Below are 125,700 nucleotides of genomic sequence, written 5' to 3'. Positions count from 1 at the left end.
AGAGTGGCTGAAATAACCAGGATTGAGCAGTCGAATGTATTTACATTTAGTCATTTAGCAGACGCTCTTATCCAGAGCGACTTACAGTAAGTACAGGGACATTCTCCCCGAGGCAAGTAGGGTGAAGTGCCTTGCCCAAGGACACAAAGTAATTTGGCACGGCCGGGAATCGAACTGGCAACCTTCATATTACTAGCCCGCTTCCCTAACCGCATTTGTACATGTATATTAAATTTACGTTCTACTACAATATATTTAACATCTGAAGTAGGGTGGGGTTCAAGGTTACTTACAGTCTGTTACCCTAAACTTGGACACATGACTATATGTGACCAGGGGGCCTTGTCAGCCATGGGCCTGGCAGCCCGTTGGCCTCGTTACAGACGCAAAGCCTCAACGAGGCACACCTGTTGCTCATCTACCCCACTCCTGGTGAGTACAAAAGGGGACAAAAAGGGGTGATAGGTTGGTTGATGTGGAAATGTTTTATGCTACACAGACTCGCCGTAAGGAGAGAAGAACCCTAACGATTGAGCCAGGAGGGCCAGAGGCTAAGACCCTTGAAGACCGAAGAGACACGCCGACATAGATTTCTCAGTTTCCTTAGTACTGTTTTGGTTTTACCCCAAAAGGTACTTTTAAAAACCTTTGGCTTACCTTCTCTCTTGCGAGTCTGTCTCAGTGCTTCACACTATCAATAACAGTACCACACAAGACAGAGGAGGGGGCTATTACAAAGTCATGTTTCCAGAGAAGCGTCCACAATATATGAAGAGGTAGAGGCTACTGACCCATACATGTCAGTAGTATCCAAACTATAAGTTGAGCTTGGTTTACATCATCTTATACTGCTGATAGAACCCTGTTGTCTATTTCAGTTTGCAATGATCATTTACTTAACAAGGTTCATGTTACTCAAACTGGTTTTCTCCTCTAATAGCGTGTCAGCCATGTATTCTGATGTCACAGAGGCACAGCTGGATACTCTGGTGCTGGAACTTCATTGAGAGCATCCACAGAGTGGATACCGCATGATGAGAGCTTATCTCAGTACAAGAGGTCATCTGGTGCCAAGTAAGTTTTTACATGTAGGCTTCTTGTTAAAGCTTGGCCCTCCCACAATTATTGTTCTTCCATTATTATTCTATAATTTCAAGGTGAATTTCTGTATACATCACATTTGTTAATATTATTTTCCATTCAAACCGTATCTCATATGTTGTCATACAATTATGAAATAACATTTCCCTACCTTTACCATGTGTGTGACCTTGCAAGAGTGAGCAAATCACTCCAAAGAGTAGACCCAGAGGGCACGGAACTTTGAGCCCTTGCCAACCGGACACAATAAAGATCCAAGATGGCGCCGATGATGGCTGCCTTGGTTGCTAGGTGCGCTTTGTTTTGTCTTGTTTTGTCTGTTAATTCAGTGTTCTGCCAAGATTTCCGGGGTTATCTAACAAGAGAAGTACTTCTAAACATCAGGACTACAACTCCTGTGGATTTGTTTCCCACTTTTCTGCTTCCAGCGACAGATTTAGTGGGAATTCTAGCCAGTGAGCTAGGCTTTGCTCATGCAGTGAAACGCCGAAGAAGGGGAAAGCGAGCGGGAGCGCTAGTTCGGCTTCGCAGACGTGGAATCCGAACAGTGCTTCCAAGTTTTTTCCTCTCCAACGTACGTTCACTGTGCAATAAAATGGACGAACTTCAGCTACTGATGGTGAAAAACAGAGACTTTCTTTCATCTTCGGTTTTGTGCTTCACGGAGACATGGCTGTGCGATTTGATCCCGGATACTGCATTACATCTGGCTGGCTTTCAACTCGTGAGAGCTGACCGGGACACTGCACTCTCCGACAAAACCAAAGGCGGTGGTATTTGTTTCTACATCAACAGTGACTGGTGTGTAGATGTGACAGTGATTCTGCAACATTGTTCTCCGGATCTGGAATCATTTTTTATAAACCTTTTTACTCGCCACGAGAATTTGCGTCACTCATTTTGGTCGGAGTTTACATGGCACCGGGTCCACAGGTTAAAGAGGCCCAACGCATGCTCGCCGACCAGATTCTGAGTGTGGAGCGAGCAAACCCGGATTCCCTTGTTATCGTACTCGGCGACTTTAACAAAGGTAATCTCAGCCACGAACTCCCTAAATACAGACAATTCATCAAATGCCCAACCAGAGAAGAGAACACTCTGGATCACTGCTACACTACAGTCAGTAGAGCCTACCACGCCGTCCCTCGTGCAGCACTGGGTCACTCTGACCATACCATGGTCCATCTGATTCCTGCATACAGGCAGAAATTAAAGCTCTGTAAACCTGTTGTGAGGACATCAAAACAGTGGACCAGTGAGGCTATGGAGGATCTGCGGGAGTGCTTGGACTGTACTGACTGGGATATGTTCACGACTGCTACCAATAGTCTGGATGAACTCACAGAGGCTGTGACATCATACATCAGCTTCTGTGAGGACTGCTGTATTCCAACACGCACCAGGGTGAACTTCAACAACGACAAGCCCTGGTTCTCAGCAGAGCTCAGAAGGTTGAGGTCAGAGAAGGAGGAGGCATTTCGGAGTGGGGATAGAGACAGATTCAAGGAGTCGAAGAACTGGTTTAGCAAGGCGGTGAGAGAGGCTAAATGACTGTACTCAGAGAGACTGAAGCGTCAGTTCTCTGCTAACGACTCTGCTTCTGTCTGGAGAGGGCTCAGGCAGATTACCAACTACAAGCCCAGAGCCCCCCACTCCACTAACGACTCCTGCCTGGCCAACGACCTGAATGAGTTCTACTGTAGATTTGAAAGACAATTGGACTGTCCTGAACTACCCCTTCCCACCCACGAGGCCTCCTCCCTCACCCCCTCTACAGTGACAACTCTCTCCATTCAGGAGGGTGAAGTTAACAGACTTTTCAAGAGGTAGAACCCCCGCAAAGCAGCTGGGCCGGACTCTGTCTCTCCTGCCACCCTCAAGGACTGCCCTGACCAGCTGTCTCCGGTGTTCTCCTACATCTTTAACACCTCCCTGGAGACATGCCATGTGCCAGCCTGTCTCAAGTCCTCCAACATCATCCCTGTGCCCAAAAAGCCATGGCCAACAGGACTCAATGACTACAGACCCGTCGCCCTGACCTCTGTGGTAATGAAGTCTTTTGAGCGCCTTGTGCTGGCACACCTCACAGACCCTTTCCTGGACCCACTGCAGTTTGCCTACAGAGCCAACAGATCTGTGGATGACGCCGTTAACATGGCCCTCGACTTCACCCTACAGCACCTGGACTCCCAAGCATCCTATGCCAGGATCCTGTTTTTGGACTTCAGCTCTGCCTTCAACACCATCATCCCTGCCCTGCTTCAGGACAAGCTCTCCCAGCTGAACGTGCCTGACTCCACCTGCAGGTGGATCACAGACTTCCTGTCTGACAGGAAGCAGTGCGTTAAGCTGGGAACACAAGTCTCTGACTCCCGGTCCATCAGCACCGGATCTCCTCAGGGCTGCGTCCTTTCCCCTCTGCTCTTCTCCCTGTACACCAACAGCTGCACCTCCAGTCATCCGTCTGTCAAACTTCTGAAGTTTGCGGACGACACCACCCTCATTGGGCTCATCTCTGACGGGGATGAGTCTGACTATAGGTGGGAAGCTGACAACCTGGTGACCTGGTGTAGCCAGAACAACTTAGAGCTCAATGCTCGTGGACTTCAGGAAGAACACAGCCCCACTCACCCCCATCACCCTGTGCGACTCCCCAGTCAACAATGTGGAGTCCTTCCGCTTCCTGGGCACCATCCTCTCCCAGGACCTCAAGTGGGAACTGAACATCAGCTCCCTCACCAAAAAAGCACAACAGAGGAAGTACTTCCTACGGCAGCTGAAGAAATTCAACCTGCCAAAGATAATGATGGTGCACTTCTACACAGCCATCATTGAGTCCATCCTCACCTCTTCCATCACCATCTGGTACGCTGCTGCCACTGCCAAGGACAAGAGCAGACTGCAGCGTATCATCCGCACTGCTGAGAAGGTGATCGGCTGCAATCTGCCTACCCTCGAGGACCTGCACACCTCGAGGACTCTGAGGCGTGCGAGGAAGATTGTGGCTGACCCCTCCCACCCTGGTCACTCCCTGTTCCAGCTACTCCCCTCCGGCAGAAGGCTGCGGCCCATCAGGACCAAAACCTCCCGCCATAAGAACAGTTTCTTTCCATCTGCTACTGGCCTCTTCAACAAGGCCAAGGACTCCCATTGACATTCATTCACTTATTTAACTATTATAAGTCCATCTAATGGAAATTCAGTATGCATAAGCCACTTTATCTCAGTATCCGATTGCACTATGTTGACCATTCACGCTGCTCATTCTATTCTTATGTTTATATATATTTTATTTTATATTTAAATTGTTGTATTCTTAGATTGTTTATTTCTTAGAAATAGTTAAACTTTTGTACTTTTACTTAATTTAAGATCTGTATATGTTTAGTGTTTTGCACCTCCCTGCCACAGTAAATTCCGTGTTTGTATAACATACATGGCGAATAAACCGAATTCTGATTCTGATATCGCCATCAATATAATGTTCCTGCACCAAATTGCCTCTGGCACATAGATGGCAATCACAAATTAATCCGGTAAACTTTAACCTACATCTTTTAGTTAAAATCTATACCCAATGTTAAACTATTTTACTAAATCTTGAACCTGAATCATTCGTCAGTTAACTGATGCTTTAACATTATCATTTGTCTCAAAAGAAGCTGGCGATTTGTCATCCACGGTGGGATTGATGGTTTCAGCCGCCTTGTGGTGTACCTGACGGCTGCCACCAACAACTGTGCAGCAACGGTATACTTCATACCTTCCTTGGTGCTGTCAGGCAGTATGGTTTCCCATCTCGTGTGAGATCCGACGAGGGGAAAACATTGAGGTGGCAAACTTAATGGTGGAAACCCAGGGAGAAAACCGCAATTCCCATATAACTGGGAGAAGTGTGCACAACCAAAGGTAAATAGTTAATTTAATTATACAAGGGCAGTGCCCGTGATGCAGCCAGTGATTAAGATGTCGGGTTGGTTAATTCGGTGTTTTCACAAAGAGGTATAACCTTTTTCCAGTTTAATTAGATATATTACTGCATCTATGTATTATCAGTATTCATTAACATTACAAAGTAATTACATCAATACAGATCTATGGTAAAGATAAAGTAGGCCTATACCCTTTTCATCCTAGGCCTATAACATTTTCACCAGAGAAGCAGTACGCAGATTACATATGGATAAAAAGAGAAATACAGAAACCGTAATATTGACAAATAGTTAGTGTTTAGGATTTAGATTTTGATATAGGTACTTTAAGAATGAATTCTCTAAGGATACACTATTCATTTTTATAATTCTAGTGTTTAGTGAAATTAATAGCTCTCAATATTTTTTGGTAGGATTGAGTGTCTATGGCGAGATGTATACACACAAGTCCTTGATGTGTTCCACACCCTCTTCCATGAAATGGAAGCAACAAGTATGTTGATTCCAGACATTGGTCCTCATTCACCAATATCTTCCTATTATTCCTATTATACTTCCGTTATTTCTTACATTTGTTCTTAAGAAAGTTCCTAAGAAAAGTCTGTGTGATTCATGACGTGTTCCTAAACAGCAGAATTGTTCCCAGGTGTGGTCTTAGAATGATGAATCCCAAACTTTAGTAATTCTGAAGTGGAGGCAGGGATGTAGTGGGGGCTAAACTTACGTAAACGCCGTTTACGCACCTCCCGAAATTCGGAAATAGCGTTTATCCACCTCTAAATTGCAGAAATTGCGTTTATTCACCTCTAAATAGCGTTTATGCACGTTTACGCACATCTAAGTTCCCTGCGCCTTGTATTCTGCCGTTGGAGTAATACGAAATAAATTTGGTGTAATTTTAAAACACCAAAGCCTAAATTTCATATTGTTTAACATATAAACGCTGTAGTCTGAATAATTTCATCTGCGCTGTAGGGTCTGTGACCCTCCAATCAATGCGTTGCGGCTGCGGCGGCGACACCAATCAGGATCCACGAAGTAGGCTATGTACACAAACGTTGTGGATTAGTTTACCTGTTCGGAATGGATTAATTAGCCATGGATATCAGGCGATTTTTGAAGAGACCATCGAGTGCTCCCACTCCCACAGATGCCCGCAAAAGGCCTCAAGTACAGAGTGATCAATTCACGTTTGTAAACGTTGTTTTGGTTTGCACAACATCGCATTAAGACAGGGACAAACGGCTAGCCTACTATTATTAACGTTTGGGGCTTGACGACCCTGTAAATAAATAAATAATAAAATTCATAGTTTACCCACCCCTATTTTTACCACTACACCACTGAGTGGAGGTACTGCTGCAAGAAGTTAGCGAAAACCGACACATCATATTTAGTAGCGTCAGCAGTGGATACAAAGCAGTAAATAAAACCGACCTGCAATTATCTGTGAGTGGTATTAACCTGTTGGTTTAATGTCCATGTAAGCTATCTAGCTACCCAGCTAACAAGGGACGTCCTGGGGACGTCATTTTGTTAGCTGGGTACAGTGTTAGCCTACATTTCATCAACATTTAATCAGTGCAGGGAAACATTTAGCAAGATATAAAGATTAAATCATTGTCCCGACTCCTTGCCCCTTTTAACAGACTTAACAACAGATGAGTCAGCAGCACCCCAGTCTGCCCATTACTATCGAACTCCAAGAAGCAATCCATTAATCAACCCTCCCGCACTACCAGCAGAGGGCGCCAACCGCGACACGTCATATGTCTGATTTGCGCCGCGGGGGGGCATGAGGCATTGAATTTTTGCCATGAGCCCGAAATTCCTGGCATTCCTCAGGGACAATTTGCAAAATTTTGCAGCAGCAATAAATACGCCATTGTGTGGTGTAGTCCTAGTGTGCGGAATAAGCCTACTTTGGGCCTATATATACCGTGATAAGTCACTTATTATTGGATGGCAAGATTCCCCGTTAACATAGTTGATGTGAATTGAAGGCAAAGCAAGGCTAGTTTATTTATATAGGCGTAGCACAATTCATACACAATGGCAATTCAAAGTGCTTTACAAATGAGCAGAAGTGTAAGTGTATTGTGTATTTATTAAAACAAACAAACAATATGTGTAAAATAATACAATTATTAGTTGCAAAATTATAAAGAAAATAAATATTACATTTTCATTTAGAACGGACGAAAACGGTATAACTACTTATTTTGTGCAAACATGTCAGCTCTCAATTGTGTTTAAGAGTGCTCTTGGGTGTGCGTAAATTCTGTTCTTACCTAGCAACAAATCCCAAATAAGAAAACATTGGTGAATGCCAGAATCTTCGTGACAACTGCGTAAGTGGGGTTTAATTTGTTCTTAAGAACATCTGGTGAATGAGGCCCAATGAAATCCATCTCTACGCTCTCCACTGGGGTTTTCTGCCTTTGCTTCAGAGTCACCTTGGAAGGTTTCAAGAAGCCTGGAACTTTCACAGAGATGCTGCTGCGGATCCCCAGGAAGTAAGTAGGCTTACACTAATAACATGGCCTAAACTAGGGCCATGGTACTGGGAGAAACGGCTTATGTTACAGCGCAAGATGTAGTGGTTGTGTTAAGATATTTGGGAAGACGATGAGGCTGATGATGCTGTAAAGTGATCGTTGTGCATTATATTAGCTACATGGCCCCAATGTGTTCAACAGGAAGAAGTTGTTCGCATTAAATTGTAGAGTAATATCGACTCCATCCATCATCTTCCGCGTATCCGGGGGTCGGGTCGCGGGGGCAGCAACCTAAGCAGGGAGGCCCAGACTTCCCTCTCCCCGGCCACTTCCACCAGCTCTTCCTGGGGGATCCCGAGGCGTTCCCAGGCCAGCCGAGAGACAGTCCCTCCAGCGTGTCCTGGGTCTTCCCCGGGGCCTCTTCCCAGTGGGACGTGCCCAGAACACCTCACCAGGGAGGCGTCCAGGAGGCATCCTTATCAGATTCCTGAGCCACCTCAACTGGCCCCTCTCGACGCGGAGGAGCAGCGGTTCTACTCTGAGCCCCTCCCGGATGACCGAGCTTCTCACCTTATCTCTAAGGGAGAGCCCGGACACCCTGCGGAGAAAACTCATTTTGGCCGCTTGTATTCGCGATCTCGTTCTTTCGGTCACTACCCACAGTTTGTGACCATAGGTGAGGGTAGGAACGTAGATCGACTGGTAAATAGAGAGCTTCGCCTTTCGACTCAGCTCCTTCTTCACCACGACGGACCGATGCAGAGCCCGCATCACTGCGGACGCCGCACCGATCCGCCTGTCGATCTCACGCTCCATCCTTCCCTCATTCGTGAACAAGACCCCGAGATACTTGAACTCCTCCGCTTGGGACAAGATCTCCTCCCCGACCCGGAGATTGCACTCCACCCTTTTCCGGTCGATAACCATGGCCTCAGATTTGAAGGTGCTGGTTCCCATCCCAGCCGCTTCGCATTCGGTTGCGAACCGCTCCAGTGAGAGCTGAAGGTCACGGCCCGATAAAGCCAACAGGACCACATCATCTGCAAAAAGCAGCGACCCGATCCTGAGGTCACTAAACCGGACCCCCTCAACGCCCTGGCTGCGCCTAGAAATTCTGTCCATATAAGTTATGAACAGAATTGGTGACAAAGGGCAGCCCTGGCGGAGTCCAACCCTCACAGGGAATAAGTTCGACTTACTACCGGCAATGCGGACCAAACTCTGGCACCGGTCGTACAGGGACCGAACAGCCCCAATCAGGGAGTCCGGTACCCCGTACTCCCGGAGCACCCCCCACATGAGCCCCCGAGGGACATGGTCGAACGCCTTTTCCAAATCCACAAAACGTGTAGACTGGTTGGGCGAACTCCCATGCACCCTCCAGAACCCTGCCGAGGGTATAGAGCTGGTCCACAGTTCCACGGCCAGGACGAAAACCACATTGCTCCTCCTGGAGCAATGTAGTTGGAGCAATGTTCACCTCCCCGGGGTGAACTACATACTTTAAGGTCGGTGCTCTGATCAGGCAGACGATTTTTACCGACGTCCGAGTTTCATGTCATTAACTGTTTAGCGCTCGAGGTTACAGGTAACGGACTTGCACATTTCTACATTGGAGTCAGATATTAAGGAGTCAATTATCTCCCTGAACATCTAACCGAATTGTTTCACAGCCGGGGACAAACGCAAGGGTCTGGCCTTACGATTCCCCTTACACTAACAACGCTAGTGCTAAATAGGTATTTAGCTGCTCGGCTCCATGACGCCAGGTAAGTTGGGCTCGTGAGACTGCTCACCAAAAGAACGAAGGGGAACCCACATGTCTAGCAGATTAAGACATGTTTGTAGTAGTGCTGTCAGTTTAACGCGTTATTAACGCCGTTAACGCAAACCCATTTTAACAGCGTCAATTTTTTTATCACGAGATTAACGTTCTTTTTGGCCTAGCAAACTTTGTAGTTTTTTTCACATGCTGTTGCAACAGTTGCAACAACTACTGACGTTAGAAAAACTACAACACCACACCGGATCTAGCTAGACCGGAAACAAAACAACAGGCACACTTGTTTGGGCTTGCAGGCTAAAGAGTAGTAGGCTAACGTTAAGTTTTGAGTAGATGGATGCCAATAAGATTCTGAATGAAAAGTTTACTTTTAAAAAGTTGCCAAATGGTTCCATTGACAAGACCAAAGTGATCTGTGTGTTTTGTCGTTGTGAACTGAGCTATCATCGCAGCACTACCAGTCTGAAATACCACTTGATGGCCAAGCACACAGCTGATGCGAATTCTCTGCCCCCTCGTCAAAGCCAGGCGATTGCAATGTTGTTTTCAATTAAAAAAAACGTTTGAACCGAGCAATCCGATCCACTTTTCCATGTTGATAAGAGAATTAAAATGAGAAAAAATGATGGGACAAAAAGAAATCAAGGGACATTTAGAATAGATAAAAATGTGTGATTAATTGTGATTAATCGTGAGTTAACTATGACATTAATCGCGATTAAATATTTAATCGTTTGACAGCACTAGTTTGTAGGTACCTAGCTAAAAGTAGCCTCAACTTTCCTAAACTTTTAGCTAAGGTACTAGGGCTCGCTGATATCGCTGTCTGTCTCACGAGCACGTCGTATCTATGCGTCGTTGCTAACGTGTGCTGACGTTGTGACGTTAGGCTAACACTGAAGTGGCTAGCAAACTAGATAGCATTCAAGGCACTTTTTCAATCCCAATACAAGTAACGCAATCGTGACCAAGACGAACATTTTGACACCAACGTTGTCTATAGGCCGAAATATGCTTCTGCGTCTCCGTTTACGGATGGGCGGGCGCACGGATACAGACAGGTAGACTTTGTTTATGGTTCTCCGTAGGCTGTGGGTGCTGAAAACAATTCACCGCCAGAAGAGTAGGTGGCTCAACGGTTTTTTGTAAGTCGTCGTCGAGTGTTTATTTACCTATGTTATCGAGAAGTCGGAGCAAATTTACAAATTAGCCGTTTCATCAATAAAATACGCACATTTTCAGCAACTACACTGCCCTTTTCTCGTCACATTTTAATTCAGATGCTGATTTACATGTACTGTTTAGCTGAAATATGAATTGTAAAAACTTACAGCAATGGCGGTCAAAGGATTCTGTTCGTCCTGTTTATCACGGCAACCCCGCCCCTGACGCAAGCGGTTCTTAATACTGACCAATCACAGCCAAGGGGGTCTCCGTAGCTCTCCGTCGCTCTCCGAAATTACGACGGATAGTTAGAAAATTCAGGAGGTGCACGTCGAGCTCTCCGGGGCTCTCCGAGGGCTGACGGAGAGCTCGTAGAGGGCGTTCCACGGAGACGAGGGCGTTCCCATGTGTCCGTTTTTCGAAAAACGCAGAAGCATATATCGGCCTTATGTAGTCCAAATATTGAGGGACCCTTAGGGGTGGGAAAATAAATAATAATAAATATATATGAGAGAGAACAAAGGTTGTGCCCTTGCCGAAGGCAAATCACACCCAATAAAGGTTTTAATCAATCACTTAGATTCAGAGCATACTTCCTCATCCACAGGACTAGACAACATTATTACCTCCATAGTGCTCCATAAGCCACCTACTGGCCTCTAAACTGAAATCTAATGAACAACTTGCAAATATAACTTCAGTCAAATCCCCCACGGGTGATCTGTGTACCAACCCAGCGGCTATCAATGACAGTTTCCATATATTCTACTCTGCTCTGTATACGTCAGAGATAAGCTACAAAGGATCTTTCTCTAATAACAATAACATAGCTCTTATCTCTTTGCTTCTAAAAAACAGCAAAGACCCATTTCTCTGTTCAAGCTACCGCCCTTTATCAATCTTGAACACAGATATGAAGCTTTACGCTAAAATACTAGCTTCTCGACTGGGAACATTTATGACCTCTCTGGTACATGAGGACCAAACGAGTTTCATAAAAAATTGTCTTGCCTCAGACAATATACGTCGCCTTCTTCATTTTATGGAAACTTCACATACTGATGAAATATCAAATGCTATTCTGTCTCTAGAAGGTTTTTGACCACCTTGAGTGGCACTTCTTATGGGCTGTATTATGCCGCATGGGGTTTGGAAATCATTTTTAGCGATGGTGCAATTATTGTATACCAACCCAAAAGCTATGGTGATGACAGGTAACACTTGCTCCAAACTATTTCCAGTCTCACATAGCTCTCACCAAGGCTGCCCTCTCTCACCTCTGCTATTTGCTCTATCCCTCGAACCTGTGGCCCAGGCTCTCCGGCAATCAACTAATCATGACAGTTGCACCTCCAGTCACCCGTCCGTCAAACTCCTGAAGTTTGCGGACGACACCACCCTTATTGGGCTCATCTCTGGTGGAGACGAGTCTGATTATAGGTGGGAAGCGGCCAACCTGGTGACCTGGTGCAGCCAGAACAACTTAGAGCTCAATGCTCTTAAGACAGTGGAGATGGTTGTGGACTTCAGGAGGAACACAGCCCCACTCACCCCATCACCCTGTGTGACTCCCCAGTCAACACTGTGGAGTCCTTCCGCTTCCTGGGCACTATCCTCTCCCAGGACCTCAAGTGGGAACTGAACATCAGCTCCCTCATCAAGAAAGCACAACAGAGGATGTACTTCCTTCGGCAGCTGAAGAAGTTCAACCTGCCAAAGACAATGATGGTGCACTTCTACTCAGCCATCATTGAGTCCATCCTCACCTCCTCCATCACCGTCTGGTACGCTGCTGCCACTGCCAAGGACAAGAGCAGACTGCAGCGTATCATCCGCACTGCTGAGAAGGTGATTGGCTGCAATCTGCCTACCCTCGAGGACCTGCACACCTCGAGGACCCTGAGGCGAGCGAGGAAGATTGTGGCCGACTCCTCCCACCCTGGACACTCCCTGTTTCAGTCACTCCCCTCCGGCAGAAGGCTGCGGTCCATCAGGACCAATACCTCACGCCACAAAAACAGTTTCTTCCCTTCCGCTGTTGGCCTCTTCAACAAGGCCAAGGGACCACACTGACTCTAATGACTTCTTGCTTAAAACACACTGCTTTTTGCACTGCATTACAAAATGGTATCTTGTACATTTGTATTTTTTGTAATATTTGTATATTAGTCCACATTAGATAGTCCACATATTAAAATTTTAGGTATGTTTATTGTATGCACCTTCCTGCCAAAGCAAATTCCTTGTCTGTGCAAACTTTCATGGCGAATAAATCCCATTCTGATTCTGATTCTGATGACCCTATTACTGTTCACAACACCAAACACTACATATCTCTCTATGCAGATGATATACTGCTTTTTATTCAGAATGTCCCTCAGTCTCTTCCCCACCTCCTACACGTCTTCAACAATTTCAGCCAGATCTCTGGTTACAAAACTAACTGGGGAAAATCTGCACTATTGGCCTTATACGACTCTTCCAGACAGATGGCTTTCCCATTAAATATACCAGTGGTTCAAACCTTAAATATTTGGGGGTATTTATCCACCCCTCAGTTACAAGCACTGTGTCAATTAATTATAAGAAAACTGATCTATTAAGGTGGAGCACCTCTCCCCTCTCATTACATTCTCGTAATTCGGTTATTAAAATGAATGTTCTAACACAAATCAACTTTTTCAGCTCTATGCTCCCTCTGGCACCACCCAGTGGTTATTGGGTTGGATTACATGTTGCAATCTTCAATTTTATGTTGGGGAAACAGAAACACAGACTTAAACTTTCAACCATCCAGAGATCCAAATCTGATGGTGGCAATTTACAAATACATTTAGCAAAATTACACCCAACTGGTACCTTCATTCCCCCATATTCCATAACTATGGTCTCCAGCTGGGAGGACGTTCAATATCATTCCCCCATTGGAGTAATTGGAGGGGGGTATACACTTTTTCTGATATTTTGGGGCGGTGGGTCTCTGCTCATTCCAGGACATTCAAAAGCACTTTAATTGACCTGGTTCTTCATTTTTTTATATCTACAACTGCGCACAGCAATGCGCACCTATGGTGTACCTTGGGATGGCCCATTGGTTACTCACCCATTTCACACGGCATTGAACAAACCTAGTGGTTTAGTCTCTTCCACTTATGCTATCCTGACAAAGGCTTCTCTAAACCTCTATCCATTATCAGCCTGTGGGAGGGGGACCTGTCATTTAATGGCAGCAAACTGAATTGGCAACTTATTTGGCACAATACGCTGCTATCCTCTAGAAACCCCAACCACCAAGTTATTAACTTTAATTGTATCCATCAGACATACTATACTCCTCGCACATTACATAAAATGAAAGCTTTATCTTCACCAATCTGCTGTTTATGCACTCATAATACCTTGGGCACCTTTCTTCACATGGTATGGGAATGCCCAGTGGTTGCAGACTTCTGGAAGAACGTTTGTGGTATGTTGTCTACCATATTTTCAAAAATAATCCCATACTTACCTTCTGTCCTCTTACTTAATGACAGCTCTAACCTAGATCTTTCTATCAGTCAGAGACGCTTCTGGTTGGCCGGCTTCACAACTGCAAAAAGTGTTTCTGTCTCTACAGAAGTGAACTGATTCTGTTCATCCTTGGGGTCCTTGGGGTAGGGTGGGGGGGCTGGTGGGTAGGTAAGAAGGGGAGGCGGGAGGGACAGAGGGATGGTGGAATTTATTTATTTACTTTTCTCTGTTTGTACTGTCCCAGAGGAGGACAACTTAGTCTTTGTTTCTTTTTGTTGTTATTGTTGTTGTTGCTCTGTTATATCGGTTTGGACTACTGTAATGCAAAATGAATATGTACGCTTAACTTCTCTCCTCTGTGAAATACGTTTATATCCACATCCCTATATCTTAACTCTAAATTCCAATAAAACATTCATCACCCCAAACATTATACTAACAGTAACCCAGATTAAGGGAGTTTTTTTGCAAAAGTTCCAAGGTTTAAATTTGGCTGATTTCCCCTGTGCCCCATAACTCCAAAATGCCTGAAAATTTGAATACATGCCTTATTTCTCATGGGGAACAAAAAAGCCTCAAGGACCCATAAGGTCCACCATGATGATTATGCTGTACTGTCCAAATTTGGTACAACCTTCAAAACCATTCTCCCCATGAACCATAGATCCAATCGACTTAAATTATCCAAGCCTGATAACGACCATTCATTTGAATCAGGTGTGTTGGAGCAGGGAAACATCTAAAACATGCAGGGCAGGGGGTCCCGAGGACCAGGATTGAGAACCACTGGCATAGAGGATAGAGAGACTGACTTGTTACCTTATGCTCACAAGTTCAAATCCCATTCAGCCTATTGTTGTTGGCCAAACATGAAGTAGTTTTGCTCTCTTGTTGTCCCAACTCTTGATCTTCTACAATGTACATTTTTATTAGATTTTGCGGAGGAACCCGCATCGATGCTTGCAGCTATATTTTTCTATTGTGATTCCATTATAAAACTTTCATAACTTTTTTCACCTAAATAATTTCACACTGTTTACATACTTTCACACTGTTTATGCTAAAAACACTTTTTTCACCTTCATACTGCTGACATACTTCTGTCTGCTATGATATTGATAACTGTTATGCAATATACTCCACTATATTTGCTAATTTTTTTAGCTTCAAACATTTTCTGTTTCTTTCAATTTGTAATACTTTTAACGCTTAACCCTTGTGTTATCTTCGGGTCATTCTGACCCATCAGTCATTGTGACCCACCGTCGTATTGCGACAACTTTACCGCATACCAAAACAAAGTGAATCATTTTCTTTTAACCGGTGGGCTGTCTCAGACCCCCCACATTGCGATGGTTAAAAGAAAATTATTTTTATTTGTTTTTGTATTGGGTAAAATTGGGTAAACACAACGATGGTTCGTTATGAACCTTTGGGTCATGTGACCCGAAGGCAGCACAAGGGTTAAAAATGCATGAAAGTCAATAAGATACTGTTTTCATCACGCTTGTTTTCTCCTTTTTCATCAGTAAGAAAATATTGCAATGCATAACAATGACAAATATAATTTTAACACTTCTCACCAATTTGTTTTTAAAGCAACACTTTCACATTCATACCGCTGACATACTTTTGTCTGCTATAACGATAACTTATGCAATATACTCTTCATCACTATATTTGCAAATGTTTCTAACTTCAAACTTTTTTCTGTTTCTCAGTCTTTCATTCTTTAATACTTTTAACACTTAAATTATGAAAGTCAATAAGATACTGTTATCACTCTTTTTTTCAACAATAAGAAAATATTGCAATGCATAACAATGACAGATATACTTTTAACACTTTTTCACCATTTGGTTTTAAAGCAACACTTTTTTTCACCGTCATACTTTCACTGTTTTAGCTAAAAACATCTTTCCAACGTTATTGCAGACCCTTGTGTGCTATGACATGGATAACTGTTATGCAATATACTATTTTCTCACTATATTTGCTCAAGTAGAGAGCTAGAAACACTGTTCCAGTGTTTGAAGTAAGATTCTCTTCATCACTTTTGTTCCACTTTTTCAACAGTAAAAAAATATCGCAAGGCATAACAATTACATATATACTTTTCACACTTTTTCACTATTTAGTTTTTAAAGCAACACTTTTTTTCACCTTACTTTCACACTGTTTACATATTCTCACACTGTTTAAGCTATAAACACATTTCCAACGTTATTGCCGACATACTTTAGTTAATGTCATTAATAACTTTCAACACTTTCTCACCTACATACTTTCACAACATACTCTCACATTGTTTATTGCACAAACCTCTCACATACTATTCAAGCCATCAAAACAAAATCTTTTCAACTGCTTTCAGCAAACACACACATTTTCTTCAGGAAATGTACCTTTTCTAGTTGTCTTTGAATGAAATAAGGACATTTGTTCATAATTTACATTTAAAATATATAATGTTATACTGTTTTATGGAACCATTTGATTTACGCTGGAAATATGTTGGATGACACAATAGCAATGAGTGCAACTGAGGTGGAGTCCATAACAACATTTTGTTAAATGTAATATTTGTAGATAGAATATTTGAATCTAACCATATAACCTAACCCATATAACCTAACTGTGTGTTGTCATGCATCATGTATTGAAACAGATTAAATACAGAGGTTTAATACAGATTTGCGTTCTGTGTACTTGACTTTAAGAGGGTAGGACTTGGGAGTTGAGCTGCAGGACTTTTGAGTTCAACTGTTGGACTCTAGAATAGACACTAATTAGTCTTCTATAATGAAAACATAGATCATGTTCATGTGTTGGTTGTTGATTACAAATAAAAATCCAAGCACCTGAAATAACTTTACTTGACTAACAATGACCTAAGAGATGGGGAAGGAGGTTATCACCAGCCTACTGTCTTCCAATTATATCAGGGACATGGTATAATACTAGTTTGTCACCACAAGGGCACAATCAAATAGATCACTGACACCTGCCATCCTTTTCTTCCTGTCTCAGTATGGTAAAAAAGAGTAAGAAATGTACTTTTTAATCAACATTTCATTATGGTTTATTATTTTACAATACATAGTGGATGCTTCATAGACAATAGCCATTTGAAATAATGACATCAATAATATTCTAACTCACAAAACACTGTAAACCAACATAGTAATACTCTTTATATATTGTTAATGATTAACAAGTAATCAATAAAACACAGCTCTCTATACAATACTGACTTGGCCAAATAAGACTGGCACCATCGTCATCATTATGAAGGCTTAATGACAATTTAGCAGAAGCCTCAGACTAGAGCTCTCCACAACATTTCAACCTGCCCACAATATTCAAAAATATTAGAGGCATTCAAGACTATGGAAATACCTTGTACTGTACATCAACTATGGGTTCTGTTGTTTTAAAAAAGGATAACGAAAAAACATACTAAGATGCCCTGCCCACATGGGCGTGGCTTTACGTAGACATTGCGCCAAAAATACATACTATTGCTACTATTTGGGGAGGAATGATATCTTGAAAAGTACATGTTGTACTACATGTTATATAGTACCACTGTTGTACATCTTGATAGCCTGTTAGTGAAGATATTGTTAATGAGTATTTTTCAATAGATTCTAGTTTTATAGTATGAAACCTGCAATACTTGAGTAAAAAGTTGGGAAATTACACAACATGCGGGCACATTAATAACCTTTACATTATTATCCCATTGTCCTTCACAAAATCACATTGGTTAGGGTTAAAACATTTCAGGCAAAGCTGAAAAACTGTTTTGTAAAAACACACTTTTTTAAGGATGGGTAATTATTAGATGTGTACATCCTATTTCTGCACATAAAGGAATTGATAAGCTTAATTTCAAATACAATTTGCTTTCTATTAATGAAATACCCATGGAGGGAACTGCTTCGAAAATTGGTATTTGAAAAGCTTGAATCACAATAAGAGCAATTGATATTACTATTATGTGCTTTCAAATGGGGTTTCCAAATAAATGGCTAAGACACTATGGATGAACTGCCATGCGAGGAACAAGTATGAGAAGAAAGAAAAGCGTTCTGTGAGAAAATCTGTGTGCTTCATGAACCTCCTTATTGTGCTCTCCCTCCCCAGTTGGGCTGACCATATTTAAGTTGGGTTGGGACAGGGTTGTGTTTAGTTGGCTTCTAGTTGTGTTCTGCCAGAACATCATTGAAGATGTTGAGGAAAAGGTGAACGTGGTACTCCTTAAAGACCAGAGATGGACGGAACCGAATCGAGCAGTCGCCACAACCCCCCAGGAGAACCCCTGTGTCAAAAAAGAGAAACATACATCAGCAAGTCCCTGAATTTGTTTATCTGTGAGAGGAGAGAGAACAACATTACTGCATCCCTTCTATGGTGTACCTCAGGGGTACCTCCTTGGACCAGTTTCTTATTCTCCATCATCCATCATCATCCTCCCTATGGTATTCAATAACCTACTTCTTATGAGGATTCCATGTGGATTTAAACATACTTTTACAGTATACATACAGCTTCTAAATCAAAAACAAATGGTTGATAATGAAGTTTTACCTTTGTCCCTGGCCTTAAGGAGGATACTGTTACGTGTTGCATCATTGCAAATGTCAATGGCACAGAATGTCCCCTGTCCTCGAGCGCGGCTCAACAGGTTAGGGTACTGTGCCTGGGAGGGAAAAGAGAAGGCAGTAGATGCACACAGAGATCCAGAGAGTGTGTGCAGATCCATAACTTGTTTTACAAACTAACCTGTAGTGCATAAAGCCCCTGCAGCAAGGCTTTCCCAGAGCGCGTGACCTCTTCCAGAAGATTCTCTCTACGGATTACATTCAGGACCTCTGCCAGGAACAAGTTCTTAGAGGGGTCTCCCATCCACGTATTAAAGATGCGGTAAGCCTGGGAGAGAACACATGCAAAAACAATGTAAACTAGAGAGTACAATTTCTGGGGAAATTGTAGGGTGTGCTTGCTTGCATCGGTTGCACAGGGGTCCGTTTTTTAATGCCATTTTTACAACTGATATTTCTGTATATTTTATATAAAAATGCATAGGACCTACTTATTATTTATAAAGATGACATAGATTTAAAAGCATCATTTTTTTTGCTGCTCATTTACAACTCAAAATACGAGTGAAGTGTAGAATGAAATGTCTTCTCATTTCCCCTGCAAGAGGCAGCCTCATAGCTGAATCAAAACGAATAAATTTGGCAGACTGGTGTAAAAATTGACCTAATCTCTATGACTTAAACGTCCTTTTAAGTTTTTCCCTTCTCGTGATATTTTCAGGCATTTAGCCCACTCATATTGCATTCATTCATTAATAAAGAACCCCCTTTGAAGATTATTCTACGACGTTACCGGCAGTAGAAGATGGAATCGTGATTCAAACAGTACCATCTGCTAACTGAAAATATGCCCACCAAAAACGCAAATAAGCTTTACATTTATTTAGTGGAAAATCGCTCATTCATAAAAAGCTCACTGGTAGCGATCATTGTCAGTAACAACGCAAAATGCGATATAGCCCTGTGTGGAGAAGCTGCCCCGGTAAATTGTACTACTACGGTACAGTACTAGACTACTGCTGTGTTCGTCTTGGTAGCGATTGCGTTGGTTGAATTGGATGTAACGTTCCGTTGTACGGTTTAGGCTGAAATTAATTATTTTCATGAACAGATTGACAAAGTTTAGGCAATGAAGTTCAGGTTAGTAGTTAGATAGACTTTTGATTAAAGTAAGTTGAGTGCCGAACATGTTCTGTCGCCGTTTGACTGTGAGCTGTGTAGATGTTTTTGTAGTGTGTCTCGCGTAGGCTACAGCGTTGCAGTGAGCAACACTGGTTTGAAACCAGCCAACGTGTTCCTTCTGCTTTCCTGGTGCGTGTTTGTTTGGTTGCCACGGCGATGGAGCAGCTGTGATCGCTAACGAGCTGGGCAGAGAGAATAACTAATGTGTAGCTAGAATCCACACCTCAAACAAGTTAACCTCGCTTTCTCTGACGAATTTTACCCACCTTTCCATTGAAGTTAGTGAGAGAATTTGAAAGGCTGCTCTCGCTTCAAGGCTCATAGCTGAAAATCTGTAAATGTGAGCTCGTTAGTAGTTACATTGGCTGAAAGAGGACAGTTTTTCCTACATTTTAAGGTATAACTTGTTTCTGTAAGTTAAACTATATGAACGTTAGAGGAATTTGTTTGACAATTTAGTTGAATATCAGAAAAAGAGCAGCCAGCAGAGTGTGCCACTCTGCTTGCGGCTCATTCATAAAAATCAAGAAGGAGCAAACATTTTAATGTATTTCAAACTGTCATAATTCAAAATTGGCTGAATATTTGAAAAAGCTGAATCATTTGGGAATAGCTGAATGTCTTGTGAACATTTTAAAGGTTGAATGGTGTCTCTAGCTGAAAGTATGGTGAAGTAGTTACGTTTGAAAGAGGATGAAGCTTTTTAATGATTCGAAAGGATTTACCATTTTAATGGGAGAATAATTTGCACAAAAACCTTAATGTCTTAAAAAGTATAAAAGTGAGAAATACCAAAAGTCATAGCCAACATCTCCTGAAGGAGCTGAACGTTTTGATACAAAAACTGTAGGAATCGATGAAAGTATGCAGAACTAGTTAAAGGCCAAAAAACGCCGGCCGAAAGGTATTTTTGAAAGGGGCTGGAGCAGCATTCCAACAATGATTTGAAAGGATTTACCATTACTTTTAAAGGGAGAATAATTTGCACAAAAACCTTAATATTTTAAAAAGTATAAAAGTGAGAAATGAGAAAATACCCGCAAGCTGAAATGAATTTCAAAAATGTGTGAGTCACACAAAAGAGGCAGTGTGGAAGCTGAACTGCATCATCTTAACAAAGCTAAGAGCTAAAATAGCCTACAATGTGGGAGAAGCTGAAAGCTGAACTGTTAAACAGAAGAAGAAGTAGGCTAGCTAGTCGTAACAAGAATATTATCGTTTTAACAGATGAAATTATAGTTGGGATAGTAATAGCAGTAGCAGATGTAGCCTACCATTGAGTGTGTTTACTCGGCTTTCTTAGTAGGATTCAATGTGTTGATGGAATGGAACATACAGCAGTAGAGCCGATACAGGAAGAGACGGCGAAGAGGAAGGATGTTGCAGAAGGATGATGGTGCAAGTTTTGGCCGTGGAGCATACAACGATTAATCAAAAAGAAGACGCGTTTATTGAGTAATCGCATAACTAATTACACATGTAAACGGAGTAATCGTATTATTGGTATAAACCGACAATTGCTAATAATCGTGTTTCTCATGGTCAAGTAAACGTACCAATCACCTGTGTGAGAGACTGAGTGGTGCGTGTCTGTCGTTACGGTGATGGTGCAGCTATGATTGCTAACGCGCTGAGGGCATAGAATAAGAGAAATGTAGCTAGAATCCACACCTCAAACAAGATAACCTAGACGCACAACTGTACGTCCAATCCAAAATATAAGGATATTTTCCGAGACCCGACTCTGCCGAAACCAGAGATATTCTTTATATGTCTGTGCAGTCAGAAATATGACTCTACCTGCAGTTTCAAAAACGTGTTCCTTTTGCTTTCCTGGTGCTTGTTTGTTTGGTTGCCACGGTGATGGCGCAGCTGTGATAGCTAACGAGCTAGGCAGAGAGAAAAACGAACATTTACCTAGCATCCACACCTCAAACAAGTTGACCTAGACGCAAAACTATACGTCCAATCCAAAATATAAGGATATTTTCAGAGACCCAAGACTCTGCCGAAACCAGAGATGTCCTTTATATGTCTGTGCGGTCAGAAATACGACTCTATCGGCAGTTTCAAAATCTTGTTCCTTCTTGCTTTCTCTGACTGATTTTACTCACCTCTCCATTGAAGTTAGTGAGAGAATTTGAAAGGCTGCTCTCGCTTCAAGGCTCATAGCTGAAAATCTGTTTATCGGCTATTGTTCCTACAATTTACATGATTAACCTGTGACCATGTACCGTCCTGTAACTGGTGTTTCAGCAAATCTATTTCAAGATTGTAGGCGGTCAATGTTGACCAAACAACCGAAAATAATTCCTATGGTTTGAAGGAAGATGGGAAACTGAACAGTGTATTAACAATAACCAAAAAATGCCAATACCAATGGAATTACAGTTATTTGACTCTATGGGTTAAATCAGAGCAAAAATGGTCAAAGTAAGGTTAAATAATATAATCATTTAATCAAATTGCAAATGAATGAAATCAATGAAGGTTAACTCTTACCTACTCTACCATGATTATTGTAAACCAGATAGAAAGCAAGAGGTGAGGAAGAAGGAGTAGAACAATCCAGAGCTGAGGAGAAGGTCTCAGGAGCTCAAGAATCCACATATGCTTCACAATTCCTTTTATACCCAAGAACAACTAATCACACCACAATCTTGACCCTTACTTATCAACATGACTAGCAATGCTACAGTAAGTTACACAATAATGTGTGATAGCCAACAAGTTGAGACCATTCATCCAGTAACTCCATATTTCACCATATGAAAGGTGGGGGCAGATTGATAGCCTTACAAGATCAGCCTTTATTCTTCTGCCCTAAGTACACAATCTCTTGGTCAAAATAGAAATTAAGCAAATTCAACAATTAATATTCATATAGGCTATTGTTCCTACAATTAACATCACCTGTGACCATGCATCATCCTGTAACTGGTGTTTCAGTAAATCTTTTTCAAGATTTGCCTTTATTCTTCTACCCAAGTAGGCCTACACCATCTCTTGGTCAGTTTTTGGCACTTTCTTCATGGTGCAGTTTGTACAACTCCTATACTTGTAACTGGGAATACATGAGATTGCATTACATTTCACAGTTCCACATGCAGCATTCACCTACCATTAAATTAACATCTCACTGTATACTGCATCCATGCTCCGTTCAACAGGATCAGAATGTGCACATTTTTTTATATTCATTATTCTCATGATGTCAGTGTAACTGACAATTCCACACATGTTTAGTATGCCAGGATTAAAAACTGTTTTCAAGAGGTTTTCTCAGGAGACTGAGAGCATTAGGCACGTGTGCACACGCACAGTGCGTGTGTGTATGTGGGCGTGTCCCATGTCCATGTGTGTACGTGCTGATCTGGAGTCAGTTTGGTAGGATTTGGGTATAAATAAATTACTTCATTTAAAATATGGATTTTTATTTAAAGATTCATGTAATTTGCATGCAAAATAGGTCTACGCTAACCAGTGGACACAAATTCAACCCGCGGCAACACTTCAAAAGTAGCCCAATACCGCGGGAAAACCGCGGACCTGGCAACACTGATCACAAGCGTATAGCCTAAGCAAAATATGTCTTACCTGTTCGTAGTATGTTTTTATATTTAATATTACATTGAACATGCTATTTTATTAAGTCCACCACTTTTTCTCCTGTAATATTAACGGACAGTGGGGTTAAATGTTTAATGTATGGACTGGCTATTACATTCAAATGTATGCATTGACTTGGCAGTTTGTCTCCCACGCCAATTGTATAACGCTGCTACAGCCGTGTTGCTTTTTTCCGGAATATGTGCTCAGATTGACCATAAACACGAAATAAAACATAAAAACATCTGAAGTGTGGTGGGACAACGTTTTTTGTTCCCGGGTGCCATGGTGGATCCTAGTATCGGTGCTCCATTGATGTTGGCTTTTAATAGTTCTCATGCCCGCACTTAACTCAGAGTGGACGTACTCTGAGTTGAGTTAACAAATTCAAATCCGCTTTTCTGGAACCGAGTTTTCGGAATTTCCCAATTTAGAGTAACTCAACTCAGAGTTCAGGGTTAGGCTCAGAGTTTGTTAAACCCGCTACCTGGAACACCCCCCTGGGCTGACCACTATCTTACTGGAGGCTGCGGTCCATCAGGACCAATACCACACGCCACAAAAACAGTTTCTTCCCTTCCGCTGTTGGCCTCTTCAACTAGGCCAAGGGTTCACACTGACTTCATGACTCAATGTCCTTAAAACACACTGCTTTTTGCACTACACTATACAATCTTGTACCATTTGTATTTTTTGTAATATTTGTATTTTGTGTATTTTTATATTGTAAATTACTGCAACTTATATTTTATTTTATATTTTATTGTATAGTTTATTTTAAATTCTAATTTCACTTAGTACTGCTAGTTATGTACCCTTAGTATAGTTAGTCCTCATATTTAAATTTTAGATTCTTATATGTTTAATGTTTGGCCCTTCCAGCCAAAGCAAATTCCTTGTCTGTGCAAACTTTCATGGCGAATAAAATCCATTCTGATTCTGAGAGGCCATCAAAGATGTTTAACGTTATCTGTATTAAGTGAATCATATGGTCAAGCTTAGAGGGGTCAGAGAGCGCACACACGCACTCACAAACACGCACGCACGCGTGCAAGGTCTATGCAATGGAGCCAATGAAAGGAGAGCCATGTGACAGTTGCATGCCTGTGTATTAACCAATGACTGTGGATAGCGGTTTCGTTTAAATGGTTAGCTAGCCCAACATGCTAGCAGACAAACTTTGCATCACCATGGCGTGCGGTCTTTTTGTCTCCTTGTGGCCGGCCGCAAGCAATAAAGCTTTCTTAACTTCTTCACCGATTGACTGTGCTATACTTGATAAAGATGAATATGTCTTACAATGGGTTATTCTGATCATTGTTGATGTCAGTGCTGCTAGTGAACACTTCAGCTTTCTGCTAGAGCTTTAGCTGCTCAGTTGTAGTGCTAGATGCTACCTGGATTGTCCTACAGAAGGTATGCATAGTAAGGTGTGAGACGTGGGTGTCCAATGATCTCTTCGAATGACAGCTAACCACTTCAATTTTATTTCCTTTTCTTTTGGTATAGAATTAAATACCAGTCCAGGGTTCCTCTTTCAGCTGTTGTTGCAGCCACAACATATTGCAGGCATGACTCGGTCGGTTGGAAAGATGGCGGCGCAAAGCTATAGTGAGGTCATGTTACCCAAACGAATACAGACCCCTTGAGGATCGTTAGGGGGGGTATGAGTGTGTGTGTTGCACCTTGTCAGCCTGGAGCTCATCTTTATGGTAGTAGCCACCAGTGAGTAACTTCTTGCTGAAGGAGACAATGTCTGCTGGGTCTTCCAAGCCCCAGTGTTCGTGGGCCCAAAACTTTCCTGTTCCTCCTCCCCCTGTCTGCACCTCGTCCACGTGGAAGGCACAGCCTTGCTGGGATGACAGGAGAAGGTGGGGGAGGTAAATGGAAGAGGATATAAAAATGCAAACCAAGTTTGCAAGTTATTTTTTAATCATTTACTACAAATCTAGTAGCCCCCATGGCTCATGAAACAATACCTACCTTCCGTGTGATGTTCCGTAGCTTTTTGAAGAAGTCTGGGGAGGCGTGGTTATCCCCTCCCTCCGCTTGTATTGGCTCTATCACAATACCGGCCACAGGCTTTCCCTTTTGTCTCCATTTGACAATCAGGTCCTCAACCTGAGAGACACAAACTTCAATACAAAGTTTTAGGCACACTCTCACACATCAATGCAAACAAACACACCTCCTCCAGGCATCGGGCTTCCTCTTGGGCATTATCCTTGACAAAGTCCTCCAGGGGGTACTTGAGTTTAGGGAAGGGAGCGATGGGCCAATCAAACGAGGGAATGTCCAGCTTGTGAATGGCTTTGGAGTGTGTTGTTGCCAGGCAACCTAAAAATTCAACATATCATATTCCGTAGGTCAATGTTCAAAAGCCTGTAGAACAGAGTTCAAATTGAGGGAGAGGTGGGCAAGGCATCCAGTGTCATGCCATCCCCTCTCAGACAACTGCCAATATATTTCCAAGCAAATAACTATAGTGCTGTCACAAGATATTATATTGTTATTATTCCATATATCATTTACATTTAGTCATTTAGCAGACGCTCTTATCCAGAGCGACTTACAGTAAGTAAAGGGACATTCCCCTGAGGCAAGTAGGGTGAAGTGCCTTGCCCAAGGACACAATGTCATTTTGCACGGCCGGGAATCGAACTGGCAACCTTCAGATTACTAGCTCGATTCCCTAACCGCTCAGCCACCTGACTCCCAATTAGCAATCTAGCTACCAACAGTATATATTCTTATTTCCTATCTTGTAATCCTTTTAGCAACAATAGTAAGTCACAGACAACTGCTACACTTCTAGTCACAGTGTTCTATCCACCCCAAAAATAGATAAATTATTATAAATTCAATTCTCCAGCATATAATGTCCTGGAATCTTAATGCAGAACAACAAGGCTACTGGCAATTCTGACATCAAGAAAACAAGAAAAACTTGAACTGGGTAAAAACATAACCCATGCCAGGGTGAACATATACCATGTCCAGCAGAGCATCAATATAAGAGTGCCAGACATATGCAATATTCAGAAATTAAGTTGCATGGAAATGTAAAGCTCAAAGCTGCTTCTTTTTTTTCCCAAGTGTAACATTTCTTACCCATGGTCCTCCCATGAAATCCACCCATGAAGGACAAGATGCTGAGGTCTGGACAGCCAGGGGACTAAGAAAAACAGAAAGAAAGTCAGAGCAGAACAATCAGACATCAAAATCTCTTGAATAGAATCTCTCTAACTGGCTAATATACATCTCTCTATTAATGGCAGGAATCTGTGTGTGTGTGTGTTTATATAATGGGATTTTAGGGTAGCAAGTTTCCCACGATTATCTCAAGAACACTACAAAGTGTCACTACAAAGTTCTAATTTAACAGGTGTCGTTTTCAGAACCGAAGGGAGTGCAGTGCCACGTTTGATGTTTGGATAAGTGCTTCGAGATCCCTAAAAATAATTTGCCACCAGTTTTGCAATGGATCCCTTTCAGCCATTTTGAGCTGGCACTATCAATTGTGTTGAGCTGCACTATAGGCTACACAGTCAGAGCCGATCCTGACCTCCATGTGGCCCTACGCAAAATTCTGCTAAGGAGCCCTCCTACCTGACCTGTGAGCAATGTAAACTATTTGCCATTGCTAGTCACACCTGACACCCCAGTACCCCTACTACAGTTATCCCTCCTTTAACCCAAACAGTTCACAAATCACTCATATGATGCATTTACATTTACATTTAGTAATTTAGCAGACGCTCTTATCCAGAGCGACTTACAGTACAGTAAGTACAGGGACATTCCCCCGAAGCAAGTAGGGCGAAGTGCCTTGCCCAACGTCATTTGGTTTGCACAGCCAGGAATCGAACCAGCAACCTTCTGATTACAAGCCTGATTCCCTAACCGCTCAGCCATCTGACTCCCGATGCCCCTTATCCCCTTGGGCAGTCAAACCTCTGTTAAATCAGAGGACCCCAGAGGACAACGGAATTGACAAAACCTGACTTATGGACGTACAAAAACATTTTTCTCAAGGACTACACTGTTCGTGGACACTACAAGATACAAGGGGGGGGAGGCAGAGGGGGGCAGAGGGGTAGAGACAAACCTTGCCTAGGGCGCCAAATGTGCTAGGACCGGCACTGCTTGTGACATTGGCATGCAGTAATTTACATTGTGTATGTTTGATTAGATTACATGTTAAACTGACTATTGTTAGTTTAGCACTAGATTCCAGTTCATTTAGACAAGGCCTGATTATTCTCCCTCTTCCCGCTTTTTTCATCGTGTTCCATTGTTTGTCCCGGTAGTTCAAATTGTTAGCCTATCCAACTCTTACTAAACCAATAACAATATCCAGTACTGTTCATTATATTTCCATTTTATTTCAATAAATCATTGTCTATAATTTTAACTCACGTAATTTGTTCACTCACGTTATCTGATATGCTCTTCTTAAACAAATTCATTCAATTCGACTAGCCTACACCCCGCTACAAAGCCCATTATTGATGGTCCCCTCAGAGGTTTCTGCTGGAAAGTGCAAGCTTCATTTCGCGCACTCGCATATGAACACATGTTCACACAAGACGCAGTTCTACACTCACCGGCCACTTTATTAGGTACACTTCTTAAATTTCTTGTTAACACAAATAGCCAATCACATGGCAGCAACTCAATGCATTTATCTTATGATGGCTACTTCCAGCAGGATAATGCACCATGTCACAAAGCTCAAATCATCTCAAACTTGTTTCTTAAACATGACAATGAGTTCACTGTAATCCAATGTCCTCCACAGTCACCAGGTTTCAATCCAATAGAGCACCTTTGGGATGTGGTGGAACGGGAGATTCGCATCATGGATGTGCAGCCGACAAATCTGCAGTAATGTCATGTCAATATGGAACAAAATCTCTGAGGAATATTTCCAACACCTTGTTGAAAGTGTGCAACGAAGAATTAACCCGTTAAGGAGTAGCGTCACAAATATGTGATAGTTCGAATGTGGGTCCCACAGGGTAACATCATAAAAATTTGATTTCGAACATTCTAATTGAATATTTTCCGATAGACAAAAACTATGCAACAAACGCTTTAGTATGGCTTCGAAATGTACTAATGAGAAGGCTAACAGGTAAGACTACCATGGTAGTATGTCGGAAAAATTGAAGATGTAACACTTTTATTCTGTATAAAATGATACTGTGTTTATCTCTGTGTACAAAGAGAGGCCTACCCTGAAATCTGAACTCTGGGTAAACATACAAGACTTTATACTTTATCTTGGGGCTGAGGACTACCGTATTTTACGGAAAATAAGTCACGGCTTGTACTCCGATTTTACAGTTTTCTTGTGCGGCTTATATTTCGAAGCGGCTTATAGTCCGGTTTTAGAACAAAAAAGTTGCTTCTCTCAAGATCTCTACTGACCGTGCAGCTAAATTTATGCTCAACACTTGAACAGGGACTTATTACTTGAAAGAGGAATTATTTAGGCTACTGTGTTGTCTCAGTTACACTATCAGGGCTTGGAAATACAGTGACTTGCTAAAGTAGGCAAATGGCTAGTAGAACATATGATTTCATAATAATTTCAGTTAATCAAACCCAGTGAAATGTTATAGGCTAGGCTAGCTAGCAAAATAACGCTAGCATCGCTAACAACATTACTAATTCAACTTTGGTAGTCTAACCGAGCTCTTTGTAAGTTCGTTTTAGATATAATTGTATATGATAGTGTGGAAAATAAGACACGGACGCGGTCTCTTTTCATAACTTGTATTTTACCACTGCTCTTCCTGACATCGCCATTCGAAAAGCCCTCACTGATTTCACGTAATGCTTTCAGCATCAAGCCTACGGCAACTCCCGAGGGACAAAACACCCTTGTCCGTTGTCACATAGAAAGGTCTGCTACAGTAGGCTATCCTCAGGATTTGCAAGCTAGCTAAACTTATAATGTATCTAAATAATTTTGTAGACATAACAATGGATTCTGCCACTAAATGAGTGACTTGGATTTATTTCTGGACATACTATCCACAATCGAAGTGTGTTACACAATGCTGTAAGATCGCCTACACTCGTGCATTGCTCGTGGTACCCAGAATGCCCTGCGGCAAGCTGAAAAGCTACTAAGTTAAGGGCATTAGCTTAGTTAAATAAGCATTGTTTGGAATTCTATTGTTGTGTTCGTTCTGTTTTGATATGTGTAATGCTATGGTCTACGGTTAAATATTAGTTAGATAATTTGAGTGTTCACCCTGATTGGGAATGTAGTCTAGTTAGATCGCTATCCAAGCTGTCCGCAGCCATAGCATCAACGTGCAAGTGACCAATTGTTAGCATTGGGCCACGCAACATTGTTTGCTTATAAAGTGCGGCTTGTACTCCAGTGCGGCTTATAGAGGGTTATCCCCGACGTCACGTTCTTAGCGGTAACCCGGATGCGTGGCCATTGTGGAGGCACTCGGTGTAAAAAACTGACAGAGTACAATGGAGTTTTGTGCGCTTTGGATACTTTAAGTGACTGTAGCCATGTCTAAACAACCTAAAATCTCATCAAAACGCGTCCAAGATGCAAAGGCATATAGGGAAGGACTTGGACCAAAAGAAAAGGCGCGATATTTCGAGAAATCACGATTTATTGGCGGTGCAGATCCCTACGAGTTAGCTCCCTCTTCTTGGATCCGTGACGACCCGGTGATTCTTCCTTCAGTTGCATATCCCGATATAGTCAACTACCTGGTTTTCTCGCCGAGCCCATACACAGCGGAAGACCTTAAATCCTATAAAGGTTTGGAGGCCTATAACCAGATGGTGTGTGGATGGGTGAGGGAGACGCAGTACCAAGTTATTAACGACCGTTGTGTTGTGAAGGCCAAAGTAAGTAATGCAATAACGTAACCAAGGTTAGGTTGATTAAAGAGGTCGAAAACCCTCTATACAAACACAAAGTGCTCATTCTGGGGGGGTGCGGCTTGTACACGATGCGGCTTATTTACCGTAAAATACGGTAAGAAGAGGGGGGTTTGTTTGTTTAAAGGAGATACTGTTTGACAGAGCTAGAAGGAAGACTGAGGTCTGGTGACCATTTGCTTGACACCTATGTGAAGGAGCTTTTACGACATCAGGACCGGAGATTCTGCTGTTGCGTTTTAATCAAGGTTGATGTCATAAACACGCACACACGTAAACACGCACGCACGCCAGGTCTATGCAAGGGAGCCAATGAAGGAAGAGCCATGGGACATTTGCATGCCTTTGTTTTAGCCAATGACTGTAAAGAGCGGGTTTGTTTAAATAGGTTGCTAGCACAACATGCTAGTGGACAAACTTTGTAGCACAATGGCGTGTGATGTTTTGTCTCCTTGCGTCCGGCCGCACGCAATAAAGCTTTCTTAACTTGTTCACCGACTCACTGTGCAATGCTTGATAGATTAATATTTCTGACATAGTAGTATTGATATGAGTATTATGCTCGGTATCTTAGCCCGGAAGCTAACTAAAGTTAGCTAGCTACCGTTTCGGAAAAATAACTTGCACTGTGGGGACCGTCGGAAATATTTTGAACTCATGCATCTAATGGTTAAGGCAGCTCATTCTCTCAATCTTCAGCACGGGTTGTCATCCTGAAGCTTCGAAGTCGGCTATCAAGAATTCTTTTTTATTATTAAGAATTTTTAATTTTTAACGTCCAAGAGCAATCTGCTTGGCACTTCGGTTCGATGTCGGCTCATCCACGGCCACTTAAAGCCCTTCTCAGGGCTCACTGTTAGTGCTGTCATCATGATGGCGGTCGGGACAAACACGATCTCTGCTTTGTGTTTTTACACAATAATATGTGCAACAAAGATCCTAGGAAAGGCTCTGCCCTCCATGCTACTCTTTCCTCGAAAGACAAAGCATGGTCTTATGCACGGTGCTTCTCCCGATTTAGCCGCATCCATTTCTAAGAAGCTCTCTCTCAATGTCAGGAAGACTAAGGAGATGATTGTGGACTATACGAGGCGGCAGGAGGAGGAGCATGCACCCCCCTACACATCAACGGATCCGAAGTGGAAAAGGTCAGCTGCTTCAGGCTCCTCGGGGGGGAACATCAGCAATTATGTCACCTGGTCTGCTCACACGGACACGGCGGTCAAAGCGGCCTGGAAACTCCTCCTCTTCCTGAGGACACTGAAGAAGTTTGGCATGGACTAAGTCATCCTCACTCATTTCTACAGATGCACAAAAGAGAGAATAATGACTGATTGCATCACAGTGTGGTATGGGAGCTGCACAGACAGGGACCGCAAGGTCCTATGCAGTGTGGTCAGGTCTGCCGAGTTCATCATCGGCAGGAAGCTCCCAGCCCTACAGGACACCTACCACCACCAGCATAATTGCTCCCCACTTTAGGTTAGTATAGGTCTAAGGTTAGTATAGGTTATTATGTGTATTAGAGGTTTAGTATACTGTATTGTATATTATTTTGTATATTTAGGAGGTTTATTATATTTTTGCTTATCATAGGTGAAATTTATGTTCTGTAATTTATGTTCTGAGTACTTACAGTTAGGTCCATAAATATTTGGACATTGACACCATTTTCATCATTTTGGCTCTGTATACCACCACAATGGATTTGAAATGAAACAATCAAGATGTGCTTTAAGTGCAGACTTTCAACTTTAATTTCAGGGTATTTACATCCAAATCAGGTGAACGGTGTAGGAATTACAATACATTTTATATGTGGCCCCCCCCTTTTTAAGGGACCAAAAGTAATTGGACAATTGGCTGCTCAGCTGTTCCATGGCCAGGTGTATGTTATTCCCTCATGGGAGTTTGTTATTTCATTGACAAGGAGCAGATAAAAGGTCTAGAGTTCATTTCAAGTATGGTATTTGTGTTTGGATCCTGTTGCCGTCAACTCTCAATATGAAGTCCAAAGAGCTGTCACCATCAGTGAAGCAAGCCATCGTTAGGCTGAAAAATCAAAACAAACCTATCAGAGAGATAGCAAAAACATTAGGGGTGGCCAAATCAACTGTTTGGTACATTCTTAAAAAGAAAGAACGCACTGGTGAGCTCAGCAACACCAAAAGACCCGGAAGACCACGGAAAACAACTGTGGTGGATGACAGAAGAATTCTTTCCCTGGTGAAGAAAAACCCCTTCACAACAGTTGGCCAGATCAAGAACACTCTCCAGGAGGTAGGCGTATCTGTGTCAAAGTCAAAAATTAAGAGAAGACTTCACCAGAGTAAATACAGAGGGTTCACCACAAGATGTAAACCATTGGTGAGTCTCAAAAACAGGAAGACCAGATTAGAGTTTGCCAAAAAACATCTAAAAGACCCTGTACAGTTCTGGAACAACATCCTATGGACAGATGAGACCAAGATCAACTTGTACCTGAATGATGATAAGAGAAGAGTATGGAGAAGGGAAGGAACTGCTCATGATCCAAAGCATACCACCTCATCAGTGAAGCATGGTGGAGGTAGTGTTATGGCGTGGGCATGTATGGCTGCCATTGGAACTGGTTCCCTTGTATTTATCGATGATGTGACTGCTGACAAAAGCAGTAGGATGAATTCTGAAGTGTTTCTGGCAATATTATCTGCTCAGATTCAGCCAAATGCTTCAGAACTCATAGGACGGCGCTTCACAGTGCAGATGGACAATGACCCGAAGCATACTGCGAAAGCAACCAAAGAGTTTTTTAAGGCAAAGAAGTGGAATGTTCTGCAATGGCCAAGTCAATCACCTGACCTAAATCCAATTGAGCATGCATTTCACTTGCTAAAGACAAAACTGAAGGGAAAATGCCCCAAGAACAAGCAGGAACTGAAGACAGTTGCAGTAGAGGCCTGGCAGCGCATCACCAGGGACGAAACCCAGCATCTGGTGATGTCTATGGGTTCCAGACTTCAGGCTGTCATTGACTGCAAAGGATTTGCAACCAAGTATTAACAGTGACAATTAGATTTATGATTGTTAGTTTGTCCAATTATTTTTGGTCCCTTAAAAAGGGGGGGGCCACATATAAAGTGTTGTAATTCCTACACCGTTCACCTGATTTGGATGTAAATACCCTGAAATTAAAGCTGAAAGTCTGCACTTAAAGCACATCTTGATTGTTTCATTTCAAATACATTGTGGTGGTATACAGAGCCAAAATGATGAAAATTGTGTCAATGTCCAAATATTTATGGACCTAACTGTATATGTTATGCCAGGTTGCTTTGCGTTGTCTTGTCTTAAGAAATTCAGTGCCCAGTCTGACAGTGTTGTTTTACACATCTGACAATAAAAGACTTGAACTTCAGCTAGCAAGACTGATCCTAGACAACTCCAATGTGTTTTCAAATTGCTGTTTGACAAGGGACTGGCCTCAGGTACTTTTAAAGTATGCACAATGTCTGTCTGAGATTGTCATGAAGGTTTGCCAGATTGACTCTATTCAACGTTTCCTGGCTGGTGCGTGCAGGCTCAGACCTCCTAAGAGAGTGTCTGTGCCTTTGTAGGACCCGTCCTTGGTTTTGGAGGCTCTGTGTAAACCTCCGTTTGAACCGATCAATAGCGCATCCCAGCACTTGGTTTCGCTCAAAATAGTTTACTCCTCACTGACTATGGTTAAGCGAGTGACTGACTTGTGCGCCTTTTCCACACATGCAGACTGTATGATAATCACGGGTGACCAGACAAAAGCAGTGTTGCGCCCTAATCTAGTGTTTGTGCCCAAAGTCATCAGTTGTATGTTCAGGGCACAGAGCTGTGAGCGTTTTTTCCCCCCTCCGCATAGTGGAGAGGAGGATGAACGATTGCACAAGTTGTGTCCGGTATGCATGCTCTCGCGCTACTTGGACTGCACCTACCAAGTCTTCCCTCTAGTTACTAATCTGCTATGGTGAATCAAAGGCTGAGAAACCTCTGTCTACACAGAGGCTCTCCCACTGGCTCCTCGACCCCATTTGCTACGGAGTATGAGGTAATGGACTGTCCCGCATCACTTGGCTTCTCACCCTATCTCTAAGGGAGAGCCCGGACACCCTGCGGAGAAAACTCATTTCGGCCGCTTGTATTCGTGATCTCGTTCTTTCGGTCACTACCCACAGTTCGTGACCATAGGTGAGGGTAGGAACGTAGATCGACTGGTAAATAGAGAGCTTCGCCTTTTGACTCAGCTCCTTCTTCACCACGACGGACCAATGCAGAGCCCGCATGCAGGCGCACCGATCCGCCTGTTGATCTCGCGCTCCATTCTTCCCTCACTCGGGAACAAGACCGCGAGATACTTGAACTCCTCCCCTTGGGTCAAGATCTCCTCCCCGACCCGGAGATTGCACTCCACCCTTTTCCGGTCGATAACCATGGGCTCAGATTTGGAGGTGCTGATTCCCATCCCAGCCGCTTCGCATTCGGTTGCGAACCGCTCCAGTGAGAGCTGAAGGTCACGGCCCGATGAAGCCATCAGGACCACATCATCCGCAAAAAGCAGCGACCCGATCCTGAGGTCACTAGACAATCCGACGGAGCCTCCTCTCCAGAACCCCTGAATAGACTTTCCCAGGGAGGCTGAGGAGTGTGATCCCCCTAAAGTTGGAGCACACCCTCCGGTCCCCCTTTTTAAAGAGGGGAACCACCACCCCGGTCTGCCAGTCCAGAGGCACTGTCCCCGATGTCCACGCGATGTTGCAGAGTCGTGTCAACCAAGACAGCCCTACAACATCCAGAGCCTTAAGGAACTCCAGGCGGACCTCATCCACCCCAGGGGCCCTGCCACCGCGGAGCTTTTCAACCACCTCGGCGACCTCAGCCCCAGAGCTAGAAAGGCCCCCCCCGATGTCCCCAGACTCTGCCTCCACTTCGGAAAGCGTGTTGGTGGAATTAAGGGGTCTTCAAAGTATTCCTTCCACCGATCCAGGACGTCCCCCGTCGAGGTCAGCAGCGCACCATCCCCACCATATACAGCGTTGACAGTGCACTGCTTCCCCCTCCTGAGTCGCCGGATGGTGGTCCAGAACCTTTACGAAGCCGTTCGGAAGTCGTTCTCCATGGCCTCGCCGAACTCCTCCCACGCCTGGGTTTTTGCCCCCGCGACCGCCAAAGCCGCATTCTGCTTGGCCTGCCGGTACACATCAGCTGCCTCTGGAGTCCTACCAGCCAACAAAGTCCGATAGGCCTCCTTCTTCAGCTTGACGAGATCCCTCACCTCCAGCGTCCACCACCGGGTTCGAGGGTTAATGCCGTGACATGCACCGACCACCTTGCGGCCGCAGCTCCGGTCAGCCGCCTCAACAATGGAGGCCCGGAACATGGCCCATTCGGACTCAATGTCCCCGGCCCCCCCCGAGACATGATCGAAGCACTCCCGGAGGTGGGAGTTGAAGCTCCTTCTGAAAGGGGATTCTGCCAGCCGTTCCCAGCAGTCCCTCACAATACGTTTGGGCCTGCCAGGCCTGACCGGCGTCCTCCCCCACCATCGTAGCCAACTCACCACCAGGTGGTGATCGGTTGACTGCTCCGCCCCTCTCCTCACCCGAGTGTCCAAGACATTCGGCCTCAGGTCCGACGACACGACTACAAATTCGATCATCGAACTGAGACCTCATATATGGACACCCTTATGCTTGAACATGGTTCGTTATGGACAAGCCGTGTCTAGCACAGAAGTCCAACAACAAAACACCGCTCGGGTTCAGATCGGGGGGGCCGTTCCTCCCAATCACGCCCCTCCAGGTATCACTGTCATTGCCCACATGAGCATTGAAGTCCCCCAGGAGGACGAGGGCACCTCCGGGAGGAGCGCTTTCCAGCACCCCCCCCAGAGACTCCAAAAAGGGTGGGTACTCTGAGCTGCCGTTTGGTGCGTAAGCACATACAACAGTGAGGACCCGTCCCCCCACCCGAAGGTGGAGGGAGGCTACCCTCTCGTCCACCGGGGTGAACCCCAACGTACAGGCGCTGAACCGAGGGGAAACAAGTATTCCCACCCCAGCTCGACGCCTCTCACCAAGGGCAACTCCAGAGTGGAAAAGAGTCCAGCCCCTCTCAAGGAGACTGGTTCCGGAGCCGATGCTATGCGTCAAGGCGAGGCCGACTATATCTAGCCGGAACCTCTCTACCTCGCGCACCATCTCAGGCTCCTTTCCCGCCAGCGAGGTGATGTTCCACATCCCTAGAGCTAGCTTCTGCAGCCGAGGATGGGACCGCCAAGGCCCCCGCCTTCGGCCGCCGCCTGTCTCACACTGCACCCGACCCCATGACCCCTCCTGCAGATGGTGAGCCCACTGGAAGGGGGTCCCACGTTGCCTCTTCGGGCTGTGCCCGGCCGGGCCCCATGGGAAAAGGCCCGGCCACCAGGCGCTAGCCATCGAGCCCCACCCCCGGGCCTGGCTCCAGGGGGGGGGCCCCCGGTGACCCGCGTCCGGGCAAGGGCAACTTGGAACCATTGTTATTTTTCTTCATGGTAGATTTTTTTTGGAGCCACGCTTTGTCTGGTCCTTCACCTGGAACCAGTTTGCCTTGGGTGACCCTACCAGGGGCATAAAGCCCCTGACAACTTAGCTTCCAGGATCATTAGGACACGCAAACCCCTCCACCGCGGTAAGGTGGTGACTCAGGAACGTCTTCACAGTTCATTTGTTAATACTTGATGGATGTTGCGTCTTCCTCCTTCACTTACTCTGTCCTCAGCCCTGAGGACAGAGTGACTGAGGAGTCACTTGGGCTAGCCCCTTGCGAATTTTTTGTTGGTTCGTTCTGAGGGGTTTTTCCTGTGACAAACTCTTCTTGTGTGTTTCGAAATGTTGTAGTCAAGACCACCTAAACCGAGACCAAGTCATGACCAAGACCAGAGTGCATCGAGACCGAGTAAAGACCAAGACCACTCAAAATACACAAGCAGTAGGGTTTGACTAGGTAAAAAGTTTGATTTGATCTGTAATTGTATTTTAACGAAAAATGTGCAATTTTAAAGTAGTGCCGTGTGCTTATGGCCAGGCAAAACAGCTTATTTAATGTTATTTATTAATTTTTTGTTAGAGGCACATTAGTATTCAGTCTCTGCTTTCACATCTCTCTCTCACCCAAGTGAAGGAGTGGGTACCGCGGCGTTTAACTTAACACTATTGAGTCGGGAGAGCTATGCAGTGACATGAGATCTTTATATTCATCATTACCTACATAGCTTTATGTGGCCTGGCTCGTTATCACAAACAAAATCTGGCAAGCAACTAAAACTAATGCCCTGAAACATAAAGTATGGTACATATCTAATACTCGCTAAATCTCTTTGTGTAATGGGGGAAGAGATTTCTAAATTTTGGTACGGAGGCAGATTACAAACGTTACATATCTAGCTTTGCTAGCGTCACTTATGCCTAGCTTACCTTTTTTAATGTTTTCTTTCTAAATGCCGGTAAAAGTATGATGTAGGCCTAGTCCCAACCGTCTCAGTGAGCATCTCTTTGCAAAATGGACACAAGCTGTGTGTTTTCTTTTGGACGTTATTGTAAACTCTTTGTGGTTCAGGTAACCAAATCAAATTACAGCTGATTTGGCCAACATCTTCAGACAGCCATCTTCGTCATTCACTTTTGGGGTGCGAGGAGGGGTGATGGGCAATTTCAAATGAGAAATTAGTTAAGTTTTTGGTTGCATTTGAAGCGTGACATTTTACATCCAACAGTAATGATATTAAAAAAATACATTAAACAATGCACAGGCAATTTAGTGATATTCCTGCAGTTGTGGTCTTGAAATAAAATCCTGAGTCCTCTTTGTCTGAGACCGAGACAAGACTGCGGCCGATTCCAAGACATCAAAAAGTGGTCTTGAGACCGTCTCGAAACCAACACCAGTCTCGAGTACTACAACACTGGCATTTTGCTACTCTCCTGCCACACGGTTGATGAGTAGGTACGCAAAGGGGAGGAGTGCTTTGACTGCACAATACCCTGTGTTGACAGTCACTCTTACTTTGAAGCATGGGAAGCGTGCCTCCGAATATCCCAAAAAGGATGCTCCCACCTGTATTATCTACCCTTCTGCTCTGCAGGTGCAAATGGGGGAGGGGAATTATGGCTTAGCACTTATCCTGTGTTGGTAATCTTTCAGCTCCAATGCAATGGACTGCGTGCCCTTAGATGTACAGCTCAGAGTCAGTGTTTTTTGGACCAGGTCTCGCTGGAAGTATATCTTGCCTCGCTCACTCCGACTAAACTAATGACCTACGGGGCTCTGCTCCACTCATAGAACTGGAGTCATCTCCATAACCATCGTTATTTTTTCCAAGCTGCAGTTGAATAACATTGCCCATTGGCATTTATCATACATAATAAATAGCTGTATTTCACTCACTTTTGTCAGGCAAAAGTGAGAGTGAAGTCACAGAACACAGCCCTGGAAGTGGATGGCAAGCAAGCAAGACAGAGAGACCAAGAGATGCACTGCCCAGCTAGGTTCGGAAGACAGACAGACTTGAGAGAGATGAACTGCAAGCTAGCACTTAAATGTAACTTTACTGTTATTTGCTGACATCAAACTTGGGGAGGAGAGAACACAAGTTTACCTGATTGCTGTTCCCGCAAAGTTTTTTATTCGTATTTTTTTTCCTCTTTTCGTGACCATAGTTCTGCTTCTTACTCTCATCGAAGTTGTACTCATTGACACCCCCAAAGAAAGGTGAAATGTTGCTAAATTGGCAACGCTGCACCCGCTTTGACATGAGGGGGAGGCAGGACCCTTGCATAATTTGCCAGGCCCTACACAGGGTTTAGCTTAGCTCCACTAAGCTCTTGAACAACTGGGTTGTCTTTGTAGTTGAAATTATGGCTAGCTAAGAAAGATATTATTGGAAGTGGATACTTTTTTTCCAGTATAGCTGGAAGGTTAGCTACAATGCAATCAAACCACTTATCTCACGCAACACTATGTGGAGTTGAAATTCTGTGTATTGCTCTGATGAGTGGTTCGTGAAAATTAAATAGACCTACAAATTACATCGCTTTCTATGACCAACTCATTAAAGACAAACGGACTCCGCGAAAGATTGGGAACACCAATAGTACGGCCAGGTGAGCAAGTATTTCTGTTTGGATTAAATGCTGTCTAAATACCTAAGAGAAAGACTATATTTAAAGTGGATACTTTATTCTAGTAGGTACAATTGGAAGGTTATTAGCTACAATTGTTGCTGTGTAGACTAGGCCTACACATGCAACTCACTACGGTTTAGCCTGATTACCATTGCTTTAGGCATCATAAAACGAGGACTTGCTGGACAACCTTTCAATTGGCAATTCACAAATACTGACGTTATGGCCAGGCGAACAGTGCTAACTGCTGGCATAACATTTAATCAGCTTCTTTCAAACTTCAAAAGGTTTTCTTTATGGATGAAATGCTGGTTAGCTAAGAAAAAGACAATAGCCTTTAAGTGGATACTTTTCCGTATAGATCAGTGAATTTTGTTACATGAATTAATGCGTTTAGCCTACTGATGCAAAAACCCTGTAACATTTTAATCACAAGCTGCATTAGGGATATGGGCACTGTATATTATTCCAGGAATCTGTGTTGTCTGTGTGCAACCAAATCAACTAAACAACATCTTAATCACTGGCTGCATCATGGGCACTGCACGGGGTCTGTAACTTGATGATTCGGGCCTGCTCCTCGGTTGGTTGTCGGTGTTGAACTGAGCCGCAACAGGTATAGGACAAGACCACTATTCCTACCTCTTCGGTCGGTTTCTTGAGGCATGTATATAGCGAGCCGCAAACATCCCCTTAGGCAGAACTGTATGGTGAATGGTCGCAATTATGACAGCTGGCTCAACCATGTAATGACTTATGCAATGAACTAAATGTCTAGATGTTTGTGGGGGTAAGACAATTTAACAGAGAACCAATATAATACATTCTGATCAACATGACAAATAACTGATAATATAGGAGATAGACAATTGTAGGCTACATAATAATTAGCATGAATGTACCATAGCATTGGCAATTTGGTTAAAATTATGAGATTTTGCTTTTATGATGTTCATAAGTAACTAGATGTGGAGGTTGCCAAGTACTTTTGAGAGTTTCAATTGTGATATGAGAAATGTAGGTACTAAAGCCACTGAGAAGAACTGGCATCACCAGCTGCATCAAGGGGACTGCACAATCTATCCATTATTCCAGAAATGTGTGTGTCAACGACATCTTACTCACTGACTGCATCACTGGCACTGTTCTATAATTCCAGGAATGTGTCTGTCACCTACTTCATCACAGGCACTGTGATGATTGGCAGTCTATTAATATGTGGGGAGAGAGGTGAAACCAGACGGATGACACACCTGGTTTATCATGCAGGAACTGACATCATGATCAGATGGAGTGTTGTGTCCCCTCTCCTTGTTCTGGAACCCATGGACACACAGACAAATTCCAAGAGATTAACTTCTTCAGCTTTTTTCACCATTACCATTTAAACCATATGCACAAAATTCACTGGCTGTGGATCACAATTGCAACATCAATAAAAAAAGATTTTACACTCGGACCACCGAAGCGGTCACCTAGACCGTTTTGTGTTTTCAAAAGCAAATGGGTCTGAGGTCTAGAAGGTACTAAAATAAAAAAAATGGCTTGTCAAGTTTTACAGCAAACATGCTATTAGTGATTGATACCATATAAAGTAAATTAACATTTTCTAATATCATTTCATTTTATGTGTATATTTAGCTGAATATGGCAATATTATTTATGTACTGTATTTTGTTTATTCTATAGTTTTAAGCAGGCATATAGTTTCATGGTGCATATAATTGGTTAGCAGTTAGCCTCGTCTACCTCTGGCTACGCCACCTGCGCTTTATGGCCCAGTTTTACAGACATGGATTAAGCCAAGTCCTAGATTAAAAACGTTTTCAATGATCTTCATTGAATTTCTCTCAATTTAGGACTAGGCTTAATCCATGTATGGGAAACTGGGCCCATATCCACATGTGTTTCTTCGTCATCATTTATTAACTTGCAAAACTGTTTAATCAAGCACACATCAGAATTTCTGAACACTTTTTTAGGTATTTAGGTTATTTTTAACGCAAACAGTGCAATTATATTTAGCTGACTGGTAGACCGCTGTGATGCTTGAAGAGGGTAATCGATTCCTGGTGGTCCTCGTGTCAAGCAAAAAAAAAGGGTATTGAGTAACAGAAGTGGCCGTGGTCGCGCCCACGTCGGAGGTACACTCAGCCGACGTGCACCCTTAACTGGCATCGAACCCACCACCCCTGACATCCCAAGCGTGACCACTACCAGCTACGCCAACGAAAAGCTAGCAATTTGCTGGTGCAGGTGGCATGTTACATACCTGAGGAGTGAGTTTAACCGATCAACACCGGCTACAATCACCCCTCTAAACTCACTCCACACACCACAGCTACCCCAGCTGGTCAGCTGCAGCTACCCTTAATGATCCGGGTCACGGCACCAATATAACAAACGTGGCCGTGCACCCATCAGAGGTACACTCGGCCGACGTTTGCCTGTCACCTCTGACATCCCAAGCGCGACCACTACCAGCTACGCCAACAAAAATCTAACACTTCACTGGTGCGGGTGGCCTATTACATACCTGAGAAGTGAGTTTAACCAACCTACACCAGCTACAATAGCATTTCATTTGTTTTGCAAAGCTGGTTTGAACTAGAACTTACCCTGTACCAGATGAACATGGCTTTGTAAGCGTTCTCATTGGAGCAGGAGCCACAAGCCATAGTCTGTACACGAGTCATACCACTAGGGGAAATCTGAACACACACAGGTCATGTTAGCCTCATTCTTGGACTATGATCTGCTGTAGCTGTTACATAATATATAACTCAACAAGAGTGATAACATTATCATAGTGGATCCACGACAGCCCAAGCAAATATTTCTAAACACAAGCTGCTGAAAGTTCTATCGTTTGTCTTTGTTTCTGAAACTTCACATGCATTTTGTATACATTCATGAGAAGATTCTGAAAGGACTTTCTTTCATAACTGAGCTTTATTACCTATATTTGATTGTGATTAAATGTGTGTGTGTGTGCGCCTATTAGAGCCCGACCGATTAATCGGCGGGCCGATATTATTGGCATATATTAGGCATTTTCCAAACTATCGGTATCAGCTTTTATAATAGACGATAAATTAATAAAAAATGTATACATTTAAAAAACGGACGAAACAACCAAACAACACCAACCTTCAACCATGTTATGAGTGTTGGCGTTGCATAGTTTGTCCACCAGAGGGCACTTTACTACGTCCCTGTTGGCAACACGTGTTTAGAACGCCACAAACCTTACAACCATCTGATCCAGCCAGAGTCGGGCAGAGTGTTAGGGAAATCTATTCATGTTTTGTTACGCATTTCTGGATTTTTTTAATATATATATCGGCTGATGTATCGGATTATCAGATTTTTAAATCACCAAATATTTGTATCGATATCGGCCTTAAAAATCTTTTATCGGTCGGGCTCTAGCGTCTATGTGTGTACTTGCACTCACCGAGAGAAGACTCTCTGACAGCTTCTCTGGAAAGTTCTCAGGTGGTAGGATCCCAAGTGCTGGCCGGTTCACAAATGCACTCTAATGTGGAGGGGAATTAGAGTTGGGATGAAAATAAAATGTGAATAATCATTTCACGTCCGTCAGTTTCAGTAACAATGCCTTTTTGAAAAACTTACTGTGTATGGGGTAAAAGGATGCACACAAACACAGTTTTTCAGAGATCAATAACATGTGCCATCTATAAATAATCCCACTGATTGCTAGTGTAGAGGCATAGTCACCATATTGTGTGGGTTGGCCATCACTTTCATGAGCGAGGGATGGTTGTATCCTGAGAGATGAGATAGTAGAAATACACATAAATTTATTCTTTAGCATTCGTCATTCACATTTGTATTCCTCATATTTTCACTCAGCTCCGAAGACTCTAAAACACTGTTATGGTCAATTGATTGCGTCAGAGTAAACTTAACCGCTAACTGCTGTTTAAGTTGGTATGAAAAGGTGGGTGACAAACAACAGAGTAACTGCATCACACAAAAAATTGCAAAAGAGCAATAACAGACTCCATTGTTGTAGGTGTGTGTGTGTATGTGTATGTACTGTGTATTATGTATGTGCATGCATTACCTCCATCATGTAAAACAAAACTCAGCAATGTCCATTTTATTCAAGGAAATCCTATAACGTCCTTACATTATATCTAACACACAAGTTCGTGTATTTGACATGAATTGCTCAAAATTGCAAAAGGTTATCTTACATAAAGGTCTGCAAAGCAGTTCCACCTCTTATCAGAGGAGGGCACTAGTCTCAATGGGAAAAAACCCAACATGCAGACACATTCAACAATTACTTTACTTTCCAGAGAAGCTAGGTAAAAAAAAAAAAAGAGATTGAGATGAACAATGAGCATTGTCAATTATTGGGTGTGCTTTGCCTTCGGCAAGGGCACAACCTTTGTTCTATCTCATATACATTTATTATTTATTTTCCCACCCCTAAGGATCCCTCAATATTTGGACTACATAGACAACGTCGGTGTCAAAAGGTTCGTCATGGTAGCGTTTGCGTTGCTTGTATTTTCATTTACGTTCCGTTGCACGGTTTAGGAGGTTACAACGTTTTTGTGGCAAAAGGTTTGTGGCAGAAATTGTACCTTTTAGTTTTGTTTAGGTTTTTGGTGTGGGAAGCTGGACCCAACATAGACTGACTACACTCGTCTCTACTACTGACCCAGACTCCAAAAACAGCAAACATATCAGATCCTGTGAAAAAGCTGTACTACTTTTTTTATTTATTAATGAAACAGTTGCAAACTTGCTTTAAGAACCAACTGGTATGCAAAGTCATAGTGAAATGACAGGAACACAGATTGCATTTAAGTTCAAAAGGCTCAGAGGAAATTAAGCTACACAAAAGATGTTTGACAACACTTTTGATGTCTAGAGCAAACCTAAGCCCACCAAACCTCCATTCCATCTATCACTGAGATTAAATAATGTGGACCAATCTGGACCAAATTGTTTTTCCCCACTTTCCATCAATAATTAAAAAACAATATTTCCCTGAATAGGGATCTTTGGATCTAAAGCTTGTCCAGTGGAGAAAACGAGATGGATAGACTGTGGATGGAGGTTGCTGAGAGCTTTGTTTTGCATGGAAGTGATAGCATTTGCATGCTAACAACGATAATCTGTAACTGAGTCTGTAGCCAGTAGAAGCACCCAAAATACACAAACTAACAAGAACTCCACGTGGCTCTATCTCAGCATTTAAGACCACTGTTACTCCTCAACAACACATGCCAGACAGAGAGAAAGAGACAAAGACAAAATAGAGAACTGAATAATACGCAGATGAAAAAGCACACAGAAAAACAAACTATGCACACAATGACTATTTACATTCTCCACAACATAATTACTTGCTGATGCACGAAAGCTTGAACACTTGACACATTCTTAAGTTTGCTTTTGTTCAAATCCATTGTCAGTCACAAGTGATAAATGTACACTAAAGACAAATTTGTTTTCCAACCATGGCGGAGATGCCTGGAGAGTGATACAACGGACGCAAGGATATTAAAATGGTGAGGTAATCTCATTGGGTTCTGTCGAACGCCCCTGAAGGAGCATTCGTTTTGATGGACTTTGGAGAAACAATTCTGAAAAAAAAAAAAAAAAGAATAATGCTTAATAATGAAAAGTGTGCGTTTTGGCAAATGTGTTTGACTTTGTGCATACGTATATCCAAGTTGTGCATTAAAAAGTTGTAGATGCTTGCATACATATATAAAGGTTTTGCAATTTTAAGTTTGGTGTTTTTAAGAGGAGTTTTGACCTCTAACATACGCATGTGTTTTATTAGAAAGAATGTGCATTGGCAAATGTTTTTTAAGAAAGTGCTTGCATAATATTTTAAAGAGTGTTAAGAAATAGCTGGAAAATGTTTTAGAACCTTTTTTACCTTTTTTGAATTAAAAAAAAAACTTTGTAGATGTGCATCTTAAAATAGATATGTAGTATTGCTAATGTGTAAAAGTTTAAGACAGAGTGTTTCAGTATGATAAATGCAGAGGATGTGGTTAGGAAATGCTTGAATAGATGGAACCACATTTAACTTTTTGGAGAATACAGGAAACGTGTAGACCGATACCTGCGTCAAAGTCTAGACAGGGCCATCACGTGTTAAAAGAAATAAGAATGAAAGTTGGGGGTAGAGAGAAAGCTTTTTGAGAGTTGTACTTCGTGAGTCGAGTAGTCGAGGTTGTTAGTTCCTGAGCCTGTTTTTGTAGAGTGTCCGCCTGTGCCTATTTTAGCAAAGAGTTTCTTTTCTGTCAGTTGTGCTGCTGTTTTACTAGTGACCCAGGGTCCGCGTTTTCCTATTTTTTTTGTCGTGCCTTAATCAAGGAGGCTTTAGCTTACCTTTTTCTTTTCCTTTTTTACACTTTTGTATCTGTTCCAATAATCTGCCAATAAAAATTTGAAAAGACAGTCGTTGCTCTACCGCCCATTTGTGCGCCCCTCGCTCGAGACCAAGGGATCCACTCAGCGCCCCACACCGATACTCAGGTGAGTTCCCCGGGAATCGCGACCAGTCATTTAGGCACAAAAACTGCCCAGCTGGTGTTTACGCGAAACAGGGTCTTGAAGTGTTCATCTGCTCAGACACATATACTCTCTCGATAGGTGCGGTGTTGCGTCTCACAGATAAACTAACGGGGGGAATAAGGGCGGAGGAGGGCCCTTGAACGTTTTTGTTATCGGGTGGGAAGGGCGCGGTAACCGGGAGCGAAACGTAGCCATAGGAATAAGTGATCGATAAATTATGATGTTTTGCCCAAAAAAGGGCCTATAAACGTTTGCTGCTATAAAAGATCCCTCCAGGTTTGCGTCAGGAGGCCCCGGTGAGCGTCTGTGACACCGTGGTTTGGTTGGGTGCGGAGATTCCTTTCCAGGGAGGGAGGGAGCCTCGGACTAACTCGTAGCCAAGCGTGTGTTCTCCGCACACGTAGCCTATACAAATTCGTGAGACCCCGTGCGAGAGTTGGGTGGCGTAGCGAGGCGTAACAGTACATTTGTTGCCGGGGGACCAGCACCCCGGTCAGCGACCTCGAGTCCCCACACGCTCGTTCGACAGTTCAGGTCAGTGAAGTGCATGTGTGTGTGTCTTAATTTGGCTTCTCAGAAAGCCCTGAAACTTTGCTTGGTTATGTAAGGGTATATGGTCATTGTTTAATGCTTAATAACCATATCATGGCTTAATAGGTGGTCTATGACTGTAACGGGTCGTTTCCATCAGGATGATCATCTGGTCACTGTAGGATGGCCAACTTTGCAGCGGTGATCAAAAACTTGGAGGCAGTGATTCAAGGAGTTAGAGTCAATCCCCGCAGGTTTTATTTAATAAAATGAAAAAAATGAAAACTCTGGAACCCTAATTTCCCCTACCTACACAACTTCCCAAATAACCAGACACTTTCAAAACATTTCCGCTAACTCAGGTCATTTCGGCATTTCACATACTTGCTCGCCAGAGGTGTGGTCGGCTGTTCCCCTTAGTCCCCACTGCCTCCACCTGCTCTGCGCTGCACTTTTATCTGCACAGCCTCAACCATTCTGACCATTATCCCCCTCCTAAATCAATTAATCTTACTATACTACCTACTCCACCTAACTAAAAATAAATACATTCCCTAAAATACTACCGACAGGTAAATACACATACCATCCTGCTACACAATGTCTAGCCCGCTAAATAGCTCCCCAGCGCTCACCTTATACAAACACCCCTGTCCTTCCACCAACAAAGTCTTACGTTCCGTGCGCTCACGTCTTAAAAAGACCCTTCCGACTTTCCGTCGGGTCTTTCCTCTGTCCGGACACAGGATATCCCCGTGCCACTGCCCAGCCCCGCACAACGTTCGCCATGCGGTGCATAAACGGCTTCCCCGCGACGGCACGTTTCTTGCTAGCGGTAACGGGCAGCCGCACCGTTACAGTCACCCTTACAACTCTACAGCAGTTATCAATTTCACGTCAACCTAACACCATTTTGTGATTGGAGGAGAATGATGACTGACTAGAGTCTAAAGATTTAGCTTCACTACGGGCATTGGTAACCTGTGCCAATGTCTTTTTAGAATCTACAGTAACGTTGCTTTGTTGTAACAATGCTCTCCATTTCCTCCCCAATTCAGCGCATGATGTGTGCCATCTGGTCAGTTTACGACAATACCCCAGAGGTCATGAGTCATTCGACAACAGCTGTGGAGTGGTGTGTGTGTGTCGGCAACACTCTTGCAACACTGGTAGACAGCAGAACAGCACTGTGTGGCCCAGGTTGCAAAGTCAGGAACTACCAGAAAGCATAATCATACAATTTAACACATCTGTGTTAAAAGTGTATTCTTGCATCTCTTTGTTCTGTCATCTCCTTTTCTCACCCACCACCCCAGTTTTCCAGTTTTCAGTTGGTTGATTTGAAAGTACTACACAAATATTTATTATCATCATCATCATCTCAAACAGAGTACTGAATATAGTGGGATCACCTTTTTGATAGAAACAAACTGACAAAACACACACAATTGTCCCCTAGCTAGTACAGTACCGCCAGTCTGCCACATAGAAGATTAATAAATCAACGCATCCTGCTCCGACACAGACTGCATTTTTTTCCCAGACATCTAAGACTCCATCCATCGAGTAGCACACAGTTTCTTCAAAGGCTACAGAAATACAGTACGGTACACCATATGCCACCCAGAGATTTTCAGCAGTGTAGGAGCAAAATGGATCATAGATGATAAAAATTGCATAATCCTGCTAAATCGGCTGTATGGGTCAGTATACATTGTGGCTCAATCCACCATGTTAAACAGACAGTGCTAAATACTTTGGCTAACAAAGTATAAATCTAACAAATTATCTGGCCAAGAGCATAGCGGGAGATATAAGCATTCACCAAAGGAAGCGAAGGACTTTTTGGGTACTCACCAATAGGAATGGAGGAGATCTGGGTGTAAACGTCCAGCATGCGATTTCCATCCACATCCACCAGATAGTTCCCTCTGCTCTCCTCATAGTTGCAGAAGAAGTTAATTGCTCCCACATTCTATGGGACGAGAAGGATGTAGATGTGAAGAAAGGAAAAGCTCAACCAAATCTATAATTTACAAGGGAACTCACAGGTTATTCTGAAAAAAGACGTCCATAAATGCATTCCATTTACTCAGTGGTTCATTCAAAACAGTTTATTGAATTTTGTTTCTAACATCTCAGCAAAGTAGTAGTACAACAATTGTACATTTAGATTTCACTTCTGCTGGCTGTTATGATGGTTAGGGTTGCTTTCTGTAAACGGCTGGGACAAATCTATGCATGGCAAGAAACATGTTTGGTTGACCAATGTGGATAAGTCTACACAATTTTGGCCAGAGAGAAAATTATGAAATGTACTGTTAGATAAACAGCAAATGTTTACTCCTCGACAGGTCTGCAAACGCCTTTGTAAACCGATATTTGTTAAAACGTTTGTTAACAGAGACCGTAGGTCGTTTTAACAAATCGAGGAGACAAAGGCGTTTGCTGACCTGTCGAGGAGTAAACACTTGGTTTCTTATATACTACAACAATACGTGGGAATATCACAAATCAAACAAGTCGAATCTGGAGCAGACGCCATGTTGTCAGAGCAATCAGCTGCACTTGCACTGGTGACGTCACTACACCTCCAAGGCAACATATCAACAACATCAATTCGTCTTCTGTCTGCTTCAGATACTTCTTTAAAACGGGAAGCGATTGCGGGGCGTTTGCGGACCTGTGCAGAAACCATATTTGGTTGTTTTAGTGGGGGGCAATTTAGGCTACTTTGTTGCCGAGCAGATGCCACGTTGTTAAGGTCAATGGCTACATCTCCAAGGCAACCGCTTGTTGCTAGGTCCGTAAAAGCGTTTATTTACCTCTGTGTATTATTAACTTTTGAGAACGTCTTCTGGACCAATAGGAACAGCGTATTGGTCCAATTATGACACTAGTATATAAGAAACAAAGATAAGAGCTGATAAAAAGTCCTCAAAAGGAGACAGAAAATCAGAAAATCTCCAATAATGCAAGTCCTGTTTTCTTGTATGACCATTAGGGTTGCAAAATTCCGTGAATATTCAAAGTTGGAAACTTTCCACGGGAATTAACGGGAATATACGGGAATTAACAGGAATAAACTGGAAATTTGGGGGTAATCTAACTGTATTTACCTTGCCATAAGCAGACATGCATTTAAACATTTATAATACAACTTTTGTGTGGACATACATACATCCTACTCTCACTGCTGTAAACAAATAAACTTGGTATTAAAATGAACATGGCTTCAGTTTACCAAGTAATCAATATGCTAGGTAATGACAAACAGTGTTGGGAAAGTTCACTTTCTACATTAACTAGTTCAGTTCATAGTTAATTTTTTTAACCAAGTTCACAGCTCCAAAAATGTCTTTCAATATGTTGCGAGCTATAATTGAAATCTCTGTCTGCAATACCGCTCTTGGCCTCTACGCAATTCGGCGCTCTCACACTTGCCAGGCATAGGGCTGAAACGTTCAGAGGCAACACTGATGACAAAGACGTTCAAAAACAACAGAACGTTTTACGTTTAGGTTTATGTTTCTGGCAGACAATGTTCCCAACCAGCTGCATTCAGGGTCCAGCTGAGCTAGGCATGCATAGTCTTGTTATTAACTACATTGAAGTTCCCTGTTATATGCTTTTGCAAAAAAACTTTGGCACGTTTTTTTTTGTTTGTCTGCATGCACATGTGTGCGTGCAGACACAACCACACACAAACAGCTTCTGTGCTTGTCCCATTCAATCAGACTGCTCATACACAGTGAGTGAGTAGGTCTGCTTCTGCTCGCTAACCCAGATATGTCCGAGGCACTCTATCCTCAGACTATCCACCCCAACATTTGACCCACATCCCTGCATCAGGCACTCAAATCAAATTGTATGTGCATAGCCCTTTATGCAAGCAACATCACAGAGGGCTTCATAGATGCCCATTGAACTGCACCTAAACCAACCTAAACCCTCAAAGACGAGGGAAAAAATTACTCTTTAGTATCAACTTCTGTCCGAGAAAGATAACTTTTACAGAATGCTATGTGGCCCCTACACACACACACACACACACACCCACACACCCACACACCCACACACCCACACACACACACACACACACACACACACACACACACACACACACACACACACACACACACACACACTTTTGTGTGCCTCTTGTGTCTGAAAGTAAGGAGAGTGTGTGTGTGTGTGTGGGGGGGGGGGGTTATGTAAATTATGCTCAGTACAAAGGCCTTCTCCCTCATGTAACCTCAGTGTGCTGCCAATTGCAGAAAAAATAACCTAGCTTAGTGTTGTGGTCTATATTGTCTGAGTTAATAGTTTCCCAAGTATGAAGGTCTGCACATGCACAGAAAGAAAGTACAGGCAAGCACATGCAACCTCACATATACTGTAAGGAGAAACAAAAACAATTGAATGCTTACCTGGATATCTCCAAGCTGTTTAGTGAGTTCCTGTGGAAGATAAAGAGACGTTTGGAGTATGAGTTTTAAACAACCCGCCTTTTAACTGACTTTCAAGTGCATTTTAACCTGTATGCAAGTATGAATTTCATAGTTCTGTGAATACCTCGATGCTGGTTCTTATGAACGTCAAATGGATGTCTCACAAGATCTTACTAAACAGTTTCTGAGCTGTTACATAAACTATATTAACCTAAATGCATAAAATGAATTTTGAGTTCTTAGATACTCATTAATGCGTGGTCATGGAGTGACGTATCATGTTTGCTCTGTACCAATGAGGGAAAATCTGAGTAAACACCCCTACAAACTGGATAGTTTTTGTATGTGTGTCCTGTACCTTTGATCGTGGTCCAGGTACTTGTGTCTTCATGGAGGGACCATCATACTCAAACTCCACCTGAGCTTGTGGGGCAGCCTTGCTGACATACCTGCACCCTAAAAGACAAGATGCATCAAAACACACACAATTACAGACATAAGAACCGCAACATTCCATCTGTAACTGAAATGTAACTGCAATCTGTAACGGGGGGGTTCCTATGTCAATATATGACAGTCTCAACTAGAGGAACAGCAGAGGACAAGAATGACAATGAAAGGGACAGAGAGCACAATAGAGAGAGATTTCACTTTACATTATCATCTTGTCTTTGTAATGCTTGGATGTCTTAATGGTGTCACTTCACAGAAGTGTACCTTTAATACAATGACTAGAATATTGAAATTTGATGATGACAGGAAGACCACATCATCCGCAAAAAGCAGTGATGAAATCCCCAGCCCACCAAACCGCAACCCTTCCCCACCTCGACTACGCATCGATATCCTGTCCATGAACATCACAAACAGGATTGGTGACAAAAGGCGCAACCCTGGCGGAGATCAACCCCCACACAGAACAAACTTGACTTTGTGCCGAGGACCCGGACACAGCTCTAGCTTTGGGTGTACAGAGATTGGATCGCCCCAAGAAGGCCCCTCACGCAATATACCCGCAGCACCTCCCACAGTATCTCCCGGGGGACCCGGTCATACGCCTTCTCCAGATCCACAAAACACATGTAGACTGGATAGACATACTTCCAGACCCCCTCCAGGATCCTTGCGAGAGCGAAGATCTGATCCGTCGTTCCACGACCAGAACGGAACCCGCATTGTTCCTCTTTAATCCGAGGTTTGACAACTGTTAGGCTGTTGTTATTAGGGTTCCTCCGGTAGGAGGAATCTATTGTTTTTGTTAGTATTATTATTATTTTTCCTCTTCTCCGTGAAATGGCTAAATAGCTCAAAAAGTCCTCAACCCGATTTTTTCAAATTTGGCCCAATGATACAACAGGTCACTCACTACTCCCAGACGGCTAGTGGCCCATGTACGCCCATAGGTGGCATTATAAGCCACACCCAAAGTCTACGTGATTTCCCCAGCGCCCCATTAATCCAAAATGCCTGCAAATTGGTAGACATGCCTTATTTCTCATGGGGAACAAAATAGCCTCAAGGACCCACATTGTCAGACTTAAAAATGTTCTTGTACTGTCCAAATTTGGTACAACCTTAAAAACCATTCTCCTCAGGAACCATAGATCCAAATCGACTTGAAATTTGTTACAGATGTTTAGAATACATGTCTTTCTATAGGGTCAAATTGAATAAGGAATGCAATGCAAAATGGCTGAAAAAAAGTGTATTTATGTAAATGTCCACATTGCCACAATATTTTTGTGTTAATAAATCTAATATAATTTTGACTGATGGTTTTTCAAACCTTATTGGCTTCAAGATGACATAATTCTGAAATATCATATGCAACTTCACCCTGATATGTCAAAATATGATTGAATTCAATTGAATAGCTCCACAGCGCAAGCAGACTCATCCTGCCCCTTGACACACACGCGAGCTTGGCGAGACACACACACATCCTTTCTGGAAATTGTGGGCTGAACCAAGCCCCCGACCCTCACTCCCTGGTTTTTAGCTCCTGTATCATTTAGCTTCCAATCGCAGCTCGCCGTTACGAATATAAATTATTTTTCAGCTGCCATTGTTGTTTTCAACTGGAATCGCCTGATAGCCGTGTTGGAGGCAGCCACGTTCGGTAAGTCATTTCACCTATTTTTACACATTTTAAGCTAGAATCAATGATTGGGTTTGTGAAAGTAAACTACTCTTGAATTATGGTAAAGGTTTGAGCACTTTTAGACCTTTAGATCGTGAGTTTGAAGTGACAGAATACTGTAGCTTGCTTTTTTCCTCTGGGTTTATAATTAGTGAATCATTTGGCATCTCGGCGAATTCTTTACCAAAAAGGTAGAGGATGGCAGCCTTTAGGAGAAAAAGCGATTCCCCACAGACCTGTCGGCTCAGAATTGTGTCGGAAAGTCTTTGTAATTGGAGTGAGTTCGGACGCCAGGGAGACCGCATAGGCTTAGGCAGCAGACATGTTTTGGTCGCATCATGTTGATAAGATCACCATTTTACAGTTCGGTCAATTCTACACCAAAAAAGTCGAGCAGGGCAGCCTTCAAGAGATGTGGGAATTGTGCATTTAGCCAGATGCTGCGATTATTTTTGTGATTTGTGGAAAACTTGCAATTGGAGTGAGACTGCGTCCCGGGGGGTACATTGTTTTGACGTTAGCCTCAGAGTCAGACTCGGCTCGCTCACTGGCAGTGTGTAAACAATTTTGTATTTCACTCACTTCTACTCCAAAAACGTCAGGGAGGACTGCTTTTCGTAGACAAGAGCCTGCTAAAGATAGCCAGTATCTCGGATGTTTCAAGGCGAACCTGTTTCATTCGTCATATGCCCTGAGAAAGCGACCTACGTGAGCCAGGCTAGTTTTGCCAATTTCACTAGGTCAGGCTATTTAAAGGTCTCCGACAGTCAGAATCACAGTTTACAGGCAAAGGTCGAGCTGGTCTTTGGTCAGATGTGTATATATTGACCAGTTTAGAGCTAAATACTCTTGCCAGAGCCTGGAATCGAACCAGTGTTTTGAGTGACTTTGCATGGGTCTCCAACGCATTTGGATTCAAGTTCAAGTATTGTCACTGCATTTCACAGTCAAAACGGTAGTTTATATCAAGTGTAGATGAAAAAAAGCTTCATTTTTCACTACTGACATGGACCCTTTCTTCACTTTTACAGGTCTGGAGGGTCATGCAGAGGCCTGCTCAACAGAGTACAACAGAGCATGCTGAGAGCAACAACAGAGGATGCTGAGTGTAACAGAGGATGCAACAGAGGATGCTGAGAGCAAAACAGATCCATTGCTGGACTACCCCTCTCTAGCTGGACTTTGTACAATTTTGCTGGATTTGTTTTGATGAAAATCAAATTTTTGATTTTTCTTTGATGAAAATCTAAAAGTTTAATCCTTTCCATGTCCCAGCATGCCAAGCTGCTGATTTTTACTGTCTTAAGTGATGAAACCAGTTCAAGTGATAGACTTTTGACCTGAATCCAATGATTATTCATCTGAATAAAAACCACTCAAGAGAAGTACTGCTTCTTTATTAATAGTATTTATGTATAATATACAGTTAGGTCCATAAATATTTGGACATTGACACAATTTTCATCATTTTGGCTCTGTATACCACCACAATGGATTTGAAATGAAACAATCAAGATGTGCTTTAAGTGCAGACTTTCAGCTTTAATTTCAGGGTATTTACATCCAAATCAGGTGAACAGTGTAGGAATTACAATACATTTTATATGTGCCCCCCCCCTTTTTAAGGGACCAAAAGTAATTGGACAATTGGCTGCTCAGCTGTTCCATGGCCAGGTGTATGTTATTCCCTCATGGGAGTTCGTTATTTCATTCACAAGGAGCAGATAAAAGGTCTAGAGTTCATTTCAAGTATGGTATTTGTGTTTGGAATCTGTTGCTGTCAACTCTCAATATGAAGTCCAAAGAGCTGTCACCATCAGTGAAGCAAGCCATCGTTAGGCTGAAAAATCTAAACAAACCTATCAGAGAGATAGCAAAAACATTAGGTGTGGCTCAATCAACTGTTTGGTACATTCTTAAAAAGAAAGAACGCACTGGTGAGCTCAGCAACACCAAAAGACCCGGAAGACCACAGAAAACAACTGTGGTGGATGACAGAAGAATTCTTTCCCTGGTGAAGAAAAACCCCTTCACAACAGTTGGCCAGATCAAGAACACTCTCCAGGAGGTAGGCGTATCTGTGTCAAAGTCAAAAATTAAGAGAAGACTTCACCAGAGTAAATACAGAGGGTTCACCACAAGATGTAAACCATTGGTGAGTCTCAAAAACAGGAAGACCAGATTAGAGTTTGCCAAAAAACATCTAAAAGAGCCTGTACAGTTCTGGAACAACATCCTATGGACAGATGAGACCAAGATCAACTTGTACAAGAATGATGGGAAGAGAAGAGTATGGAGAAGGGAAGGAACTGCTCATGATCCAAAGCATACCACCTCATCAGTGAAGCATGGTGGAGGTAGTGTTATGGCGTTGGCATGTATGGCTGCCAATGGAACTGGTTCCCTTGTATTTATCGATGATGTGACTGCTGACAAAAGCAGTAGGATGAATTCTGAAGTGTTTCTGGCAATATTATCTGCTCAGATTCAGCCAAATGCTTCAGAACTCATAGGACGGCGCTTCACAGTGCAGATGGACAATGACCCGAAGCATACTGCGAAAGCAACCAAAGAGTTTTTTAAGGCAAAGAAGTGGAATGTTCTGCAATGGCCAAGTCAATCACCTGATCTAAATCCAATTGAGCATGCATTTCACTTGCTAAAGACAAAACTGAAGGGAAAATTCCCCAAGAACAAGCAGGAACTGAAGACAGTTGCAGTAGAGGCCTGGCAGAGCATCACCAGGGACGAAACCCAGCGTCTGGTGATGTCTATGGGTTCCAGACTTCAGGCTGTCATTGACTGCAAAGGATTTGCAACCAAGTATTAAAAGTGACAATTAGATTTATGATTATGTTAGTTTGTCCAATTATTTTTGGTCCCTTAAAAAGGGGGGGGTCACATATAAAATGTGTTGTAATTCCTACACCGTTCACCTGATTTGGATGTAAATACCCTAAAATTAAAGCTGAAAGTCTGCACTTAAAGCACATCTTGATTGTTTCATTTCAAATCCATTGTGGTGGTATACAGAGCCAAAATGATGAAAATTGTGTCAATGTCCAAATATTTATGGACCTAATTGTAGATATATATATATACATATAATTGTGCAGCTCCCCCTGTCAATGATCTAGCACCTCCTCAGCACCTGCATTAATAATTCTCTGACACCGTCCCTGCCCAGGGTTGATTGTAACTGGTGTTGAAAAACACATGTAGTAGGGCAGAATAGAGGAACTGGGCAAAGGGTGCTGGTGTGGAAAGTCCCCAAACTGTGCAGAATGGGCAGAAAATATTAGATGGCATTGTATCGAGGCCCAATTGGAGAAGAAGCCATGGTATATTTACAGTTGTAGTAGGCCATTAGATCTGTTTTAAAAGTTCAGGGGTGTCATTTGTTGGATATGAAGCCCCCACCCCCCACTCCAGAGACAGTTGGTGACAGAGAGGTGCAGACATTAAGTTAAACATAGTCATGAATTAAGAGTAGAGTAAAGAATAGAGACTAAATGTGTACATTTATGTTGAACCTCAGTGCTCTGAGTTGGTGCATGTCAGTTTAGGCAAAGGTAGTCTTTTAAACCTCTAGGTTTAAAACAAATTCAGATTTGATTGGAACTCTCTCTTTTATACATTTATAGTTGGATTTGAAATTTAACAGACATTTAATTCATTTAGCAAGTTGTTTAACTCAAACAACCATAACACGGTACATATGGTATACAAAGCTGCAGTCAGATTTGGCGAAATTGTTAGCTTGGATGTTATCTTTACATATAGATGGGGTCTTGTGTTTACAAACAATGAGGATGCGCATGCAGCTTCAAGGCAGAAAGACGTGTTCCATTTCACTTTTACTGTACCCTACACTTTTATTGTTCACTGATCATAACAACGAGATAGCCCCAAACATTGCGAGCAGCCAAAACATGAAGCATACATTGTGGAAAACCAAATAAGTGCCAAAGGGAAGAGCATGCAGTTAAACAAGTTACAATTGAACAACATGAAACTCCCCACAAGAGTGCAAGAGTGTACCTGTAGAAAAAACAATCAACAGTAAAATATTTCACAGCGAGTACAAGAATTTGAAACCGTTACAACTAACCAACAAGAGCAACAAGTCTCTCAATACGAGTCATTGTGATCCTGGAGGAAACTAACATCAGGTCCAGCCAAGCATTCCTAAGTGCCGTTGTACTCCCGGAACAAGTGCGTCTTGAGCCTTTTCTTGAAGGTGGCTAGCTTGCATTACCATTCAATTGCTAAAAAAAACATAGCTTGCTAATCGGGCAGAACTGGTATATGCAGGAGACTCCGAGACCTTAGCGCGTCCCTAGCATCTCATCATATCGCGCAGTCGGAGCACAGCTAGATAATCAGCGTCAGCGCCCTTGGCTACCCAGCATGCAGTGCGGCATTTGAAAAAAACTTGTGGAAAATAGTTTGGTTACAACAGCCGTGCGCGGGATTTCGGTTGTTGTGTTCGTTCAGTTAGATGTTTGTAATTTTTTTGTTTGTTAGTTAATATAATCTTGTTGGTCACCTTGATTGTGCATGTTGCATGCGGGGGTCAGATGGCTGAGCGGTTAGGGAGTCAGGATATTAATCAGAAGGTTGTTGGTTCGATTCCCGGCCGTGCCAAATAATGTTGTGTCCTTGGGCAAGGCACTTCACCCTACTTGCACAACACAACTAATCGGACCAGAGAGTCGGCTGCTGTCCTACCACAAGGTATTCTCGCAAGCAGCTGAACATGAGCTCTGTCCTAGCCCAGTTGTCCACACAACTACTCTTATTGTGGATTAACTGAGATTCTGGAAAAAGATCAACTCAAGAAGAGTTTCCACGGTTTTCAAGCCATTTTAGGGAAAGTTTGAAAAGAGTGTTAAAATATGTCGATTTTGGGAGGCATGTTTGTGGGCTACTTCTAAACCTCATGCGGTTGCCACAGCATTTCTGCCTTGGCGTGACCTGCGCTGGGAGAGATCTTGTCTAGGGCGCCAAACGTGCTAGGACCGGTACTGCTTTATATAGCGTGAAATGGAATAAGAAATGCAATACAAAATGGCTGAAAGGGGTGTATTTTATATTGTGTCTGCTAAATGACTAAATGTATTTATTTAAATGTCAATAAATCAAATATAATTTTGACTGATGGTTTTCAAACCTTATTGGCTTCAATATTACATCATTCTGAAGTACCATGCGCAATTTCATGCAATTTTACCTTGAAATGTCAACCGTTTCTTAACCTTTGTCACAAAATTGACCAAAGCTAATACCAATACCCTGCCCTTGAAACTGCAGAGCATTAGTAACTACCATACCAAACATGGGCCACTTAAGACAGAAGGTGGCGCTACAGGCCACGCCCCAATTTGCCCATTTTCAAAGTGATGGCATTTGCAGGCCATAAGTCCCCAAATTCTGAAATTTAGTATATATGCCTTACAGCTCACGAGGAACAAAAAAGCCTCAAGAACTTATAAAGGCCGCCATATTGGATTTTTCTGTACAATAAAGATTTAGAAAACAAGTTTTTTCGCTACTCCTCCTACAATTGTTGTACAATCTTTTCCAGAATTGGCAGGTATCGTCGTCAGAGCAACCCTCACTCAAATCATCGCTGGAATTTTGATTTTCCAAACCATTTGTCTGGTACAGCCAATCAAAATCGGCAGCAATGCAACCAAACACGAAGTTGGGTCATATCTCAGCAAATCTTTGAGAGATCAAAACCAAAGTTGGTTTGTCCTGAGGAAGACACTACAAGATGTTACCATGTGCAAAGGCAACTTCATATCTCCAAAAAATGATTGATATACAGCAAATCAAATTAATCGCTAACGCTAAAATAATGCTTTACACATCCGCTGGTCAAAAAGTGATACTCTGATTCAATCACAAGTTCATATGAAGACTCTTGAGAATGCTTAATACACAAATCTGAGAAAAAGTTGAATGTAAGATGAAAAGTAGATTTATTGTAAATATTTGAAATATGCCTGCTTGGCTAATTGCTAGAGCTTTTTCCCCAAATCCTCTCCCTCTGCTCCTCCCCGCACATGCTCCAAATTCTCACACACACAAGGGGCCAGAGCCCTTGACACACGTGCGAGCTTGGGGAGACGCACACACATTTGAGGTTTTTTGTAAAGGGTGGGCTGACCAAGCACCCACCTTCACTCCTTGGCCTAGTAGCCATTCTAGACTAGTAGCCATTCTGTGGCTAGTTTGGCCACAGCTAATTATACTGTTAAAAGAAACAGAAGGTCTTCTTCTTCATAACTATAAAGTTTAATCAACCAAACACTGCTTGGTCATTTTATCATCTTCTTTGGCACAATTAAACTAAGGACTAGACTTAAGAAAGCATGAACAAAGCGATTTGGTGAGGGAGGGTTGACAGAGAATTTCCGACAATAACTTAAACATAGTCTTGCATTAAGAGTAGAGTCAAAAAATAGAGAGTAAATGTGCTAACGGTTGTTGAAACTCATTGCTCTGCATGTCAGTTTAGGCAGTGGTAGTTGTTGTGTTCGTTCAGTTAAATGTGTGTAATGTTATTGTTTGTTAGTTAAAATAATCCTGTTGGTCACTCTGATTGTGCATGTTGTGTAGTTTAATGGGACCAGAGAGTCTGACTCTTAAAATATATTCAGTCTGCTGCACATTCTCAAGTTACACTCGCTAACGGTTGTGCATGAGCTCTGCCCAAGCACAGTTGCCCACATGACTCGTCAATTGTGAATTGACTGAGATGCTAGAAAGAGATCAACTCAAGAAGAGTTTCAATATCCGTGGTTGTCAAGCATTTTCGGCAACTTTGAAAACAGTGTCACGGTATAATGTATTGATTGCTGGTGGCATGTTTTTGGTCTACTTCTAAACCTTATGCGGCCGCAGCATTTCTGCCTTAGCGTGACCTGTGCGGGGTCAGCCCTATGTTCCCACAGCCCTATGTTCCCACAGACCTATGTTCCCAGATTTATTTAGGGTTAGGGTCAAGAGAGTTTGGAAGCTAGCTAGCTCCGTCAAAATCGCCAGCTACGGAATGGTGAAACCTTAATTTTGGAAAAGCTCTTAGAAATGTGGGAACATAGGGCTATGGGAACATAGGGCTCTGGGAATATAGGGCTGTGGGAACATTGGGCTGTGGGAACATAGGGCTGTGGGAACATAGGCACGCACCCACCTGTGCTGGGAGAGGAAAACAGCATGTATGGGGAAAGTGTGTGGGCAGAGCAAGCAATAGTAGTTCATAACCTACTAGGGGTGGAACGGTACATGTATTCGTACCGAACCGTACGGTACGGGCGTCACGGTTCGGTGCATGAAATTACACAGAGAATATGCGGTATAAAAATAAATAAAACTCGCGTGCAAATTAATTAATGTAATTCGAAACTATTGTTAGATACTCGTGTTCTTTAGGGATATCTAATCTGTAGCTCTGAAGCTCTGATTGGCGCCGCCGTGAGTCAGAGATAGGCTAGCTAGCAGCACTAGGATGAGTATGGCGAGTGGTGGCGACCCACGAGAGATAAAGGACCCGCCGGCCTTTTTAAGATTGCAAGTTTGGGAAAACTTCGGTTTCCCATTCAGTTACATTAGTACAGGCGAGAGTGGTGGATAAGACCATAGACCTTTTATTATGTCTATGGATAAGACAAGCACTGTGTGTCGGCGTTGTTCAGCAGTTGTGGGCAGTGACGTGAAGTCTGGGTAGGCAAGGTAGGCACTGCCTACCCTGCCAAAATTCAAACGTAATTTTTTTTATTAAATCATTTTATTTAATAAACTTGTATTTGTATTTTTACTGTTTATTCTTGTGATTTATATATGCAATATGTATGTTATTCCAATTGTTTAGACGTTACGATGATGAATGTAGCAGTTACGCATAATCAAATACCAAAAACATTTTAGAATAAGCAGTGCTTTTATTGTCCGTTCACTGCGGACGACAAGCGAAAAACTCAATTGCGCACTTTGATCCTGTATTCTTCAACATGTACAGTACCAGTCAAAAGTTTGGACACATTTTCCCATTCAAGTGCCTAGCCTCTTACTGACATCCCCGCACGTCACTGGTTGTGGGGTATGTGAGTGGAAATACATCTAACATGCTAACGCATATAACGCATCTGGCGTGTGCTAAATGACAAAAAATATCAGACGCCATCACCCAGGTGTGCCAATCACTGGAACGAGACCAAAAAAAAGTTTAACTTCTCCCTACAGTGCTTAACCAGCCATTAGGGCCAAACAAATTACTGACGCAATCGGAATTTACATGTCATCTTCAATGCGCCGTATTCACTCGTAGAGGAACCTGGTTTGTTTTGCTTTTCCCTCCGTTGTACCAAACTCGTACCGAACCGTGATGTCTGAACCGCGGTATGAACCGAACCGTGACTTCAGTGTACCGTTCCACCCCTATAACCTACACACACTTCCTTTAGTAAAGTGTATCCTCACTTTCATAAAGTTATTGTTGCTCCGTGTCTCTGTTCGGTGGTGATAGGAAACCGCATTATTAAATAACTTGTTGTAATGAACCAATGAAACGTGAGGATAGCAGAAAACAGGGAAAATATTAATCCACCAGTCATTTTTACATTTTAACTAAATTTTACATTTAGCAGACGCTCTTATCCAGCGCGACTTACAGTAAGTACAGAGACATTCTCCCCGAGGCAAGTAGGGTGAAGTGCCTTGCCCAAGGACACTGTCAATTGGCACGGCCGGGAATTGAACTGACAACCTTCTGATTACTAGCCCGCTTCCCTAACCGCTCAGCCACCTGACTCCCTATGGAGGCATCTATTGGATACATGTGGTAACTCCTCTGTTGTACACCCAACAAATATTGGGTTACTTTTCAGACATTTTGGGTTGGTTTTGAGCACTCGTTGGGCTGGAAATCTTTGCCGGACCTGGCAACCCTGAACTCAGGTGTGATGTCATTCCCAGTCCTGAGTCAAAACTTTTAAAGAATGGATCTCAGCATGATGGGCCTGACCAGAGCACAGGTGGCCTTACAGAACACACTTCAAAGTTGTCACTTTCAAAAGGGTGGCATTTTGACCCTGTCAGGCCAAGATGTCTGAAAGTTGGTACGCATGCCTTATTGCAAGGGATGGGTATCGAGAACCGGTTCTTGTTTAGAACCGGTTCCCAGTGAATCGATTCCTTGGAATCATTAGCAAAATTCCTTAACGATTCTGTTAACGATTCTCTGTGCCGTTGCGCATGCGCCAACTTTTATACTTTATTCAGACAGACTGCAGCAAACATGGCAACTAAGAAGAAGCGTTCTAAAGTTTGGTTGTATTTCACACGACAAAATGACGACAACGCCACTTGTAACGCGTGTAAAAAGTCTTTCGTCGAAGGGAGGAAATACTACAAATATGAAGAAGCATTTGAACACAGCATGGAATGAAGTTACTGGAACGTCATGTGTTCGATGCATGCAGCAGCGCAGCTAACGTTCGCACTTCATCTCCAACTATCTACGGTAGAGCTAAACTGCTCAAAAGTGATCACAACCACTTGTTACTGTGTGAAGCAATTTGCCTTTATTGTGTGTAGTCGATCTAGTTATCTTCTGTCCCGTCGTTTGAAGCATACATTTTAGCTCCGGCATTCGTCTCCCATTAGTATTGATCTTATTGATAATTTCACGTTATCGGGGCGGCGTGTGTTATCAGCAAACGTTCGCGTGTCCCATTATTAAACTGAGCATATCAATTTTTAATCCATTATTAAACTTAGCATTTTAATTGTTTAACCTTTTAATAGTCCTTTTAAATGTGCCTGAAAACGCCTAAACAACATACCCAAAGTACATTGAAAGCTGTTGTTGAACCATTTGGAGTACATGCATGTAAATGGTCTCTTTTGAAAGGTGACACTGAAGTTATTTCCCCTGTTGTTAGGACCCCTGTAAGTCCTACTGGTGTTGAGTAATAGAAGCTTGAACACAAGGAAACTGAAAGTTTCTATCTCCGACTAGATTTTGTTTTGAAAACAGAGGCCTGAAGAGGCCTAGAGGTGGTAGGTATTAGCTCATTTCAGAGCCAGTCAAAGCCAGTTTAAGAAATTCGTTTAGAACGAGTGTGTGTGTGGGGGGGTGCAGGACGCACAGACCTAGTTGGCTGTAGAGGGGAACATCGTTAAGAGAATCGATAAGGAATCGAATCGATAAGCAGGAATTGATAAGGAGTCGGAATCGTTAAAATCTTATCAATACGCATCCCTAACCGCTAGGGTAGGCGCCCTATCTCATAAGATTCTATCATAGAAATATAGCTGCAAGCAGCAATGTGGTGGCCAAGCAAGTCAGATAAACCAGAAGAAACTTTCGACATCTAGTCACTGCGGTGTACCTGGCTTCCTTTGCAGTGGCTTATAGTCTCGCTAAACAGAGAATCAGAGACATGACAAGCTTGTCAGCTTTGGCTGGATTTGAACCTCTGACGTTGACGTTGCCAGGACACCAATTTATCCTAGTGAGCTATTCTCAGTGCTGGAAATCAGATTTCAGTGACTGCGTAAAAATATAAGGAATTTTTCCTGTGGCAAGCGGTTGTCAGATTTGTCCCAAGTTTAAACCGCTGTAATTCAGTTCTATTTTGACATGTCAAGGTGATTGTGGTCTGAATATAATCTGTGCCAAATTAGGTGAATATTTGGTATTCACCAAAAACGTTTTATTCATTTATTCAAAATGGCGGCCACATCAATTCAGCTGGTATCACAATTTAATATGTGTCAGACACGGGATCGCCCCCTAGAGGTTAGATGACACAACCTTTTGTGGACCACTTTGAAACAGGGTCCCGAGCACCTGTACCAAGTTTGTTGTCAATTCAGCGAATATTTCCTGAGATATAATCTTCATCACCGACTTTGATCAGTTTACCGGAATGTGAAAAGGTTTGTGAGGCTTGATCTGAAGATAAATGGTGCCAAATTTTTGATTATTGAAGCGCCACCTAGAGGTGAAATGGCATTACCTATTTTGGAACTCTTTAGAACAGGGTCCCTAGTCCTTATACCAATTTTGGTGTCAATGCAGTAAAGATGTCATAACTTTTCTTCTCCATGCCCTAAACTCCTCTCTTTCCTCTGGCACCTTCCCCTCTGCCTTCAAACAGGCTAGAGTTAACCCTCTACTCAAAAAACCCTCCCTTAACCCTGCCGTCCTCCAGAACTACAGACCGGTATGACTGTTACCCTTCTTTTAAAAAACAATTGAACGTGCTGTATCTAACCAACTGTCAAACTTTCTCTCTCAGAACAACCTGCTTGACCCCAACCAATCGGGCTTCAAGACTGGCCACTCCACAGAGACTGCCCTCCTTTCAGTCACCACTGCCCTCCAGTCTGCCAGAGCGGCTTCCAGGTCATCCGTCATCATTCTGCTTGACCTTTCTGCAGCATTTGATACGGTTAACCACCAGATCCTGCTCTCCAGACTTTCTGAGATGGGCATCACTGGCACTGCACTCCAGTGGATCTCATCCTACCTGTCGGGAAGATCCTACCAGGTCTCCTGGGGAGGCAAACTGTCAGGCCCTCGCCAGCTCTCCACTGGTGTCCCACAGGGCTCCGTCCTTGGACCCCTCCTCTTCTCTCTGTACACCACCTCACTTGGACCAATCATCACCTCCCATGGCTTCTCCTACCACTGCTACGCTGACGACACGCAGCTGTACCTGTCGTTCCCCCCGACCGATCCGGGGATCTCAGCTAGGATTGAGGCCTGCCTCACAGACATCTCCGCCTGGATGACCGAGCACCACCTCCAGCTGAACCTCGCCAAAACAGAACTTCTCATCATCCCGGCTAAACCCTCCATCTCCCACGATCTCTCAATCACCCTGGGATCTGCGACGGTGACCCCTTCATCCTCTGCCAGGAACCTTGGGGTTACCATGGACGACGAGCTCTCCCTCACGGTCCACATTGCTGCGGTCTCCCGGTCGTGTAGATTCACCCTCTACAACATCCAGAAGATCAGGAGATACCTGTCTGAGCACTCCACCCAGCTGCTAGTCCAAGCACTTGTCCTCTCCAAGTTGGACTATTGCAACTCGCTGCTCGCTGGTCTCCCAGCATGTGCAACCCGCCCTCTTCAGAGGATTCAGAACGCAGCGGCCCGCCTGGCCTACAATCTACCCAGACGCTCCCATGTTACCCCGCTCCTCATCTCTCTCCACTGGCTACCTATCATGGCCCGTATCAGATTCAAGACCCTGGTACTGACCTTCCGAGCAGTGAACGGGACTGCACCCGTCTACATCAAGTCTCTCCTGCAGCCTTACACCCCCACCCGTCACCTACGGTCTTCTTCAGACAACCGCCTGGTGGCCCCACCGCTCAAGACCGCCCGGTCCCAACACAAGCTCTTCTCCTGTCTGGCCCCCCAGTGGTGGAATCAACTCCCCACCTCCATCAGAGACACTGATTGTCTCTCCACCTTCAAGAAAAGGCTCAAGACGCACTTGTTCCGGGAGTACAACGGTACTTAGGAATGGTTCGCTTGACCCGATGTTAGTTTCCTCAAGGATCACAATGACTCTTGCTTAGAGACTTGTTGCTCTTGTGGTTAGTGGTAACTTATTTAAAAATGTTGTACTCGCTGTGATATATTGTTTTTATTAGTGTTGCTTGTTTTTTTTTTCCACAGGTACACTTGCACTTATAGCGGTTCATGTTGTTTAATTGTAACTTGTTTAACTACATGCTCTTATGGTTCTTCCCTTTGGCACTTACTTTGGTTGTTCACAATGTGTGCTTCATGTTTTGGCTACTCGCAATGTTTTTGTGGCTATATTGTTGTTATGATCAGTGACCTATGCACTTTGTAAAGCTCTCTCTTGGAAGTCGCTTTGGATAAAAGCGTCTGCTAAATGAATAAATGTAAATGTAAAGAGGTGCTGAGATATGACCTCACTTCTTTTATGGTGGCTTGGTTGACGACTCTGATTGGCTGTTCCAGTCAAAAGGTTTAGATAATCAAAACACGTGATGTCTTTTGTGAGGCTTGGTCTGAAGATGATCTGTGCCAAATTTGGTGAAGATTGGACAAACCTTATAGGAGGTAGCGAAAAAACGTTATATTCAAAATGGCGGCCACATCAATTCAGCCACATCAATTTGATTGGCTGTAACTAACAAACGGTTGCGAGAGGATAACTTTTGTGAGGCTTGGTCTGAAGATCATCTGTGGCAATTTTGAAGATTCGACAAGAATTGTAGGAGGAGTAGCGAAAAAACGCTTTTCCTTAACATTCAAAATGGCGGAGAATCTATATAACTGGGTATGACGTCATAGAGTGCATTGGACTCGTCTTGATCCAGGGAATACAACAATACCTAATTTTGGAAAATGAGGCATATGGTTCAAAAGTAACGTCTGTAAACACATCTTCAACTTTGACCCATTGGTGGCGCTAGATGGTTGGAATGGGAGACATGAAACTTGGTGAAATTGATGAGGGGACTGGTCCCAAAGAGTGTGCCAAGTTTCACAACTTGGCACACTGACAACTGACAATACGGTTCTAGGGGCTGCCATAGACTCCCATGGCAGAAGAAGATGTGTAATAATAATAATAATAAATATAGCTGCAAGCAGCAATGGAGGGGCCAAGCAGTCCAGAGCAGGACATGGCCTCCATAGCACTTGTGCAACAATTAAGTCACAACAACCTGTTGCACTCATGCAACACACCAAGTTTGGTTGAAATATATGTTTGCGTTCAAGAGTACTGAGAGTTCAAAGTTATTTTTCTGGTATAACACTGCAGGCCTCCTCTGCTTCTCATGGGAACGATGGAACCCAAGTTTGGTGACAATCGCGCAAATGGTTGCTGAGATATGCTCTTGCGCCTCGTTTGGCGGCTTCGCCACCGCTTTTGATCGTCTCTACCGAACAAACGTTTTTGAAAATTTAAAATTCATCTGATTGCTTTTGTGAAACTGGGTCTAAAGATCATCTTTGCAAAATATGGTAAACATTGGACAAAAATTGGGGCGTGCAAAAGGTTTTTACACTTTTCCATGAAATCCAAAATGGCGGCCACGTCCGTTCGAATTTTATGAAAAGTTATTAATAGTCAGGCTTGATATCTCACAAGACATCAACAGACAAAGAAATTACTTTATTAAGGTAAACACTTCAACAGTTATTAGCCAAAACACGTTTATGCTTCCGGCCACGCCCCCTTTTAGTCACATGACACAATCTTTGGAGGACATCCTCAGAATAAGGTTCCGAGGCGGCGTACCAAATTTAGTTTCACTGCCTCAAACAACTACTGAGATATGACTTCACTTCCTGTTTGGTGGCTTTTCTGCTGATTTTGATTGGCTGTCACGGACAAACGGTTGTGGGTATCAAAATGCTCTACCATAACTTTGGTCTGAAGAGCTATCTGGTAATTTTGAAGAAGATTTGACAAAGATTGTAGGAGGAGTAGGCTTTCAAAGGTTTTTGATAAAACCGGAAATAGCGGAAAATCTATATAACCGGAAATTGACCCCATAGGGTGTGTTGAACTCGTCGTGGTCCAGGGAATCCAATGGTACCTCATTTTTGAAAATGGGTCATACGGTTCAAAAGTTGCGTGTGCAAACACGAGTCCAACTTTGACCCCTCGCAGCTTCGCTGCTTGGCCCCTAAATAATAATAATAATAATAATAATAATACTACCAATTACAATAGGTTCCTCGCAGCTTCGCTACTTGGCCCCTAAATATAGCTGCAAGCAGCGATGCGGGTTCCTCCGCAAAATGGCAAAATATTATAAACATAAAACTGTAGAAGATCGAGACTTGGACAACAAGAGAGCAAAACTACTTCATGTTTGGCCAACAACAATAGGCTGAACGGGGATTTGAACTCATGAGCATAAGGTTACTAGTCAGTCTCTCTAGCCTCTCTGTTACACACCAACTGCTGAGATTTTATGATTAGTAAGGGCTAAGTATTAACTTTTTATAGGATACTGAAACTCTTCTTGAGTTGATCTCTTTCCAGACTCTCAGTCAATGCACAACTAACAATAGTCATGTGGGCAACTGGGCTAGGGCAGCGCTCATATTCAGCTCCTTGCGAGAATAGCCTGTGACAGTACAGCAGCCGACTCTCTGGTCCCATTAAACTACACAACATGCACAATCAGGGTGACCAACAAGATTATATTAACTAACAAACAATAACATTACAAACATCTAACTGAACGAACACAACAACTGAAATCCCTTGCACGGCTGTTGTAACCAAACTATTTTCCACAAGTCTTTGCGTTTTTTGACATGCCGCACTGCATGCTGGGTACCCAAGGTTGCTGACGCTGATTATCTAGCTGTGCTCCGACTGCGTGATATGAGTATTAGTTTTTGGTCAGCTTTGGGACAAAGGTTAAGAAACGGTTGACATTTCAAGGTGAAATTGCGCATGGTATTTCAGAATGATGTCTGCCTGTTTAACTAAACAAGTAATCAAAATTATGACAGGCCAAAAGACTGTGCCTGGATTCAAACCTGTGACTTGCACTTTGTAGGACACCGTCTCAACCCATTGAGCTACCCTCAAGGATGAGAATACATGGTCAGTTACTGTACAAAAAAAATAAGCCGTTTCTCCTGTAGCACGGATTGTTCGATTCGGCCAAAGTTTAAACAGCTGTAATTCAATGATCTTTTCACATATCAAGGTGAAATTGCGCATGGTACTTCAGAACGATGTCATCCTGTTTAACAAAACAGATATTCAAATTTAAGACAGGCTCAACCACTGTGGCCGGATTCGAACCTATGACCTTATACTTAGCAGGTCACTGTCCCAGCCCATTGAGCTATTCTCAGTGTTGAATATTGTCATGTTCAGTTACTGTATGAAAAAGTAAGCTGTTTCTCCTGTGGTAAGCGTTGTTAGATTCAGCCAAGGTTGAAACACCTCTAATTCAATCATATTTTGACATACCAAGGTGAAATTGTTTATGGTACTTCAGAGTGATGTAATCTTGAACCCTATTAGGTTTGAAAAACCATCATTCAAAATGACATTTGATTTAGTGACACAAATTGTATTGAGGCAATGTGGACATTTACATAAGTACACCCCTTTCAGCCATTTTGTATTTGATTCAACTGTCTTAAGTAACGTTTTTAGATGATACATATCTGTTCAAAATTTCAAGTCAATTAGAGCTTTGGTTCAAGAGAAGAGGAATTTTGAAGGTTTTCCCAAATTATCACTGTACAGGAAAATCCATCATGGCGGACCATATGGGTCCTTGAGGCTTTTTTGTTCCTCATGAAAAATGAGCCATGCACACCAAGTTTCAGAAGAATTGGAGCAATGGGGTGGAAATGCCATCACTTTGAAAATCGGACTTTAGGGCGTGGCCTGTGGCGCCCCCTACAGTTGAAGGTGTCCCATATTTGGTGTGGGGGTACCCACTTGGATGTAGTATCAATGTGCCAAATTTGAAAATTTGTTACCAATAACATGTTGAGTTATTGTGGCGCAAGGAGAAGAAGATTATTAATAATAATAATAAAACTAACGAATACAATAGGTTCCCTACTACCGCGGCTTGGCCACCAATTTTGACATCTAGAGGGAGCGGGGGCGCCGTGAGCGCTGAGCGAGCAGGTACGAGTATTGAGTTGTCGTCTATGGAAAATGATGGATAAAGCAAAAAAGCTGTCGGGGGCTAAAATTTGAAAAAGAAAGAGGGAAAAGGAGATGGCATGTCAAGGGATGCGACAGCAGTTACATAAGTGGATGGTGAAAGGCAACAGGTAGGATTTAAAGTGTGACGTCTGTGCTTGGAGGCTTGCAAATATTCATGTTAACAGACTAGCTGGCATTTGCTAACACTGGAAATGTAGCAGCCAAATTTGGGTTTAGGCTAGTTTAGAATATGCAAAACCGAGGTTGCTGAGCTGAAAACTGGAAAATATAAGGTAGCATGTACAATAAATGACAAGAATCTGGAAAACATAACTAATGCAATAACTCTGGTTTACAATGTAATCATGCATAGATTTGCTACCAAACTTGGAGACTTGCAAATATTCATGTTAACAGACTGTTCTCAGACTAGCTAGCGTTTGCTAACGTGAGCTAAAGTGGTGTTGCTTACAGATGAAGTCTGATTAGTTCTAATGCCAAATCGAAATAACTTAACATGTTTTGTTATAGGCTAATCTTGCCATTGCGAATGAAAAATGCATTTCTGTATCAAAACCCTGCATATGTGGGGAAATATAACAATTAGCCTATGTCTGACAGTGGGGACGTAGTAAACCAATCAGAATGCAAATTTAAACATCCGCAAAGCATATGCTCGAATGCCATCAATGATGATTTATTTGTTGAAATGAAAATAAAGTACAAGAAAAAAGTGGGCTACAATAATGTGGTTGCCAGGGGGGCAACCAGGGGTGATGATTAGGTTACCACTTGTCACAATTTGGTTGCCACAATTTGTCGGATCTATGGCAGCCCATAGAACCGTATGGTGCAAAGTTTTGTCGACCACTGAAGCACTATAGCGCCACCATGGGGTCAAAGTCGGAGGTGTGTTTACGCCCATAACTTGTGAACCGTAAGATCATTTTTCTTAAGTAAGGTATCATAGGATTCTTTAGATGTAGACAATTCGACTGGGCCCTATGACGTCACTGTCGTCATGAAGGTTTTTCCGTCATTTGTATTTTATGAAAAGCCTACTTTTTCGAAATCCTCCTAGGCCGTTGCTCCGATTTTCATGAAAATCGTAACAGATCATCTTCAGACTATGCCGACGAAAAATCTTTAACATTGATAAGTCAAACTGTTCACGAATAACGCGCACATATTTTTACAGAGCACACCAAAGCGGAGGTGATGCCTTGACTCTGCAACGGTTTACCGTATGGAGAAGAAACTTTGGAAATGTCATCAAAAGCATGTAATCTAATCACAATCACCTTGATATGTCAAAATATTACTGAATTACAGCCGTTTGTACTTGGGTCAAATCTGACACCGCGTGCCACAGGAGAAACGGCTTACTTTTTTTAGTCAGTAACTGAACACAGCAATTCCCAGCAGTGAGAATAGCTCACTGGGATAAGACGGCTCCTTTGAAACACAAGGTCATAGGATCGAATCCAGCCACAGTCATCAAGCATGTCATGATACTGGATTATCTATTTAGCAAAGCCAGGTATGCCACAGTAGCTGTCTAGCAATATAATCATAATGGAAAAGATAATGTTTCATTCTCAGAGGATTTATACTCAAGAAGAGTCAGATTTGTAGATATAACGCTGCTACATCTAGCCAGCACATTGTATTTCTTGCATCATAAATTCTGAACAGTTTGCCCCAAAATCACAAGATTGGACTCTCCTGATTCTTTGTGGCATACCAAGTCGTGAAATATTACTCTTTCCCTCGTCGGCCATTTTGGACGTCGGCCATTTCGAATTTTGTATTAAAATGACATAACGCATTGGCTTATTGTTACAAAACTCGGTACACGTCTTTTGCACAATGCCATGAAGGTAATCAAAAGTTTCGGGGTAGCGCCACCACGTTGCCAAAAAGTATAATGCAATTTTAAAAAAGCGAATATTTTATTAAAAGTTTTGCTTTGCTTCTTTAGCTACAACATTTCCATATTGAGTGATGCTTGGCCCCTTCATTGCTGCTTGCTTCTATATTCAGGGTTCCTCCGGTAGGATGGAACCTATTGTTTTTGTTAGTATTCCAATTATTATACATTTTCCTCTTCTCCGCTAAAGGGCTCAATAGCTCAAAAAGTCCTCGACCCGATTTTTTCAAATTTGGCCAAATGATACAACAGGTCACTCACTAGTCCCAGACCTCTAATGGCCCATGTACGCCCATAGGTGGCGCTATAAGCTACACCCAAAGTCTATGTGATTTCCCCAGCGCCCCATTACTCCAAAATGCCTGAAAATTGGTATACATGCCTTATTTCTCATGGGGAACAAAAAAGTCTCAAGAACCCATAAGGTCCGCCATGATAGATTTTGATGTACTGTCCAAATTTGGTACAACCTTCAAAACCATTCTCCTCAGGAACCATAGATCCAATCAATTTGAAATTTGTTACAGATTTGTAGAATACATGTCTTTCTATAGGAGTTAAAATTGAATAAGGAATGCAAAATGAATGAAAGAAGTGTATTTATGTATAACCCTTTTCAAACCTTATTGGCTTAAAGATGACATCATTCTGAAGTACCATACGCAATTTCACCTTGATATGTCAAAATATGATTGAATTCAATTGAATTGCTCCACAGCGCGCGCAGACTCATCCTGCCCCTTAACACACGCGCAAGCTTGGCGAGACACAGGCACATCCTTTCTGGAAATTGTGGGCTGACCAAGACCCCACCTTCACTCCTTGCTCCTGTTTCATTTAGCTTCCAATTGCAGCTCGCCGTTACGAATATAAATTATCTTTCAGGGCGGCCATTGTTGTTTTCAACTGGAATCGCCTGATAGCCGTGTTGGAGGCAGCCACGTTCGGTAAGTCATCATACCTATTTTTACACATTTTAAGCTAGAATCAATGATTGGGTTTGCGAAAGTACACTACTACTATGGTGAAGTTGAGCACTTTTAGACCTTTAGATTGTGAGTTTGAAGTGAAGGAAAACCGGACTCGAAAAGTAGCTAGCTTTTTTCCTCTGTTTATAATTAGTTAATCATTTTGCATTTTGGCAAATTCTTCACCAAAAAGGTTGAGGAGGGCTAGCCTGGCTCTGCCCTCCTACGTACTTCCGCTCAATTTTGATTCTGTACTAGGTCTGGGATTTCGGTGTATTAGTCGGTTTTCAGAAACACATTTTTTATAGGGCCAATCAGCGAACAGAGAGAGTGGCTGAGAACGATGACGTTGATGTCGTGCACTAGTTTGAGTTGTAGTTTAGTAATGGCGGCGGAGAAAGATGCGAGTGAAGCTATTTGGTCGGTTGTGGCAACGCTGCCGAATATCCAAAAGTTAAAGCCGGAGCAAGAAAACTCCTTGCTGAGTTTTGTTAGTGGCCATGATGTTGTGGCCCTCCTCCCCATGGGGTTCGGGAAAAGTTTGATTTTCCAGCTACGGCAGCTAGCTCTGTTACAGTAGTGGTGAAGGATTTGGCTAAGGCGAACGCTAGCAATTTGTTATGGCAGATCAGAGTGGCTCTGGGCAGATCCAATAGTTTTAAACTTCAACAGAATACCCGCCTTCAAGGAAGTTAACGCTTGTCAATGGAGCGATCCCAGATCCTCTGTACAAATGAAATGTACGAGGGTCTGGTTAGGACCAGGCTAGAGGAGGGCAGCCTTTCGGAGAAAAAGCGATTCCCGACAGACCTGTCGGCTCAGAATTTTGATTTGGATTGTGAAAGTCTTTGTAATTGGAGTGAGTTCGGACGGCAGTGAGACCGCATTGGCTTAGGCGGCAGCCATGTTTTGGTCGCGTCATGTTCACCATTTTATTTACAGTTCGGTCAATTCTACCCCAAAAATGTCGAGCAGGGCAGCCTCAAGAGATGTGGGATTGTGCATCAGTCAAATATAATTTTGACTGATGGTTTTTCAAACCTAATAGGGTTCAAGATGACATCACTCTAAAGTACCATAAACAATTTCACTTTGGTATGTCAAAATAAGATTTAATTAGAGCTGTTTAATCTTTGGCCGAATCTAACAATGCTTGCCACAGGAGAAACAGCTTACTTTTTTATACAGTAACTGACTGAAGGAATTGCCAACACTGAGATTAGCTTAATGGGTTGAGACAGTGTACTCCAAAGTGCAAGGTCATAGGTTCAAATCCAGCCACAGCCTTAGGGCCTTTCATGATACTGATTATCTGTTTAGTTAAGCAGAATGACAACATTCTGAAGTACCATGCGCAATTTCACCTTAGAATGTCAAAAGATGATTGAATTACAGCTGCTTAAACTTTGTCCCAAAGCCGACCACAGTTAATACTCTGCCCTTTCTATTCATAAAATCTCATCAGTTGGTATGTAGCAGAGGATAGAGAGACTGACTTGCAACCTCATGCTCGAGTTCGAATCCCCATTCAGCCTGGTGTTCTTTGCCATGCATGAATCAATTTTGCTCTCTTGTTGTCCAACTCCTGACCTTCTAAAATGTACATTTTTTTAATATTTTGCGGAGGAACCCGCATTGCTGCTTGCAGCTATATTTTAATTATTTTTTACAGTGACTCAGATGGTATAATTTTGTCAGAATGAGAAATGACTATAGAATTACTCAATTATTTGTCATTCTAATACTCATACTACAATGACTAGATTATTTGCACACCTACTGCTTATTGGTTGTGTGTGGTAAAACCATGAAACTGATTCATGTTTATTTCCATGAAAAAAGTAAACTGTCACAATACAGTCTTGTGGTATATGCATGCATTTATGGAAAATTCTGGGAACATAAAACTGACTTTGCCTTTGAACCAAACAAGTCGCATTGTTCAGTCATGAGTTAAAGAAAGGAACACAGCCAGATGGAACTAGACTGATGTAGATCATTGACAGATGTGAACCTTTGGTATTTACATTTTTAGTATTTACAATGTATTTACATTTGCTCTACACAGACCTTTCTATCAACACTACACATAAACCTGTATTTTAACTCTACACAGACACACACACACACACACCTGTTCGCTCCCATAGTTTGAAAGTTCCCATGACATCTTAGACATACATTCTATACACACAGGATCGCAATATACTGAAACACAAAACACAACAAAAAACATGAACCAATCACTGTTGTCTGCCATGTTCTTAAACTTTCCGTGTTGGTGTTCTGACACCACATGAATGCAGTATAATTTAACTGTGTGGTGATGATGTTTCTTCCATCCGTTTGAGCACCAGAGGGCAAATACTTCAAATTGACAGTTCAGGCATGTAAGTGGTACCGAAATGAGGCACCAACATTTTCGTTCTGATTCGGTCCGGTACATACCGGTCGTATAGGTATAGCCATTTTGGCACTGGGTTTTAGTACCCAACCCTAGTAACAATTCCTATAGCCAACATTAGTCAAAGCAGAAGGGTTCCATCCTGTTCTGGTTCCACGGTATGGATAGAGAGAGCTGTCAGTGGTTCTGGAGGGGGCTTTACCTGGTGTGGCAAGCCTCAGGTTCTGCTGGAGGGAGAGGGCCAGCTGCCGACTGAGCAGAGACGATGCCATGGCTCTGAGTGACAAAGCGAGGTAGAGACGAGGGCAGAGTGATAGAAGGGAGGACGGACAGTCCTTGACACCTGCCTTCCCGTCACCTAAAGAGACTGTGAGAGAAAGGAGAGCAGGGGAGGAAAAAGAGAGGAGTGTGAAGGGAGGAAAAAGGGGAGGGAGGGCAGTCCATTAATGATAAGTTGACAGGATTAGTGATTAGACAGACAGAAAGAATGCACAGTGCAAAAGTCATGCACAGTGCAAAAGGAAAACTCAGTCCAAAGTGAGTCCAAAGCATTACACAACCTGTACTTCAGTCGCTTGGTCGCACTACACACGCATAAGCACACAAATCTGCGTCCTCAGTATCTCAGCCACTACTATCCAGGTTTAGTTTAGGCTTACCGATTGTCGCATTGGAAGTGGAACCATTAGAACATCTGACCACAGATCAGCAGACACAATCAGAGAAAGCGTCCATCCTGCCACGCTACAAGTCTGACAGCCTGCTCTGGCTTGCAGCATTGTATGTGTGTCTGCAAGTGTCTGTTTGTATGTGTTTTGAGGCTGTGATTTTATGTGAATAAATGTCTATTTGCATGTCTGTGTTTGTGTATTTGGTCATCTGTGTGTATATTGGGGTAGGGTTGGGTAGATTTCCATTTTAGAACCGGTTCCAAATTTCCAAGAACAGTGGATTCGACAAGGCACGCGTTTCTTCTGCATTGTCGCTGCTACGGTTAAGCCATTCACATGGCTGACTGGTTGACTTCACAGCTTAAATATAAAAATACAAAAAGGTTTCTAGCCTACTGCCTGTCAATTAAAAGATCGTCCGACAAAATGAAATGACAAATGGCAGAATGGGGCACAAAAAAGGCAAAATTGCTTAAACTAATTTGTGAGATCTCCGAGACATTTTGTGGTGAAATGTGTCCAGTAAAAATAATGGATGGATGTGGAGGATGAAGAGGTCTGTCTTTAACCACTGATCAATTAACAATAATTAAAGATTACTGTATTACTTTTATACTGTTTGGAATGGTCTGAATATAATAAACAATGTTTGAACTATACCCTGCAGGGTTTCCCACAGCACTTTCCAGTTAAGGCAGCCGCCTAAGCAACACACGCCTGCCACCAGTGGTGTAGTGGTAAAACTAGGAGGTGGGTAAACTATGAATTTTATATTTTTTTATTATTACGTTTCATTAGGCCCATTTAGATGGAACCGGGAAGGTTGGCTTGTACCTGCATCATCATATTTGAAAGCACGTTATTAATAGTAGGCTAGCGTTTGTCCCCGTCTTAAAGATCCTGTAAAGGAAATTCCATGATTTGCTTCTCAGTTCATCATATACGTGTGAAATAATTTCCTGAAAGCATGTGAAAAGCGTGAAAACTTTAAGGCACTGAAATGTGGAGTTAGACCGTAACAGTTTCTCTTCCGTTTTCAGCTCAGGTTTTGTAAGGCGGAGCCAAAAAATGACCGATCTACGTCACTTTGACCGATCTACGTCAGATCACTGCATGGCTCCTCCTCTCACCCAGTGAAATGGTATAAAAGCCTGGAGCTCATTTGCATAAGAGGTTCTCCAACTCCACTTCAGTTACGTTACGACTCCTGCTGTATTGTTATTGTAGCCTACATCAGCTAGCTCGCTAGCTTCAGGATGTCACCCTACACCCGCAACTGCATCTTACCTGGATGCAAGAACTTCAGCTGCGCTGCAACGCTATTTAATTTCCATAGTGATGAGAAAAAGGAAAAATAGGTGGATTGATTTTGTGAAGAGCCACGCTGATGAAAAGCTTTGCATCAACTCCAACAGCCGCCTCTGCAGTGACCATTTCTCGGCGGATCGTTTTAATATGGACCAGAGACGGATGGGGTTCATGGACACACGGCTTCTCTTGCAGCGCGGAGCCGTACCGAGCATCGCCCTCCCGGCCGTTCCTCCTCCGGTCGCACCTGGACCATCCACCACCGCCAGCAGTTCATCACTCAGTTCTGTGTGCTTGTTATAATTATACTAACTAACTAACTAGATAACTTTTCCAGAGGTATCTCTGCTATGAGTTAGTGCAAACTGCTAACTTGATATTACTCGGTGTAGAATGATAGTATTTTGGTGAAATGGTAGCTATGTGCTAGAAGTAGCCTAGTTGGAGAGCTCACTGTCTGCTGTCTCTGGTGTCCATTTTTACTCCTGTGTTACAGCTCATGGGAACAAGCTTCATTTATATGCATCTGTATGTTTCACTCATTGAACAAATAAATTATCTGGGTCGTAGGTACTCAAGACAGGCTGCGCCTTCCAGCGAGGGGGCAGAGCTTCAGCTCCTTCAGGTGACACGCCCCCCCAGTCTCAAGCAGAGAAGACTGCTGATTTTCTCACGATTTCAAAGCCTAATTTAACATACTTGTCTTTTTTTCCATTCAAATTTGGATGGGTAGTTAACAACACATTCTTGTGTGGTGTGATGAACTTAAAACTTGTTTTCAATCCCACTTAACAGGATCTTTAATGCGATGTTGTGCGAACCAAAACAACGTTTAAAAACGTGAATTGTCTTACTCTGTACTTAAGGGCCTTTTGCGGGCATCTGTGGGAGTGGGAGCACTCGATGGTCTCTTCAAAAATCGCCTGATATCCATGGCTAATTAATCCACAACTTAAGACACAACTTCATTCGGCACAGCCGGGAATCAAATTAGTAACCTTCAGATTACTAGCCCGACTCCCTAACCGCTCAGCCACCTAACTCCCTAAATGCCACAAAGAAGATTTGTTTTACATTTGCACTTTGCAATTTTGTTAAGGTTCAATAAATAAATGATCATATAGCCTATTAATGATCATAAAGCCTATGTCATTTGTGTCATTTCATTTGTGACGTTTGTATGCATTCACATATGGTCATGGTGCGGCATGCAATACACACCCCACGCCGCCGCTGCGACGAAGTGTCCTCTTTTTCACAAACTCAAGCAGCTAAGTTGTTAGCTAGCAGATGTAGAGACGGCAACGGAAACTGATTTTGTCAGTACCATTTGCTCAGAGAAATTTAGCTGAGAAGCTTGAAATTGTTAACAATTGCCATCAACCAGGCAAAGGATTCACAAGGCATTTTAGCGAGGCTAATTACGGACGTTTCAAATGGCTAACAGCTAGCACAGAGTTGAACAAGTTGTTTTGCTGGGACTGTTTGCTATTCAACTCAGAGAAGGGGACATGGAACAGCACTGGCTACTGCAATTTGAGCTCCCTCACCAAATCTGCCAACAAACATCAGTGTTCAGAAAGGCACATTATTGCTGCTATTCATTTTCAAACCTTTGGTAGCACAAGAGTGGATTTACAGTTGAGTGAACAAATGAGGAGATGGGTTTTCACAACGAAAAGATACGCAAGGACTTAAATGTCAGTTATCTAGCTCAGGTCAAAGAGAAGGTGACCCATCTTAATATCGACGCTGAAGAAGAGAGGGGGAGACGTGGGGCGGCTCTTTCAAATCTCACCTTATGGGAATGTTTTCAGACAAGAAAGCAAGCTCAAGAATGAATAAACAATAACGAGTCTCAATTTTAATTTTCTTTCAAATCTAGGTCATGGAGCCCTACATTGCCTCATTCAGCACCTGGAGCTGAGGTTCCAGCCGCTTGAAAATCTTGGTGCCTTTAATGCTCTGGGACCACCAGGACCACAAGGTGATGAGTCGTGCCATCTCAGACCTGCAAATGCTGGCCAAGCAGTTCCCACCCATCAATGAGAAGACACTTCTTCAAGAATGGCAGAGCTTTAAAGTGCTTACAACAACTGGAATCTTAAAAGTGAGTAATTAACATAACATATGAATTTGTTTATGTATGTTCACGCATATCTGTCATTGACCAATGTTGTCATCCATCAGGACAAGTCCCAGCTAGACATAATGACTGCAATGGCATCTGGGTATAATGAGCTACATCTGCTTTACCCAAACCTGTTCCTCCTATCAGCAATCGCCCTCACAATACCTGTGTCAAGTGTGAATTGTGAGATGGATTTCTCTGCGATGAATAGGGTAAGTCCATCATCATCTCTCAATCTTAGATTATATCAAAATTGTAAATATTACACAAAGGTATAAAATAATCTAAATCTAAAATCATTCACTCTCCGTGTGTAGATCAAGACAGACTTGCGGAACAGGCTGCAGGGCAACAGTCTGACAGCCTGCATGAAAATAAGCATAAATGGTCCACTTGTAAAGGAGTGGAATTACCAAAAGGCCCTTGAATTGTTCTTTTTAAAACCAAGGAGGATAGCCTGTAGCGATACTAGATGTCAGCTCTGCCATAAGCAGTGACTGTGATCACCTTTGCACATTTTGACAATGTTGTTTTGCACTTTGGTGTTGTATAGTTTGTATAGTGTTTGTTAAAATTGCACAAATTAATGCATTGTTCTTGTTTAAGTTGTTTAGCACTTTTTATTTCACATTACAAATGTTATTTTGAAAAGCAGGTTATTAATTCTATAATATTATTTACATGTAATATTTAGTGTAGTGTAGTCTCACACGAAATTTAGGATGTAACGTTACATTCTGAAAATACTGGTGCTTAGCATTTGTGCTCAGCAGAGAACCCTCTCCCCACATGACCTATAGATAGAACACTAGGCTTACGTAAACAAACTGACCTAGGCTGACCATTATCTTACTAGAGTTGCAATAAATGTGTTTAACCTTATCTGTGTTGAGTGAATCATATGGTCAAGCCTAGGGCCAGAGAACTCTAAGTTTCCACTGCTAGGGACGCACACATGTGCACACGCACTCTATCTCTGGGATCGATCACATTGACAGCTGATATGCAGGGGAGGGGACTTCTCACCAATATGTTTAAATAGTCTTACATGAAGACTTGAGAACCACACAAACTTTGCATCACCATGGTGTGTGATGTTTTTGTCTCCTTGTGGGCCGGCCGCAAGCAATAAAGCTTTCTTAACTTCTTCACCGACTGACTGTGCAATGTTTGATAGGTTAATATTTCTGACAAATAAATACGTTGATATTTTCTTGAACTTGTGCTTGGCAATTCACTTCATTGACTTAGTACCCAATTGCTGTGAAAGTACCATCTAATACGTCTTCAAGAATTAGAGCGTAACTGTCGCCACAGACAGTTGTTCTTCTGGCGACTCCAGCTTTGACGTTCTAAGATGTCAGAAAACAATTGAGTGTTGATGAATGTAGGAGTTAGCTGGCCATGTGTGTTCCGATAGTAGGTTAGCTAGCTAGCTGCAGAGCTGAATCATCAGTGTTCACGTTAATTTGGTAGTTGATAGCAGCACGGTCGGACACTACTCCTAAATGGGGCATCTCGTAAGTAAATATTTACAATTTTCCCAGAAATAGAAATTGTAGGTTAGGCTAACCCTCCCTCGTATTTACTTTCATCTCATAATTTGACTATGTCAAAAGCATACTTCGCATACCTGCAAAGCATACTTTGGATGCTTTTTGTAGTTATATAGCGTATAGGGGGTCAGATGGCTGCACGGTTAGGGAATTGGGCTATTAATCAGAAGGTTGCTAAATGTAAATGTATAGTAGGCTACAGTGATAGGCCTACAAATGTTGAATAAATACAGAAAGTGCAACATTTAGTTTCACAGAAATATCAATGGATATTCTCCTGTGTCTATCTGCGCATCAGAATCAGAGCTAGCTAACAGAAAATGATACTTATATTTTTTTTCTCCCAAAAAACGTTTTGGAATCGGAACAAAGATCTGATAAGAACCAATTTCAAAAACCAGAATACCCAACCCTAGTCTGGGGGCAACCATCTCTCTAATAATGACAGGAATCTGTGTGTGTGTGTGTGTGTGTGTGTGTGTACAAATTAGAATGGGTTTAGTTTCCCACGATCAGAGAAAGAACCGGGCACTCTGCAAAGCTCATATCTTGCAGGTGTCCTCTTTATAATGTGTGAGTGCAGTGACGTTTGACGCAATTGATGTTGTTTGGATAAGAATTTCCACATCAAATAATGAACACATTCTCTCTTCGTGTCACAGCCCCCTTCACTCTGATTAGTCCTCTGGTCTGCAGCGTTTCCTACGAATAGGAACTCTGCAAAGTTAATATTTTGCGGGTGTCCTTTTTATAAATCAACAGGGTACAGTCAGGGTTTTTCCTGGGTCAAAATGGGTCTTCGGTGCTTCGGTGCTTTTTCTTCTTTTTTCTAATCAATGTATTTATTCCCAGGTGTTTCGTGAAAATGACCAGTTAACTTGATTTAAATTTGCAAGAACTATAGACTTATACAATAACAGGCTTAAATGAACTGACAACATAAGTTATACGACTTACAGTTCTTAAGGACGCACACACGCAATCTCAACTGCGGTGTGAAGCGCGTCTCCGACATGCACTCTTACGACAACATGTTTTCCATTCATTTTCAATGGAGCCAGGCGAATCGCTTGCGTGGTGCATTGTGGGTAGCGACGCGACCGAGTTGAGATTCTCAACTGTATGCAAATGAGGAGCTATTTTCGCTAGCGATGGCCAATGGCAGTGTTTTCTTGTTTCTCGTAACGTAGCAACCATGGTAAACATTTCTAGCTTTCAGTTTTTAAGATGGAGGAGAAAACTAATCGCCTGTGTGGCTGCATATCCAGTCCTGTACGATACGTCTCTGTATTTGTACAAAGACATTAATAAAAAGAATGAGGCCAGGCGCAGGTTTGCCGACGTTGTCGGTGCTCCTGGTGTTTTTGTTGTACTTTGTACTCTCGAATAAAGTTACGTTCCAGGGAGTTCCAGCCGGGCTACTACTATAAGCCCGGCTGGAACTCCCTGGTCGTATCGACAGATTAGCAGAGACTTTGAGTACTATAATAAAACGTTTTTACACATGTCAACGTGTATGTCTATTAAACAGTTTTGTATTTTGTATACAAGTTGTATTTTGATCGATGTTGCGAGTACGTAAACCCAAGTCTGCACACTTGGCCATGACAACTACAACAGTGACTTTAGAGAACTACAATTCTACATTAATCTGTTTGATACGCCCCCACGCGTGGTGAACTGTGGGAAGGCAAGCGATGGCAAGCGATTCGCGTCGCTGCAGTGTAAACGCACTGTTACAGTGCGTGTCCACTGCAGCGACGCGATGCGAGCGACAACATGTTTTCCATTCATTTTCAATGGAGCAAGGCGAATCGCTTGCGTGGTGCATTGTGGGTAGCGACGCGACACGACCGAGTTGAGATTTTCTCAACTTGATGCAAATGAGGAGCGATTTTCGCTAGCGATGGCCAATCGGAGTGTTTTCTTGTTTCTCGTAACATAGCAACCATGGTGAACATTTCTAGCTTTCTAGGTTTCAAGGTGGAGGAGAAACTAATCGTTTGTGTGACTGCTTACCCAGTCCTGTACAATACATAGCTGTATTCGTACAGAGATGTTAATAAAAAACGATGCATGGCGCAAGGTTGCCGAAGTTGTTGGTGCTTGTACTTTCAAATTCAGTCTAGTCACACACTAGACACATAGCTACTGTAGTTACCACAGAACGAAGTTACGTAATGTGACTAGACTGAATTTGAAAGTACAAGCACCAACAACTTCGGCAATCTTGCGCCATGCATAGTTTTTATTAACATCTCTGTACGAATACAGCTATGTATCATACAACACTGGGTAAGCAGCCACACAAACGATTAGTTTATCCTCCACCTTGAAACCTAGAAAGCTAGAAATGTTCACCATGGTTGCTACGTTACGAGAAACAAGAAAACACTCCGATTGGCCATCGCTGGCGAAAATCGCTCCTCATTTGCATAAAGTTGAGAAAATCTTAACTCGGTCGCGTCGCGTCGCTACCCACAATACACCACGCAAGCGATTCGCCTGGCGCCTGGCTCCATTGAAAATGAATGGAAAACATGCTGTCGCTCGCATCGCGTCGCTGCAGTGTACACGCACTGTAACAATCACTCCGCCTAAGATTTTGTACAGCCTGTTTTCTGATACCGTGGCGGCAGAAATTTAGCCATAGAGGAAAGACTGCACTATATATTATCATTCCAGGTTAAGAATACCAATGGAGGCTGCGTTGGAAATCGGAAATCAAACTTTTGTCTGCATTTTGAGTGGAAATTTCATTTGCATTTGTACAGGTGTATTCGTGCACGTCGGGCTGGCCCTCGCAGCGGAACGACAGTTTACTGGCCGCTCTGTCCATTCGCGCACCTCACAGTTGCGTATTGATCCGACAAGAAGACACGCTTATCAACTCGATCAACTCGATATTGATCAAAATAGAACGAGGGTTCGGCTGTAGCCTACTTGAAACATACTATTCAGAACATATTCACTGACATGCATTGCACGCGTGATGAACACAGCTTTTTTCTTTTCTTCATTGCAGACTTTTTTGCCTTTGGAACTCGGGATTTGTCATTGGCGCTCGGGAAAACGGCTTTGGCGCGCGCCAAAATTTTCTCTATGCAGGAAAAACCCTGACAGTAGGCTACCGCGATTGAACTAATGCTATTAACAAAAGGCATTCACAATCAAATGAAACAAAGCATAGTAAGGAAAATAGGGAAATTCTGTTTCGTTATTTAGAAAGGAATTCGCTTTTACAACTGATAATCATCTACTTTCAAAAGGGCTAGCTAGAGAACAGAACGACAATATAAAGTGTATATACTTTCAGTATAGATCAGTGAATTTTGTTAGATAAATTAACGTGTTTACTGATGTCAAAACTGCCAGCACATTGCAAATGTACAAGCACTGTATGGTGAATTAGGGCTACAATTATGACAACTGGCTCAACCATTGTGCATGTAATGACTTCTGTTATGAACTAAATGTTTAGATATTTGTGGTGGTAAGACAATTTAACAGAGAACCATTATAGTACATTTGGATCAACATAAGCAATTTAGATCGTAGGAAACAGCAGACAAATGAAGGCCCCATCTATAATTCCAGGAGTATGTGTGTGTCCCACCAATTTTATCACAGGCACTATGCCCTCTTTATAGTTCAAGAAATCTGTGTGTGTGTGTGTGTTTCACTGACCTAATCTTAAATCACCGGCTGCATCAGGGGCACTATCCACTAGTTGGTATTAATTACAGTGAGGTCCAGGGTCCATCTTTGAAGGACTTTCCACATGTCAGGATGAGAACAATGGCATTAATGGGATGTGTATGTGCAAGTGAAAGGCATCCAAGGACACTGGACAAGTTGATAGGGGTGGGGGGGATCGATTCGCATTTGAATCTCAATTCAGTCTTCTAGCAATTCATATCGATTCACAAATTTAAAAAATAATCTTTTTTTCTAACAATGAGTTTACTAAACTGCAAGAAAAACAATAAATGTCAAGGTTTTGATGCATTGGGATTTTTTTCTTCAACACTTAACTGCCTATCATAGTCATAGAAACAACGATTTTTCATCGAATCGTGAGGTACCAAAAGATTCCCACCCCTACAAGATTGAATCTCTCTCATTTTTATATAAAATGCTCTGATTTAGGGGTTCTTCTCTCCACCCCACCCCCTTATGTAATCTGGCAGCTGGAGGAGGAAAAATCCAGACAGCAGCCACCGTCTTGAATAGAGCAGCTCCCACCCCTACCAACCCCTTCCCCCCCAGAAACACACAAATACTTTCCCCAGACAACATCTCCTCCCCAACTGGATGGAACTGGTTCTGAGAGTGTTACACAAGGCTGCGTCGTCAGCCAGCGAGCGAGCGAGCGAGCGAGAGAGCGAGAGAGAGAGAGAGAGAGAGAGAGAGAGAGAGAGTTAAACTGGACATACAGTAAAGTGGGGGAAAAGGATCATTCCTGATGCTAAATGGGCCTGAATGGGGGCCTTCGAACAGCAATGCTGATATACAGTGTGTGTATATGATATATTGTATCAATGTAAAGCCAAATAGGTGGTTTGAGAGGGTCAACTTAATGTCCAGTCCATGTTAATGTTCATTTTTATATAAATCCAAAGTTCATATAATAACACACTTTTTGAGGACATTAACAGTAATGTAACATGATCAAGGCAGAGCTCAAAAAAACCAAAAGGGTTGTGGGATGGATGTGTTGTGTCAGCTCTCTAGCCATTACAGAACTCTGGACAAGTGCACGTGTAACAGGTGTGAATCCGTGAAACTCACTCCTCAAGTATATAACAGGCCACCCGCGTCAACGAAGAGCTAGCTTTTTGTTGGCATAGCTGGTAGTGATCGCGCATGGCAAGTCAGAGGTGGCGTGTTCGAGCCCAGTGAGTGGCGAACCTCGGCCGTAGACCTTGTGACGGAGCGTGGCCACGGCTGTTACACACGCACGCACACACAGACACACAGTCAGATGGGTTGTAAAAAACACTGCTCTTGCAATGACAGATTTTAGGAGCAAATTCTTGTTTAGAATTAATATCCTCATCAAGAAAGACCCTGTTCCTGATTACAAATAATACAATCTTTCAAAAGTGCTGTAATCCTTTTGGCTAGACAAAGGTGACAAATACACACATACACGCCATTACTACAAGAGCTTACTAAAACAATCTTTTCACCAATCACCATGAGCTGTGTTATTTGCTACTAGTACAGAAAGCTATAAAAATGCTAATTACCTCTAGCCTTATGCAACACATCCTTTGGCATGGATAACAGTCAGAGAACTGGGATCTCTTCACCAGAGCCCATATAGAGGCTGTAAAAGGCACAAACAGGAAACAAATTGGTTCATCTAACTAAGCACCTTAGCTACATGGTACATTAGCTTTAGCCTCAGGACTAAGTTTAATTTTAGGCAAAATGATTAATAAGGTCTTCACTTAGAATTATTTATTGGCAGGGCTTGGAAAAAACATTTGTGCAATACTCATTTGCCATTCTTGGGTGATTTAGGAGATAATTTGTGTTTTGCCACAAGCCTATAAAGGAAAAGTCCTTATGCAGATCAATATAACCTTTACATTTTTAATAGTGGGAGGGACTAGGTATGAGAGGACCCCATCAGTGAAGTAATCCCCCAGACCAATGGGCTGTGTCTGTCTGTCTGTACCCACAACAGCACACTTCTCCACAGCACTGGCACACAGTGCACAGACATACCAGGGTTTCCCACAGCACTTTTCAGTTAAGGCAGCCGCCTAAGCAACACACGCCTGCCGCCTTAACTACGTAGTTTTTTATAGCGATATCCACCATTGTCCTGTTTTCTCCCTTCCATTCCAAACCGTGACCAAAGCCAGTCTCCCTTCTATGCAGAACGCATCAGTCTATCGCAGTGGTTCTCAAAGTGGGGGTCGCGAGACAACGAGGGGGGGGGGGGGTCGCGAGATGATTTCCAGAAATCAAGGAACATTGTAAAACAATTAGAAATAGCATATTTTAGCCAAAATTTTAACAAGTTAAAAATAGTAGTTAAATTAATGCATGCAAATAAAAAAGCTTCAGCCTTTTGATTTTCCATTCACTGTAAGTACGGCAAACCATCTGAAATCCAAGCAGGAGGACGCATTAGTTGAACTGTCAAGCGACCGAACGTTAAAGACAGCGTTCTCAGCCAAGACACTGGCTGAGTTTTGGATTTCAGTGGAGAGGGAATACCCATGGCCGTGGGAACTAGGGGCGATGAGGGTGCTGCAGCACCCCTTGATAGTGCGAGAATTTAAAATAATATGACTTGAAAATACACCACCGCAGTAGCGGACTGGCCATCGGGAGCACCGGGAGAAGAATAACGATGGAAAACCAGGCTAAGAAACGTAAGGGTGGGGCTGAAAAATTAAGAGACAAAAATACATCACCTTCACTAGATAAGGTTTTACCAATTGAAAAACAGCTGTTTATTTTACACTAAAGCTCAAAAAATATTTTGCGCTAGAATAAAGGCCCAAAAATTTTGCATTGATAGCATTTACTATCAACTCCCAAACTAGCATCACATCAAGCATTGCATGCATTAACAGGTTAGCTGTGGTGGTGTATACGGGGGCCGGTCTGGATCAGATCCAGGGCCTATTTTTACTCCCACGTATACGTAAACCACCTCCGTGGATGCGGGGGTCGCGAGTCACTGGCACCATTATTTTAGGGGTCGTGGGCTGAAAAGTTTGAGAACCCCTGGTCTATTGCACCGATTTGTGAACAATTTTTTGTGAACAATATGAGAGAAATAGGCCTTTTGTGTACATAGAAAAAGTCTGAGATATGAGTGCAGGTGTCTGATACATTCAAGTTGAGCATCTCAGAAGACTGAACAATGAATACAGGAAATCAAGGGAGTTAAATAGTGGGGGTCAGATGGCTGAGCGGTTAGGGAGTCGGGCTATTAATCAGAAGGTTGCCGGTTTGATTTCTGGCCGTGCTATTTGACGTTGTGTCCTTGGGCAAGGCACTTCACCCTACTTGCCTCGGGGAGAATGTCCCTGTACTTACTTTAAGTCGCTCTGGATAAGAGTGTCTGCTAAATGACTAAATGTAAATAGTATCACAATATTGGAGGATGCATGACGATTAGCATAGCCTTCGAAAGCACAGAAAAAGGACACTACATGCAAGATAGCTTTTGTTCAGGTCAGGGCTTGACATTAACTTTGAGGCACTTGTCCTTTGGACAAGTACATTAACGTTTCACTTGTCCGGGTAAAGATTTATCATTTTATAAAAATGTAAAAAAATTGTTGACGTTAGCTAGCTAGCGTTGGCAGCTGTGTACCTAGCAAGCATTAGTAGCATTTGTATTGGTTAAATGTATAGTTAAATATCAGCTACTGTAAAGTATACACCTTTTAAAGGATCCCTTGGTAAATCAGCCTCTGCCGGGTAGAAAGTGAAATTGTAGAAAAAAAAAAAAAGTTAACACCAACATTTAGTGGCAAAATCCATTGTCATGTCGACAAAATTACAAGTTTAGTACAAGTTTAGCTAGCTTGCAAATACTGAGGATAGCCTACCGAGGTCGAGTTAGCCAATGTCGGTAGCGATGCTAGCTAACGTTAGTTTGCTAGCTGTATATAACATTTCACTGGGTCTTGCAGCTGTTTGCTTTACTGAAATTATGAAATGTTATGTTCTACTAGCCATTTGCCTACTTTAGCAAGTCACAGTATTTCCAAACCCTGATAGTGTAACTGAGACGACACAGTAAATAATTCCTCTTTCAAGTAATAAGCCCCTTTCAAGTGTTGAGCATTAAATTAGCTGCACGGTCTGTAGAGATCTCGGTATGAAGCCACTTTTTTGCTAATGCAGAATTCGGTAAAACTAGACACATAGACACAAAAAGTGGCACATATCGTGAAGTAACATGGCATTTTATTTAGTTTGAGTTTTAACTTGTCCAGTGGGGCACGTCAATTTCTGTTCCACTTGCCCTACAAAAAAATCCACTTGTCCCGGATAAGCGTTAATGTCAAGCCCTGTAGGTCTTTAGATTGGGCTCCTAGAAATGGCCTTGACGCGCCTCCTATTTTCCTCGTTGAAAGTTGCATGGCATTATAGACTTTGGTAAAATTGTGACCTCTGAACTACACTATGGTCACAGGCATTTCCTAGTTGCACCTTACTCCTGGGACACACTGGCCACGAAGCGCCGCCTTTTTTCTTTCGGCACCCATGTCAGGTGAATTTCTTTCGCGAGACGCTTGCGAAATCGGCTGCAGGATGATAAAATACACCATATTAGTTAATATATTTGAATAAAAAACCATGTTATTAAGATTTTACTACATTAATTGTAGACTATGGTGAACATTTGTAAAGTTGTAGACTTTATAATTATTTTTTAAATATTACTTTGGAGGCATACGTACTTTACCAATATTCACCCTATATAAAACCCAACTACACAATGTTGGTAACGAACGGCTGTTCGATGTGGTTACCCTGATAAAAACGAATGAAAATAAACGGATAGATCTGTTGATAGTTGAACCAGCATGCCCGTAGTTGTTTTGTTTGTTTGAGAGAAACGAGTTGTTACGTGTTGCACACAACACACACGTGTGCAGACATAGCCTACCAAGAGAGAACCCCCAAGTCGATTTTGAAAATCAGAGGAGAAATTCAAGGAAATAGACAACATCAAATTAATTCTCGAAGTTGAAAAGCACAGCGAGTTGTATGACCCCCAGCACCAATTTAATTTTTAATTTAAGTACAATGTGAAGAAGGATCAATGCTGGGATGCTGTTGCTGCGAATAACACGTTCCCTAAATATAGCCTATGCCATGTTTATGTACCATGTCAGCGTTACATCTGAAAAAGGAAAGCTCAGAGGAGCTGAAAGACTTGGTGACCGGCATGGAGAAATGCGCGTCTGGCATGAACAGCCTTGAGCCCCTTGAGCCCCCACAGCTTTATCAAACAGTTTGTGATGCATTTTGGAAACAGGAGATGAGCTCCTGGTCTAATGCTCCACCTGGTTTGAGAAACCCGTTCTCAAAGACTTACTTTTAGTCATTATTTGGGTAGCACACATATTCTGAATGCCTTCGGCGGAATTCAAATGAGCCATTTTAATTAACGCCAAGATTACAGTGAGATTAATCTAGATTAAAAAAATTAATCTATGCCCACCACTACTTTTAAAATAATCCAACTCTGGTTCTACAGAGATAAATGTCAACCGCATTACAGCTATGGCATCCTCTCAAACCCCGTTTCTAAACAGAGTGTAGGACTGCAACTATTCCGATCCATTGAGCTTGAGTGTTAGGACATTAGAACTCATGGAACTCCACCACTGAAGCTATGAGGAGATATGATGTTGCTTTTTTGCCTAGCTATGAGCAGACTCGGAGCAACTCCACAGTCTCCCCATATTCCCATTACTATCCAAGATGTGTCCTTTCCTAACTTTTGAACCGTATGACCTGTAACTTTTGAACCGTATGACCGATTTTCAAAAATACCGTTGGATTCCCTGGGTCAAGACGAGTTCAACACACCCCATGACGTCAATTTCCGGCTATATAAATTTTCCGCCATTTTGAATTTTAAGAAAACAAGTTTTTTCGCTACTCCTTCAATTGTTGTCCAATCTACCCCACATTTGGCACACATCATCTTCAGACCAACCCTCACCGAAGTTATCCAAAGATTTTTGATTTTCAAAACAGTTTGTCCGGTACAGCCAAACATCAAAATCGGCAACAAAGCAACCAAACAGGAAGTTGGGTCATATCTCAACGACTCTTTGAGAAATCAACATCAAACTTGATACGTTGATTCCATAGACATATATTAATAGACACAGCTAGATTTTTCTTCCAAGATGGCGTCCCCATTAATGTCTATGAAAAGTGCTCAGTGGCACAGTGAGGCAAGCGAGAGCGCGAAATGGACCGCGCCATCTTTCCAGACTGACTTGTCCGGTCTTGCGCAGAAGCTTCCTAGCTCCGAAACTCGTGCATGCTTGCAACTAGCTGTACACGTCATACTTTGCGACAACCAGTCGCGAGCTTGTGAGCTGGAGCTAAGGCATTGCAGACAACTGTCAGAATGAAGTCCGATCAAGAAGCACGTGAACTTTACGAAAATCAATACTATTGGTACTGTAGTATTATACGTGCAGGGCCTATACGTTGTTCTTTTTGCTTCGTGTTTTTAGTTTGACTGCTTAAGTATTGTGTCGGATTAAAGAAACTCTAACCCTAAACTTGAATATCATGGCTCGTTCTAGCTCGGCAAAGCAAGCTAAACTAGAGAGGGTACAATTTCTGGGGAAATTGTAGAGTGTGCTTGCTTGCAGATGGGTCCGTTAATTAACTGCTATTTTTACAACTGATATTTCTGTATATATATTTATGAAGATCGCATAGCCTACATTTGTTGCTGCTCATGTACAATTCAAAATACAAAAAGTGAAGTGTAGCATGTCCCTGTACTTACTGTAAGTCGCTCTGGATACGGGCGTCTGCTAAAATGACTAAATGTACTGTAAATGTAGAATGAACTTAACCTATATGACTAAAACGTCACCTTAAGTTTTTCCCTTCTACAGTAGTGATATTTTCAAGCATTTATCCCACTCATATTACATTAATTAATTAAGAACCACCTTTGAAACAAGCTGAACCCCGTTGAAACAAGCTTTTCTAAGTAACAACGTTCTCACCGGCAGTATTATTAGCTAGATGGAATCGCGATTGAAACAGTACCATCTGCTAACTGAAAATATGCCCCCAAAAAACGTAAATAATGTTGAAATTTATTTAAGCGGAAATGGCTAATCCAAAAGACGTTTGCTGGAAGCGATCATTGTCAGTTAGTGATGGTCCGCTCGGTACTGCGGTGTCGATACTGTCCCGACACATTCAACACTCACTGCATTGGAACGTTTCAAGACGGGTTTTAAACACTTCCGGTCACGTGTCAAAGTGTTTCGAAACGTTTTGTGACGTGATCTTGAACGAAACCTGTCTTGTACTTGCCAAAAGACTCTGACGTGTCGGGGTATAAAATGAGGCGGCAAAGCCAAGGTTTTGAATGCGTGAAACCTTGGTTGAGAGATTTGAGAGAGTTTGAGAACGTCAGAGACAGTTAGAGAACGTTAGAGAAAGTTAGTTACTTGTGTGCCATTAGCGAAATCCTGTTTGTTTATTTGTCTGTTTGTGTGCTGTTGTGTGTATATAAAAAAAATATATATACATTTCCATTTCCAATAAGTTGCTACGTCAATTATTAATTGGCAGCATTTATGCCATTTAGAACATACTGTAAGGTGTCTTTAAGGGTGTCTTTTATTTCTTTAGGGGAAATCGGACGTGGTGCAATATGTGCAATATGACATTAGCTGTTAGACTATTACATTAACCTGCTCCGAAATATAGGGTTAGGACTTTGTTTTGGCCCGGGGGGGGGTTCGGACAGACCTGCCCCCACTGCTAAAAAAAATCCTAGAGGAAACACTGTTATTCATATGAATAACAGTGTTTCCTCTAGGATTTTTTTTATTGGAAATGGTCAGTAGCCTAGCCTATCGATTAAGGTAGGCCACTCTGAAGCATGTACACTGTCTGCTTCATTTGATCTTGATAGGCTAAGCATTCTGTAGCAAATAACAATATACCCACTATTTATTCATTAAAACTACTTCAGCATAATAATGCACCTAAAATACAAACGTGAGCAAGGGCAGCAATCGCTATCGAATCAACAGACGTGCAATTTTGCTAGCAGGGGAAGAATACAAACAACGAAAATCACCAGTTAACTTAATTTAAATTTGCAATAACTATAGACTAATACAATATCAGGCTTTAATGAACTGACAACATAAGTTACACGACTTACAGTTCTCAAGGATGCACACCCGCAATCTCAACTGCGCTGTGAAGTGCGTGTCTGTGCTATTCTCCGACATGCGCTCTAACAATCATGGCTGAAAGACGGCCTAAATGTTTGTACAGCCCTATTTCTGATACCGTGGCGGCAGAAATTTAACCGCGGCGGGCCGCCACGGAAAAATCAACATAGCGGAAACACTGGAATATGTAACAACTTTATACTGAGTTTATTGTCTCATACAGTTCTAAAATCATACTTGGGCTTAATTGTATTGTTAGATGAAAGCCATCGCTCCCGTATTCGATACCACGCCATCTGTATTGCAGGACGGCAATAATTCCGTTCAACCACAAGGATCCTTAAAGATCCTGTAAAGTAAATTCCATGTTTTGCTTCTAAGTACATTATATACGTGTGAAATTAGTTCCTGAAAGCATGTGCAAAGCGCTAAGACTTTGTCACACTGAAATGTGGACTTAAACCAAAGAACAGTTTCTCTTCCGTTTTCAGATCAGGTTTTAATGGGCGGAGCCAAAAAATGCCCTATCTACGTCATTTCGCCCTATCTACGCCAGATCACTGAATGGCTCCTCCTGCTGTACTGTTATTGTAGCCTACATCAGCTAGCTAGCTAGCTTCAGGATGTCTCCCACCACCCACAACTGCATCTTCCCTGGATGCAAGAAATTAAAGAATATATTGTGCTTATTAAAGTTATGCATTGTGCTTATTAAAGTTATGAACTTAGAAGTGTGCTCAGGCTTAAACATTGGGTCTCACACCGAGTGTGGGAAGCAGGCTGTTCTTTGTGTCTCTATCGCTTCATTTTCAGAAACAACCTTGAAACTGGGTGGAGACGGCACCCGAGCAGGTGGGACGCGTAGGCAAGAACAACTCCCTGATGCACGAGAGAACAAGCTCAACCCTTTTTTGATACTGTTTTCAATTGCATTGTATATGATATGCTGGGGCAGGGAAAGATAGCCAGTTGGACTTCGTGAACCAGCCCAAACTCTGTTGCGGGTAGGGAAACGTAGACAACCCCAGAGCTCTGTACTTGTTGATTTCCAACTGCTGCATTAAAGCTGATATTATGGGACCTCTGCAACTCCAGACCACTCTTTCTAGAACACAGATTTGTGTAATTGAATACTATCATTACATATTGGAATAGACACATAGATATATGAATCCTTCAAAATCCAGCTGCGCTGCAACGCCATTTAAGTTCCCTATTGATAATGAAAGGAAAAATAGGTGGATAGATTTTGTGAAGAGCCACGCTCATGGAAAGCTTCGGATAAACTCCAACAGCCGCCTCTGCACTGACCATTTCACGGCGGAGAGGTTTTAACATGGACCAGAGACAGACGGGGTTCACCAACACACGGCTTCTCTTGCAGCGCGGAGCCGTACCGAGCATCGCCCCTCCGGCCGTTCATCCTCCGGTCGCACCTGGACCATCCACCGCCGCCAGCAGTTCATCACTCAGTTCTGTGTGCTTGTTATAATTATACTAGATAACTTTTCAAGAGGTATCTCTGCTATGAGTTAGTGCAAACCGCTAAATTGATATTAGGCTACTCGGTGTAGAATGATGGTATTTTGGTGATATGGTAGCTAATGTGTTAGAAGTAGCCTAGTTGGAGAGCTCACTGTCTGCTGTCTCTAGTGTCCATTTTTACTGTTAAAGCTCAGGGGAACATTTCATTTATATGCATCTGTATGTTTCACTCATTGAACAAATAAATTATAATTCTATACGGTTTTGTTCGGCTTGACATAGCGTCCATTATCTGGGTCGGAGGTAGGCACTAGGCAGCGAGGGGCGGAGCTTCAGCTCCTTCAGGCGACACGCCCCCCCCCCAGTCTCAAGCAGAGAAGACTGCTGATTTTTTCACGATGTCAAAGCCTAATTTAACATACTTGTCGTGTTATTTTTTAATTAGAATTTGGATGGGTAGTTAATAACACATTCTGTGGTGTGGCGAACTTAAAACTCGTTTCCAGGTCCACTTTACAGGATCTTTAAGATTACAAAGTGGAACTAGAGAGGGTACAATTTCTGGGGAAATTGTAGGGTGTGCTTGTTTGCGTCGGTTGCACAGGGGTCCGTTTTTTAATGCATTTTTTACAACTGATATTTCTGTATATTTTATATCAAAATTATTATATATAAAATTATTATTTATTATTTATAAAGATTACATAGATTTAAAAGCATATTTTTTTTGCTGCTCATTTACAACTCAAAATACGAGTGAAGTGTAGAATGAAATAGATTTCTTCTCATTTCCCCTGCAAGAGGCAGCCTCATAGTTGAATCAAAACGAATACATTTGGCAGACCGGTGTAAAAATTGACCTAATCTCTATGATTTAACCCTTGTGTTATCTTCGGGTCGTTCTGACCCATCAGTCATTGTGACCCACCGTCGTATTGCGACAACTTTACCGCATACAAAAACAAAGTGAAGCATTTTCTTTTAACCGTTGGGCTGTCTCAGACCCCCCACATTGCGAAGGTTAAAAGAAAATTATTTTTATTTGTTTTTGTATTGGGTAAAATTGGGTAAACACAACGATGGTTCGTTATGAACCTTTGGGTCATGTGACCCGAAGGCAGCACGAGGGTTAAAACGTCCTTTTAAGTTTTACCCTTCTCGTGATATTTTCAGGCATTTGGCCTACTCATATTGCATTCATTCATTAATAAAGAACCCCCTTTGAAGATTATTCAACGACGTTAGCCGGCAGTAGAAGATGGAATCTCGATTCAAACGATACCATCGGCTAACTGAAAATATGCCCCCAAAAACGTAAATAAGCTTGACATTTATTTAGTGGAAAATCGCTCATCCATAAAAACTGGTAGCGATCATTGTCAGTAACAACGCAAAATGCGATATAGCCCTGTGTGGAGAAGCTGCCCCGGTAAATTGTACTACTACAGTACAGTACTAGACTACTGCTGTGTTCGTCTTGGTAGCTATTGCGTTGGTTGAATTGGATTTAACGTTCCGTTGTACGGTTTAGGCTGAAATGAATTATTTTCATGAACAGATTGACAAAGTTTAGGCTGTGGCAATGAAGTTCAGGTTAGTAGTAGACTTTTGATTTAAGTAAGGGGAGTGCCAAACATGTTCTGTCGCCGTTTGACTTCCTAAACAGCTGTGGAGATGTTAGCTACTCACTAGTGTCTCGGGTAGGCTACAGCGTTGCAGTGAGCTACACTGGTTTGAAACCACAGGTAATGATAATTTCACCCACAAATCGTTTACTTGTAATCTATTGTCATAATAAATCCTACAACGAAAATGTATTTGTGAGGAATGTTTATTTTAACGATTGAAAACAGATGCATCATAGACCGCTGCAGTATGTGTTGCCCGGGGAACAGAGACTAATGTCATGATGCTAATGCTTCAGTGAAATAGTAGACTACTGTTTCCGAAAGTAGATGTACTTCCTTAATAATATCAGCTTATATTGTACGTTACACATCACAATTGTGTGTCATATCACAAAGTAAAATGAGCAAATAGTTATTACTAGTGATGTTATGCTCGATACCGTGCTCACGAAGCGGTATCGACCTTTCGAAACAATTTGTACCTACACAAAGGTGTCGAGCAAGGCTTCAAATGGGCAAAAACCACGTGATCACCTGTCGAAGTGCAGCTGAGCAGCTGAGCCAAACTGCGTTTTATTCAAACGCTTAAAAAGACATCAGAAATCACTAATATTCGTAGGTTATAGAGAGGAGACAGGCCTATTTACGGACGCTATAGAATATATTCATTGACAGAGCCAGAGATACAGATAGATTGCCAGAGCTAGATAGACACAGAGATAGATAAAGATGTGAGAAGTGAGAAAGTAGGTGTACACAACCACATACATCTTTCTCTAGTTTTAGCTTCAAATGTGGCCTTTCCCAGTTGCAAAAGCATGTTCCAAAACCTGAGCCGGTAGTCTACATTATCAAACAATAAGTTATTCATTTAGCATATACTTCCTCTAAAACGAGGTCCCCGAGACTCGAACTCGCAAGATCAGTCTATAAGGCAGAGCTCTTACCACGAGGCCTTACGGAACACAACTATACTTGAGAATATTGCTATAAAAAACGGAACAAAAATATTATGAATGTAAAAAAGCAAAGATGTTACGTTGTTTATAATACAACAAGATATATGCTAACATATTTTTGACACTAACAAATCGACACATTTGTCACATAACCTTTATTTATCAAGTTGTCAATGGCGATTGTGAGACTGACGTCTCGAGGACTTGACGTCACTTGATTCCTTCCATCGCTCGATACAGTCGCCATACCATAATTCGACCAGCAGATGTCCCTATGGGTAAGATGTATCGAACGCTTCGAAAAAGCGATACTTTTTTCGACACAATTGTGTCAAATAGCTCGTTGCTACGGAAAGCTTTGTTTCCCCCATCACTAGTTATTACCCAGGCCTCTTTGCTTGTGGCTTTTCTGCAGCTGCCTTGCAGTAAAGCAGTTAGCCTAGCCATCTCCCAGAAGTTAACAAGCTGCTAAACTAATGTTCTGCTAAAGATAGTCAGGCGAGTTTTTGTGACGTTAGTGACGTTAGTAGCGTCAGTGACTGTGGCTAGCAAGTTAGCCACCGTTAGCTTCACTTTTCACCACAAAAACGTAATTTCTACTTGAACCGTGCAACGGAACGTAAATAGAAATACAAGCAACTCAATCGCTACCAAGACGAAACATTTGACACCTAGGTTGTCTATGTAGTCCAAATATTGACTGAGACTTAGGGGTGGGAAAATAAACAATAAAAATAAAGAAATATATATGTGAGAGAACAAAGGTTGTGCCCTTGCCGGAGGCAAAGCACACCCAATTAGCTATAAGACTGTTAGTAATGGTATACTCGTAGCTGCCAGCAGATGTCGCTGTTGAGTAAAGGTTGAGCGTTTCAAAGGCCGCGACTCTAATTAGGGGCCACCTATTGTTTTTGTTAGTTTTATTATTATTATTATTATTATTATTATTATTATTATTAGGGGCCAAGCAGCGAAGCACCTATTGTTATTGTTAGTATTATTATTATTATTATTATTATTATTATTATTATTATTATACTTCTTAAGACTGGGTGTCTATGGCAGGGCCTAGAAGCGCTTGGTCGAAAGTTGTGAAATTTGGCACACTCATTGGGGACAGTCCCCTGGTCCAATTCACAAAGTTTCATGTCCCATACTCGGGCACTCTAGCGCCACCAATGGGTCAAAGTTGGAGTTGTGTTTACACACGCAACTTTTAAACCGTATGACCCATTTTCAAAAATGAGGTACCATTGGATTCCCTGGATCAAGCCGAATTCAATGCACACCATGGCGTCAATTTCCGGTTTATAGATTTTCCGCTTCTGAGGATGTCCTCCAAAGATTGTGTCATGTGACTAAAAGGGGGCGTGGCCGGAAGCATAAACGTGTTTTGGCTAATAACTGTTGAAGTGTTTACCTTAATAAAGTAATTTCTTTGTCTGTTGATGTCTTGTGAGATATCAAGCCTGACTATTAATAACTTTTCATAAAATTCGAACGGACGTGGCCGCCATTTTGGATTTCATGGAAAAGTATAAAAACCTTTTGCACGCCCCAATTTTTGTCCAATGTTTACCAAATTTGGCAAAGATGATCTTTAGACCCAGTTTCACAAAAGCAATCAGAAGAATTTTCAATTTTCAAAAACGTTTGTTCGGTAGAGACGATCAAAAGCGGTGGCGAAGCCGCCAAACGAGGCGCAAGAGCATATCTCAGCAACCATTTGCGCGATTGTCACCAAACTTGGGTTCCATCGTTCCCATGAGGAGCAGAGGAGGCCTGCAGTGTTATACCAGAAAAATAACTTTGAACTATCAGTACTCTTGAACGCAAACATATATTTCAACCAAACTTGGTGTGTTGCATGAGTGCAACAGGTTGTTGTGACTTAATTGTTGCACAAGTGCTATGGAGGCCATGTCCTGCTCTGGACTGCTTGGCCCCTCCATTGCTGCTTGCAGCTATATTTATTATTATTATTATTATTATTATTATTATTATTATTATTATTATTATTATTATTATTATTATTATTATTATTATTATTATTATTATTATTATTATTATTATGCACAGCGGTTGGTGCGAAGTTTTGAAATTTGGCACACTGATTTGGAACGGTCTCCTGACTATTTATCACCAAGTTTCATGTCGATCCATGAAGAACTATAGCGCCACCAAGGTGTCAAAGTTGGAGGTGCGTTTACGCCCATAACTTTTGAACCATGAGACCGTTTTTCTTAAACGACAGTGACGCCATAGTTCGTAGTGCGTCGATTCGAAGGAATCCGATGAACTATGGCGTCACTGTCGTCCCGAAGGTTTTTCCGTGATTTGCATTTTAAGAAATGCCAACTTTTTCAAACTCCTCCTAGGCCGTTGCTCCGATTTTCATGAAAATTGTAAGAGATCATCTTCAGACCATGCAGACAAAAAGTTATCAAAATGGAATTGAAAAGTCAAACCGTTCACAAGTTACGTGCAAACGATTTTGACAAAGAGCACGCCATAGCGGACGTGAGGCCTTGTCTCTGCGACGGTTTACTGTATGGAGACGAAACTTTGGAAATGTCATTGCGAGCATGTCATCTAATAATCTTCCTACCACAATCACCTTGATCTGTCAAAATCTGACTGAATTACAGCTGTTTATACTTGGGTCAAATCTGACAAAGCTCGCCACGGGAGAAACGGCTTCATTTTTTTATTAAAGTAACCGAACACAGAATTTCCCAGCAGCGAGAATAGCTCACTGGGATAAGACGTGCTCCTTTGAAACACAAGGTCGTAGGATCGATTCCATCCACAGTCGTCAAGCATGTCGTGATACAGGATTATCTGTTTAGCGAAGCCAGGTACGCCACAGTAGCTGTCTGGCAGTATAATCACAATGGTAACGATAACGTTTCATTGTCAGGGGATTTATAGTCAAGAAGAAGCGGATAACGCTGCTACATCCAGCCAGCGCATTTTGTCTCAAAATGACATATTTACCAAACGCTTATCGTTACAAAACTCAGTGTACGTCTTTTGCGCAACACCGTGAAGGTAATCGAAAGTTTCGGGGTAGCGCCACCGCGTTGCCGAAAAGTATAATGCGATTTTAAAAAAGCGAATGTTTTTTATTAAAAGTTTTGCTTTGCTTCTTTAGCTACTGAATTCCCATATCGAATGCTGCTTGGCCCATTTCATTGCTGCTTGCAGCTATATTGTTTCAATTGTATCGGTGTTTCGAAAAGCCTTGATTTCCCCATCACTATTGTCAGTAACAATGCCAAATACGACCATTTGATCTTAGACTAGAGCCCTGCACGGTGGAGAAGCTGACCTCAGTAAATTGTGCTACGAGCAAGCTAGCCTAGCTGCTGTTGCTAGCCAAACTTAAGGGGATTGTTTGACTGCGCCGGAAATGAAAAACGTTTCTTTTGACATCAAGTTTAGGCTGTGGCATTGAAGAAAGCGACGCACCACACAAGCTTGATTTTAAATACATTATTTAATGTGACATTACTTACTGTACATGCAAGTCTTGATTTGCTTAAATGTAACCTACATGTGCTGCTAGTACACCACGGCACGATGCGATACTCGCTGTGTAACAGCACATCTATGCACGTTGTATCCATGCGTCGTTGCTAACGTGTGCTGACGTTATGACGTAGGCTAGCACTGAGTAACCTTTGTTGACAAAAGGCACTTTTTGCCACAAAAACTTAATTTCAACTTAAACCGTGCAACGGAACGTAAAGACAAATACAAGCAACTCAATCGCTAGCAAGACTAAACTGTTGACACCTACGTTGTCTATGTAGTACAAATATTGACTGAGGCTTAGGGGTGGGAAAAGAAAGAATAATAATATATGTGAGAGAACAAAGGTTGTGCCCTTGCCGAAGGCAACGCACACCCAAATAGCATATTTTAGCAAAAATTTTAACAAGTTAAAAATAGTAGTTAAATTAATGCATGCAAATAAAAAAGCCATCAGCCTTTTGATTGTCCATTCTCTGCAAGTACGGAAAACCATCTGACATCCGACCAGGAGGACGCATTAGTTGAACTGCGACCGAACGTTAAAGGCAGTGTTCTCAGCCAAAACACTGGCTGAGTTTTGGATGTCAGTGGAAAGGGAATACCCATGGCCGTGGGAACTATGGTTGCTGAGAGTGCTGCAGCACCCCCTGACAGCACGAGAATTAAAAATAATATGACTTGAAAATCCACCACCGCGGACACAGCCCCGCAGTAGCGGACTGGCCATCGGGAGCACCGGGAGAAGAATAACGATGGAAAACCAGGCTAAGAAATGTAAGGGTGGGGCTGAAAAATTAAGAGACAAAAATACCTTCACTAGACAAGGTTTTACCAATTGAAAAACGGCTATGTTTATTTTACACAAAGCTCAAAAACTTTTGCGCTCAAATAAAGGCAAAACATTTTTTAGTCGTATTAACTATCGAGCTCCCGAACTAGCATCACATCAAACACAGAATGTGCATGCATTAACAGGTTAGCTGTGGTGGCGTATACAGAGGCTGGTTCTGGTGGGCCGGTCTGGATCAAAGTCCAGGGCCTATTTTTACTCCCACGTATACGTAAACGACCTCCGTGGATGCGGGGGTTGCGAGTCACTGGCACCATTATTTTAGGGGTCCGTGGGCTGAAAAGTTTGGGAACCCCTGACCTAGACTATCGATTAAGGTAGGCCACTCTAAAGCATGCAGTGTTTCCCCTACCATTATATTAGGGAGGCGCACCTTTTTTTTATATATAGCGCCCAATCACAAAATAAGTCATTTATGGTTATCTTTCTTATAAAACAGGTCTATAGCTTGCTCTTTTATTAAACAAACTAAATGGCCTTATGTTATTTATCTTATTTACACAATGGCATGTCATTTCTGTCTCTACATGGTCTTTTTTCTTTTTCTCTTTTCCGCAGTGGCGCGCGTGTCCATGCTATTCTCCGACATGCACTCTAACAATCACTGCTGATATACGGCCTTTCGTACAGTCCTATTTCTGTAGTATCCATCCAGCAGATCTGAGTAAATCGTCTAACACAAATAAATATGTAAAACTTGTAAAAATGTATACTAAGTTACATGTAACCAGATTAAGGAGCTAAAACCATTGCATTCAGTAATTACTAAAATAACAATAATAGTACTGTGATAGTTTGATTTTTGTCAGATAGCAAGACCATTGTGATATGCAAGCCAGATTAAGGAAGGATACCCCCCTCTTGCATTAGAGAACCTTGCATCTTAAACCAGTTCACACCACTTTCACGGGACCTTGTGACAAAACTCACACACAACTTCCCCCAGGGGCATACCCCTTGACTTGTGCAACTGAATACATGTGATGATTCCGAATCTTGAATGTGGACAAAACACCTGAGCAATGGCAGTGCAGGCAGGCGTGAAATCCAATTTGCAGTGGAGAGCATGAGGAACAACAAGAACTCTCACTTGGTTCTATGGTGGATCTCACAGTAAGAGTTGAGTATTCTCCCACAGTAGCAAGGCCAGCATTGTGTAATCAGGCCTATAGTAGGGGGATGGGGTGGGAGCCATGAACACCAACACACTGCTTCTCTGGAGCCATTTCACAACAGAGCTTTTGTGAGGCTGTGAGAGGGGAAAGAGGGAGGGAAGAAAACATGAGACAGCCAGAGAAGAGACAGAATGCAAAAATAGTGTAGAGAAAGAGAGAATGAGCAAGAGCAGGCATAATCACCAACCTTGCTTGTTGCTAAATTTAAATTAATTTGCAATGCAGTGATAGGTCCAAGGATGAGATGAATATCATGAACATCTATTCCATTGAATTTCATTCTGTGAACACGTTCGGAAATGTTGACTAATGTCTTTCATTATGAGCTGTAGGGTATTCTATGTTATACATGATATATATTTTTACTTCCAAGGGACTTTCAACATAGAGCTTGAGGAAACCAGCTGCTGACTTCAAATCAAGTCAAGAACCGTTCACAAATTTTTACAAGTGTACACGTAAACCATTAAAAGCACAAAAAGGTCTTATTTGCAAGGTGAGAAAATGGAACTCCACAAGCTCTAGAATTCAGTTGACAGGGTATTTGTGTGTTCAGCTACGCTTGAGTAGTTTCCATTTGGTGACTCCAGATTGGCTGAGAGAGAGAGAGATCAACCCACTACTGAAGATAATCACAATCACACTAACTCATCATTTCTGAGATCAAGGGATTCAGTAAGTGACCTGCATACATTTGAGTTAAGGATCTTAAGAAGGTTCTTGGTCCAACACAACCTTTTAAAAACACAGTAAGAAGCCCTGATGGCTTTGTGCATCAACCAAACCTCATTGTTTGAACGTAGGGTTTTATCTGGTCCCCCTTCCCCTCTCAAACAGGTTATGAACTTCACTTGAACTCAATGTTTTGGGCTACACCGGTAGGCCTATACGTTTTTGCAGTAGCTAGTTACACAACGAATGTCCGTTTGGTTTTCGCCTCTTCCGCCCTATACGTTTGCCCGAGTGTCATTGACAAATATATTTAAACTTTGCATTTGCGGTTGATGTATGGCATGGCATCAAGCCAGCATACTCACGACAAAAAAATGTATCGAAAGAAGGTAGACTAATTAACTTGGTTGGCAGATAGGCTACCAAATAGCGCAGAGATATCGCCCAACAACTATTGACTGCACAGAATGTCTTGGGTAAAAATTCCAGTTCCGACTAGATCTGCCATGTCACATATATCAGCAAATACATTAAGACATGAAAAACTATGCCAGAGAATCGTTTTAAGTATTCGTATAATAACATGCATTAAACCACCATTCGCCATATTGCAGAAGTGACAACACAAGTCAATTGACTAGTGTGGCGCATCGTCGATGAAGCAGACACCGTTATATTAAAGGCAATTTTACATTTTACATTGCTGTGCGTGTAGTTGATGTGAAGTTGGCTATATAGTGAATCATAGATAGTGCTACAATTTGTATGCCGGACTTACCGAGGTGTCCACCGGTAGGCTACCACTGGAGTCTCGTGTCAGCGAGGGTACAAACGGTGTCTGAAAGACAAACGCTTAACTATTGTCAAAAATCGAAAGGTGAGTGCTCCTGGTGCTTTAATTCATAGATCGGTATTTGGACTATAGGTCTATCATGTAAGGAGGGATGTGGCCAACTCTCTCTCGTCCAATGAGGGAAGGAGAAGTAATGAAGTGGAACTAACGACGGCCAATGTCTGCGCTGCTTATGAGTTCAGCACAGCTCCCTACAAATCATTGAAAGTAGGATTCAAGACAGCAATAGGCCTACATGTAAAGCTACTGTGACTTCATTAAATTCAGGCAGCATCAACAGCTCAATGTGGAAACGGCACCAGTCTATTCTTGAGATGTAGGCCTACACATATTTCCTGATATTAGCAAACAGGCAAAACGGAAGAATGTAAACTGTCAAAAAAAATGTACATGGTCAAACTGGAAAAACACTTTTTGGCTATTATTATTTGTCTTATATAATAACAATTGTATGATGTATACAATGTCATGTATAAGACCAAACTCAGTAGGCTTACATGCGCTATGTGGACAATATGGTATAGGCAAAGGTATCCCGTGCTCATGCACGAGCGCTAGTAAGATAACATTACGCCAACCCCTTTACATCGGCTACCGCTGACACATTGTTCCACACCGCCAATATGTGAATCAAGTGTTCTGGATTAGAACAAAATCAGTTCCACCCAGTTAGCTCCTGCTATCTGCATTGCTGTCTATATGGCATTCTGTACTCGTATTACATCACCAGCCTAACTGCACAACGCATAGCCTGGGCTACACATTCCTACTGATGTTCTCGACGACTATTTAGGAAGTAATCAATGTAACTGGATCGTTTGATACGCCCACGCATTACATTGTACGAATTAGCTACATTTAATATTAATTTACAAAATAAAACATGAATAATTTCCACTACCCAATTTACCTTGTGCTTGTTTGAAAAATATTCTATCGCCAATTCAGTTTTCGGTCGACTGCCAAGCAAACACGTTAGTGCATGCAGAGCCGGACGGTAACAGAGACAATGTGAGAGGTGATTTTGTAACTAAGCAGTGTAACTGTAAAGGAAGGAGACAGTCTTGTCCGGTACCTGTCTGGTTATGCACATCTGGCGCCCCCTGCTGACCAAACAGGGAAAAGACGGAGTGTGGAAGGATTCCAGTAAGTTTCCTTTTAGGATAGTCATCTCACACAATTAATTGAGGGCCCAGTAGGTGTGTGGGAATACAGGTTACAAGTGCCTTTGTTGTCCATGAACCCAATCAAATATAGTTTTGCATTGAGGTGGGATTGGATTAGAAACAATAGACATATTATAAGTAGACAAGGATATGGCTCTTTAAAGATTGCACCCCCGTCATCTTTTCTATGGAAAGTGCTCAGTGGCGCAGTGAGGCAAGCGAGAGTGCGAAACAGACCGCGCCATCTTTCCAGTTCCGGCTCGTACGGTCTTGCGCAGAACAGTGGCTTGCCATGTATGGCCAACGGAAAGAGACATGGAGAACCTGCCTAAGGAGATTGTCGTGTATGGCAAGCGGAAAGGGACAATTCTAAGGCTTACCAGGAGAAGGAGCAGCCTCACCATACTTCGCCACCTGACCGTGTGGATTTTTGAATGGGACTGCAAACGAGAGACTGGCGGCAACTTGACGGCGACGGCATGGAAGGAACGTCTACTGGCGGTGACGTCGCGGCGACGAATGTTCGAAAATATTTTAAAACCATACGCTTACTAAGCAGGGTGCGAATTACGGGGGGGTTTTGGGGGGGGTCTGTATCGGGTCGTATCGGGTGCTTTGCAGGAAAATTGTAGGAAAATTGTGGTTGGCCCCCTAAAATACCAAATCTCACTCCAAGGTTTTTGGAAAAGTTGGCAGCCCTGGTTACACTAACTGATGCTCTAGAAAACTAACGATAGAAAGTGATTTGTAAAGGTTGTAACCGAGAAAGTATATTTTGAAGAAGATTAATGAGCTGCATTTTTATTTCCATGAAATTTAGAATGCTATGCAACGCATGAGGTTAGCCAGTAAGGCAGTGTTTGCTAGCCCATACTCAGAACTTGTTCCTAGAAACTCGTGCACGCTTGCAACTAGCTGTACACGTCATACTTTGCGACAACCACTCACGAAAGTGTGAGCTGGAGCTAAAGGCCGAATTACACTACTCCGTTTTCACGGAGACGGACACAGGGAACGCCCTTTCCGATGTGGAACGCCCTCTCCGAGCCCTCTCTGAGCCCCTCGGAGAGCTCTACATGCACCTCCTGATTTTCCTGACTATCCGTCCGCTAGTCCGTAATTTTACAGATACCCCTTGGCTGTGATTGGTCCGCAATTGGTTCCACACACAAAGACGTCATGTGGCAGCGTTGCTCCACCTACTTTTCTGGCGGTGAATTGTTTTCAGCACCTACAGCGTACTAAATGGTCAAGGAAATGAATGGTCATTACCCGGCTTCCACAGAGCTTGAAAACAACCCATTCATTTGAAACAGGTGTGCTGGAGCAGGGAAACATCTAAAACATGCAGGACAGCGGCTCTCGAGGACCAGGGTTGTCCACCCCTGACCTAGACTATTCTAGGTCGTGGATCAGTGAAAACACGGCTTCTTCAGTAAGCTATAATTGTTAAATCCTACTTGAGAAAGGATACTGTTCACAGCTGTATGAGTCAATAGGACATTACCATTACCTGAATGACTTGTAGTGATCAGGAGGTTATGCCTGTTCTGATGATGGCATAAACCCAGGGCTGGACTGGCCATCTGGCATACCGGGCATTTTCCCGGTGGGCCGACACACTTTTAGGTCTATAATATTATTTATAGGCCTTTTTTTTGGGGGGGGGGGGCACGCCGGCCCATAAAGAACTGAGCAGCCAATAGCAGCGTGGCTGATCAAGGTTTCTACTATCGATACATACCCCCTTTTAGACCAACACATAACTCAGTCCAGCTATACTAATCATAAACAACAAGGGTGTTCGAAGAACCCAATTAGCCAGATCATGATTAGCAAGATGATGTCATTTTGGATGTGTCATTTGATCTCGGATGTGAATAAGCGACGTACGAAAAACGGACCCCAGGTGAGGAAGAGATGCCAGGTTTTGGAATGGGTAGTGGAGGTTGTCAAGGTTTTAGGTGAGAGAGGCCTGAGTTACAGACATGTGGACAATGAGGCTGCATACAACCTCAATATTGATAGTATAGACCATGGCAATTTTTGGAGCTAATAATATTGCTTGGAAAGTACAATGTGTGCTTGAAAGAGTCAGGGTCAAGAGACAGAGGTTCATTTGTTACATTATTGTCCAAAACAACCATCAACTCGGTCATTGATGCAATCCGGACCTTAATTCAAGAAAACACCTCCTCAAGATCCATAAAGCAGGAATGTTTTCCATGTAGCTGGACACAACTCAGGACATAGCAGGGCAAGATCAATGTTCATTGATTTTAAGATATGTCACTGATGTGGTCCATGAGAGGCTTGTCGCAGTGGTCCGGTGCAGTGCATCCATCCTTTGTGAAGTTGCTTACAGAGGTCCTTGAGCATTTTAAATTGGACATAAGCCTGTGCATAGGAAATTGGGGCTTCAAACATGCAGGGACAGTACAGAGGCTTCTCTGCGTTGCTCACATTACAGTTCCCCAACCATGTGCATGTGTGGCGCTATGCGCATGTCCTCAACCTTGTATTGGGTGAAACCACTCAGATAGTGATTGAGAGTGGGTCACTGTTTGATCTCCTCAATGACACCGCAGTGTTCATCAGGGAGTCATATCAAAGAGTGAGCCTGTGGGAGAGGGAGAGTCATGACGAGAGGCACAGACGCATTGCTCCAATTGGAAAGACACGATGGTGGACGAAGCACGATGCCTTGAAGAAAGTATTTGGAGAATTTGGCAAACCCCAAGACAGGAACAGAAGACAACAAAAGGAAATGTACGCACCAAAGCCAGAGTATACAAAGAAGACTTACACTTGCCCCCTTTCCACCAAAGTGAACCGGGAATTAGTTCGGAGCTGGTGCAAGAGCCGGTTCGGAGCTGGTTCAATTTACGAGCCTTCTAAGAACCGGTTTGCTTTTCCACAGGCTAGAGGGCCACCACAGAGCCACGTCATTACGTCACTGTATACGTCTCATCTTTCCCAGCAACGCTAGCATGGCAGCGCCAAACACAAAGCAGAGCCCGTCTAAAGGCTGTTTATCAATCCGAAGAACGCGAGGTTGAGATGCGTGTTTTTTTGGCTATTGCGCAATACCCTGGACTCGCAGCAGTATGACAACATTGGCATTATCAGCGCAACATGTTATAAACTTTTGCTGTGTAGTGCTTGTGTATTACATTTGTGTTAAATATAGGCTCAATAGCTCATAACATTTGTGTTTGTCATTTCACTCATTTGATAGGAGTATGATAAAATGCAGCAACTAGTTTCTGCTCTGCACTGCAATGCTAGCTAGGTTATCGAAAAGTCGGAGCAAATTTACAAATGAGCAGTTTCATCAATAAAATAAGCACATTTTCAGCAACTACACAGCCCACTTCTCGTTACATTTTAATTCAGATGCTGATTTACAAGTACCGTTTGTCTGAAATATGAATTGTAAAAACTTAGAGCAATGGTCACGGTAACCCCGCCCCAAACGGTTCTTACTTGGTTCCCACACTAGCCCAGCTTCGAAGTGGTGGCCGTTGCGAACCACTTTCCCTGGTTCGGAGGCGGTTCTCAGGCTGTCGAAAGAGAAAGAACTGGTTCGAGATTAAGCACCGGCTCCGAACCAGCACCCAAAATGCGTCGGTGGAAAAGGGGTATCAGATATGCAACAATTCTTACAGCTCAGCTATTCCTCAGAATATTTGAGCTTACATTTCCACTGTCACAGTACCTGCAGACTGGAGGGATGGACATCCGATCTGCCCATGGGATGGTCATCACTACTCAAGAGGCCCTAAAACAGATCTCAAGAGAATTCCAGGTGTACTCTATGGACTCTATGGTGATCCTCTATGATCAAGGATTTTTGATTGTTGTGTCTGAACAGTTATAGACAAGTTTGAAAACATTTCACACATGTTTTAGTGCTTTGGTAAGCTACACAATCAGGGCCTCATGTACTAACGCTTTTGCGCCCACTTCAGGCGTATTTGTTTTGCAATTTGCGCGTAAATTCGGTGTGTGAAAAAAACAAAGAGAAAGCAGGTCCAATTTATGAGCGGGCAGAGCGGCCCACCGGGAATTCTCCCGATTCTCCCAATGGCCACTCCGCTACTGCCGCAGTATTGAGACACCAGATTATCCTCCGCGTGCATCGTTGATGTACCGCCCATAGCCGCCCTGATGTCGTCAGACGATTGGGGCAGTGGTCGCTGTGATAGCTGTTTTGACAAGTTCAGCTGTCTTGTTGGGTAGTGGTGTCGCTGGTGGAGCACAGAAGTGATGGACAGCTGCGGCTCTCTCTGCGGCCAACGGCGGCCTTGTGGCTAGCACCGTGCATGTGGGACTTGACAGCGTTGATGCCCATCGAGGCTACGCTAATCTTCTTTTCACAATATGTACAGTAAGCCTCACGGTTGTTTTCAGCGACAGGCTTCAGCCATTGTATAAACTCATCGTTCTCCAACCAGGAGTCCGCAAATTTACATTTCCCCATTTCGGAGTCTGTTTCGCGACATGTGTGTGGAGGGCGACACATCACCTAACCGTGCATTTCACAAAATATGTGACTTGCTGATCCGAGCACGTCGTTGTTTATAATAGTCATGGGTAGGAAAATAAATATATTCATGCATACTTTTTGGAGTCTAACTCTTTGGACAAAGCTTGAACAAAATGTAATACCTCATAAAATTGTGATTAAGACTTTTTATTACCTTTTAAGGGCCTTAATTTTCCCAAAATGGATTTATCAACTTTTAATACTTAAGACCCTGTGTATAGACGCACTTAGTGACAATTCAGCTGATGAAGTGTAAAAGATTTTATAGCGCAGGGAGATGTAGAAACTGTCATCTGGGGAATACCAGTTAGACCACTTAGGATTTCTTGAAATCTGTCTAAAGTGGCCAAGAAGGTACCAACTTCAGCATTGTGGCTTAGCACAGAACCAGACAAGAAACTGTAGCACTGCATCATCTGATGCCGAAATGCCATTGTTTTGCAAATGTTGGAAGCTTTGTTTGCGCTCCAGATGAGCCAGGGCTACCTGTAATTAGTTAATAAATACCAGTTACATTGATGGCATCTCCAACGCCTCTTACTTCTGTAATGCATGCCCCCACCCGGACACAACAAACTGGCGACGAGGAGTGGATTTCTTAACCACATTTTTGTTTGAAGCTGAACGAAGATGCTAACGTCGACGAAAGGAAACTAGCAAGTGAACCAGAGATGGCTGTCTTTAGCAGTGAGACGGGCTTGTGCTTCTACGAGATCAGCGAAAGTTTTGAAACGTATGAGCAACGTTTTGCACAGTTTGTGGAGGCCAACGGAATTGAACAAGAAAAACGAAGGACCGTTTTCTTATCTGTGGTAGGTGCAAAGACTTTTTCATTACTGAGAGACTTGCTAGCTCCGAAAAAGCCGTCTGAATCTACATATGATGACATTCTAAAAGCTCTAAGGGAATTTCATGTGCCAAAGAAGAACGTGTTAAGTGAGCGTTATACTTTCCGTGCACGAAAGCAACAAAATTGAGTCTTTGTCAGAATATATTGCTGCACTAAAAGGACTTGCCGCCACTTGTGATCCCGCCACGCTCGAAGAGCAGATGCGGGATCAATTAGTTTATGGAATCAGCAGTAAGGAGCTGAGAATTAAGTTGTTGAGTGCTGCTTATGGAGAAAAGCTCAAATGGGAAAAAGTGAAGGACGTTGTGAACAATTTTGAGTCGACAACGAGCAGTTTGAAAACGTTCCAGCACACACCGCTGAGAACAGACAGTGTGAGCTGCAGAAAATGGAAAGCTCACTCTCGTTGCGATGCCTGCGAGAAGGACATTCTGCTGCCAACTGCAAGTACAAGGATTTCCAGTGCAGGGCCTGCAATAAGAAGGGACACCTGGAACGGCCTGTAGGAACGCATCGCAGAGAGAGACCTACAGTCAAGGAAACTCCTTCCGTCGCTGCGAAAAGCGCCACAGCCGAGCAAGGGACCCACTACGTCGTAAAATGAAAGTAGACACAGGTGCAGCCATGAGCATAATTTCAGAGAAGCTGTATAAGCGAAGGTTTAATAAGTGTAAGCTGCAACCATGTGATGTTAGTCTGAAAACATGCTCTTCAGAGCCAATTGTGTTACTGAGTGAATTCCAAGTGACAGCACAATGTAGAAATCAGACAGAAAAGCTAACTTTGTTAGTGTCAAAGGGAAGTGGTCCAACTCTAATGGGTAGGAATTGGATTCAGTACTTAGACTTACACTGGTCAAGAGTGAACCATGTACCAGTAGCAGATCCACTGACAGAATTATGTGAGAAATACTCTCAAGTGTTCAATGCTGATCCAGGTGTTATCTCAGGGGTAAAAGCAAAACTGTGAGTCATGGAGAATGCTCAGCCAAAATTCTGTAAGACTAGGTCAGTACCGTATGCTTTGAGTGCAGCTGTTGACAAGCAGTTAGACAAACTACCAGAGAAAGGAGTCTGTAGTCCTGTAGAATATAGTGAATGGGCTACTCCAATTGTGTTCCAAAAACTAATGGAGGTCAGAATTTGTGGTGACTACAAGGTAACCATAAATCCATGGTTAGACGTAGACAAATACCCTCTGCCTAAAACACAGGATCTGTTTGCCAAGTTAGCTGGTGGAAAATACTTCACTAAGCTAGATCTTACTCAAGCTTACCAGCAGGTAGAGCTAGATGATGAATCTAAGCAGTATTTGACCATTAACACACCAAAAGGGCTGTATCAGATGAATAGGTTACCCTATGGCATCGCCAGATCACCAGCCATATTTCAGCGTATTATGGATCAGATACTTCAAGGCCTTCCAAGTGTTGTCTGCTACCTAGACGACAATTTGATAACGGGGAAGTCTGAAAGTGAACATTGGGAAAATGTTGAACAGGTGTTAAAGCGTTTGCAAGAGAGAGGTATTAGGGTAAACCGTGACAAATGCAGCTTCTGCCAATCAAATGTAACATACTTGGGGCACAAAATTGACAGAGAAGGGTTACACTCTATCCAAGAGAAAGTGGAAGCAATAGCCAATGCTCCAGTTCCAAAGAATGTCACTGAGCTTCGTGCTTTCTTAGCGTTATTGACATACTATGGGAAATTCATTGAGAACCTGTCCACCATCATACAACTGATGACAGTGTTGCTCCAGAAAAATAGCCCATGGAGCTGGTCCACTAGTTGTCAAGCAGCCTTTCAGAAGGCGAAAGCACAGTTGTCATCTTCAACTATTCTGACACATTTTGATCCTGAATTACAAATATTGTTGGCCTGTGATGCTAGTGCATATGGCTTAGGGGCAGTGATAGCACACACGTACCTTGAGCAAAACAGAGATACATTTCTCACAAATTGAGAAGGAGGCTTTAGGTATCATATTTGGTGTTCAGAAATTCAGAGATTACCTATATGGCCGGAAATTTCTGTTGGTCACCGACCATAAGCCACTTGTTAAGATTCTGGGACCAACGACAGGAGTTCCAGCATTAGCTGCTGCACGTCTTCAGAGATGGGCTCTATTATTGGCAGCTTATCAGTATGCCATAGTCTACAAAGTATCATTAGAACATGCCAATGCAGATGGGTTATCAAGATTACCATTACAGAAAGAGGCACCACTAAGCAACCCTGAATTCAGAGTGTCGTGGTTAGAGTCAATTCCTGTGTCAGCCAAAGACATAAAGAAAGAGACAGATAAAGACAATATACTTACCAGAGTGAGACATTTAACACAGAGTGGTTGGCCTAAACATATGTTTGATGATGAATTGAAACCATACTGGAACAGACGTGAGGAATTTAGTGGAGAAGCAGATTGTGTTCTATGGGGTTTAAGAGTAATAATACCTACCACACTAAACCACCAGATGTTAAAAGAACTACATGAAGAACACTTGGGCATTGTTAGGACAAAGGCATTAGCCAGGAGCCATTTTTGGTGGCCCAGCATAGATGCAGAAATTGAAGACATGGTAAAAAGTTGTCTGACCTGTCAACAAAATAGACATGCACCTAACAAAGCACCAATGCACCCCCTTGGAAATGGCCAGAGCAGCCATGGGAGTGTATACATATTGATTTTGCAGGAAAGGGAAAACATCAGTTCTTGCTGGTCAATGATGGTCAAATTAAGTAGCTACCGCTACTGTTGAAGTTATGAGGGGTCTATTTGCAGCTTATGGGCTCCCCCAAGTGGTTGTTTGGGACAAAGGTCCACAGCTAGTTTCGAAAGAGTTTGAAACACTCTTAGAAGGCAATGGGATTAAACACATTAAGTCCGCACCTTACAGTCCAGCCTCTAACGAATTGGCCGAAAGGCTGGCGCAGTCATTTAAACAGTCACTAGACAAGCACAGACATCCCAACCTGCAGAGACTCATTTCCGGGAGGCACGCAATCCGCATGCATGATGTACCCCCTCAACCAGCATGTTCACCCCCCCCCCCCCCGGGACGCAATCAGGACGCGCGATATGCACCTGTTTCGACCATAAATGACCATTGCACAGTCTCGCGCTCGCTCTAAATACAAAATCCCCGAATTCCGGGAGATTGTATAGCATTTGCGGGTGTCCGGGAGCCGCTATTGAAATGCGGGAGACTCCCAGAACTTCCGGGAGACTTGGGATGTCTGCAAGCAGAAGGGTTATGGACGTACTTTGCACCATTGCATTGATAGTTTCCTGTTTAGTTATAGGAACACGCAATCATCAGCCACAGGAAAAACTCCTTCTGAGCTGTTTCTTAGGAGAAATGTCAGGACTAGGCAGGCGCGCAGGAAGGTATTGAGTGGGGGTGGTAAGGTACTGTCTATATGCTTATTTTTTCCCCATATATATATATATATATATGCTACTTGTTGCATATGGAAAATAAAAACTCGTACATGAACACTCTCGGTCTCTCGCTCACTAGCGCTCGCTCACACACAAAAAGTTCTAATTGGCCCATGTTCCTTCACGTTCTTCTTTAACCGTTAGCAAGTAAAAACTTCCATGAACCCCATATAGCAAGATGCATGCCTGTGATAGCTAAAAACTAGCAAACTAATTTTTCACACGTCTATTTTCTTCCCCAAAGCAAAATTATTTATTATATCGTTTTAATATATATATATTTAATAAAACAAATTACTAACACCTTTATTCATTTTTTCCTTCCTGCAGCTAGGGGGTGCTGCAGCACCCTCAGCACCCCCCTTCCCGCGCCACTGGGACTAGGTTGTCACAAGTTACACCCAAGTTCTGTGCAGATGGAAGAAAAACAAGAAAGTGTGAGAAAAACCCAAAACCGTGTGAGTCTTACAGCCAAATCAGTCAGTGCTGGTAAATAATTTCCGGGGAGGGGATGGAAAGAAATGGAAATCTGGTGTAATTGAACAAGTACTAGGTCCTGTAACTTAACTTGTAAATGTGGATGGACAAACATGTAAGAAACACATAGGCCAGTTGATTGCTACTAAATCTTCTGAGTTATGCAGAGATTGCTGAACATTTGTATGACAACACGGATTATGAGATTGTACCCAGTCTTGAACTGGAAGGAGATGATATTTCTGATGACAGAATTAATGAAAATGAAAGTGTGAATGAACCACCAAGCACCAGACCACAGATACCCTTTTTCCACCGACGCGTTTTGGGTGCTGGTCGGAGCCGGTGCTTAATCTCGAACCAGTTCTTTCTCTTTCGACAGCCTGAGAACCGGCTCCGAACCAGGGAAAGTGGTTCGCAACGGGCACCACTTCGAAGCTGGGTTAGTGTGGGAACCAATTAAGAACCGCTTGGGGCGGAATTACCGTGACCAACAAGACGAACAGAATCCTTTGACCGCCATTGCTCTAAGTTTTTACAATTCCTATTTCAGCTAAACGGTACTTGTAAATCAGCATATGAATTAAAATTAGTGGTGGGCATAGATTAATTTTTTTAATCTAGATTAATCTCACTGTAATCTCGGCATTGATCTAGATTAATCTAGATTAAAATGGCTCATTTGAATTCCGTCGAAGGCATTCAGAATATGTGTGCTACCCAAATAATGACTAAAAGTAAGTCTTTGAGAACGGGTTTCTAGGTGGCGCATTAGACCAGGGGCTCATCTCCTGTTTCCAAAATGCATCACAAACTGCTTGAGAAAGCTGTTCTACTATGATAATTGGTGATGAAAATAAATTATGTTCAATAAGATGTACTTGTGTTTATTACCTGTTTATTAGATTAGTTAGCTTGGCTGATATAGCTGTGCTGACGGGCTTGCCTCGGTTGCACTCAAACATAGTAGTTTGAGGACGACTCTTCCCCTGCGCTACGTCAGTGCTTGGCCCGGCATCTTCCGCATTAATAAGGGATGCTTTGCGTTTAGGTGGTATTTAAGACTGGAAGAACTCCTACAGTAAACTAATTCTGCATAGCACAAGGTGCAAACAACCTTACAGTGCGTTCACACTGCAGCGGAGCGGGCGGCGCGCGGCGTCGGCTTCCAATTCATTTTCAATGAAACCAGGCGTTGACGCTCGCGTAGGGCATTGTGGGAAGGCGAGCGTTGCAAGTTGGATTTTCTCAACTTTATGTAAATGAGGAGCGTGAAAACGCTAGCGTTGGCCAATCGGATTGTTTTCTTGTTTCTTGTAACGTAGCAACCTTTGGTCATGATAAACATTTCTAGGTTTCACAATTTCAAGATGGAGGAGAAACTTTTCGTATGTGTCTGCACACCCAGTTCTGTTCAGAACAAAGTTACTATTGTGACGAGCCTGAATTTAAAGATTACATTAAACTAATAATGCATGGTGCATGGTTGCCGATGTCGTCATTGTTCCTACTGTGTTTTTATAGCCTACTTTTAAATTCAGTCTCGTCACATTACGTGACTGTTCTGTGCCACTGCTAGCTCGCTAGCCCAGCCTACAAACGACTGGTTGAGTGACCGGTGGCGTAACATGTATTCTACTGTAATCCTGCACTAGCAAAATCTTGCACTTACATAAATGTTGTGTAAAAGTGGTATTTTGATCGATATTGTGAGTACATGAACCCAAATCTGCACGCTTGGCCATGACTACAACAGTGACCTTAGAGAACTACAACTCTGTATTAACTTGTCTAACACACCCCCGTGCGTGGTGTACTGGGAAGGCAAGCGATGCAGAGCGTTAAAAAACGCTGCAGTGTGAACGCAGCGTTAGTCTTGTCGAGGTTTCCATTGGGAAGCTTCTTAAAAATACATTTTCCCTGAAGCAAACCAGGCGGCTTCATAGCTGCATCCATCTTAGCACGTCACGTTTGATGTGATAATTTCATACACAAGGCATACACACAGGTTCAAAGACTCATTCTCGCCCCCTACAGTGCAATTTGGCTAGGTATACATCCGCGCTAAAATATCAAGGTGAAAGTCATCATAGCTTGCGTAGTATAGACCCAGCTCCCAACCCAACTTTGAGAATAGATTAACGGCAATATTTTTTTTAGCGCCCGATAAGAGTCTCACGTTAACGCAGCACGTTAACGCCGATAACGGCCCACCACTAATTAAAATGTAACGAGAAGTGGGCAGTGTAGTTGCTGAAAATGTGCTTATTTTATTGATGAAACTGCTCATTTGTAAATTTGCTCCGACTTTTCGATAACCTAGCTAGCATCGCAGTGCAGACACTTGTTGCTGCATTTGATCATAATCCTATCAAATGAGTAAAATGACAAACACAAATGTTATGAGCTATTGAGCCTATATTTAACACAAATGTACACTATACAGCAAAGGTTTATAAAATGTTGCGCTGATAATGCCAGTGTTTTCATACTGCTGCGAGTCCAGGGTATTGCGCAATAGCCAAGAAAACACGCATCTCAACCTTGCGTTCTTCGGATAAACAGCCTTTAGACGGGCTCTACTTTGTGTTTGGCGCTGCCGCGCTAGCGATGCTGGGAAAGATGAGACGTCTACAGTGACGTAATGATGTGGCTCTGTGGTGGCTCTCTAGCCCGTGGAAAAGCAAACTGGTTCTTAGAAGGCTCCGTTCTTGAACCAGCTCTGAACTGGCTCTAGCATCAGCTCCGAACTAGCTCCCGGTTCACTTTGGTGGAAAGGGGGTAAAAATGTAGGATTAAACCGGAAGTTACCTTGCAAATTCTCATATTGTTTTTCACAGTAAAGGCCTCTGAGATTACCAATGCAGTAGGATATGTATTTGTTATAATAATATTACAGTGCTATTTTTATTGTTCAGCCTATAGACCAATTATCACCCTATGTCACACGACTGTCAAGCATGCTCAACTGCGCATGTCGGATGCAAAAGACAAACTTCTCCCGGGTATAATACACTTGGAGTGTCGATCAGGTCATCATATATCTCTGGCCACTGGATTTCAGGGCTTGACATTAACTTTTTGAGGCACTTGTCCTTTGGACAATTACATTTACGTTTCATTTGTCCATGCACAAAAGTCACTTGACCCCGATACCTTTAAATAGCCTGACCAAGTGAACGGGCAAAACTAGCGTGGCTCGGGCAAAACTAGCCTTGCTAACGGAGGTCGCTTTCTCAGGCAAATGATGAATGAAACAGGCTTGGTTAAAGAAATCTGATGCTGGCTATCTTCAGCAGGCTTGTATCTACAAAAGGCAGTCCTCCCTGACGTTTATAGTGTAGAATGGAGTGAAATACAACATTGTGCACAGTGAGCGACCCTAGTTGAGTGTAACGGGGACGCAGTCTCACTCAGATTGCCAGTTTTACACAAATCACAAAAATAATCGGACCAGCTGGCTAAAAGCAGAATTCCCATATCTCTTGAAAGCTGCCCTGCTTGACTTTTTAGGTGTAGAATTGACTGTAAAACTGTAAAATTATGAACTTTGTGACATGACGTGAAGACATGGCTGCCGCCTAAGAGACTATGGGGTCTACCGGGCGACATTCTCACTCAAATTTCAAGACTTTCGTAACCCAAATCAAAATTCTGATGTGACAGATCAATGGGGAATCGCTTTCTCTCTTAAAGGCTGTCCTCCTTGACCTTTTTGGTCTTTTTAAATTGAACTATTTGTATAATCCGTGTACTTCTCTAGCCATTATAAAGACTATCCTTTCACGGTTTTCTGCAGCCACATTGCGCGCGCATCCCTAATGTTTACAAACAAATAATTGGTCTATATGATGCTCTCCTCGTTTTAATGTTTCAGGTTAATCCACTAGGCTATGGACAGCTTTGTTAGGGATACACTTGAGGAATGGCAGCTTCCAGACCTTCTTGATAGTTTCCTAGGTCAGTAAATCAGGTTTGAAAGCCTTATAGGGTGTATATATTTTTATGCAAGTAACATGCCTGTGTATGGGTGTCTATGTGTCTTTTTGTTGTGATTTTGTAAAATAGCATTTTTTGTTTCGTGTCTGTCTTTCAGATAATGACATTACATTTACATTTAGTCATTTAGCAGACGCTCTTATCCAGAGAGACTTACAGTAAGTACAGGGACATTCTCCCAGAGACAAGTAGGGTGAAGTGCCTTGCCCAAGGACACAACGTCATTTCACGGCCGGGAATCGAACCGGCAACCTTCTGATTACTAGCCTTCCCTAACCGCTCAGCCACCTGACTCGCCTATAATGCTATAGATGAGGAGAGTTTTAAACTGCTTGATGAGGGAACCATTCACAACCTAATCCCAAAAATCGGCCTCAGGCTTAAGTTCCTAAAACATTACAGGGAACTTGTAAGTAGTTAGAATAGATTAGACCAGTTGTAAAGAAATTACTTTTATTTTGTTTTAGTTATTGTAGGACAAATGGCATATGTTTGCTTTCGATGCAAAAGGCAAATTCCTGGTGACATTTACGTGCATTACACAATGTAAATAGTTCCTCAACATATTTCCAATGCAGCGAAAATGGCTGCGGCAGAACATTCACATTCATTAAGTCTACAGAAGACACCTACTGCAGCATGTAAACCAAGTTGAACCTGTTCTTTGTGAAGGTCCTCCCCGGCCTGTGAGTTCCTGAATGCTGAAGAGGAACCAGCACAGGAAGCTGTAGATGAATGGGATGAATTGGAACAAGAGGGCATTACCAATCGGGTAGCTCTTTCTTTTAGCAAATCTGAGGTCCAAGTCTTCCCAAACGTTTTCCACCATAATCTTTGTGGTTCAGCAGACCTCTAGTTTAATTGGTGACATTGTGGTTAGACTACAATCGAAGACCATGTCTCTATTTAGTCAATTTGGTCATGGTCATAGAGCAGAGGTAAAGGAACTCAGAGAGGAGTTTAACCATACTACGAACAGGTAAGACATATTTTGCTTAGGCTATACGCTTGTGATCAGTGTTGCCAGGTCCGCGGTTTTCCCGCGGAATTGGGCTACTTTTGAAGTGTTGCCGCGGGTTGAATTTGTGTCCGCTGGTTAGCGTAGACCTATTTTGCATGCAAATTACATGAATCTTTAAATAAAAATCCATATTTTAAATAAAATAATTTATTTATACCCAAATCCTACCAAACTGACTCCAGATCAGCACGTACACACATGGACATGGGACACGCCCACATACACACACGCACTGTGCGTGTGCACACGTGCCTAATGCTCTCAGTCTCCTGAGAAAACCTCTTGAAAACAGTTTTTAATGCTGGCATACTAAACATTTGGTGTTACTTTGTAGATATTACAATACATTTGGCAATGATAGCAATGCTGTTGGACTTTAAAAGCAGTGTATATGGTTTGGCAGGGGCATATTTTGAGTTCTGATATTGGGATGGTTTTTGGGCTGGTTTTATTGGCCATTGGGCTGGTTTTGGGCTGGTTTTGTCACACAGACCTGGCAACCCTGCTTGTGATTGTACATTTTGTCATTTAGCAGACGCTCTTATCCTGATTGTAGCCTTGACGTCACCTTGGTTTTTAATCATATTCGACATGATACAAAGAAAATATCAATTGGTGCCTATTTCAACTTGTAGTAGCAGTTTCCCCCAACAGAATGCTTTTCATCAAAGGATGATGATGATTAAGATGACGAAGAGACATTGACTGCTGCCGCAGAAATGGATGCAGAGAATTATGTATGGTAGCTACTGGTAGTTCTCTCCCCATGTACTTTTATTTACAGGCTTGTGTGGAATTGTCAGTTACACTGACATCATGAGAATAATGAATATAAAAAATGATTTGCACATTCTGATCCTGTTGAACGGAGCATGGATGCAGTATACAGTGAGATGTTAATTTAATGGTAGGTGAATTCTGCATGTGGAACTGTGAAATGTAATGCAATCTCATGTATTCCCAGTTACAAGTATAGGAGTTGTACAAACTGCACCATGAAGAAAGTGCCAAAAACTGACCAAGAGATGGTGTAGGCCTACTTGGGTAGAAGAATAAAGGCAAATCTTGAAAAAGATTTACTGAAACACCAGTTACAGGAGGATGCATGGTCACAGGTGATGTTAATTGTAGGAACAATAGCCTATATCAATATTAATTGTTGAATTTGCTTAATTTCTATTTTGACCAAGAGATGGTGTACTTAGGGCAGAAGAATAAAGGCTGATCTTGTAAGGCTATCAATCTGCCCCCACCTTTCATATGGTGAAATATGGAGTTACTGGATGAATGGTCTCAACTTGTTGGCTATCACACATTATTGTGTAACTTACTGTAGCATTGCTAGTCATGTTGATAAGTAAGGGTCAAGATTGTGGTGTGATTAGTTGTTCTTGGGTATAAAAGGAATTGTGAAGCAAATGTGGATTCTTGAGCTCCTGAGACCTTCTCCTCAGCTCTGGCTTGTTCTACTCCTTCTTCCTCACCTCTTGCTTTCTATCTGGTTTACAATAATCATGGTAGAGTAGGTAAGAGTTAACCTTCATTGATTTCATTCATTTGCAATTTGATTAAATTATTATATTATGTAACCTTACTTTGACCATTCTTGCTCTGATTTAACCCATAGAGTCAAATAACTGTAATTCCATTGGTATTGGCATTTTTTGGTTATTGTTAATACACTGTTCAGTTTCCCATCTTCCTTCAAACCATAGGAATTATTTTCAGTTGTTTGGTCAACATTGACCCCCTACAATCTTGAAATAGATTTGCTGAAACACCAGTTACAGGACGGTACATGGTCACAGGTGATTCATGTAAATTGTAGGAACAATAGCCGATAAACATACTCATTGTTAGAGTTCTATTTGTAGGTAATGAAGAAGACCAAATACAATTTCAATTATTTGTCTTAATTTCAGTGTCAAAAAGCATTTGGTCAGTTCTGAGTACACGTCCACGACGAGTAACATTAGCGATGTAGGCCTAAGGGCTGAGAATGTTGCTAAAATAAATTACAGATTGTGACGGGAAACGGTAACGTTAACCTAGGTATTCATCAGAGAATTAAAGCACATTGAATCCCGTTATCACAAAGTTTTCACTAAACCCGCACTTCACCCTACTTGCCTCTGGGAATGTCCCTGTACTTACTGTAAGTCGCTCTCGATAAGAACGTCTGCTTTCCCGTTAATGTTAGGGAAAATTGTTTGTTTTGTTACGCATTTATGGATTTTTTTACTATTTTTTTATATCGGAATATCGGATTTTTAAATCACCCAATATTTGTATCTGTATCAGCCTTAAAAATCCTTTATCGGTCGGGCTCTAGTATATATCATGGAAAGCCAATTGGAGCAAGCCTGGGGCAGATAATAAGGGACAAAAGAAAACTGGGGGTAACAAATAAGGATCAGAGCCTAAAATTGTAATTTTCTCCAGATATCTGTCTCTCTCATTCAAATGGGCAGTGTGGGCGGCCATACTGGGCGATATCGGTCGTGAATATGGTGGCGTTCTATTTGGTAGTGACGTAGGTGGCATCTATGATTTTTTTTTTGTAGTAGCACATGGAGTACAGTATTTTTGTATTTCTTTTCAGGGTGGATTTTCTTCGTTATAAATTTAAGAGCAGCATATATAAAGCAAAATCAAAAGCAATATATCTCCCTAATATTGACAGGAATCTCTGTGTATCCGTGCATGAACATATTAGAATGGGTTTAGTTTCGGAATACCTTCTCAAGAACCAGGCACTGTGCATATTTTGTAGGTGTTCTTTTTATAATCCAATGGAGTGCAGTGTTGACATTTTTGTTGTGTGGATAAGCATTTAGACATTTTGAAAAAATAATTTGCTGCCAATTTTGCTCGCTTCGCTTTCAACACTGCCATGTTGAGTTGACTGAGTTGCACTAAGCTAGCTCTCGCAAGCCTAAAAGATATGGATATAGCCAGCCGAAAACAGGCACAGGAACAATATTATGTCAGTGCGATACAAATAATCCTAGACTATTTTACTGATGAAATGCTAGCTAACTAAGAAAAATACATTACTTAAAGTGGATGGTTTATTTCAGTAGGTGTAGTTAGAAGTTTATTAGCTACAACTGTTTCTGTGTAGACTAATAGACTACACAAAGTTACAACGGTTTAGCCTACAAAAGACAACATGCATGCTTACATTACCATATTTCTTCAAATAAAAGCTGCAGCGTTTATTAAATAACGTTCATTTTTGGTGCAGCGTTTATTCGAGGGCGGCGTTTATTCAAGGGCGGCGTTTAATTAGTAAGGGTGATCTCGTGAATTGTAGCTGCAGTGCAGCCATAGACAACTTCGTTGCTGGCATTGTGACAAATGAATCATGCTGCTAAAAACGCAGGTTTCATTTACTACCGCTGACCTCCTTGACTATTCTTTGTTTGTCTATGAGTGCAGCAACTCCCTTTCTCATTGGCTATCAATTAGGTGTGCGTTGGTAGTACAACTGTCTCAAATACAGGCAGGGCTGGACTGGGACAAAAAATCGGCCCTGGCATTTTTGACCCAGGCGGCCCACACCCACCGTGATTGGTCAGACACATTCCCTGCAGACAGTCCTCTTAAAATATGCGTGCATTCTATGATATGAGTTGCCTAGTGTTCTGTGTTCATGTGATAGTTTTGGATCCTTTAAGAGGGGTCTCAAGACTTATTTGTTGATCTTACACTTAAATAATTAATTAATTCTTAGAGTTATGATTTGTATATTTATGGTATTTTACGGTATTTTTTATTATTGATATTTGATATTGTATTGCCTTTATTGTTATTATTACTATTTTGCTTAATATTGGCTTAGCAACTTTTAAAAACTGTTTACTGTTAATTTGAACTATCGTAAGATTCATATTTTGTCGCTTTGGACAAAAGTGTCTGCTAAATACAATAACCCCAACCCTTCCCAAAAGCTACAATAAAGCTGAGAGTAGTATATGACCTGGAAAAGAGCATCAATACAAGAGAAGCAGTGTACTCACTCACTTTTTATTGACGATTTGGAGGCCATATAGTACACAATGTCCATACTCAAGTGCAAGTAACAGTGGAAAGCTGCATGGCCCTCTGAACAACACTGTATTATTACCATATAGATACCTTGTGATACCATTTTACCTCTGCTTGGTGGCTGCAGTGGTTTTAATAGGGTAACCTAATAATACTGTGTCCTCCAATTTAGCTAGATAGATCATTTATTTTATTTTGTATTACTACTAGCCTATAACAAATCAGTTGTGTGAGCGTGGTATGCCCATAATCTTCCCCTTCAGTTGGCTACTTCATTCAGTATTATTCATGTTATTGGATTTTGCAGTTACGACGTAAGGCGCACATAACACACCCACAGCCTCCCTCCCTTCCTTAGAGTCCTTGTTAATTTTCCTACTCCTTACCACGTCGTCAACTACTTTTTCTTCCATCTTTTCCTCACTCGCTCCCATGGCCCTGTCATGGTCACTCTCCTCCTCCTCGGCTTCTTCCCTGACCCTGTCAGTATGTCTCTTCCTCTCTGAGCCAGCCACCTCCCTCCTTCATCTACAGGTATGCTGATGTTAAAGCAGCTAAAGCCCCCCCCAAACATGTTCGAATTTTTTGCACATTTTGTGGCATTCGCCTGTAGATTTTTTTATAATTTTCTCCCTTCACTTTTCTGCGCCTCCCTTGCGCCTTGGCGGTCGTTTATCCATTTTAGCGATGCTAAACGTTACCGATGTTAAACCAGCATACGCATTAACGTATGCGTGTCTCAGGGCCTACGGGAGGCTTTGATTGGTTCAGGCCAGTGCCAATAAAGAAAATGAACCAATGGGCCGCCGTCAGTTCTTTATGGGCCGGCCCGACCCCCCCAAAAAAGGAAGAAAAAAAAGGCCTATAAATTATATTAGCGATTCGGCCCAAAAGTGCATCGGCCCACAGGGCAAATGCCCGGTATGCCAGATGGCCAGTCCAGGTGTGTGAAATCTGAAGCAGCATGCCTAAATGTTCATACACGTTAGCTTTCAAACAGAAAGTTATATACATGTGTAATAAATACTGGGGTTGAATTTAACCAATTAAATAACCGTTTTCAGATTTTTTTGGTGCTGCGTTTATTCGATGGCGGGGTTTATTACACAACGTTCATTTTTGGTGCTGCGTTTATTCGAGGGCGGCGTTTATTCGAAGAAATACGGTATCTTTTTAAAATGCGTTGAGGATAGTGGAACCTCTGCTGTTTTATATTAAATTGGTTCAGTCAACATCCTGTGACTTAAAATGTAAATGCCTTATCTTCTGCACAAGTGCATAGCTGTAGAACGTAAATAAACGTTTTTACGGACCTAGCAACAAGCGGTTGCCTTGGAGATGTAGCCATTGACCTTAACAACGTTGCATCTGCTCGGCAACAAAGTATCCTAAAAAGCCCCCCAAAAAACTAAAACAACTAAATACGGTTTTTGCACAGGTCCGCAAACGCCCCGCAATCGCTTCCCGTTTTAAAGAAGTATCTGAAGCAGACAGAAGACGAATTGATGTTGTTATGTTGCGTTGGAGATGTAGTGACGTCACCAGTGCAAGTGCAGCTGATTGCTCTGACAACATTGCGTCTGCTCCAGATTCGACGTGTTTGATTTGGGATCTTCCCACGTATTGTTGTATAAGAAACCAAATGTTTACTCCTCGACAGGTCAGCAAACGCTTTGTCGCCTCGATTTGTTAAAACCTGTTGAGACCTACGGTCTCGGTTAACAAACGTTTTAACAAATATTGGTTTACAAAGGCGTTTGCAGACCTGTCGAGGAGTAAACATTTGCAGTTTACGTTTATTGGGTGTGCTCAAGCCTTCGGCGAGAGCACAACCTTTGTTCTCTCACATATATATTTATTATTGTGAGAATGCTGTTAAGCATGCTGTTAAACATCTACACAGCTCACAGTCAAACGGCGACAGAACATGTTCGGCACTCAACTTACTTTAATCAAAAGTCTATCTAACTACTAACCTGAACTTCATTGCCACAGCCTAAACTTTGTCAATCTGTTCATGAAAATAATTAATTTCAGCCTAAACCGTACAACGGAACGTTACATCCAATTCAACCAACGCAATCGCTACCAAGACGAACACAGCAGTAGTCTAGTACTGTACCGTAGTAGTACAATTTACCGGGGCAGCTTCTCCACACAGGGCTATATCGCATTTTGCGTTGTTACTGACAATGATCGC

At 42.5% G+C, this 125,700-nt stretch overlaps 1 protein-coding gene and 1 long non-coding RNA gene across 2 annotated transcripts; one reads left to right on the top strand and one right to left on the bottom strand.

Moving 5' to 3' along the window:
• The first annotated feature begins 4,565 nt into the window (after positions 1–4,565).
• LOC134037972 (uncharacterized) lies at positions 4,566–5,547 on the top strand. The gene is made up of 3 exons (XR_009932622.1): positions 4,566–4,637; positions 4,764–5,010; positions 5,447–5,547. It is a non-coding gene; the product is annotated as an uncharacterized LOC134037972 (long non-coding RNA).
• An 11,507-nt stretch (positions 5,548–17,054) lies between these two features.
• LOC134013843 (4-aminobutyrate aminotransferase, mitochondrial-like) lies at positions 17,055–104,981 on the bottom strand. The gene is made up of 17 exons (XM_062453589.1): positions 104,855–104,981; positions 103,870–103,929; positions 75,383–75,547; positions 51,391–51,488; positions 51,012–51,041; positions 48,439–48,556; positions 43,219–43,268; positions 42,935–43,015; positions 42,096–42,188; positions 40,731–40,793; positions 26,498–26,561; positions 25,575–25,723; positions 25,370–25,507; positions 25,072–25,239; positions 18,777–18,923; positions 18,582–18,693; positions 17,055–18,312 (listed from the first exon to the last, which is right to left on the bottom strand). The coding sequence occupies exons 3-17, from the start codon at positions 75,450–75,452 to the stop codon at positions 18,191–18,193; spliced, it is 1,503 nt and encodes a 500-aa protein (XP_062309573.1). The 5' UTR covers positions 75,453–75,547; positions 103,870–103,929; positions 104,855–104,981; the 3' UTR covers positions 17,055–18,190.
• Between the last annotated feature and the right edge of the window lie 20,719 nt (positions 104,982–125,700).

This window comes from Osmerus eperlanus, chromosome 2, assembly GCF_963692335.1.
Source record: "Osmerus eperlanus chromosome 2, fOsmEpe2.1, whole genome shotgun sequence".
Classification (NCBI taxonomy): Eukaryota; Metazoa; Chordata; class Actinopteri; order Osmeriformes; family Osmeridae; genus Osmerus; species Osmerus eperlanus.
This window is presented reverse-complemented; position numbering and strand designations above follow the sequence as displayed.

Bases quoted from the DNA above. Each gene is read 5' to 3' on its own strand.
- LOC134013843 (XM_062453589.1), bottom strand. From the start codon at position 75,452: ATGGCATCGTCTCTGCTCAGTCGGCAGCTGGCCCTCTCCCTCCAGCAG. The intron at 51,042-51,390 runs GTACAGGACACA...TATCTTCCACAG, and splicing joins TACCTGGACCACGATCAAAG to GAACTCACTAAACAGCTTGG. The intron at 40,794-42,095 runs GTAAGTTCTAGT...CATGGGTTCCAG, and splicing joins CCATGTTCATCTGGTACAGG to AACAAGGAGAGGGGACACAA.